This window comes from Oncorhynchus nerka, linkage group LG7, assembly GCF_034236695.1.
Source record: "Oncorhynchus nerka isolate Pitt River linkage group LG7, Oner_Uvic_2.0, whole genome shotgun sequence".
NCBI lineage: Eukaryota > Metazoa > Chordata > Actinopteri > Salmoniformes > Salmonidae > Oncorhynchus > Oncorhynchus nerka.
In genome coordinates, this window is record NC_088402.1 from 62,434,153 (window position 1) to 62,546,278 (window position 112,126).

Here is a 112,126-nt window from a genome sequence, read left to right on the forward strand (position 1 = left end):
ACAGACATCACCGAACTGGCATGAGATATGGCTTGGAAAACGTACCTCAATCCAGGGATGAAAAATGCGCTGTACTCCAAATTATCCCAACTGTTACCCTGAGAAGATTGTACTATATTAAGACCGTTTTGTCATTCAGAGGAAGACTGTCTGACTCTAGTGCTGCTGTAAGCAAGCAGATCGGATCTGCTGTTCTGGCAAGCTTGCTATCAATTTTTTGTTAACTAACATTACTGTAAAAAGTATTGGGCTAGGTTAGCTGGCTAACGCTGACATTACTAGATAGCTGTTCCGGCCACAGTCATGAAATGATGCCTACTTCATCCAACTCCACGAAAAGCTGCCTGTGTGGAATAAACTAGCCAGCTGGCGAGCTATAGAGATGTAGGGAGTTTAGGAAGTTAACGTTAGCTAGCTAATGTTAACAGTTAGCTAGCACCCTACCAAAAGAGGGTCAATCCTCTTCGACCTAACATTTTCATAATCAAAAGACAACTCACCGATTCCTAACATACTGGGTGGGGGTTTACATGATGCAAATGAATGCATATCTCTTAATTAAAAACGTTTGAGTCTTTACATAAGTAAATGAAACATACAGATTTAGCTATACCATAGATTTAGTTCATTTTTCTGTGGCTACACCCCAAACAAAGGATGTTACACATTTCCATGGTAACCTTTGTTACACCCAAATTGCATTCGACACATTCGGACGTTTGGGGGGTTTACAGCGCCACACTGGTGGTCATCTTTAGAAACGCATTGTCAAAAAGCCAGAAAAATCGCTACACTAACCTACAACAGTTGAGATTATTTCACACTTTCCATCCACTGAAACAAGCAACCAAAGTCAAAAGTGCTGCTATAGATCTGAATTCAAGGTTTATTGAATACTTAACCAAATGCTTGGAAGATTACATCACAATATGTATAGCACTTATATGTATAATTATTTTACAGTTTGTATTTCTCCCATATACTGTATATTTATATATAGATCCCCATTCTTTAGGGGAAAGTAGAATTCTATAGTTGGAAGGGGGAGGAATGCTTCTTAAAAATATTTAAATGCACTTCAAATAATTACATACATCCTTGCTTAAAAAAAAAAATGTAGACAGTATTAAACTACAAATGGTAAAGTGGATAGCTATACACCAACATGTTTAGGAGTAATGTTTGGTTTTGCTTCATTCTTTCTCCTGTCTGGTGTATTTTCACTGACAGGCTGATAAAGTACTGGAAAGTTAATACACGAGAGGGCTCTGTTCACACAGACTCAATAGGTGTAAAACAGAACAGGGAAAATAGAAAAATAGAACAGTTTAATGGGATAATAAAACCTCATCCTTGCTATATATCATGGGCATTGCCTTGAAGACCTTTACAGGACAATAGATTCATTCTAGAAAATAGCAATTAATTAATCTTTGCACTCAGAACATTGGAACCCTCCAAGACTCAGTTTGGGGAGAAAACATAGGACATTTGAAAAATAACAAGCCCCTCAACAAGCCCCTTTCAACAAGCCCCTCAAGTAAACTGGCATGTAATGATCACTATAAAATTATAAAAAAATAACAAATGAGTAAAATAGGGAATGTTAAAACAGGCCATAGTGATTCACACAATGTGATTAATGGGGAATGGTGGCAGGGGAACAACCCAACAAGTGCAGCCATAGGGCTTATCCATTAGGACTCACTCTGGAACCCCGAACACAGCAAGCCATTCCCATCAATGCCCATCTCAGAGTGGGACACTCAATACAGGTTGTACTACAATACAAATAACACAGGAGGCCAACAACCAACCACCAATAACATCAAATGAAGAAGACATTTTACATAACGAAAAGGGACAGTAATAGGGATGAGCCTTGGTATCAGGCCTATCAGTTACAATATTTTTGGATCAGATTAACAAGCGCATCACAATGGGAGACACTGAGGATACTTTACTGTATTATCATTTGCTTATCGACACAGGTTTCCAATGAGCCTCTCTGCCAGTGGACTTTTCAGCATATTCAGTAATTATTCTTTATTTGCTTTAGCATTTGAATATGCATGTTTGTTCAGTCTTATAAACAGAAAGTAATCAAATCAACAAATGGGACAAACAAAATCAGGTACAGGATAGATATATATATATATATATATATATATATATACACACACACACAGTGCCTTCAGAAAGTATTCAGACCCCTTGACTTTTTCAACATTTTGTTACATTACAGCCTTATTCTATAATGGATTTTTTTTTTTTAGTTCCATATCAATCTACACACAATACCCCATAATGACAAAGTGAACAGGTTAAGGCATTTTTGCATTTATATATAAAAAAAATTAAAAAATTAAATTGAGCTCAGGTGCATCCTGTTTCCATTGATCATCCTTGAGAAGTTTCTACAACTTGGAGTCCACCTGTGGTAAATTCAATTGATTGGACATGATTCAGAAAGGCACACACCTGTCTATATAAAGTCCCAAAGTTGACAGTGCATGTCAGCAAAAACCAAGCCATGAGGTCGAAGGAATTGTCCGTAGAGCTCCGAGACAGGATTGTGTCGAGGCACAGATCTGGGGAAGGGTACAAAAACATTTCTGCAGCATTGAAGGTCCCCAAGAACACAGTGGCCTCCATCATTCTTAAATGAAAGAAGTTTGGAACCACAAAGACTCTTCCTAGAGCTGGCCGGCCTAAGCAATCTGGGGAGAAGGTGCTTCGTCAGGGAGGTGACCAAGAACCCGATGGTCACTCTGACAGAGCTCCAGAGTTCTTCTGTGGAGATGAGAGAACCTTCCAGAAGGATAACCATCTCTGTAGCAGTCCACCAATCAGGCCTTTATGGTAGAGTGGTCAGACGGAAGCCATTTCTCAGTAAAAGGCACATGACAGCCCGTTTGGAGTTTGCCAAAAGGCACCTAAAGACTCTCACACCATGAGAAACAAGATTATCTGGTCTGATGAAACCCAGATTTAACTCTTTGGCCTGAATGACAATTGTCACGTCTGGAGGAAACCTGGCACCATCCCTAAGCATGGTGGTGGCAGCATCTTGCTGTGGAGATGTTTTTCAGAGGCAGGGCCTGGGAGACTAGTCAGGCTCGAGGGAAAGATGAACAGAGCAAAGTCCAGAGAGATCCTTGATGAAAACCTGCTCCAGAGTGCTCAGGACCTCAGACTTGGGCAAATTTTCCCCTTCCAACCGGACAACAACCCTTAGCACACAGCCAAGACAACGCAGGCATGGCTTCGGGACAAGTCTCTGAATGTCCTTGAGTGGCCTAGCCACAGGCCGGACTTGAACCCAAGCCGACATCTCTGGAGAGAACTGAAAATAGCTGTGCAGCAACGCTCCTCATCCAACCGGACTGAGTTTGAGAGGATCTGCAGAGAAAAATGGGAGAAACTCCCCAAATACAGGTATGCCAACCTTGTAGCTTCATACCCAATACTCAACAAAGTACTGAGTAAAGGGTCTGAATACTTATGTAAATGTTATTGTTTAAAAAAATATTTGTAATACATTTGCAAAAATTTCTAAAAACCTTTTTGCTATGTCATTATGGGGTATTATTGTGTGTCAATGGATGAGGGGGAAAAACGATTTAATCCATTTTAGAATAACGATATAACATAAAATGTGGAAAAAGTCAAGGGGTCTGAATACTATCTGAATGCACTGTGTGTGTGTGTGTGTATATATATATAAAATAGCATCAATAAATAATTGTAGTTCATTTTCCATTACATTTGACATTTAACGTCAGAGTGTTGAGAAACAGTTAGTAGAGAGCTCTGTCCCGTCACAGTGCTTTTCTCCCAGCAGGGGCTCTAGAACTTCTAGGGGGAGTCAGTAGGGCACCGGAACTTATCACCAACACTCCAAGCCTTTCCTTTGCAGGAGATAAACAGGAACTGATGACTTTCAAAGCATCTGCCCCTGAGGGTAACAATCTTTGCTTGGATCTCTTGCATCACTACACACTCCCCTACTTCTGATAGGGGAGCTCCCATACACCTCAGAGTCCCACCAGCTTCCCCGTTCCATCTCCAGACCCTCCTAGGGTGCCGGGGGCTGTGGCTGGCCCATCTCAGGAGCAGCGATGTGGAAGACGGAGCCGATGCGGAGGAAGAAACGGCGTAGGACGGCGCGGAGCTCTGGGATCAGGTCAAACTGCATCATCTCACACAGGTGCGGGTAGTAACAGGAGGCATGAGGCTTGAACTGAAGAGGGGGGAAAAGAAAATTTAGCGTCGAACAGATATATGCTAATTAAGCTTAGAGTGTGATGTCAAAGAGTGAATTGTTTGAATTATGGCCAAAGTTGAACGTCAACATTGTTTGTTTAAATACGACCAGGTAAAACACCTGTAGGTGGGATTTGCAATGGGGAAACATTTGTTAATCAAAGTCAGAATGACCCCTAAAGCTGCATTCTTCCTGTTCGTATCCGATTGATATGCGCACAGAAACTTGTTGGTACCTAAGCTAGTGTCCTTCCTTTTGTTACTCAAATTTAAATTTTAGTAATTTAGCAGTCACTCTTATCCAGAGCACTTACAGGAGCAATTAGGGTTAAGTGCCTTGCTCAAAGGCACAGAGATTTTTCACCTAGTCGTCTTGGGGATTCGAACCAGCAACCTTTCGGTTACTGGTCCAACGCTCTTAACTGCAAGGCTACTTGCTGTCCCAAATCAACTTGAATTTAATTCAAGAAGTAAGAACAATGCTAAGGTTAACTGATTGGACACCCTATACAGGAAATCTGCACTGAACCCGAGAGTCTAATTCAGAGATCCTTAATGTAGCCGAGGTATCCCAAGGCCCCGGGGGCAGTCCCTGGTCTGCCTTCACACATCTGATGTCCTCTTTTACATACCCAGGTCATTACACAGACAAACTGTAAAATAATCTGTCTACTTCCTCTATGGAAGTCAAATTCATTGCTTAAGGGGAAAGGAGGCCAATGAAGGGCTGTCCTATAGCTCAATAATCAAACCATTTCCACTATTAGGTTACTCTATTTGGACAGTCTTCTTTTCATCGCTTTTACGGACTTGGGGTAGATAGTTGAAATGGTGCTTGCAGACAGTCCCTCACAAAGTCTTCATAGGGCAATATTACCATTTTAAAAAACAGATCAATCTTGTGGGGCAAATATTTCAGTCCATGTGTATGTAGTGTGTGTAACTTGTGAATAAATGAGTGTGTGCCTTGATGTCGGTCAGTCGAAGAGTCCTGGTGAGCAGCAGGAGGAGCAGGCTTGTCCAGGCTTCTCTGTGGCTCTCAGAGGTGAGGCTGATAAAGTAGGCCAGGGCCTCGCTGCACACGCTGAGGACAGGACAGGACACACAGGACCAACATTACCACATATCTCACTGCCAGAGGGGGAACACCCCCACAAACCATTGATGAAGAACCTATTACAGATGGGCCAATCAGGAAGACTAAGGATGACATGATGTAATCAAATTTACATTCAAGCTAGTCTTGTTCAAGTAGCACAAGTAACTTTTACGTATTTAACAATAATAATACATGGACTTTATATAGCACTTCTCAAGGACCCAAAGTCGCTTTACAATTGTAAAGAGCTTTCACAACATGATCCCTCCCCCTGTCTTTCCCTCTCCAGGACACTCACAGCAGCAGTCGTGTCTGGATGTCAGGCCAGGAGTCCTGGAGCTGCCGGTCACAGTACATACGGAACAGAATACGCAGGCTACAGGCCAGGCTACTGGTCTCCTGCTTTAGCAGATTGGGCTTCGACTTCCCCTTAAATCCTGAGATACAGACAGCCAGACAGACATATGAACGTAGATGGACATACCACAGAGATGTCAAGAGAATCCTGTATCTCACATGACAGATCTGAACACAGACAGTTGAACGCACCTGCTCTCCAGAGTGCAGTCCTCTGCTCGTTGTTAGAGTTGAAATCTCTGGCGAAGGTGTGTGACTCCAGCAGGCAGTCCAGCAGCTTGAAAAGGTGCTGGGAGGAGAGGTGTCTGTACATGCCTTGCTCCCCCTGCCCAGGGTCCCCTTCCTCTGCAGCCTCCTCCAGAGTATCCCTCTGGGAGAGACATAGCACAGAGTCTAGGTCAATCCTCCAACAACATACAGTACACCCAAAACACCCTACTAAGTTGATGCATAAATGCCCTGATTAAATGTGAATAAGGTTCAAGACTTCAGTTTCGAGCCATTGTAGTTTAGCTCCATTATGACAAACCTGTGCAGCAGCCATATTTTCGGCATCTTCCTTCTTGCTGGTTGCCGGGTAGAAGACAATGTTGTCAATGGTCTGGATCAGCTCCAGCTGCACCACACACTTAATGAGCAGTCCAGCAAACAGCTTCTGGTCTGACACTCCTGCCACAGACACAGAGCACACCGGCATCAGGAAGATAGATAGGAACCCACGAGAGACTGAGGTCAAATGTGGAAAAGTGGAACACGACAAGGAGGATGAGGTACGTATAAAGATAGAAATGTGAATTGAGGTCTGAGGGTCAAAAGGTTTCTGTAATTCGTTGCATACTGGCATGGGGTTTACCCTTCCAGGTCTCATCGCTGGCAGTGGACATTTGGCTCTGACCTCCTCTCTCTGACAGGGCTCGGTCATAGCTGCTCTGGGATTGGGTGTCAAAATCTACATCCTGTAGTATGTTTGTGAGAGAAAACAACTCATGACACGAACAAACGGCAAGATATTTATTTTCAAAAGTCAAATCACTGCCATATACTCATGTATGTCTATAGTCAGGCTCAAAAGCTTTAATTTGACTGTCTGAAGCTTCATAAATATTGTTTGCCCACCATATGTTTCCCATCACCAGCCTCCTCTTCCTGACCAGCTGGTCGCCATGTCAACAGGCTGTAGAGAGGAGAAAAAAAGAATGTGCACATCATCAGTCATGTGGTCTATTGGAGGAAGGGTTTCCTGTGTCGATGACTTACCATGGCCTGCTGAAAGATCTGCTCATGACTACATCTGACATCAGACTTGTTCTTGCAATGCAACGCAAATACAAGATCAGCATTTCTTACTATAACAGTGCGTTTTCTGTTTATGTGTGCAAATAAATATTTAAAAACACATTGAGAATTACTGTTGGATGCCTGTTTATGGTGATGGGTTGCAAAAGTGAAAACAGGCCGGCAGCAGAACTCACGCGTGTGGGCTGGTGGTCTGGAAGATGTCCAGCATACAGGAGCAGGTGACGTTCCACACCTCTGGGCTAAACTTCTCCCCATTCAGGATGACCAGGTTCTCTAGGCAGTTAGTCCCTGACCGGGCCAACTGCTCATTATCTGGGGTAGTGGAGAGAAAATAGTGGTGTCATTCACCATTACGTCACCAAACTTGAAACTCCTGGTAAATGTTTCAAAGAATATTACAGTGAATACAGCTTGAATTGAATTAGTTAAGTGTGTGTGTGAGTCAGCTGCCGTTTCTCCCCTCTCTCTGGTGTGTATGTGTGTGTGAGTCAGCTGCTCTCTTTCCCCCCCCTCTCTCTGGTGTGACTGCGTGTGTGAGTCAGCTGCTCTCTTTTCCCCGCTCTCTCTGGTGTGACTGTACGAGTCAGCTGCTGTTTCTCCCCTCTCTCTGGTGTGTCTGTGTGAGTCAGCTGCTCTCTTTTCCCCCCTCTCTCTGGTGTGTGTGTCTGTGTGAGTCAGCTGCTCTCTTTTCCCCCCTCTCTCTGGTGTGACTGCGTGTGTGAGTCAGCTGCTCTCTTTTCCCCGCTCTCTCTGGTGTGACTGTACGAGTCAGCTGCTGTTTCTCCCCTCTCTCTGGTGTGTCTGTGTGAGTCAGCTGCTCTCTTTTCCCCCCTCTCTCTGGTGTGTGTGTCTGTGTGAGTCCGCTGCTCTCTTTTTCCCCCTTCTCTCTGGTGTGTGTGAGTCAGCTGCTCTCTTCCCCCCCCTCTCTCTGGTGTGTGTGTCTGTGTGAGTCAGCTGCTCTCTTCCCCCCCCCTCTCTCTCTGGTGTGTGTGTGTCTGTGTGAGTCAGCTGCTCTCTTTTCCCCCCTCTCTCTGGTGTGTGTGTGTCTGTGTGAGTCAGCTGCTCTCTTTCCCCCCCTCTCTCTGGTGTGTGAGTCAGCTGCTCTCTTTTCCCCCCTCTCTCTGGTGTGTGTGTCTGTGTGAGTCAGCTGCTCTCTTTTCCCCCCTCTCTCTGGTGTGTGAGTCAGCTGCACTCTTTTCCCCCCTCTCTCTGGTGTGTGTGTCTGTGTGAGTCAGCTGCTCTCTTTTCCCCCCTCTCTCTGGTGTGTGAGTCAGCTGCTCTCTTTTCCCCCCTCTCTCTGTGGGGAGTATAGGACCCACCTTGTCTGACACACCACTGCAGCTGAGTGAAGATGTCAGCCAGCAGGACCTCACTGAGAGGCTCATAGAACTGGGTGAAGACGTCACAGATGGCGTACAGGGCGTGGTTACAAGTCGTGGTCATCCACTCGTGCTTCTACGATAAATCACAAGACACAAAATACACACAGACGAGCAACACAACAAATCACGAGGTTGAGTGAGTGACTGGTGCAAAAGCCAGTGTTAATTACAGAAATGCCTACTCAAGACAGTCATACAGTGGAACCAATGACAATCCCTACAGCCCCTCACCTCCGTCTGTTGCTCAGGGAGCTTCATATTGTCAAAGATGCGGAAGACGATGCGGAAAAGGTCATGCCACCAGTGCTTTTCAAAGGTGTGTCCATAGCTCTTCATAATCTCAAACATCACAGTCAGACCCCTGTGACAGAAAGACACACACGTCAAGTGTACATGAATGCCTATTGGGCTCAAAGCATTACCTTTGTGGTGCCTCTACACTTGTAGGGTGAGCTACGGGTCAGATTCCTTACCTCGTCCTGATGTCCAGCTTGCAGCGGTTGATGATGCAGGACAGCTCAAAGAGGATGGGGAACCAGCCTCTCACCCACACCCGGTCCCCTGGGGCCACGTTCATGTCATCACTGGTGTACTCCCGCAGAGCCTGGGGACAGACAGGGAAGACCTATTAGAGGAACATTATCATGATGGACTGGCACCATCATGTACTTAACCATGATGCAAATAAAGAATCCACTCCAAAATGCTGTTCGGTTGCAGGCTTCATTAGAAAGCACTTTAGTACTTTGTGATCTAGGTTTGGGATGTGCTTTGGAATTCTGTGGGATGCCTACCTGCGGCCGTTCAGCCACATATTTAGCACAGTGGCGTATGAGCCGGATGGCCTCCATACTGGTGTCAGGGAAGGCAGCATTGCACACAAACTCAGACAGACACTTCACTGCATCCTGGAAGGAGTCTATGGCTGCTGCAAAGTGCTGCTGAAACGTGATCACTGGAGAAGAGAAAGGAGAATTATTACACAGCAGTCCATTTCTCTACCGAGCTGGCCATGCCCTTTGAGACAAAACGATGGTTGAGCCCCAGTCCTAACGTGTCGGTACTCACTGACTATGTGGCCAGTAGTCTGGAAGGCCAGCTCCACAATGGTCTCGTCGTGATCCGAGGCGGCCTGGTGGAACACAGAGAAGATGTTCTTCCAGCCGGAGCGGATGTTGGCTGCCTGGGAGTTGACCATCTGGGCCACACAGCGGATCACCATGTCCCTGATAGTGGGAGATCTGTGGAGGAAAGAAAGAGTAGGACAAAGGGTCAAGCATTTGTGGCGAGTGTGTAGGCTGGATTTGGTTCTGTGCTGGCAGGGTTTTTCCACAACATATCCCCTAGATTGTTCCACCTCTGACTCTCCTCCTTCTACTATCTCCCTTCCCCCTCTTTCCCCTGGTCCAGTCTCTCTTTACCTGTTCTTCTTCACGATGTGTTCAAATGGCCGCAGGAAGTCCTTCTGGAAGCGGAAGTTAGCCAGCTCTCCTTTCTCCAGGAACTTCATGGACAGCTGCCTCAGAGAGTCCACGGCAAAGATGGCCACGTCCTCATTGGGGTTGCAGCCCACCTGGTGGAGGAGCAGACACATAGGCATAGATCCACAGTCGGTACATAGCAGGGCACAATACTTTTTGTTTTTGCCACCATTTTGACTTGGCTGTGAAAGTAAAAACGTACTTGTCACATCAGTGTGAGCTGAACATTCATTGCATGGTCACCTCACTCAAGTTCCAAAACGTTCTATTTTTTGGGGTGTCGAAAACCAGTATAGTGCATTCTCATGATTCCTGCAATGAAAGTGTCTGCCCTGCCCCTGGGCCCGTTTCCCTGGGGCCTGTTGCTGTGATGAGCGAGCCACTCTCTCTCCCTCAATGTGGGCTCCAGGATAGAGAAAAAAGGCTTCTGATTGTAGAACTTTTCAAAATTCAACTGCGGGAAAATACATAGCTTTGGAGGTAACTACTGTTGTTCTCAACTTTCTGTGGATATCATTTGTATTCGTCATCTCTTGAATAGAGGTCAACAGCAACTATTTTACAACCAAGATATTTGATTTGGCTTTAAGATAGGAAGTGCGCGTGGGCCAATGTGAGTGCATAAGGTAGCAAGCTACAACTGCAAAGGCTTTTTAGGACATTCATTGGACTTAGACTAATACATGACTACTAGCAGTAGGTATTATATTTAGTGTTCCTGATCTAGATAATGTGCTTTGAGTTCTCACTTCCTCATGTGGTGAATTAGCATATGATATTAGTGCACATAAAGATTCATCTCTATTGATCAACAACATTCTGGAAATTCTGGAGGCCTATTTTAACAGTAAAATAAAACAATAGCCTATTGTCAACCCACAATTCATGACAGTCACTGGATTAGGTTGCACATCAAAATATCTTGAATCATTCATTCCTGCTTGGACATGTTACACGAAACAACTTATTTTTTGAATAGCCTACCATCTCAGTAGTCTATTACACAGTCTAAAGCACCGTGAATTACGTTATAAGGTGATTTACAAAAATGTATGTTGTGTAACGCTGCAGAAAAAAATAAATGGTGTGACCAGACCAAATCATTGGCTGGTGCCACCAACTGAAAAAGATAGTAGCACCATTACAGCCAGTGGAAAATGTTAGTCTGGAGCCCTTGATAGACTAAGTCTCTGCATAATCAGGTTAGATTAATGGATTTAGACGACTGCTGGACTAACAATTCTCAATGGACAATCTCAATTGAAAGTGTTTCTTACTCCAGGAATATGCTTAATCTGGTTCCAGGACACCTTCCTTACTGAAGATAGGAGCTCACCTTGTTGAAGTGGTCTCCGATGACCTGCCAGATGCGTGACCACTGCAGGCGGATGCGGTTCATGTTGTAGTAGGAGATCTCTACTATCTTCTGCAGACTGAACATCCTCGGCTGGTGAGCAGAGGCCAGTTCATCCATGGAGACAGCACACAACCACCGCACAAAGTCCACTAGGAAAAGGACACAGGACAACATCAGAAATACACACACACACACACACACACACACACACGTGGCGAAACAGATCCACTTACCAACTGCATTTCCATCCAGCCTTGTGGAACCAGTGAAGATCCTGCAAACAAATACAGGTCAGATTTACAAGACATGTGCTTCCAGAAAGCACCATCCAGATACAGTCACATTGACATAAATGATTAAGAACAGATGTCTGCAGCCATGGATGTACGTTGAACGTGTATCTCTCACCTGTCTACAGCCACCACCACGCTCTGAGAGCTGGTCTCTCCCACGGACTCCTGGATATGAGCCATCTGCCTCCTGTCTGGACCTCCCACCAGGGTCCCTGCAATAGGAAACCCATTTCAGACACACCATTTAACATATTATGCCATTTAGCCAACACTTTAATCCAAAGTGACTTACAGTCAAGCGTGCATATATTTTACACACGGGTGGTCCCGGGAATCGAACCCACTATACTGTCATTGCAAGCTCCATGCTCAAACCAACTAAGCTACAGAAGATAGGGTGTCCAATCAAAAATGCATCTTTGACCAATGGGTAAAATGATATGTTGGGTAGATAATCCTCTAAGAAAACCAAACCTCACGTCTCCATCATAATCCGTTCAAAAGTTATTGGAGTTTTTAACCCTTGTAGGATGGACAGAATTAGGGTGACTAAATCAATGGAGGCCAGAGAATATAAATTGGTCAAAAATCACTCAAATTGCATCGCGCCAGCTAGGATGGATTCTGTGCAAGAATTAAGGCCACTGGCTGACTGGCTGGCTCACTTTCGTCATCTTTATTCTCGAATCCGTAGGATATAAAACAATATAGAGGTAAGAAGGATATCGATTTTGAGACACGAAATATGGCATTTTCATTTGAAATTCCAATTCTTTAAAAAGTTCTCCTTTAATGATATGTTAGAGAAAGACCCCACTGAACGATTTAGAACATTAATATTCATACTTGTCTTGGTAAAATGTATTTCTATAACATAAGTAAGTCAAATTTCACACACTCTGGGCAGAGTTGGTAGACACCCTTTAGAGGACATCTTCACACATACACCATTTACACATGAACTGTCCCTGATTTTCAAAGCCCTGTGTGACCTACCCAGTCCCAGGGGCATGAACTCCTCTCCCCCGATTGGGAAACCCTTGATGCCAGCCTGACTGTCCCGGACCACTCCAGAGATGTAGCGTGTCTTCACCCCTGTGCCAATCAGCTGGGCCAACTCCAGCTGGCTGATACACCGCAGGATCTGCACAGAGAAACACAGGCCAAGGGTTAGAGGTCAGCCTCCATGTTCTGTTCATGACGTCTCTACCAAGTCAAGTGCTATGCTCTCTTTCCACTGGATTTGTTTGCATAGAGACAGACAGATAGATGGGGTGGATTTCTGACTCGCAGAAGAGGAGATGAGAGGCAGGGTTGGGAAAGCCAGGTTGGCTACATGAGAGAAGCCCTGACCTACCTCGTGCCAAGAGTTGCCCAGGTAGTTTCCATCTGTGTGGGCCACAGTGATAAGGGTCTTGATGGTGTCGATGTTCTTCTGCTTCATCTCAGTGATGCTGGAGCTGGCTGTGAGCAGGGTGAACCGAGCCAAGGCTTGGACATACGCATCCCTCTCCAACTGCACAGCGCCGCGAAGACAGACAGACGAGTCATTCAAAGAAACAGACAAAACAGGCTAGGAGTTTCAATTTCATGTTGAGCATAGAACCATGTTTGTTGGGAGGGGGGGGTTAACAAAATGAATCATAGTCCACGGATAGTAAAGGTGTTAGGATGATACATTGAATTATTTAGCTGTGGCCTCTGACCAGCATACTGAAGATACAGGTGATCCTGATGGCACAGCGGATCCCCTCCAGACACAGAGAGGCCACCTCCTGGTCATCACAGTCCTGCAGCCCCACGCTGAAGGCTGCCAAGAGAGGGGTCCACGCCAACTGCAACACACACGCAGAGCATTGGTCATACAGCCACCTTCTTGCACACATTCACAAGCATTACCCATCCCAGCCACTGCAGATGGTGGTGCAGTGGTCCTAATGAGGTGATACTATAATAGTATATGCCATTTAGTCCACTCTTTTATCCAAAGAAACTTGCAGTCATGCGTGAGAAACTTGCAGTCATGCGTGAGAAACTTGCAGTCATGCGTGAGAAACTTGCAGTCATGCGTGAGAAACTTGCAGTCATGCGTGCATACATTTTACTTATGGGTGGTCCCGGGACTCGAACCCACTATCCGGGTGTTGCAAGCACCATGCTCTACCAACTGAGCTACAGAAGACATGGTCATTGCGAGGGTGGCTCTGCAGTACCTTAAACATGGGCCGGACGTGTTCCAGGTGGGTGGCGCTGAAGAAGGGAGCCTGGGCGTGGCTCACAGCCTCCATCAGGGCCTTGGCTGTCTTGGCCATCTGTTCCATCTCCACGTTATACAGCAGACGACGCTGCTTCTCAGTGGCTACACCTGAAAAGAAAGAGAGTGCCTAGATTATCACATGACCAACACACTCTTCACGGTAACTTGTAGGCTTTACAATTCCCACTAAGCTGGGTGGTGTAGGGGTTCAGTTGATGCATAATACATACAGTTTTAGATCATCTGTCACAGAGACATATATTTAGAGTGTTAGGACATTGATGTTTCTGAATCCTGATGCATTTACATGACACTACCACATTCTACGGCAGACATGTAGGCTCACCACTCAAATTAATAATACTTAACTTGTAAAGGGCATTTCCCACGCTCAATGATAATAACATTGGGAATATTTAAGCAATGCTTCATTAGTGAACGCCTAAGAGTGAGAACAATATTGCCAATTCTAAAAGTTGTCCCTACTCTAAATATATCTGTCTCTGGCTTGTTATACCCCTGTTATCTCGACTTACTGTGCTTGCTAGTCTTGGGTGTGATCGTGTGCTCCTTCCTGTCCTTCATGGCGATCTTCTTGCCAGCGATCTCATCGTATATGGAGGACAGGTACTCCTCAGGCAGGTCCTTACTGTCGTTGATACCACGGTTCATTTTGATGTACTGCTCCTTGGTCATTTTGTTCTTCACCTGTACAGGTCAAATAACGGTGGGGAACAACAGTGAATACAAATAACTGGACGTGGGTGTATGGATAGATGAACAGGCTAAATAAACTGATTGGTTGGTGTTCTGACCTGTGGACTGTGCAGGTCGGTGGTGAGCATGATGATGGAGTAGGCCAAGACGTAGGCCGTGTCTGCACTGGCAAACTCAGTCTGTCTGCAGGGGCAAGAGGTTAAGGCCAGTTGAGGTAACAAGGTGGTGCATCAGTAAACCACTGGGCATTACATAATGAATATTCAAAGAGGCTACACGTCCACGCAGTATCTATAATTGAGGATGTTCTCGATGACATGTTTCCAGAGCGTGTATGCAAACTCAACTCCTCCCCCTGCTGGTAGCAAACAGTCACTGACATGTCTCCCTTACCCCTGGTTACACTCCAGATATCGGGCAGCAAACTTCTCCATGAGCCTGTCAATTTTCTGGGCCTCTCCGGGGAGCCGGAAGCCCTCTAGGAAAGCCCTCAGAGCAGAGACAAAGTCCCGGCCACAGAAGTCCAGCTGGTCCACGTAGCTGTACATCACCTCCTTGTTGAAACGCACATTCTCCCCCAGGTACTCCCCCACCTGGGTCTAGAGAGAAGAGAAAGGGGAAAATGGTGAAGAGCTGTGCCAGAGATAGGAAGCTCTAACAAACCCTTTTAGCTATGTATTTTATATAAATATAACCATGTAAGGTAGAACCTATTCTAATTTACAATGACAACCTGGCATTTACAATGAAGATCTGGCATCTACAATGACAACCTGGCATCTACAATGGAGATCTGGCATCTACAATGGAGATCTGGCATCTACAATGAAGATCTGGCATCTACAATGAAGATCTGGCATCTACAATGAAGATCTGGCATCTACAATGAAGATCTGGCATCTACAATGAAGATCTGGCATTTACAATGAAGATCTGGCATTTACAATGAAGATCTGGCATTTATAATGAAGATCTGGCATCTACAATGACAACCTGGCATCTACAACGAAGACCTGGAATCTACAACAAAGACCTGGCATCTACAACAAAGACCTGGCATCTACAACAAAGACCTGGCATCTACAACAAAGACCTGGCATCTACAACAAAGACCTGGCATCTACAACAAAGACCTGGCATCTACAACAAAGACCTGGCATCTACAACAAAGACCTGGCATCTACAACAAAGACCTGGCATCTACAACAAAGACCTGGCATCTACAACAAAGACCTGACATCTACAACAAAGACCTGACATCTACAACAAAGACCTGGCATCTACAACAAAGACCTGGCATCTACAACAAAGACCTGGCATCTACAACAAAGACCTGGCATCTACAACAAAGACCTGGCATCTACAACAAAGACCTGGCATCTACAACAAAGACCTGGCATCTACAACAAAGACCTGGCATCTACAACAAAGACCTGGCATCTACAACAAAGACCTGGCATCTACAACAAAGACCTGGCATCTACAACAAAGACCTGGCATCTACAACAAAGACCTGGCATCTACAACAAAGACCTGGCATCTACAATGACAACCTTTTCTAGTACAAACTCGAGTCCGAACACATCACAATAACTTTCTGTTGTTGCATACTCTCTAGAGAGGCTACTAAATCAAACTCCTTCATGTTTGTACAGTGATACAAGGTTGTGATGAGGTGCTCACTGTGTCCAGGCGCTCCTCTTGGTGTAGAAACTGGGCAATGTCCTCTGCTGTGTTTCCCAGCATGCCTTGGTCTTGTAAGAACTGGACACCTCGCTTGGGCTTTTTGTTGAAACTTGAGAGATGGAGACAAATAATCTATGGCTACTACAGATATACTGTATAACTAGATGGGCAGTGTTCATTTTGGCAGCCATTTTAGATTTAGTCTATTAGTACCTTTTAGTCTTAGTCATATGTTAGTCATTTCATCCTTAGTTTTAGTTATATCAGTCGACTAGTCAGTCATTTTAGTCACATTAGTCAGTGTATTTTTCCCCATGAAATAGTTCATATTTAACTTCCATCATGTCCACATTCAACTAGGCCTACTATCATTCATATAGCTGGCACACTGCTATTGTAGTAGATTGTAACCAATACCAGCCATGATTTAACATGGACAACAAAGCCATGGCTACAGATTAAACAATTTAGGCATACAGCGCTTTCCCCCCCAATCATAACCTTGCAATGAGGGTAAATAACAGTGATTCCCTTAAAAATGGGAGAATATACACTTTCCAATAATGTCAGAATTTTTAATGTGATACTGATATTCAGCAAATAGCACTAGCATTTCAAAACGGGGGTAAATACTGCACTGGCACTTGCCGACGGCGAGTGTGGCAAAACAGATGAAAAACAGCACAGACGGAAAAATAGAGCTCATGTGATCAAAGCAAAAATAGCCTATGTGAAAGTAAGAGGGTAAACATAATTGTTTCTAGTTGAGGTAGATTACAATTGAAGTGTCCATGCTGTGCATCAACTTCAAAAGAGCGAGTGACTGAAGTGACCGCCCGGGAGCTGTGTGGGAGTCAGGCAGATCAGTTCAATAAGCCCGCGCAATTTAAACACGTTAAATCTGCCAATAAGAGGATTGCATTAAATATTCCGCATATAATTGGACAAAACAGATGAAAAGGAGCTTCATGTCAAATTGAACTTGCATTACTTTCATGTGGAATTCTCGTCTAGTCACATTTTCACAGTGGTATGAAGTACTTAAGTAAAAATACTTTAAAGTACTACTTAAGTAGTTTTATGGGGGAACTGTACTTTACTATTAATATATTTGACAACTTTTATCTTCACTACATTCCTAAAGAAAATAATGTACTTTTTACTCCACACATTTTCCCAGACACCCAAAAGTACTCTACATTTTGAATGCTTATCAGGACAGGAAAATGATCTAATTCACACACTTATCAAGAGAACATCCCCGGTCATCCATGCTGCCTTCTGATCTGGCACTCACTAAAAACATGTTTTGTTTGTAAATTATGTCTGAATGTTGGAGCGTGCCCCTGGCTGTCCGTAAATAAATTAAAACTAGAAAAATGTGGCCGTCTGCTTTGCTTAATATAAGCAAATAAAAATGATGTATACTTGTACTTTTACTTTTGATACTTAAGTATATTTAAAACCAAATACTTTTACTCAAGTTGTTTTTTACCGGGTGATTTTCACTTTTACTTGAGTCATTTTCGATTAAGGTATCTTTACACAACTACATTTTTGTCACCTGAAATGAAAACTCATTTGTGACAGTTTTTTTCATGGCATCTCGTCTCAGTATCATCATTAGCTTTCGTCAGGAAAAATAGGTGGTTGACGAATATTTTTCGTCAGTTATTGTTGACGAAATTAACACTACCTGCCAGACTGATACTGTATATAGACAGAGTAAAACAAAGAAAGGCAAAGGGAAGGACAAAGAGTGTGAGACTCACAGCTCAATGCCGTGCTCAATGACGTCCTTCTGTTGTTTGATGACCTCATACTGTTCTGGGTGGTCAGGCTGGGAGGACTGGACACTAGATGACATGGTGGAGTCCAGAGAACTGACGCTGTCTCTACGAGACGCCAGGTGGTCAGGAAGCTTCAGCTCCGGACCCTCACCATCTGACGGCCGCTCCTGGCCTGGGTCACACACAGCAGGGTCAAGATACACACTGTTTAGGCTGAGAGGTGCAGCTAGACACACACACACACACACACACCACCCACCCACCCACCCACACCTGCTTCAGCACCATTGTCTAACTCCTTGCGCACTGCTGAGGAAAGAGAGTGTGAGGAGCCTTGGGTACTGTTGATTTTAAAGATGGAGGCCTAATGAAAGTAAGATAGTATGCCAATAGTGTAAGATAGTATGCCAATAGTGTAAGATAGTATGCCAATAGTGTAAGATAGTATGCCAATAGTGTAAGATAGTATGCCAATATTAATCTAAACTATTTCTTTAAATATGCAAGAGGGATATTTTTTCATTCAGTTGTTATATTTTCGTTGGCTAAATTAAGTTCGAACTGTCTGTGTCCTCCGTATTTCATTTGAGATAAGTAGGCCTGTTGTAATATAAATATCATTAGCTTATTGCAGTCATTTGTTGGGTACGGTAGGCACTAGGCTTTCTTGGTAATTGCTGCAATATAGCGTGTTCAAAACTTTGGTGAATGTTTAAACCAGTTTGAAAGTGTTTTGTTTCATTCTGTTGAGTCTTTTTCTTTTAACAAATTAAGTTCATACTGTAATGTTGCGTTTGCCGCAATATAATATCCTGCTTGTATTTTCCCTATAAACAACGGCTTGACTTACTTTTGATATGAATCTAATAAAGTTTAGAAACATTTGTGAAGGTGTGATGTGGCTATTAGCCTTTTGTACTGCAGGCCTATGAAGAACTGACTCCGACAGTTGAGGTTGAATGTTTTAAGCCTACCAGAGTAACTCCTATAATCTAACAATATAATGCTTATCTTTATAGCCTATACATGCAATGCCCTTTACAATAGGCTATACATTTTTGCATATGCTACACATCGAAACACGTAAAATGTGGCTCATTTGGTCAATATCCCTTGTTTATTGATGGTGCGGATGGATGTCCTGAGTTACGCACACAAAGCCCGATAAATGTAAATCTTCCCAGTCATTTGTCCGGCACAACATTTTCCGAACGGAATCACTGCCAGACACACACACTGCTCATTACACTCACCGAGGTTGGCCTGCAGGTTGGGGTTGACATACATGTCTCTGCTCCACTCCACCATGCATTTCAGAATGGACACTAAACACTCCAGACCCTTCTTACGCAGACTCAGCTCCTGCAATATGTCTCATGTTAGTTAACCGGTCTGTCACATCATTTACAGAGCTCAAAAATACTTCCTACCCCAGAGAAACAGCTAAACAACAGACAAAATCCAAGCATGATGTCAACGTATTTGAGGTAACCTGTAGAGGGGTCATCCCCAGCTCCTGGCCACTCCTCCCCATGGCAATCTTAGATAGATCGTTCACCAGCCGCTCAAAGATGTTTGCAGCGTTCAGGTCACAGTCGTAGTTTACGTAGATATCCACCACACACTGAGCATCTGGGGGTGAAGGGTTTGAAGATGGGGGATAGAAGATACAAATTTGGTATATGTACATTACCGTTCAAAAGTTTGGGGTCACTTAGAAATGTCCTTGTTTTCCATGAAAACATACATGAAATGAGTTGCAAAATGAATAGGAAATATAGTCAAGACGTTGATAAGTTTATAAATAATAATTGTGTCCTTCAAACTTAGCTTTTGACAAAGAATCCTCTATTTGCAGAAATTACAGCCCTGCAGACTTTTGGCATTCTAGTTGTCAACTTGTTGAGGTAATCTGAAGAGATTTCACTCCATGCATCCTGAAGCACCTCCCACAAGTTGGATTGGCTTGATGGGCACTTCTTACGTACCATATGGTCAAGCTGCTCCCACAACAGCTCAATAGGGTTGAGATCCGGTGACTGTGCTGGCCACTCCATTATAGACAGAGTACCAGCTGACTGCTTCTTCCCTAAATAGTTCTTGCATAGTTTGGAGTTGTGCTTTGGGTCATTGTCCTGTTGTAGGAGGAAATTGGCTCCAATTAAGCGCCGTCCACAGGGTATGGCATGGTGTTGCAAAATGGAGTGATAGCCTTCCTTCTTCAAGATCCCTTTTACCCTGTACAAATCTCCCACTTTACCACCACCAAAGCACCCCCAGACCATCACATTGCCTCCACCATGCTTGACAGATGGCGTCAAGCACTCCTCCAGCATCTTATTTTTTTTTCTGAGTCCACAAATGTTCTTCTTTGTGATCCGAACATCTCAAACTTAAACACTTTCCTCCAATCTACCTCTGTCCAGTGTCTGTGTTCTTTTGCCCTTCTTAATATTTTATTTTTATTGGCCAGTCTGAGATATGGCTTTTTCTTTGCAACTCTGCCTAAAACGCCAGCATCCCGGAGTCGCCTCTTCACTGTTGACGTTGAGACTGGTGTTTTGCGGGTACTATTTAATGAAGCTGCCAGTTGAGGACTTGTGCGGCATCTGTTTCTCAAACTAGACCCTCTAATGTACTTGTCCTCTTGCTCAGTTGTGCACCGGGGCCTCCCACTTCTCTTTCTATTCTGGTTAGAGCCAGTTTGCTCTGTTCTGTGAAGGGAGTAGTACACAGTGGTGTACATTTTGAGCCTGTAATCTAACCCACAAATGCAGATGCTCCAGATACTCAACTAGTCTAAAGAAGGCCAGTTTTATTGCTTCCTTAATCAGGACAACAGTTTTCAGCTGTGCTAACATAATTGCAAAAAGGGTTTTCTAATGATCAATTAGCCTTTTAAAATGATAAACTTGGATTAGCTAACACAACGTGCCATTGAAACACAGGAGTGATGGTTGCTGATAATGGGCATCTGTACGCCTATGTAGACATTCCATATCAAATCCGCAATTTCCAGCTACAATAGTCATTTCCACCATTAACAATGTCTACACTGTACTTCTGATCAATTTGATGTTATTTTAATGAACAAAAAAAATGATTTTCTTTCAAAAACAAGGACATTTCTAAGTGACCCCAAACTTTTGAACAGTACTGCACATAAACAGCAATGCACACTAAATGTGTCCATCAGGCTTGTGTGTGTTTTACCTGCACATATCCGTGTGAGGGTCTGAATGACCATCCACTTGTGTTCAAAGGAGCTGGACGATGTTTCCAGAATGGTCAGGAAAATCTCCCTGAAAAACACCTGGGAGAGGTAGAGACAGTGAGGGAATTAAAAGTGGTAAGTAGTTTCATCATTCATTTTTATTTTCCATTCTATGTTGCCTATTTTAAATTGAGTATAAAGACTCAAAATCACAGATAAAATATAGAAATCCTGTATCCCGAACCTCGATCTGCATCTTGAGGTGGACTTTAAAGTGGGAGAGAAGGGTGAGGAAGATGGCGAGGGAGAGCTCAAACACCTCGGGCACAGAGGACACCCCGTTTTTGGAGAGGGCCACACACAGGTACTGCTTGATGGCATTGACAAACATCTCGTGGGTACGGAAGACGGGCCCTGCCCCCTGCAGCACAGACAGCAGCAGCTGCAGAGACACCACTTTGGAGCGCAGCTCATGAGACCTGAGGAGAGGGGGAGAGAGTAAGGGGACAGAGAAGGAGTTCGACGGGGAGAAGAGAGAGATGGGAAAAGGCAATGAAGACGGAAAAGGAGAGTTGGAGAAAGGAGAGACGACAAGGGCATGGGAAAGAGCCAAAGAAAGGGAGATTGTGGGAAGTGTAAATAAATATTCAACAGTTTAGTATATGAATGACTTGTACAGTTTATAGCCTTAGTACAATATAGTTATTTAGGTTTAAATTATAGCACGTCACTGTCGAATATGTTTGGATGCAGTGATCAGGCTCAGCTTTCACTTGCTTATTCAGACTCCCAGACTTAGGGTTTTAGATTACAGCAACTGAAGAAGCCCAGTCACGAATGTAAAACCTCCAGCTAACCTGGGTATACTGATCTTTAAAACGGTCTATATACCAAGTGGAAGCTATTTACAGTGCCTTGAGAAAGTATTCACACCCTTTGACTTGTTCCACATTTTGTTGTTACAACCTGAATTGAAAATGGATTCAAGTTAAATGTTTTGTCACTGGCCTACACACAATACCCCATGATGTCAAAGTGGAATTATGTTTTCAGAATGTTTACAAATGAAAAAAAATGAAAAAAAAGAAATTGTCATAAGAATTCAACCCCTTTGTTGTGGCAAGGCTAAACAAAATCAGGAGTAAAAATGTGCTTAACAAGTCACATAATACATCGCATGGACTCATTATCTGTTAGGTCCCTCAGTTGAGCAGTATATTTCAAACACAGATTCAACGACAAAGACCAGGGAGGTTTTCCAATGCCTCGCAAAGAAGGGCACCTATTGGTAGATCAGTAAAAATAATAAAAGCAGACATTGAATATCCCTTTGAGCATGGTGAAGTTATTAATTACACTTTGGATGGTGTATCAATAAACACAGTCACTACAAAGATACAGGCGTTCTTCCTAACTCCGTGGGAGACAAATGAACCTTTTAGCAGGGTTGACATACTTATTTTTCTTCCACTTTGACATGAGTATTTTGTGTCAATCATTGACAAAAAAAAGACAAATGAATTTGAATCCCACTTTATAACAAAATGTGAAAAAAGTCCAGGGGTGTTAATACTTTCTGAAGGCCCTGTATATACTATTGTGGAGAGAAAGCCAGGAGAAACTTGGACTTGGATTAGGTGATGAGAACAAGGGAGGAGTTGTGCGTTTGAACAGAGCGGAAACTGGGGCTGAAGGACTATCGGATCATGTCTCACTTTGGGTCAGGGGGTCCGTCTGCCAGGGGCTTCATGGAGAGCTTGCAGAGGGAGCGGAAGACCAGGAAGGCGTCTTTCTGCAGGATGTGGGAGAAACGAGCAGTGTTCTGGCCACCCTGCATAGACTCTGCATCCTAAAGACAGAGAGCAAATAACTAAACAGAACAGGCTTAAACTATACAACGCAATTGTCAATATATAACTAAACTACCAAAACTAATGTATAATGCATAGGGGCAAAAATAATCACAAATCACTCTTTTCTCCCATAAAACCTTTGATGTAACCCATCCTCATTCCACAGATAAGAGTTAACTCACCAGGATGTCTGTAGAAGACACTGAACCACGGTCATCCATAATGCCGTTCATTTGGTTCGTATCTGTCCTGGGTCTAGGGGGCACCACCTCTGTCTGCTCAGAGAGATGATCCCCTTCTGTGTGGAGAGGTGGAAAAGTCCAGTCAGATACAGGTGTGTAAATGATAGACCAGGACAAGCCCTGATTAACAAACTCTGTCCAATCACACCACCTATGGTTACAACCAATGCCTAACCTGGTGTGGTCTGGGGCTGTGACTCTGGTTCAGGTGCTGGAGCCACTTCCTCACTCGTTGGTTCAGGTGCTGGAGCCACTTCCTCACTCACTTCTGGTTTCTCATCCCCTCCTACTTCTGATTTCTCCCCCTGCCCCACCTCATGCCCTTCCTCGACTGGCTGTTTTACAGTTGTTGGGGTCTCTGAAACTGGATCTTCAAAAACTATTGATGAGAAAAGAACATGTGTCAAATAAATGAGGATGATATAGGCTTCAGAAATGTCATGCAATAATAGCACATGATCGACGTTATGTATAAATATACTCAACGCCAATACCTGGAGGTGGTGTCTCATCCCTTTTCTCCTCTGTAACAGCCACATCCTCCTCAGTCTTGCACTCCTCTGGTTGGCCACTGATGGAGGGTGTGTCTGGGGCCAGGGGCATGGTATGGAGGTCTGGGGTGCTGGCCGCAGGAGATGGCGTCCCGCTTAAGTCTTGGGTGCGGTCTGACCGGGGAGAACCGCATATCCGCCCAGGGGAAGTGGAAGGGTTCTGATGGGGCAAACACAGTCTATCCTTCTCCTGCTCGTGAGACTCCAGAGCCTGTATAGATACAGGGAGATGGACAGACAGGTCATGATCAATAAAACTAGTCAGAACACCAAACAGCATGTGAATAACAGCCAATGAACAAGTCAGCTAGTCGGCTAGGAGACAATCAGACAGGTAACACACTGACAAATACACTTATGGAGAAATTATTGGGACACAAGGAAGGTCTCCATTTCCAGTCAATCAAGATTTATTTTCATCTCCATTACTCAATCAGCTTGCTTTAAGAGGATACAGACCAGGGTCTAAGACGGAGTCGAGCGATTTGTTTAGATGACTGCATGTATGAACAAGTAAATATGAGAGTGAACTGGGCTGGTCTGGACAGTATACTGACCGCCTGTGTCTCCATGCGGGTGAAGATCACATTGAGCATCTGTGTGAGCGTGGCCTTGGCGGTGGTCTGGTTGATGAGGTTGCGGCTGGCCAGGTAGATGTTGTAACAGGTACGCACAGTCAGTAGAACAGTCCCCTCGTGGATCTCAATGTGAGGGGAGGTCACTGCAGTTAGGAGAGCCTGGAGAACAGCAGGGGTCAGAACAGTCAGGGGAAATAGAAGAAAATAATGTCTTGCACTACCTTTGTGAATTCTAGATCGTTCAAATACGGTAGGAAGACTGGTCAGTCCAATAAAACCTGTTGTCAACAGTGACAATACTGGTGGCTTGTATGAACAAGACAGACTTTGGACCCTCAACTTTGGAGTTCCACTATGTGAAACTTAAATGAACTCTGGTTATGCATCACGCCTACTGTACAGCCATAAAAGACAGATTTGCCACCGGATATACCTGTAGTATCACAGTGGGGAATGGAGGTGGGAAATAATGGGCAGCAATTTGTCCTGAGAGGCAACTAGGCTATATATGGTACATCAGTATAAATATGTAGCTATAAATAAAGCAGAGGTTTAAGATGAATGGAGTCCCTGACAGACTCACCTTAATGATTTGCAGCTGCACCCCCTCGTCTGTCTGTGGGCCCTGGAAACAGTTACAGATGGTCTCCACCAGCCGGTCGATGAGCCTCTTCCCTGGAGCACTACTGTCAGGGGCGTTGCCTGTGATGTGGCCATACGCAATGAGCTTCTGCAACGAGGGGGAAAGGAGAGACGGGGGATTGCGGAGAATGTATGCATCTCTGATATTTAGGGGCACAACTCCGAGGAATTGCACAACAGGGGTAACAACATTTGAACTTCTCCACCCAGTGGCACTTACAAGTAGGGACTTACAATTACCTCCCACCCACAATTGAGTCCCAGCTCCCTCTCACAATTACAAATGTGTGTGTACTTTAATGTCAACTTGAGGATCTGTAGGGCTGGAAATTGCCAGGGATGACACAATATCACGATACTTAGGTGTCAATACGATACGTATTTTCGAGTCTCACGATTCTAAATACATTTGGGGACCCGAGTGGCACAGTGGTCTAAGGCACTGCATCTCAGTGCTAAAGGCATCACAACAGACCCTGGTTCGATCCCAGGCTGTATCACAACCGGCCGTGATCAGGAGTCCCATAGGGCGGCACACAGGCCCAGTGTCGTCCGATTTAGGGGAGGGTTTGGCCGTCATAAAATAAGAATTTGTTCTGAACTGACTTATATTTTTTTATTTAACAAGACATGTATTGCGATTCGATACTGTAGTTTTATTGCAAAACCATGTTAAAACACACACCAGTCTATGTAAGGTCCCACAGTTGACAGTGCATGTCAGAGTAAAAACCAAGCCTTGAGGTCGAAGGAATTGTCCCTAGAGCTCTGAGACACAGATCTGGGGAAGGGTCCCAAAAACATTTCTGCAACATTGAAGGTCCCCAAGAACACATCATTCTTAAACGGAAGAAGTTTGGAAACACAAAGACTCTTCCTAGTGCTGGCCGCCCGACCAAACTGAGCAATCAGGGGAGAAGGGCCTTGGTCAGGTGGGTAACCAAGAACCCAATGGTCACTGACAGAGCGCTAAAGTTCCTCTGTGGAGATGGGAGAATCTTCCAGACGGACAACCATCTCCGCAGCCCTACACCAATCAGGCCTTTATGGTAGAGTGGCCAGACTGAAACCACTCCTAAGTAAAAGGCACATGACAGCCCGCTTGGAGTTTGCCAAAAGCCACCTAAAGGACTCTCAGACCATAAGAAACATGATTCTCTGGTCTGATGAAACCCAGATTTAACTTTTTGGCCTGAATGCCAAGCGTCACGTCTGGAGGAAACCTGGCACCATCCCTATGGTGAAGCATGGTCGTGGCAGCATCATACTGTGGGGATGTTTTTCAGCAGCAGGGACTGGGAGACTAGTCAGGATCGAGGCAAAGATGAACGGAGCAAAGTACAGAAAGATCCTTGATGAAAACCTGCTCGAGCGCTCAGGACCTCAGACCCAGCCAGAGACCGGACTTGAACCCGATCGAACATCTCTGGAGAGACTTGAAAATAGCTGTGCAGCAACGCTCCCCATCCATCCTGACAGAGCTTGAGAGGATGTGCAGAGAAGAATGGGAGAAACTCCCCAAAGACAAGTGTGCCAAGCTTGTAGCGTAACAACCAAAAAGACTCAAGGCTGTAATCGCTGCCAAAGGTGCTTCAACAAAGTACTGAGTAAAGGGTCTGAATACTTACGTAAATGTGATATCAGTATTTTTTAAAATAAATTAGCAAAAAACGTCAACCTGTTTTTGCTTTGTCATTATGGGGTATTGTGTCTAGATTGGGGGGGGACTATTATATCAATTTTAGAATAAGGCTGTAACCTAACAAGGGATCTGAATACTTTCCGAAGGCACTGTATCGTCCAAAATAATACCCCAATGTAACTTCTTCCCCCATCACTACATACCTGTAAGCAGTCCAACGAGGTACTGACAATGCGTGGAGACTTAGATTGACAGGCAAGCTCAAAAGGAAGCACATATTTGTCAGCCTCAATGTAGTTTGCTCGGGGCGGGACCACTGTGCCATCTCTGCAGGCCAAAGGAAAGATAAATGACAACAGGAACTAAAGCCTTAATATTTATGCACTTTAAGTTGCTCTGGATAAGAAAGTCTGCAAAATGACTAAAATGTTAATGTAAAACAGATTAAATCATGGAGGCCTCAGGACATTAAACATAATAAGCACTAATAACAGACTAATAACAGTGGTGACTGCTTAATAGGTGTATCAAACCAATCGCCTGCCCATGAAATCCAAAAACAAAAGAGGAAAAGGGGTTGGAACTTACTTTTGCTTCTCAAGCTCGATTTTAATTTCATCTGTGAAGACAAAAGGAACAAGATTAGTGCTGTCCGAACATTTACCTTAAAAAGTGACAACCCGCCGTTAAACAAAGTGTACACCCTGCTTCAGTTGAAGTAAAATGCTGAGGCCTGGAGAAATGGAACCACTCAAATTGATAGACAGAGCAATGGATGCAAGGACGGACCATCCAAGATATCAAACTGATAGTTTAAGGCATATTTTGATGGTTTTATTGTTTACAATTACAATGTTTACAAACATTGGCGTAAACCAGGCTTATATTATGGGTTCTGGTGGGGTACGTCAGTGTATATACACTACCGTTTAAAAGTTTGGGGTCACTTAAATGTCCTTGTTTTTGAAAGAAAATAAAAATGTTTTGTTCATTAAAATAACAAAATTGATCAGAAATACAGTATAGACAGTGTTAATGTTGTAAATGACTACTGTAGCTGGAAACGGCTGATTTTTTATGGAATATCTACATAGGCATACAGAGGCCCATTATCATTAACCATCACTCCTGTGTTCCAATGGCACGTTCTGTTAGCTAATCCAAGTTTATCATTTTAAAAAGGCTAATTGATCATTAGAAAACCCTTTTGCTATTATGTCAGCACAGCTGAAAACTGTTGTCCTGATTAAGGAAGCAATAAAACTAGCCTTCTTCAGACTAGTTGAGTATCTGGAGCATCAGCATTTGTGGGTTCGATTACAGGCTCAAAATGGCCAGAAACGAAGACCTTCCTCCTGAAACTCAGTCTATTCTTGTTCTGAGAAATGAAGGCTATTCCATGCCAGAAGTTGCTAGCTTGAACACAGCTCGCGACTCAGTTAGCCATTATGTCTGGGACCGCGGATTGTCCCGGGCTTGTGGCCGTCTAAACCTCTGCTCTGTTTGTTGTTGTTTCAATCTTCCCCGTGACCTGCCCTGTCTGGAACGGCAAGGAGTAACAGCGTAACCTACGTTGTTACCATGACAAAGACCAAATCTGGTGGGAGTATCGTTGAGGACAGTGGTGTCGATCACAGGTGACTAGTTAAATAAAGGTTACACTAAGATAAAAGGTTACACTTCTAATTGTAGTCTAACCAATACCCAAACTGATATTCAGTGAAAATAAAAATCTCATTGATTTATCAAGACCAGTCCCCATGCTTGTCTCAGGGCAGAGCGAAATGAAGCTGAAATCTCATTGATTTATCAAGACCAGTCCCCATGCTTGTCTCAGAGCAGAGCGAAATGAAGCTGAAATCTCATTGATTTATCAAGACCAGTCCCCATGCTTGTCTCAGGGCAGAGCGAAATGAAGCTGAAATCTCATTGATTTATCAAGACCAGTCCCCATGCTTGTCTCAGGGCAGAGCGAAATGAAGCTGAAATCTCATTGATTTATCAAGACCAGTCCCCATGCTTGTCTCAGGGCAGAGCGAAATGAAGCTGAAATCTCATTGATTTATCAAGACCAGTCCCCATGCTTGTCTCAGGGCAGAGCGAAATGAAGCTGAAATCTCATTGATTTATCAAGACCAGTCCCCATGCTTGTCTCAGGGCAGAGCGAAATGAAGCTGAAATCTCATTGATTTATCAAGACCAGTCCCCATGCTTGTCTCAGGGCAGAGCGAAATGAAGCTGAAATCTCATTGATTTATCAAGACCAGTCCCCATGCTTGTCTCAGGGCAGAGCGAAATGAAGCTGAAATCTTATTGATTTATCAAGACCAGTCCCCATGCTTGTCTCAGGGCAGAGCGAAATGAAGCTGAAATCTTATTGATTTATCAAGACCAGTCCACATGCTTGTCTCAGGGCAGAGCGAAATGAAGCTGAAATCTTATTGCTTCAAATTATATTGCTTCTAACTTAAATGCTTTTTAAATAAATAAGACCTACACCACTTTTAACAGCACATTACGCAACACTAGTGAGGCTCATTTCGCCTATGGGATGTCATAAGGTGAATGCACCAATTTGTAAGTCGCTCTGGATAAGAGCGTCTGCTAAATGACTTAAATGTAAATGTAAATGTAGGCCTACAGTAAATCTACAAATATTTTTTTCAATGACATGACTCTCTGCCAATAATTACATTTAGAGGATTGGAGGTTTCTAAATGAATATCTAAACGAGGCATCCAATCCTCTAAATAAAATGATTGGCGGCTTAATTTACAAAGTTCAAGAATTACCTTTCACGCTCACTCTAGGTTAAACGAAAACAAAATCTCAAACATTGTTACTTTTTAAACAAAGCGATTATGATTATTATTAATGAATTTAGAATATCTAAGAGACTGTTATATCTAAGTTTTTTAATAATTCTAAATTAATTAATAATATTTCTTGTTTTAAAAAGTAACGATGATTTGGAGATTTCGTTTTCATTTAACCTAGAGTGAGCGAGAAAAAGGCAATTCTTGAACATGGGGTGAGACTCTCACTAATTTGTAAATAAAGCCAGTTTGTTATTTAGAATTCTTTATTTTTGGAGAAAACTAACTTGATTATTTAGCAGAGATCACTTGCTTATTGCTGGCTTGATGAAAAAGATGTCCATTTCGTCTGTTCTCTGGTCGCAATGTCATTTTATTTTTAGATAACACAGTAACCATTCAAAAATGAGCTGTTTAAGGGTGGAGTTTTGGGCGGGATGAGGCAAGGTGTGACTTTCAGGTTACAATAGGCTATAAGCATACAGCAGATGGCCGATTGTCCTCACTTTGATTATGCTGTAACAATGTGCTGTAGCACCATGACCAGGATCTCTATTCATTTATTAAGTGAGCAGATTAGGGCTTTCAGGAGGAATGGAAAATCTACTGGAGACATTACAAAAATACTGGTAGACTTGGGGATTTTGGTCACGGACAGTGCTTTTCGCAAACACCATCATCAGATGCCTGTTTTATGCCAAACTCGAAAGCACAGGAAAATGAACAGGTACAGTAGGTGACAATACTGTAAAGTAGGCCTAATAATGCTAAAAATAATGCTTCAATAAATTGACTGCTGGTCTTTACTGTACGCTGCACATTTTTACATTGCATTTCATTTCCATCGACTCACTGATGAATGAAGATGATGAGCGATCGGCAAAGGCCATCTGGAATCTGCTGGCATCACGACACAACATCAACATCGCTCGAATTACAGTCAAAAGACAGCTGAAGGAACTTGCGTGGACTTATGGAAAGGCTCGGTAAGAAATGTTGATTTATTTATATACACACTGCTCAAAAAAATAAAGGGAACACTTAAACACAATGTAACTCCAAGTCAATCACACTTCTGTGAAATCAAACTGTCCACTTAGGAAGCAACACTGATTGACAATAAATTTCACGTTGTTGTGCAAATGGTATAGACAACAGGTGGAAATGATAGGCAATTAGCAAGACACCCCCAATAAAGGAGTGGTTCTGCAGGTGATAACCACAGACCACTTCTCAGTTCCTATGCTTCCTGGCTGATGTTTTGGTCACTTTTGAATGCTGGCTGTGCTTTCACTCTAGTGGTAGCATGAGACGGAGTCTACAACCCACACAAGTGGCTCAGGTAGTGCAGCTCATCCAGGATGGGACATCAATGCGAGCTGTGGCAAGAAGGTTTGCTGTGTCTGTCAGCGTAGTGTCCAGAGCATGGAGGCGCTACCAGGAGACAGGCCAGTACATCAGGAGACGTGGAGGAGGCCGTAGGAGGGCAACAACCCAGCAGCAGGACCGTTACCTCCGCCTTTGTGCAAGGAGGGGCAGGAGGAGCACTGCCAGAGCCCTGCAAAATGACCTCCAGCAGGCCACAAATGTGCATGTGTCTGCTCAAACGGTCAGAAACAGACTCCATGAGGGTGGTATGAGGGCCCGACGTCCACAGGTGGGGGTTGTGCTTACAGCCCAACACTGTGCAGGACGTTTGGCATTTTGCCAGAGAACACCAAGATTGGCAAATTCGCCAATGGTGCCCTGTGCTCTTCACAGATGAAAGCAGGTTCACACTGAGCACATGTGACAGACGTGACAGAGTCTGGAGACGCCGTGGAGAACGTTCTGCTGCCTGCAACATCCTCCAGCATGACCGGTTTGGCGGTGGGTCAGTCATGGTGTGGGGTGGCATTTCTTTGGGGGGGCCACACTTCCCTCCATGTGCTCACCAGAGGTAGCCTGACTGCCATTAGGTACCGAGATGAGATCCTCAGACCCCTTGTGAGACCATATGCTGGTGCGGTTGGCCCTGGGTTCCTCCTAATGCAAGACAATGCTAGACCTCATGTGGCTGGAGTGTCTCAGCAGTTCCTGCAAGAGGAAGGCATTGATGCTATGGACTGGCCCGCCCGTTCCCCAGACCTGAATCCAATTGAGCACATCTGGGACATCCTGTCTCGCTCCATCCATCCATCCAGTCTGCACCACAGAGTGTCCAGGAGTTGGCGGATGCCTTAGTCCAGGTCTGGGAGGAGATCCCTCAGGAGACCATCCGCCACCTCATCAGGAGCATGCCCAGGCATTGTAGGGAGGTCATACAGGCACGTGGAGGCAACACACACTACTGAGCCTCATTTAGACTTGTTTTAAGGACATGACATCAAAGTTGGATCAGCCTGTAGTGTGGTTTTCCACTTTAATTTTGAGTGACTCCAAATCCAGACCTCCATGGGTTGATACATTTGATTTCCATTGATAATTTTTGTGTGATTTTGTTGTCAGCACATTCAACTATGTAAAGAAAAAAGTATTTAATAAGAATATTTCATTCATTCAGATCTAGGATGTGTTATTTTAGTGTTCCCTTTATTTTTTTGAGCAGTGTATTTCCACCAACACACACATACATGAAGTAGTTGGAGTTATTAAAACTCGCTTTTCAACCACTCCACCAATTTCTTGTTAACAAACTATAGTTTTGGCAAGTCGGTTAGGACATCATCTTTCACTTATAATTCACTGTATCACAATTCCAGTGGGTCAGAGGTTTACATACACTAAGTTGACTGTGCCTTTAAACAGCTTGGGAAATTCCATAAAATGATGTCATGGCTTTAGATGCTTCTGATAGGCTAATTCTCATAATTTGAGTCAATTGGAGGTGTACCTGTGTACCTGACCTATTTCAAGGTCTACCTTCAAACTCGGTGCCTCTTTGCTTGACATCATGGGAAAATCAAAAGAAATCAGCCAGACTTCAGAAAAACAAATTACAGACCTCCACAAGTCTGGATCATCCTTGGGAGCAATTTCCAAATGTCTGAAGGTACCACATTCATCTGTACAAACAATAGTACGCAAGTATAAACACCATGGGACCACACAGACATCATACCGCTCAGGAAGGAGACGCGTTCTGTCTCCTAGAGATACATTGGTGCGAAAAGTGCAAATCAATCCCAGAACAACAGCAAAGGACCTTGTGAAGATGCTGGAGGAAACGGGTACAAAACTATCTATATCCACAGTAAAACGAGTCCAATATCAACAGAACCTGAAAGGCCACTCAGCAAGGAAGAATCTACTGCTTCAAAACCACCATAAAAAAGTCAGACCACGGTTTGCAACTGCACATGGGGACAAAGATTGTACTTTTTGGAGCTATGTCCTCTGGTCTGATGAAACAAAAACAGAACCGTTTGGCCATAATGACCACCATTACCAAATAGTAATATGCTCTAAACCGCTCTGGTGACAAACTTTGCTGCCCTGTTTTCAATCGTCCACAAGGCTGGGAGAACCTCCTCAGATGAATGCAGATGAAGGGAGTTAGATATGCATAGGAAGTGTAATGTATTGTTTTTCCGCTGTAAATATGAATTAGAATCCAGCCTTTACTTAAATCATGTTTCTAGTAGTTACGTCTTGTGACGGCCGGCCGCCCAACAACCTGCCCGCTTGACCCTATCCCCTCCTCTCTTCTCCAGACCATTTCCGGAGACCTTCTCCCTTACCTCACCTCGCTCATCAACTCATCCCTGACCGCTGGCTACGTCCCTTCCGTCTTCAAGAGAGCGAGAGTTGCACCCCTTCTGAAAAAACCTACACTCGATCCCTCCGATGTCAACAACTACAGACCAGTATCCCTTCTTTCTTTTCTCTCCAAAACCCTTGAACGTGCCGTCCTTGGCCAGCTCTCCCGCTATCTCTCTCAGAATGACCTTCTTGATCCAAATCAGTCAGGTTTCAAGACTAGTCATTCAACTGAGACTGCTCTTCTCTGTATCACGGAGGCGCTCCGCACTGCTAAAGCTAACTCTCTCTCCTCTGCTCTCATCCTTCTAGACCTATCGGCTGCCTTCGATACTGTGAACCATCAGATCCTCCTCTCCACCCTCTCCGAGTTGGGCATCTCCGGCGCGGCCCACGCTTGGATTGCGTCCTACCTGACAGGTCGCTCCTACCAGGTGGCGTGGCGAGAATCCGTCTCCTCACCACTGGTGTCCCCCAGGGCTCTGTTCTAGGCCCTCTCCTATTCTCGCTATACACCAAGTCACTTGGCTCTGTCATAACCTCACATGGTCTCTCCTATCATTGCTATGCAGACGACACACAATTAATCTTCTCCTTTCCCCCTTCTGATGACCAGGTGGCGAATCGCATCTCTGCATGTCTGGCAGACATATCAGTGTGGATGACGGATCACCACCTCAAGCTGAACCTCGGCAAGACGGAGCTGCTCTTCCTCCCGGGGAAGGACTGCCCGTTCCATGATCTCGCCATCACGGTTGACAACTCCACTGTGTCCTCCTCCCAGAGCGCTAAGAACCTTGGCGTGATCCTGGACAACACCCTGTCGTTCTCAACTAACATCAAGGCGGTGGCCCGTTCCTGTAGGTTCATGCTCTACAACATCCGCAGAGTACGACCCTGCCTCACACAGGAAGCGGCGCAGGTCCTAATCCAGGCACTTGTCATCTCCCGTCTGGATTACTGCAACTCGCTGTTGGCTGGGCTCCCTGCCTGTGCCATTAAACCCCCACAACTCATCCAGAACGCCGCAGCCCGTCTGGTGTTCAACCTTCCCAAGTTCTCTCACGTCACCCCGCTCCTCCGCTCTCTCCACTGGCTTCCAGTTGAAGCTCGCGTTCCGTTACAAGACCATGGTGCTTGCCTATGGAGCTGTGAGGGGAACGGCACCTCAGTACCTCCAGGCTCTGATCAGGCCCTACACCCAAACAAGGGCACTGCGTTCATCCACCTCTGGCCTGCTCGCCTCCCTACCACTGAGGAAGTACAGTTCCCGCTCAGCCCAGTCAAAACTGTTCGCTGCTCTGGCCCCCCAATGGTGGAACAAACTCCCTCACGACGCCAGCACAGCGGAGTCAATCACCACCTTCCGGAGACACCTGAAACCCCACCTCTTTAACCTGTTAGTACTCTAGGGGCAGTATTTCATTTTTGGATAAAAAGACGTGCCCGTTTTAAGCGCAATATTTTGTCACGAAAAGATGCTTGAATATGCTTGGAATTGATAGTTTTGGAAAGAAGACAGTCTTACGTTTCCAGAACTGCAAAGATTTTCACTGTGAGTCCCTTAGAACAAATGCTTCGGGCAAAACCAAGATGTATGACCGACCAGGAAATGCACAGGATTTCTGAGGCTACGTTTTCCATGATCGCCTTATATGGCTGTGAATGCGACAGGAATGAACGGACTCTTTATCTTGTTTCCCAAGGTCTCTGCAGCATTGTGACGTATTTGTAGGCATATCATTGGAAGATTGACCATAAGAGACTACAATTGCCAAGTGTCCCTCTTGGTGTCTGCGTGGCATTTGGTGCGCAAAACTCAGCTCCCAGTATTTTTCCATTCGAATCTCAGAACAAACCAGGCTACAAGGACAGTGCTTTCAATGGAGAGATATATGACAAACCACCTTCAGGATTGATTCAAACAACGTTTTCCATGTTTCAGTCGATATTATGGAGTTAATTCGGAAAAAAGTTCGACATGTAGGTGACTGAATTTTCGGTTAGTTTCGGTAGCCAAATGCATAGTAACAAAAGGGAACGATGTGTCCTACACAAGAATCTTTCAGGAAAAACTGGACATCTGCTATGTAACTGAGAGTCTCCTCATTGAAACATCTGAAGTTCTTCAAAGGTAAATTATTTTATTTGATTCCTTGGCTGGTTTTTGTGAATATGTTGCGTGCTAAATGCTAACGCTAAATGCTAAGCTAGCTATCACCACTCTTACACAAATTATTGATTTTCTCTGGTTCTAAAGCATATTTTGAAAATCTGAGACGACAGGATTGTTAAGAAAAGGATAAGCTTGAGAGCAGGCATATTTATTTCATTTCATTTGCGATTTTTAGAAATAGCTAACGTTGCGTTATGGTAATGAGCTTGAGGCTGTAGTTACGCTACCGCATACGGGTTTGGGCGGACTATGAGGTTAAGGAATACCTAGGATAGGATAAAGTAATCCTTCTCACCCCCCCCTTAAAATATTTAGATGCACTATTGTAAAGTGGCTGCTCCACTGGATGTCATAAGGTGAATGCACCAATTTGTAAGTCGCTCTGGATAAGAGCGTCTGCTAAATGACTTAAATGTAAATGTAAATGTATGTGTAATCATTGATATCCCAGGAGTGGTAAACACTTGAAGTGTTTGTAATAAATACATGCAGACACAGCATCATTCAAAGAATGGAGTTTGATACACCTGGTATATGACTGAAAAGAAACATGCTAAATAGCAATTTTCGTAAATGAACTTTATGACAAAAAAATATGCACAATGGTCTCCCTTTTTCGATTTTTGCCTAAAATGACATACCAAATCAAACTGCTTGTAGCTCAGGCCCTGAAGAAAGGATATGCATATTCTTGGTACCATTTGAAAGGAAACACTTTGAAGTTTGTGGAAATGTGAATTGAATGTAGGAGAAAATAACACAATAGATCTGGTAGAAGAAAATACAAAGAAAAAAACAACAATTTTTACCTAGCCAACGCTCTGGTTGTAATTCCGATGGTGTCCACAAGATAGCAGCAGTGTATGTGCAAAGTTTCAGACGGATAACTCTAAGTATGAGCGTTCTCCATGACATTTAGTGTGAAGTCACCCAGGTACATTTGGGCAAATCGTGAAGGAGACCGTTGCATTCATATTAAATTTTTCTGCAAGAATATCATCAAATCTGTATACTTGGACCAGGGTAGCCTAGTGGTTAGAGTGTTGGACTAGTAACCGAAAGGTTTCAAGTTCGAATCCCCGAGCTGACAAGGTACAAATCTGTCGTTCTGCCCCTGAACAGGCAGTTAACCCACTGTTCCTAGGCAGTCATTGAAAATAAGAATTTGTTCTTAACTGACTTGCCTAGTAAAATAAAGGTAAAATAAAAAAATAAAATATTATAAGTTCAACATTGCCAAAACAACCAGTTTTCGTAACTTCATAACTGAATATTCTTACAATTTTTGTCCAAAATGAAAAGGCATGCTGCCGTACAAGGTTAGTAGCTACATTTTACGACCGATACATATTTTCCGGATACTCTGGTAAAGCCAAGCTCATTGGCTATCTAGCTAGCTTTGTTTGACCCCGATTGGTGCTTATTTGACAAACGTAGTCGTTGAAGTGAACACCGCCCGTGTCATTGGCATGCCATGAAGGCGTCGCTCTCTGACCAAACATGGTGTCCTATAGGATATACTACACCCATAATGATATAGTGAAGTCTCGTTACGTTCTAGGATCTCTGAGAAATACATACGAATGCGATTTGACTGGTTGAAACAACGTTTAGGTTGAGATTTTCACAGATTCCTTTCTTTGCAGATTGAACGAGTGGAAATACAAAATCGATCATGCGTGCTATATGGACCTTTTTAGGATATGAAAAATGATTTTCTCTAACAACACTTCATGTTAACTCCGGGACCCTTGGATGAGTGAAATGGATGAGTGGAAATCAGAGTGTAAGTACACATTTCACCTTCAGAGGTGAATTTATCAAAACTTTTGTTGGGTGCTCTCCTCAAACAATAGCATGGCATTTTTTCGCAGTAATAGCTACTATAAATTGGACAGTGCAGTTATATTAACAAGAATTTAAGCTTTCAGCCGATATAAGACAATTATATGTACCGACATTTTCTTGACACAAGGCACTGCATGATTTACAACTGACGGGACGCCAAATCCTCTCAATTGGATTTGTTTTGCTTGACTCGTTATGACGTTATAATTATTTACATTTGCTTCCACAGTAATGTATTTGTCAGACATATTTGCTTAAGAAAGTCACCAGTGACGGGTGGCATAACGTCAAATTCGTCATTGGAACCAATCGATATGATTGGTTATATAAAAACCTTGGGACCCAAAAGCATAATGAGTGCTCTAACTCCACTCTGCTGTGGTCTGGAGCAATGAAGCCGTGATGCTGGGTATCTCTAAGTCCCGTGGCGTAAACTCACAACTTTTAAAGGAGGAACCACTGTATGTGTTATGGCTTTTCAACCTCAGCCATATCGTGGGTTCAGAGCTATCTAATAGAACTTAGATGGTTTTCTTTAATGGAAGCTTCTCTAATGTCATACATGTCATTGAAAAAGAAAAAAATATATATATATACAGTGGGGCAAAAAAGTATTTAGTCAGCCACCAATTGTGCAAGTTCTCCCACTTAAAAAGATGAGAGAGGCCTGTAATTTTCATCATAGGTACACTTCAACTATGACAGACAAAATGAGAAAAAGAAATCCAGAAAATCCCATACTAGGATTTTTAATGAATTTATTTGCAAATTAGCAGAATCTGGTCATGAATGGTGTGGCTGAAGAACAAGATGAAGACACTAAATTACTTGGTGTTATCGAAGTCTGTTAACTGTCATGGTCAAAAATATATAGATTCAATGGTTATAAAGATGGGGAGAGGTCTGTCAGTAATAAAGAGATGCTCTGCTTTTTTGACACCTCACTCCACAAAGCAAATCCAGCAGGCTCTAGTTTATCTTAATTATTGTTCAGTAATATAGTCAAGTCCTGCAAAGAAAGACCTAGTTAAACTGCAGCTGGTCCAGAACAGAGTGGCACATTTTGCTCTTCATTGTAATCAGAGGTCTAATATTAATACCATGCATGCCAGTAGGGTTGCAAAATTCCAGGAACTACCAATAAGTAGAGCACAGTACAGTAAAGAAAAGTAATATAGTTCAGTAGATTCTGTACAATACAGTACAAGAGTAGAGTGGAATGTAATATACCCTACTGGACTGTACTCAATTTTCCTTGACTGCACTGTGATGTGAAACATTGATGTCTATGAATGGTACAGATCTTGTTTGGGGGTGGAGTTTATTAGAATAATAGCCAGTGTGTAGAATAATACCCAAACATGTAAAGGAAGATATTGTTCTACCTACATTGTTCTACCTATTCAGGATACATCACCATGAAGAGAATGACATTCACAAGAATGCATTTCTATATAGTACAGATCAAGGACCCATGATGACTTTCTGTTACCGGGGTTTGATCCACTTCTGTTACTGTAGTTCAATAACTAAAATAGATCATAGCTGACACCACATTCTTTCTGCAGACATATCTACTCTGAATTAAGATTCAAATAAGAGTTTTTGGAGAACATGGTCACAAAAAACATTGATATTTTACTGTCATTCTGTTACCAAACTTTCCACCTGCACTGTTCCTCAAGCAAATGTGTTTTAGTAAAATGTTCAGTGGCAATTGTTAAAAGTAGACTTGAGCATGATTTGTTAAACTTTCAAATTAATGGTTTTTGGTTGGCATACATTGAAAAAAGAACAAGTGGGTCCCAGTGTCACTCTGTTATGGTGGAATTTCCCCCAGCTGACTTGCCTACATGTTCTGAAATACATTTGAACTTTTAGAAAGATAGGCATGGTATAATTGAATCAACAACCAAAACACATACCCGTTTAGGTTTCCTAACGAACCAGAAAATCAACAGTTCTTTGGTTGTTTTTGTCAAAGTTAGCTAGCCAACTCATTGATACTGCTTTGTACTACACCCCTCAGAAGTGTCTCCTCTGTGACTCAATTCATTTCAGTAGCATAGAAATGAGTATCAACATACCCATTTATACAGTTACATTAGCAAAAACAAATCAAACAAACTTCAAACCATTGATATTATGGTGTTAGGCGAACTGAAATTAAAGTAGGCCTACACTCCACCGCAAAACCCATAAACCTCTAGCTAATGACCAGACACAATCGTATCCCCTTGACATTGATCTGTCCAAAGTTGTGACACAAGGGCCTGTGCTCATAACAGCTCTGTCGAAACAGGCCTAAATGCACCACTCAATGTCACGATTTTGCTTATGTATTAGGCCTACGCATTAGCATACAAGGCCAGATGTGATCAAGGGCTGTATCACACACATCCAGACGACCAACTGCTGCTATACCCAAGGACTCCACATACTGATATTCTTGGCAACTGCTGACACACAAAGTTGTTCTCAAGGCAAGGCATACATAACAGCAGATAAGGGGAGCATAGACTATGGACTTTGGAAATAGCCTACAGCAGTTGTAGTCTCAACTGCAGCTTGACCCTGTGCTCCTCTCAACTGTGTGCCTGTGTGCTGGGGTCTGAAAACTGCTTAATCCGAAAGGGGAGAAAAAGATGCCCTGAATCTCCCAAGGCTCATCTGGGATCCATAAACATTCCATTATCCGTGGAAGCAGCATTATAATTATTGCACCACTGGACACCTCCAGTCGCTCATCTCCCCTTTAAAATAAGTATAATCAGGATATACAACTTGTGCAATAGTCTAAATGTCACAACCTAGGATACATTACAGTGCAGTAAAGTGCAAATGAACAAACTATGGTGCCAGACAGTGTCTGTTGGAAGTGGAACCCCCCCTAGGACATTTAGCCTCATTGCTCGATGGCATGTGTGCATACACAAACTAGGGAGAACCACAGTCCATTGGTCACTCAGTTTGTGAAAAAGAGCAGCTAATATTTGTCAGAGGAGGATAAGGATTCATTGTGGCATTCTTATTATAGCATGTTATCAGATTAACAATGCTCATTATAACAAAGAACTTCGGCAATGAAGTGTAGCGGTGATAGGCAGGCAGGTTCTCCCACCACCACTCCAAACCAGGATGAACGCAACATCTATGCCAACAAGTATGCCATGAATAAACTAGAGCCTAAGTAAACTGTATAGTGTACAGTGTGCCGAATATGATAGTCTATGAATGGGCTGGGTAATGTAAATATGGAGAGATTCACTTAAAGGGAGCAAAGTCAACATTTACCCACCTGATGAATCTGGAGCTACTTCAGTATGGAGTTACCCGTCTGTGACAATGTGTCGCCTGGAATCTAAGTTGTGAATAGGAAACCATTGCTTGTCTACCTGCCATGAATCATAAATAATGTACAGTGCAGGACCGGGTCAAAGCACAAACTTGTTTGCCTCTTATTTCAATCTCAAAATAAGTGAGGGAGAGACTCGACAATAGGCTTCGTAGTTCCCGGAAGTATGCCATCACTGAACTGGAATTTCTGGTAGCTTAAAACATCTAACTAGAAATTCTTCTAGATTAGACCAATGATGGGTTTACACACATCACTGGGTTAGACCCTGGTCAAGAACCTCGTGTTTTTTTTGGACAACAGCAACTACGCCGTTCTGAACTAGCAGTAATGAACATTCAACTACAGTAAAATACACATGTGTATTCATTAACAGTAAAAATGTACAGCTGCCATGTCTCCAACATGTTTACCATTTAGCAATATTGATATATATATTTTTTTAAACACAGCACAAGAGCAATGCGTGGGACTGTAAAACTATCCCTTCACTGCTCAGTGGAAAATAGACGTCAGAATATCCTGATTGAAGTAAATTGCCAGCTGACTGAAGGTGACAGTGCTACGTACTGTACAATGATTGGTCCAATGGCTAGGTAGCAAGCTAACTCGTTAGCCAACTAGCTAGCTGTCAAAGTTGACATGGATGATATTGCAATCTGAAGACATAGCATATGACTGAATATAATAGCCTAGTGTTCACATGCAGTCAGATATATGACAAGGCTCCACGATCATTAACTAGTTTTCAAAGACTGGAAGCATCGAACATTATGCTGCGTTGTGTTGGTAGCTATCTAGCCACCAATCTGGCTAATCGAACTGGCTAGCAAGCTTGCTAACTTGACAGGAGGCCATTGAACGCCATAGCTAGCTCGCTAACAAACAAAATTAACTAGTTAGCACGGAAGGGCTAATGTTAGGTAGCTAAAATATTACGTTGAAGAAATAACAACACTAAGGATGCAACGTCCACCAATAAAAATGTTTAACTCACGCACCAAGAGCCACTTGGCATGCTTTACGCAGCTGGCTGTGCTGGCTCCGCTTCACCTCCTTATCCGACAGGATTTTTTCCAGCGCCCTAGACAGAAACATGCTCTTGGTTTTTGTGCTTTCCGTCTGCTTCTGGTGTTGTTGAGCAAGACGTTGTTGCTGTTGCATCTTTTGATAAAACTGCTGCTCTCTCAGGCCGGCATCTCTGGCCTGACCCTGCGTAGATGCAGGCGAGAGAAATGCTAACTAAACCAGGCTATCGGTGTGTCAATCCACCGAGTTTGTTGGGGCTGCTACCTCAGCACTGAGTCGCCATGTTGTTTACACGTCACGTGATTCTAAACTGATTTTGACGCTTTGGCACCCTCCACTGGATCGAATGATCCCTTCAGTTTCCCAACAAAACCTTATATGCGTCATGCTGATAAGGGTTTTATACATATTTCTTACAGATAATATTTTAGCCCCGTGATAAGTTTAATTGATTTGGATTCTTCTGAAAACAGCCGTGTTGCCCCAAAATATCTGGGGTTTTCTAGTTCGTTTAAAAAAATAGTTTTATAGAAACATGATGGAAAGGGAAAAGCTGATACCTCGTCCTTGGTACAACAATGCGTTACCAGCATCTTTGCTACTATGTTTCAACTGTGCCCAAGCCAATGGTCCCAAGTCTGGAACATGACAAGATATGATGGGAGCACTTGCACATGACATGATCCTCAGCATTTTGTTACTTTTGGCTCATGAAATAATTACATTTTTATTATTACAAAAACCAGCATTTTAAATGAAGAAAATAAACAAAACATACAGTCAATGATTGCTACATATTAGTTTATTTTTCCAGCTCATGGAATCAATAATTATACATGTGCATCTATTCATACATTTCTTTACTACCTTAAAACATTTTCATGAAATGTGATAAAAATGTACATCATATAGCATTGATAAGAAAATACTGAAAATGTTCAGTACAAATCTATACCTAGGATTTATCTAGCAAGCAAAAATCCTTGCTCATCATCTTTAAAAAAAAAAAAAAAAAAAAGGAACTGACACAAAACAATATAATTCCGAAGCCTGTTGTGTATTCTCTGAAATACAGGGTTTCTCCAGGAATAAAGGAAGTCACAGTATTCAGGGGGGGGGGGGGGACTATCATAGTGAGTTATAATCTACCCCCTATAAACTGCTTGTACAGAAACATTTGAATCAAACTACTTTTAATAGGACAAGAAGAAGTACCTACCAGGAATAGATGAGATCATGAACTTCAACCAAATAACATAGTGGATCAGTTACACAAATGAAAACATATGACTTTTCATTGCTATGCTGAAACATGATTACAAAATAAATAGCTGTGGTTACAATCCCAATGCCCTGTGTAGTTAAAACTAAAATAAATTAAACAGATTTCTCAAATTCAGCCATTCAAAATGTCACTCATCATGCTTTGAATGTTACAGAACTGTTTGGAATGAGAGACAAAGCAAATCTCAACTCGTCAACACCGTGTGTACCATAACAGAGAATGGAGTAGTACCTCAGTGTCGAGTCAGTATGATAGGGAGTGGAAGTTCAGTTCACATAACCTGCTCTGAGCAGATGTTTGATCACAGATCCAGTGTTTATGATTCTCATTAGGTATTTCTACAGGTAAGACAAGACTGCAGTCCAGCTCAATAGAGGGGGTTAGAGGGGAGTAAGGCAACTGTTCCCAGTACATTTAGTTTCCCCTAGCAAAAGCCAAAATCAATGAGAAATGATGCACATCAGTGCCCCATCTGCTCTCAAAGGAGTATGTTAGCTTCTATTACTGTTTACAAGTTGAGTACAGCCTTAGTGTTAATTCCCAAATATACTTCACAACAGCTCAATGGCAACTAATCACACAGAATAAAACTACAATCTATCGGAATGAAGACGTTCTGCAGTACTCGCCTGATCAGTTTCACGTTAAGCATTTGTAGTTTGCTGCATAGCCGCGGGAAGTAGCTTGCGGGCAGGGGTGCTGCAGCACCTTCAGCACCCCAATTTCCCACAGCTATGGTTCGGTGAGAAACTGTCTCGTGTTTTGGGCAAGTCTGTTGGATCGATGCTACCGGCATTCTAAAATCACCTTGCTGGTACAGACATCAGGTGACAGACATGTGACCAGGAACAGGTGAGAATACGCACTCCCCTCACCTGATCCAAGTTATTCAATGCGTAGCTCTAGACGAACTCCACCTTACTCAAACACAAGGTGCAAACACAGAGACTGGGTCGGGATGTGTGGGAGAGTGTCAAAATGGTAACTTCTTCCTGCCGACTTGGTTCTTCAACAGTCCCATCCCTCCTCTCTTGGGGCATTAGTGTCCTAGCTCTAAGTTATGTAACATCAGTCACAGTCCAGTTATTCATGTGCAATCTATACCAGTATTACATTCTTTGAAATAGGGACAAATACTGTATATGAATTGAGGGCACTGTTCAAACACGAATGATTCAGGCCACATCGAAGTGAACTTAAGAGATGGAAAACTGTAAGAAAGTCCACCCTATCGGTTACATGTACTTCCACCCATACAAAACATGGACAGATGAAAAAAAGAGAGAACATGAGGAACATGAGTGAAGAGTCATGGTCAGAGAAATCAGAGAATCACATATACAATCACATACTGTCACACTTTATAGACAAAGTGGGGAAATAGCCCTTGTCATGAGGAAAGAAAGGTTCAATAAAAAATAAAAACAAGATGGATCTTCCTCACCCCACACAACGACATCCTGGATTATTACCGACGACAGTAATGTAGAGATATGGTCCTTACCCATGGGTCCTTAGAATTCCAATATTGTATGTTGCGGTACACTTATTCTCCACTAAATAAAAATCATACAGTAAATTATTTGATTGAAATAAAACAGAAAAAAACAGCATTAAACCTTAGAGATTTTCAAAAGTCCAGTTGCTTCACATAATTGCTTCTAGTTGGTTTTTAATGATTATCAACATTAAAAGCTTGTGGGGAAAAACATAGGAATAGTGGTTAACCCTGTTCGGATCCACACAAAGAAGCACATATTTGTTTTTTCCCCATCAGACTAAAATTAGAGTATTATTGCAGACCTCTGCTCTTTGTTGGTTACTATGGTAACAGGTAGGATGGAAGCCATCACTTCAGTTCCCACATGCTGTAATCACCTAGGAGAGGGTTGTTGTCATTTGCAAAGTGACAAGGCAAAAGCAGATTGTCAAATGTGCTCAAGACAGTCTCCTCTATCTAACAAGCCAGGGTAGAATAGCTAGGGAGAGGTCAGAGCATACATATGTGCATTCATTTGCCCACTTCTTTCATTAAAATCAGTCCTTTCGTACAGTTCACAAAATTGAAAAAAAAAAAAAAAAAAAAGAGAATACCATCTCATTCCTGCCATCAAGAGGAAGAATATAGAAACGGTCTCCCCCTCCCAAAATAGAAACAAGTGCTTTTTGTGGTTTTGAATAAGGAGTTTTCCCTTCCACACAAACACCATGTGTAATTAATGTGTCTGTCGGTCACAGTGTAGGGAGGGCTGTGGCGATACTATGGCACGCATGCGTAGGTCTTGGCGTTTGTGTTCTTTGTGTATGCATGAAGGTATCTGAATGTATGTGCAAGACTATGTTTTTGCATATAAGAGCGAGAGTAAAACTATTTAAGTATGAATGTGTGCGTGCTGTAATTATTGTGCAAGTATGAAGAGTGTATGTATGTGTCTACAGTGTGATGAGTGTGCCGTCCTCCTCAAGGCTCCTTCCTTCTAGGCCCCTGTCGGGCGTGCTGACCGTGCTCAGTGAACCGGTGCTGGAGGCCAGGGCTCCGTTGGCTGTGGAGCGGAGGTTCAGGTGGGGCTCGTAGCGGGGCAGGGAGGGCATGCTGCAGCTGGCCGAGGCTGCCCGTGGGATGGGCAAGGCCTCCCCGTCTGCCTCGATCACCAGGTCCTCATCATCCTCATCACTTTCTAGCTCCTCTGGGTGGAAGTTCTGGATGATGTGTGCCGGGGTCGTCGCTATGGCAGCACTAGGGGTGAAATAGCCGTAGAAACTTGCGCCGCTGTCGGAAGAGCGACCCGAACTCCCGGAAGCCGCCCCACCCCCTCCGCCACTGCTCCGTATGATGTTGTTGCGCTGGTTGGCTGGCTTCACCGTCACAATGAGGTTGTGGCTGTTGGCGATCATCATGTCAGTCACCTGGTCCAGAGACTTGCCTTGAACCTCGATGCCGTTGACCTCAAGCACCTCGTCGTTGACGGCCAGCAGGCCAGTGCTCTCAGCTAGGCCCCCAGGCACCATGCGGGAGATGAAGATCCCAGGAACCTTCTCCAGACCCTGGGGTGTGACCCGGACGCTGGAGCCGTCGCGGATGTAGAAACCCAATGGTTTCTCCTGGCCGTGCTTGTAGAGGCGCACCCGGCGGTGTGTCTCAGGGAGTATGTCTACGTCGATGATGGAGGAGACAGGCCTGAAGTCCCTGGGCAGGCTAATGATCACAGGGGGCTTCTTCCGGTTGGCATCAGGCCGCAGCAACACGGCAGCTAGGACAGTCTTCTTAGGACGGGTCAGAGAGTCCGTACCAAACGCAGAGTAGTCTGCTTCCTCTGCAAAAAGAGAGGGGAAAAACATAATATGTAATATAACCAACCATATCAATATCACATCAGTGCAGACGGGATCCAATATCATCCCATAAATGCTTACTGACAATCATTATCATGGTGGAAGTATAATTCATTACTGACATTCTACTGCAGACTTTACTGTAGTTATGCAAACGCGATTGTGTTTCTCTAAGCCCAATGCTTCCCTTATCTTAGAGCCACTCCCTCCTTTCACTAGACTTGTTTCAGTGCTTTCCTCTGCCCTCCCTTCCCTGGTATTATTCCTCATGTGGAGTAAATGGAAGCATAGACTCCGGTCTCTATTTCATGAAAGGGCTTTCTGAATTCCTCACAGGCTTACTCATGGCGACCGTGCTGCTGTGGGACATACCTGAGCATGGCTAGGACTCTATACTAGATCAAAGGTCTGGGAGGACAGAGAGAACCAGGCAATGGCTCTAATGGTTAACTACCAGCACACAGATGCTGAACATTATCATAAACATTAACTCCCTCCTGTGTTGTGTCCCAGTCACTCTTTATCTACCGCTCTGTCTTTTCTCTCTCCCGCTGGCTATATATACACAGTACCAGTCAAAAGTTTGGACACACCTACTCATTCAAGGGTTTTTCTTTATTGTAACTATTTTCTACATTGTAGAATAATAATAATAATAATAATAATCACAACTATGAAATAACATATGGAATCACGAAGTAACCCCCCCCCCCCAAAAAAAAGTGTTAAACAAAACATATATTTTATATTTTTCAAAATCGCCACCGTTTGCCTTGATGACAGCTTTGCACACTCTTGGCATTCTCTCAACCAGCATCACCTGGAATGCTTTTCCAACAGTCTTGAAGGAGTTCCCACATATGCTGACCACTTGTTGACTGCTTTTACTTCACTCCACAGACCAACTCAATGTAGAAAAAAGTAGGTGTATCCAAACATTTGACTGGTACTGTATATCCTAGAATGAAAGACATGTTTCCGTTCCCCATGGTGTTGTAACGTAGTGTACACTGAAGTTAGCTCAGGTGATGTGGATATACTGTATGCATCATCTATAATTGTCCAGGGATAGTTGCGTTGTCACTATAGACTGTGTGGATCTGGGATAGGGTCTAGGCAGGTTGTAGATAAGGATTCCAGAACTCAGATTCTGACAAGTACTCCCCATATATAAAATTTTTAAAAAAGGATCAATTGTACAGAGAAGCGGTATCCCATTTCAATTCCCATGAGACATATTTATTACCAGGACGAATAACTGCAAAACAAATTATAGGTTTAAATATTCACAAAAACACACTGGGTATGTTGAGTTAAAATACATGAACACACACAATAATCCAGACTCAATGTTTTTGAAGCATCCAGCTAATACGCTACATGACCAGAAGTATTTGGACACCTGCTTGTTGAACATCTCATTCCAAAATCATCCATATTATTTTTGGGTCCCCCCTTCGCTGCTACTGTATAAGAGCAGATATGTTCCAATGTTCAAGAGTAGAGCACTCTTCTGGGAAGGCTTTCCACTAAATGTTGGAACATATCGGCGGGGACTTGCTTCCATTCAGCCACAAGAGCATTAGTGAGGTCGGGCACTGTTGTGCGATTAGACCTGGCTCGCAGTCGCCATTCCAATTATTCCAACGGTTGAGGTCAGGGCTCTGTGCAGGCCAGTCATGTTCTTCCACACTTATCTCGACAAACCATTTCTGTATGTACGCCGCTTTGTGGATGGGGGCATTGTCATGCTGAAACAGGAAAGGGCCATCCACAAACTGTTGCCGCAAAGTTGGAAGCACAGAATTGTATAGAATGTAATTGTACGCTGTAGCATTAAGAGTTCCCCTTGACTTGAACTAAGGGGCCTAGCCAGAAACATTAAAAACAGCCACAGACCATTATTGCTCATCCACCAAACTTTACATTTGGGCAGGTAGCATTCTCCTGGCATCCGCCAAACCCAGATTTGTCTGTCGGACTGCCAAACGGTGAAGCGTGATTCATCACTCCAGAGAACGTGTTTCCACTGCTCCAGAGTTCATGGCGGCGAGCTTTACACCACTCCAGCAGAAACAATGCATTATGCATTGTGATCTTAGGCTTGTGTGTGGCTGCTCTGCCATGGAAACCCATTTCATGAAAATTCAGACGAACAGTTATTGTGCTTACGTTACTTCCAGAGGCAGTTTAGAACTCGGTAGTGAGTGTTGCAGAGGACAGATGACTTCTATGCCCTACGCGCATTCGAATGGCTGTCCCATTCGGTGAGCTTGTGTAGCCTACCACTTCACGGCTAAGCCGTTGTTGCTCCTAGAAGTTTCCACTTCAACATAATAACACTTACAATTGACTGGGGCAGCTCTAGCAGGGCGAAAATTTGACTGACTTATTGGAAAGCAGGCATCCTACGACGGTGCCACATTGAAAGTCACTGAACTCTTCAGTAAGGCCATTCTACTGCAATTTGTCTATGGATACTTTATGGCTGTGTGCTCGATTTTATACACCTGTCAGCAACGGGTGTGGCTGAAATAGCCAAATCCACTCATTTGAAGGGGTGTCCAAATACTTCTGTATATATAGTGTATGTGTGATGTTCACACAGAGGTATGTTTACATCTACACACAGTAGGGCATTTCTAAAGGACAGGCACGCGCATTTCTAAAGGACAGGCACGCACAGGTCTGGCAGACTGGTCCCTACAGTGCAGTCAGGCATACCACACACAGTCCTCCCCAAATATCAAAGGGAAAGTCTAACAATGAGGTTATAGTCAAGGATATAGTGTAGAATAGGAGGCCCATGAGGGCCACTCATACAGCCTCAAAGACAAGCTGTTCTCTAAGTCACATAAACAGCCACGCAGACCAACTGCCGCATAACAGCCCACACAACAAATCAGAGCTTACACACAAACACTGACACCCCTCCCCATTTGTTTTGTACACTGCTGCTACTCGCTGTTTATCATCTATGCAAAGTCACTTCATTCTTACTTTAGTTTATTTGGTAAATATGTTCTTAACTCTCATGAACTGCACTGTTGGTTAAGGGCTTGTAAGTTAGCATTTCAAGGTAAGGTCTACACTTGTTGTATTCGGCGTATGTGGCAAATAAAGTTAGATTTGATTGCTCCGTCCCTTGAGTGTTTCTCTGACTCTAATGATCCTCTCTGTGACAACTGATGCCAGTGAAACCAATCCCTACTCATATCTCATTAAAGCAGCAAGCACGGCTTTCAGTCTAATTAGACAAACAAACATGACTTTTACACACACACACACCCCTAATCGAAGAGTTGACCCCTCCTAAATTCTCTCTCCAACCCGCCACCTCTGTTTTCCTATGGTCGATAAAGCAAGCGGGTGTAAATAGTCAATACTATGGCGCTAAAGCCACATGGACCCAGACTAATCATCTGTGACGCGCTTGGTGAGAGTCCCTTTGGGGGTCCCCCACTGTCATATGTCCCAGCACATTTCCCTAGGGCCGGGCTGCCGGGGTCACCGTCACACTCAGTGACTTGAGTCCGTTTATGAGTTATCCTCATTATGTACAATGGTTGGAAGTCAGCAGACTAATAATTAAGTAAACAATAAAAATAACACCAGCAGTGTAGATATGAGTTCACCTTTATGCTCCTTAAATTCGTGACTCAAACTTCAGGAATGCAATGGTAGTGAGCATAGTTCCTTCAGGAAGAATTCATACCTTGACTTATTCCACATTTTGTTGTGTTACAGCCTGAATACAAAATGGACTCGATTTTTTCCCCCCCATCTACACACAATATCCCATAATGACAAAGTGAAAACATGTTTAGAAATGTTGGCAAATTTACTGATGATAAAAAATCTAATTTACATACAATACCAGTCAAAAGTTAGGACACACCTACGCAAAGGTTTTTCTTTATTTTTACTATTTTATACATTGTAGAATAATAGTGAAGACATCACAACTATGAAATAACACATATGGAATCATGTAGTAACCAAAAAAAGTGTTAGATTTGATATTTTTGAAAGTAGCCACCCTGCGCTCTGAAGCAGGTTTTCATCAAGGATCTCTGTACTTTTCTCTGTTCATCACCATAGGGATGGTATCAGGTTCTCTTGGCATTCAGGCCAAAGAGTTCAATCTTGGTTTCATCAGACCAGAGAATCTCGTATCTCATGGTCTGAGTCTTTTGGTACCTTTTTGGCGAACTCCAAGCGGGCTGTCATGTGCCTTGTACTAAGGAGTGGCTTCCGTCTGGCTTCTCTACCATAAAGACCTGCTTGGTGGAGTGCTGCAGAGATGGTTGTCCTTCCAGAAGGTTCTCCAATCGCCACAGAGGAACTCTGGAGCTCTGTCAGAATGACCATCGGGTTCTTGGTCACCTCCCTGACCAAGGCCCTTCTCCCCTGATTGCTCAGTTTGGCCGGGCGACCAACACTAGGAAGAGTCTTGGTGGTTCCAAACTTCTTCCATTTAAGAATAATGGAGGCCACGGTGTTCTTGCAGACAGTCAATACTGCAGGAATGTTTTGGTACCCTTCCCCCATCTGTGCCACGACACAATCCTGTCTCAGAGCTCTACGGACAATTCCTTCAACCTCATGGCTTGGTTTTTTGCTCTGACCTGCACTGTCAACTGTAGGACCTTACATAGACAGGCCTGTGCCTTTCCAAATCATATCCTAACATTTGAATTCACACATTCACATCAAGGGTGATCAATGGAAACAGGATGCACCGGAGCTCAATGTTGGTGTTTCATAGCAAAGGGTCTGAATACTTAAGTAAATAAGGTATGCGTTTTTTTTTTTTCTAATACATTTGCATACATTTCTAAAAACTTGTTTTTGTTACTGTATGTCATTATGGGGTATTGTGTGTAGACTGCTGAGGATTTTTCTTTTTTAAAGTAATCCATTTTAGAATAAGGTTGTAACAAGTGGTCAGAATACTTTCTGAAGACACCGTAATATCTCATATTTCAGGACAAACAGTGAATTGCTTTTCCACATTATTTGCATTATTACTTTAGTGCCTTGTTGCATACAGGATGCATGTTTAGGAATATTTTATATTCTCTATGGGCCTCCTTTTCGGTCTGTCAATTGTGGAGTAACTACAATGTTGATCCATCCTCAGTTTTCTCCTATCACAGCCATTACATTCTGTAAGTGTTTTAAAGTCACCATGGGCCTCATGGTGAAATCGCTGAGCAGTTTCCTTCCTCTCTGGCAACAGAGTTAGAAAGGACACCTGTATATTTGTATAGACTGGGTGAATTGATACACCATCCAAAGTGCAATTAAAAACTTCACCATGCACAAAGGGATATTCGATGTCTGTTTATTTTTAACCATCTACCAATGGGTCCCCTTTTTTGCGGGGCATTGGAAAACGTCCTGGGTCTTTGTGGTTGAATCTGCGTTTACAATTCACTGCTCGACAGAGACCTTTGTATGTGATAACTATGTATGGGATACAGAGATGAGGTAGTCATTCAAAAAATCATTAAACACTAGTATTACACACAACGTGATTCCATGGAATTGATGTGACTTGTTAAGCACATTTTTACTCCTGTACCTATTTAGACTTGCCATAACAAAAGGGGTTGAATATTTATTGAGTCGAGACATTTCAGCTTTTCATTTTAAATTCATTTGTAAACAATTCAAAAAACAGAATTCCACTGACAATATTGGGTTTTGAGTGTTGATCAGTGACACAAAATCTACATTTAATCCATTTCAAATTCAGACTAACAACTAAATGTGGAGAAAGTCAATGTGTGTGTGAATACTTAAAGGCTGTATGTTGGTAGTTTGAATGTTAAATGAATATTTAACAACATTTCCAGAGAAAACTAAGACCTCTTTTAGCATCCATAGAAAGTGAATTTCTTCGTAGCATCAACGTACAGTACCAGTCAAAAGGCACTGTATATGTGTGAGTTAATAATTGAATCAAACGAATGAGTGGTAACTGTGTAGGAAGTAAATACAAACACTCAGGAGTTTGGTGAGGGTTGGGTACAAAGCTATTTAGTTTTATTTGTTTGTTTTTGAAGTCTGAATGCGAGTCAACTCCAGACCTGTGTAGGAGACATAGTCAGGGACAATTCAAATTTCAGTCATCAATTCTGGAAATAAAACGGGGGTAAAATGGATAATTGAAAAAGAATGGCATCCATTTTCAAAAACTTGAAATGACTGCAACCAACCCTGGCATACTGGATAAAATCCAATAGCTAGACCTTTTTCATGGGTCTATAACGCTAAGCTATTCAAAATATGCTATGATTATTATGATTTCCCACACACCGTTTAAATAGAGCCATTGGAGAGAGAATGGCAAAAACAAGCCAAGATTAAAGAGTAACAGAGCAGTAGAGGGAGACATGATATTCAAACTCTCTCTCTCTTGCACACAAGTGTGTACTGTGAATGGAATGCGCTAATGCATCTCCAACCCCCACAGGGTCTGTTTAAAGTAGGGACTCTCCTCTCAGTTGAGGAGTTCCACCTCGAGTCACTAATATACCTAAACCATAGTCACATAAACTCACTCGATCGATCTTTGGGGTCAAGGCCAGTCTTAGGATAGAAGTGCTGATCTAGAATCAGTTTAGCCTTTTAGATCATAATAAACAACATTATATGGACAGGTGGGACCTTGTCATAGACCAGCACTACCACTCTGAGGCGCTTGATAAATACAGTGTTTAATCCTCGTAAAAAAGTATCGTCATCAGCTCCTGGCTGATGGCTCATCATGGATAGTCTGAGATATTTTGTCTACATCATACCGATGTTCTATCAACACATTGACTGTAGTACTCGCACTGCTAAAACACTACCAGTGCTACTCCAACTTCCGGGATGCCTACAAGGCCCTCCCACACACTCCCTTCGGCAAATCAGATCATGACTCCATTTTGCTCTTCCCTTCTTATAGGCAGAAAATCAAACAGGAAGTACCCGTGCTCAGGTCTATTCAACACTGGTCTGACCAATCGGAATCCATGCTTGCAGCTGGTTTTGATCTCGCGGACTGGGATATGTTCTGGGTAGCCTCTGAGAATAACATTGACACGGTGACTGAATTCATTACGAACTGTATAGTGGATGTTGTTCCCACTGTGACTATTAAAACCTACCCAAATCAGAAACCGTGGATAGATGTCAGCATTTGCGCAAAACTGAAAGTGCAAACCACCACATTAAACCATGGCAAGGTGACTGGGAATATGGTAAAATACAAACAGTGTAGTGATTCCCTCCGTAAGGCAATCAAACAGGAAAAACCTCAGTACAGAGACAAAGTGAGGCAATTCAACGGCTCAAACAAGACTGTCTGTAGACCCTGCCACATACAATCACGGATTACAAAGGGAAAACCAGCCACGTCGCGGAAAACAAAATGTCTTTCTCCCGGACAACACCTTCTTCGCCCACACAGTGTCACCGACGCAACCTGCTCCCAAGGACTGTGGTCTCTCGTTCTCAGTGGCCAACGTGAATAAGCCATTCAAAACGGGTTAACCCTCGCAAGGCTGCCGGCCTAGACGGCATCTCTAGGCACGTCCTCAGAGCATGCGCAGACCAGCTGGCTGGTGTGTTTACGGATATATTCAATCTCTCCCTATCCCAGTCTGATGTCCCCACTTGCTTCACAATGTCCACCATTGTTCATGTACCCAAGAAAGCAAAGGTAACCTAACTAAATGACTATCGCCCCGCCCCGTAGCAGTCACTTCTTTCATCATGAAGTGCTTTGAGAGGCTAGTTACGGACCATATCATCTCTACCTTACCAGACACCCTAGATTCACTTCAATTTGCATACCACCCCGATAGATCCACAGACGATGCAATCGCCATCACACTGCCCTATCCCACCTGGACAACATCAAATCAAATTTTATTTGTCACATACACATGGTTAGCAGATGTTAATGCGAGTGTAGCGAAATGCTTGTGCTTCTAGTTCCGACAATGCAGTAATAACCAACAAGTAATCTAACTAACCATTCCTAAACTACTGTCTTATACACAGTGTAAGGGGATAAAGAATATGTACATAAGGATATATGAATGAGTGATGGTACAGAGCAGCATAGGCAAGATACCGTAGATGGTATTGAGTACAGTATATACATATGAGATGAGTATGTAAACAAAGTGGCATAGTTAAAGTGGCTAGTGATACATGTATTACATAAGGATGCAGTCGATATAGAGTACAGTATATACGTATGCATATGAGATGAATAATGTAGGGTAAGTAACATTATATAAGGTAGCATTGTTTAAAGTGGCTAGTGATATATTTACATCATTTCCCATCAATTCCCATTATTAAAGTGGCTGGAGTTGAGTCAGTGTCAGTGTGTTGGCAGCAGCCACTCAATGTTAGTGGTGGCTGTTTAACAGTCTGATGGCCTTGAGATAGAAGCTGTTTTTCAGTCTCTCGGTCCCAGCTTTGATGCACCTGTACTGACCTCTCCTTCTGGATGATAGCGGGGTGAACAGGCAGTGGCTCGGGTGGTTGATGTTCTTGAAGATCTTTATGGCCTTCCTGTAACATCGGGTGGTGTAGGTGTCCTGGAGAGCAGGTAGTTTGCCCCCGGTGATGCGTTGTGCAGACCTCACTACCCTCTGGAGAGCCTTACGGATGAGGGCGGAGCAGTTGCCGTACCAGGCGGTGATACAGCCCGCCAGGATGCTCTCGATTGTGCATCTGTAGAAGTTTGTGAGTGCTTTTGGTGACAAGCCGAATTTCTTCAGCCTCCTGAGGTTGAAGAGACAATGCTGTCTGTGTGAGTGGACCAGTTCAGTTTGTCTGTGATGTGTATGCCGAGGAACTTAAAACTTGCTACCCTCTCCACTACTGTTCCATCGATGTGGATAGGGGGGTGTTCCCTCTGCTGTTTCCTGAAGTCCACAATCATCTCCTTAGTTTTGTTGACGTTGAGTGTGAGGTTATTTTCCTGACATCACACTCCGAGGGCCCTCACCTCCTCCCTGTAGGCCGTCTCGTCGTTGTTGGTAATCAAGCCTACCACTGTTGTGTCGTCCGCAAACTTGATGATTGAGTTGGAGGCGTGCGTGGCCACGCAGTCGTGGGTGAACAGGGAGTACAGGAGAGGGCTCAGAACGCACCCTTGTGGGGCCCCAGTGTTGAGGATCAGCGGGGAGGAGAGGTTGTTGCCTACCCTCACCACCTGGGGGCGGCCAGTCAGGAAGTCCAGTACCCAGTTGCACAGGGCGAGGTCGAGACCCAGGGTCTCGAGCTTGATGACGAGCTTGGAGGGTACTATGGTGTTGAATGCCGAGCTGTAGTCGATGAACAGCATTCTCACATAGGTATTCCTCTTGTCCAGATGGGTTAGGGCAGTGTGCAGTGTGGTTGAGATTGCATCGTCTGTGGACCTATTTGGGCGGTAAGCAAATTGGAGTGGGTCTAGGGTGTCAGGTAGGGTGGAGGTGATATGGTCCTTGACTAGTCTCTCAAAGCACTTCATGATGACGGAAGTGAGTGCTACGGGGCGGTAGTCGTTTAGCTCAGTTACCTTAGCTTTCTTGGGAACAGGAACAATGGTGGCCCTCTTGAAGCATGTGGGAACAGCAGACTGGTATAGGGATTGATTGAATATGTCCGCTCTGACGGCGCGGCTGGGGATGCCGTCTGGGCCTGCAGCCTTGCGAGGGTTAACACGTTTAAATGTCTTACTCACCTCGGCTGCAGTGATGGAGAGACCGCATGTTTTCATTGCAGGCCGTGTCAGTGGCACTGTATTGTCCTCAAAGCGGGCAAAAAAGTTATTTAGTCTGCCTGGGAGCAAGACATCCTGGTCCGTGATTGACTGTAGATCCTGCCACATGCCTCTTGTGTCTGAGCCGTTGAATTGAGATTCTACTTTGTCTCTGTACTGACGCTTAGCTTGTTTGATAGCCTTGCGGAGGGAATAGCTGCACTGTTTGTATTCGGTAATGTTACCAGACACCTTGCCCTGATTAAAAGCAGTGGTTCGCGCTTTCAGTTTCACGCGAATGCTGCCATCAATCCACGGTTTCTGGTTAGGGAATGTTTTAATCGTTGCTATGGGAACGACATCTTCAACGCACGTTCTAAGGAACTCGCACACCGAATCAGCGTATTCGTCAATGTTGTTATCTGACGCAATACGAAACATATCCCAGTCCACGTGATGGAAGCAGTCTTGGAGTGTGGAGTCAGCTTGGTCGGACCAGCGTTGGACAGACCTCAGCGTGGGAGCCTCTTGTTTTAGTTCCTGTCTGTAGGCAGGGATCAACAAAATGGAGTCGTGGTCAGCTTTTCCGAAAGGGGGGCGGGGCAGGGCCTTATATGCGTCGCGGAAGTTAGAGTAACAATGATCCAAGGTTTTTCCACCCCTGGTTGCGCAATCGATATGCTGATCAAATTTAGGGAGTCTTGTTTTCAGATTAGCCTTGTTAAAATCCCCAGCTACAATGAATGCAGCCTCCGGATAAATGGTTTCCAGTTTGCAAAGAGTTAAATAAAGTTCGTTCAGAGCCATCGATGTGTCTGCTTGGGGGGGATATATACGGCTGTGATTATAATCGAAGAGAATTCTCTTGGTAGATAATGCGGTCTACATTTGATTGTGAGGAATTCTAAATCAGGTGAACAGAAGGATTTGAGTTCCTGTATGTTTCTTTCATCACACCATGTCTCGTTAGCCATAAGGCATACGCCCCCGCCCCTCTTCTTACCAGAAAGGTGTTTGTTTCTGTCGGCGCGATGCGTGGAGAAACCCGTTGGCTGCACCGCCTCGGATAGCGTCTCTCCAGTGAGCCATGTTTCCGTGAAGCAAAGAACGTTACAGTCTCTGATGTCCCTCTGGAATGCTACCCTTGCTCGGATTTCATCAACCTTGTTGTCAAGAGACTGGACATTGGCAAGAAGAATGCTAGGGAGTGGTGCACGGTGTGCCCGTCTCCGGAGTCTGACCAGAAGACCGCCTCGTTTCCCTCTTTTACATAGGAATACCTATGTAAGAATGCTGTTCATGGACTATAGCTCAGCATACAACACCATAATACCCCCTAAGCTCATCATTAAGCTCGAGGCCCTGGGTCTGAACCCCACCCTGTGCAACTGGGTCCTGGACTTTCTGAAGGGCCACCCCCTGTTGTAGGAGGTAGGAAACAACACCTCCACTTCGCTGATCCTCAACACAGGGGTCCCCTCCTGTACTCCCTGTTCACCCAGACGACACAACAGTTGCAGACGACAACAGTTGTAGGCCTGATAACCAACAATTACAAGACAGCCTACAGAGAGGAGGTGAGGGCCCTGGCAGAGTGGTGACAGGAAAATAACCTCTCCCTCAACAAAACAAAGGACCTGATCGTGGACTTCAGGAAACAGCAGAGGGAGCACGCCCCCATCCACATCGACAGGACAGTAGTGGAGAAGGTGAAAAGCTTCAAGTTCACACTTCATCCTCAGGAGGCTGAAGAAATTCAGCTTTGCCCCTAAGACCCTCACAAACCTTTACAAATGCACAATTGAGAGCATCCTGTCAGGCTGCTTCACCACCTGGTACGGCAACTGCACTGCCCGCAATAGGGCTCTCCAGAAGGTGGTGTGGTCTACCCAATGCATCACTGGGGACACAGCCTGCCCCCGATGTCATCGTGGACACCTACAGCACCCAATGTCACAGGAAGGCCAAAAATATCAAGGACAACCACCCGAGCCACTGGCTGTTCACCCCACTATCATCCAGAAGGCGAAGTCAGTACAGGTGCATCAAAGCTGGGACCAAGAGACTGAAAAACAGCTTCTATCAAGAACATCAGAATGTTTAATAGCCATCACTAGCCGGCTAGCACCCGGTTACTCAACCCTGCACCTTAAAGGCTGCTGCCCTATATACACAGACATGGAATCACTGGTCACTTTAAGAACAGAACACTAGTCACTAATACTTTTTTACTCACTCAATATGTATATACTGTATTCTATTCTACTGTATTTTAGTCAATGCCACTCCGACATTCCTCATCCTAATATTTATATATTTCTTAACTCCATTATTTTACTTTAGACTTGTATGTATTGTTAGATATTACTGCACTGTTGGAGCTAAGAACACAATTTCGGTAGACCCGCAATAACATCTGCTAAATATGTGTATGTGACCAATAAAATATTTTAATTTACAAAAAGCTACTGCTACAATATCTATATCTGGTGACATGATCCCTGGCGGAGCCTCCGCACATCCTGTCTGTTGTTAGTCACAGACAGAGCAGAGGGCCATGTCAGTGTAATGTGACACCATGCTCAAGGTGACACAATTTCCCTCAGAGCAACAGGACTGTCAATCATTCATGACCGTGAGAGTACTGTGAGTTAAAGATGAAAACACAATCATCCTTCATCTAAATACAGATATTGAATTGAGTTTAACTGTACATGTGACCTGAACATTTACAAAATTACATGACTAGGTGTTGAACTCTAGGGAACACTTTTGCATCTGTTTGAATGTTTCTCAACAAGAACTGTTCAAGAAACAGCCATATGTTGACGACAGGCCCTGATATCCCCAACATGGTGAGTACCATGGTGTTCCAGTCACAGAGCGATAAAACGGGGAGGGAGTGCGTGAGGGGGTGACTGAGGGAGGGGGTGAGTGCAGGAGAGGATAATGAATGATCATTAAAGAATGGGGGGGGGGGGGGGCGAAAAAAACAATCCTGTGGTGTTTCTATTCTGGGTTCAGTGAACTTGCCTGGCTACCCAGACTCCAAACTCTACGCCCACAAACGTTAGTTTCTTCTCCGCAATGAGCCTGGATCCGAAATGAGCCTGGATCCGAAAACATCCCTGACCCTTGACCTAATGCGAACACATTCGGGGTCCATCTGATTGGTCCAGAAACAGATGGGTTGGGCCAGAGCCAGAACACACGTGGGTAAAGGGTAAAGCGGAGGTTTGAAAATGTGTTATTGGCTTTGATACTCTGATTGGTTACAGACGATCCAAATCGCTGATGACTTTGTTTTGAACAGCAGCCCTCGTCACCACAGACGACTTCAATGATGGCAGTCTCAGACTAAAATATGTAGCAAACGACAGAGCAGCAAAATAATTTGGTGCGAGTCCTCAGGCTAACAGTTAACATACCTCCCTGGCACAGCCGAGATAAAAAAGAGCCGTGTGCTGATAAGAGACTGGAGAGAAGGAATAGGAGAGAACAGCAGTGGAGACCATGAGAGAGAGGGGGAGGATAAGGATAAAAGCAATGGGAAGAATAAGGGGGAGAGAGCAAGAGGGGTAAAGCCAGGCCTTTCGTAAAGGGAAGTGGGGAGCAGAGACTAGTGTGTAGGTGTAACTTTTTTTAGCGGTATATGGGAAAAGAGACTTGACAAATGTAGAAGGGGGGATTGACAAAATAAAACCCTGACTAAGCTGCATTGCTATCATTATATCATGGTCATACAATAACTAGGGGTTGTGCCGACATGGCCATACTCCTATTCATAATTAGGGTTACAAAGGGTCGAAAACTTTCCTGTAAATTTCAGGAATTTTCCATGAAAAGTTAAGCCAGGGAATTTGGGGAATTTTGCTTAAATTCATCAAAAAAAGTTTGCTTGAAACTATTTTTTTATATTTTTTTATGGAGGTACACAAGGCAATTTTAGGTCTTGTAGCATAGTTTGATTACACCATCCCCAATTCAATGGAATTGCAACCCTCTGCATGCACAGTGGCCTCTAGATCTTGCACACTAATGAGAAGCTATTGAGCCCACACCACTGTACTGTCTGAGCCAAGGACTACATGCTTTTTGGTAAGTATTGATTACAATACTGGGTGGGGTGAATATATATGACACATGATTTTTTGTTAACTAGTAAATACAGCAAAGTGTGTTTAAATCATTTAAATTAATTTCTGATAGTTTGTTTTTGCTACCATGTGGGTTTTAGCTTGTTTGAGCCTGCTAACCGAGTGTTAATTCACCTGTTTCCATACATGTTTTAATTTAAAACATTTATCATAAAGGAGTTGATTCATCTACCTGCTTAACTATTTACAGTTGAAGTCGGAAGTTTGCATACACCTTGGCCAAATACATTTGAACTCAGTTTCACAATTCCTGACATTTAGTCCTAGTACAAACTCCCTGTTTTAGGTAAGTTTGGATCACCGCTTTATTTTAAGAATGTGAAATGTCAGAATAATAGTAGCGAGAATGATTTATTTAAACTTTTATTCCTTTCGTCACATTCCCTGTGGTTCAGAAGTTTACATACACTCAATTAGTATTTGGTAGCCTTCCACAAGCTTCCCACAATAAGTTGGGTGAATTTTGGCCCATTCCTCCTGCCAGAGCTGGTGTAACAGAGTCAGGTTTGTAGGCCTCCTTGCTCGCACACGCTTTTCAGTTCTGCCCACACGTTTTCTACGGGATTGAGGTCAGGGCTTTGTGATGGCCACTCCAATACCTTGACTTTGTTGTCCGTGAGCCATTTTGCCCCAACTTTGAAAGTATGCTTGGGGTCATTGTCCATTTGGAAGACTCATTTGCGACCAAGCTTTAACTTCCTGACTGCTGTATTGAAATGTTGCTTCAATACATCTACATAATTTACATTACCCAAGATGCCATCTATTTTGCTAAGTGCACCAGTCCCTCCTGCAGCAAAGCACCCCCACAACATGATGCTGCCACCCCAGTGCTTCACGGTTGGGATGGTGTTCTTTGGCTTGCAAGCCTCCCCCTTTTTCCTCCAAACATAACGATGGTCATTATGGCCAAACAGTTCTATTTTTGTTTCATCAGACCAGAGGAGATTTCTCCAAAAAGTATGATCTTTGTCCCCATGTGCAGTTGAAAACCGTAGTCTGGCGTTTTTAAAAGGCGGTTTTGGAGCAGTGGCTTCTTCCTTGCTGAGCGGCCTTTGAGGTTATGTCGATATATGACTCACTTTACTGTGGATATAGCGACTTTTGTACCCGTTTCTTCTAGCATCTTCACAAGGTCCTTTGCTGTTGTTCTGGGATTGATTTGCACTTTTTGCACCAAAGTACGTTCATCTCTAGGAGACAGAACGGGTCTCCTTCATGGGCTGTATGGCAGCTGCGTGGTCCCATGGTGTTTGTACAGATGAACGAGGTACCGTCAGGCGTTTAGAAATTGCTCCCAAGGATGAACCAGACTTGTGAAGGTCTACATTGTTTTTTTCTGAGGTCTTGGCTGATTTCTTTTGATTTTCTCATGATGTCAAGCAAAGAGCCACTGAGTTTGAAAGTAGGCCTTGAAATACATCCACAGGTCCACCTCCAATTGACTCAAATGATGTCAATTAGCATATCAGAAGCTTCTAAAGCCATGACATCATTTTCTGGAATTTTCCAAGCTGTTTAAAGACACAGTCAACTTCGTGTATATAAACTTCTGACCCACTGGAATTGTGATTGAATTATAAGTGAAATAATCTGTCTGTGTATCAACAACTGTTGTCCTAGCCGACTTGCCAAAACTATAGTTTAACAAGGAATTTGTGGAGTGGTTGAAAACAAGTTTTAATGACTCCAACCTAAGTGTATGTAAACTTCTGACTTCAACTGTATCTGTATGCGGAATTGTATGTAGTTTTTCCCTCATTTTTTCCCTCATCTTTACAGGAAAATGACACAGGCACTATCCGATGTGTGGAAACATTTCACTGCAGCTAATGTAGAAGGAAAAGCTGTGTACATTTGCAAATACTGTGCCAAATCATATGTTAAGAATGCAACAAAGATGCAGAATCATCTGGCCAAGTGCATAAAGTTCCCTCAGCCCTCACAACAAGCAACCTGTGGCAAAAGTCCCTCTACTTTTATTTGAGATGAAAATTATTTATCAGACACCTTATCGATGGTAACAGCTCATGGTCCTCTTGGAATCAGAAATGATTTTTGACTCAATGGAGGAACGTAGTCATAAATGCTGATGAATGTCTTGCTCAAGCTGTGTATGCAACTTGTTCACCTCTGATGCTCACAGGCAATGTGTATTGGAAGAGATTTCTAAATGTTCTTCGCCCAGCATACACCCCTCCAACCAGACATGCTTGATCTACTCATTTGCTGGATGCAGAGTTCAAGTGAAGGACAAGCAAATCATAGAGAAAGCAGACTGTATTGCAATCATCTCTGATGGGTGGTCGAATGTTCGTGGGAATCATCTCCACCCCTCTACCAGTATTCTACAAGAGCACAGACACAAGTGACAACAGACACACCAGTCTCAACATTGCAGATGAGCTGAAGGCAGTCCTCAATGACCTTGGACCACAGAAGGTATTTGCACTGGTGACAGACAACACTGCGAACATGAAGGCTGCTTGGTCTATTGGCTATGCCGCTCATGTATTGAATCTGCTCCTCAAGGACATCCTGGCACTGAAAATAATGGATACACTCTACAAGAGAGCCAAGGAAATGGTTAGGTACGTGAAGGATCATCAAGTTATAGCAGCAATCTACCTCACCAAGCAAAGTGTGAAAAATAAGAGCACGACATTGAAGCAGCCCAGTAACATCCGTTGGATTGGTGTTGTCATCATGTTTGACCGTCTCCTGAAGGGGAAGGAGTCTTTCTAAGAAATGGCCATATCACGGTCTCTCGATATGGACAGCCCGATGAAGAGGATCCTCCTGGATGATGTATTTTGGGAGAGTGTGGTAAGCAGCCGGAAACTCCTGAAACCTATAGCAGTAGCCATTGCACGGATTGAGGGAGACAATGCCATCCTGTCTGATGTTCAGACTCTGCTTGCAGATGTAAGAGAAGAAATCTGTACTGCCCTGCCCACTTCACTGTTGCTCCAAGCAGAGGAAACTGCAGTTCTGAAATGCATCAAAAAGCGTGAAGACCCATACATACTGCAGCGTACGTTGGACCCAAAGTATTGTGGCAAGAGCATCCTGTCTAGTGCAGAGATCAACAAGGCCTATGATGTCATCACTACCGTGTCTTGCCACCTTGGTCTGGATGAGGGCAAAATTCTTAGCAGTCTGGCGACGTACACTTCCAAGCAAGGGCTTTGGCATGGAGATGCAATATGGCAGTCATGCCAACATATCTCATCAGCCACCTGGTGGAAGGAACTTTGTAGATCTGAGGCTCTTTCCCCTGTTGCCACCATCATCCTCCAAATCCCACCAACATCAGCCACCTCAGCGCAACTGGTCCTTGTTTGGGAACACACACACCAAAGCATACAACAGGCTGACCAAGACAAGGGTTGAAAAATTGGTGGCCATCCGGGCAAAATTGAGGTTTTTAAGCCTGACAACGAGCCATCCTCAACAAGGTTGGAAAGTGACAGTGGAAATGAGGCCTCAGTCTGATGTTCAAGTGGTGGACATTGAAGAGGTCCAGGGAGAAGACATGGAAGTCTGAGAGGAAGAAAACCAAAGCTTTAGTTTCTAGACTATCATTTTACACAGGTATGTTGAAAACGTTGTTGGGAGATGCGATGGATCAGTGGGGATCATTCAATATTCCCTTTCTTTTGTTGTTCAGTGAAATCATCCCACGTGAAGAGTCAACTCATTTAATTAAAGTTCAATTCGTAACTAAATAATTTTTTTTCTTTCAATTGGAATGATTTAATAATTTCCAATTGTCTACTTATGATAAGGTACAAAGTTTGTTTGTGTCTCCATATGATAATGGTAAATATATCCAACGCAAAAAAACATCTACATTTTAAAAGGTATTAATATTCATTCACATATATTCCCACCTCTGATTATTCTCCAAAATGTGCAACCCCATTCATAATCATATCTGTAAATTGCCAGTTGATACTTGTGATCGGGGAAAAAATGAAATGTTTTAATATGTCCAAGTAGATTTAGCCAAAATCTCTACCTCCCTGCAAGTCTCCAGACCAAACAGGCTGCAGATTTGGAGCCGCGGGGGGGGGGGGTCTGACCGGTGTCTATGTGTCCTCAACTTGCAGTGGTTGCTATGAGTCAGAATGCACGTCTGCATTTGATATTTTTTTCCCTACCCTCACCCTGTTTGTTAGATATTAAGACACATTGATTGCTTGATAGCAAACGTCCTGGACATTTGATTGCATCTTAGTAGCAGGCTAACAGGAGACAGCAGCAGTCAATGATCAAACCGAATAAGAGAAGTGAAAGTGATTGGGTGAATTTATGAAATAAGTGGACAGAGAAATACAGCTTCACTTTCCAATCAGAGAAGCAAGATACAGCCCGCCCATCTCTTTACAGACAGGCAAACTAGCCAGTTGAGTTTAGACCACGTAGCACCTCACTTGACTGATGTGTGAATTTGATTTAATTTAAACTTGTCAAGTCAAGAAATATGCATTTCGATCACAGATTTGAAAAAATAAATAAATTGGATCATAATCGTATCCAGAACATTGCCCATATCCGTTTACAATACTAGTTTTGTCCGACTAGTCGGCACACCTCTAACAACAACACACCCAGCATATTGGCCAAAAGTTCAAGCAATTTATCACTCATCAACTGTTTACACTAGGAATTTCTTCAGTAGTGGTGGCAGAGTTCTTCTTGGGGCATACATCTGACTCAGCCTCTCGCAGTCTCTCCTTCTCCCTCCGTCCCTTACATCCACACTGGCTTGGTTCTCTCTATCTTGCCTCTCTCGGTTGTCTGATTGACTTCTGCTGGTGATGCTGGACCATGCCTGTGCTGTATTTCAGTTTCCTGCTGCAGCCTGCTACACGCAGCCTCCATGGCGAGAGGGCAGAGGGGAAGGAGGAGCAGGCACATGGGCTAGTGTGTCTCAGAACACCTTTCTCTCTCTCACACCACATCTCTCGGTCTGATCCTCCTTGGGTTCATCAAAGACAGGGAGCTCGGCTGTCACTTTAATCTAGGCTCTGAAGAGGAAATGTTAGTGTATAGTCAGATATACATGGTATAGGGCATTGTCAGTAACTAGAGCTGGGCAATAGAGACAAATTCCCCTGTCACATCATGGATAACAATAGGACCGTGTAAATTAGCATTTATGCATATGAATAAGCCTTAATTATATTGGACATGTTCGGGTGGCACAACAGGCTCCATTTGAGATATTAGCAGCCAAATGAGTGTTACCCTGGGAGGCTGTAGTATGTGGAGAAGCCGTGTAAATATCAAGGAATTCTGAAATCCAAAGATATGCATATCTCCAACATTCATATTGTGATCAGGATAACACCCAGCCCTACAAACAGATAGTATCCGTTTGGAGGAAATCTACCTTCTCTAAATGCTAGTACAGTACTACAATACATAAAAGCACTGCCCTTTGACCAACATTGCAAACAATACCACCTGTACTTTCCCGCCAATTCAGTCCCTCATCCCTTGCGTCATTTTGTTTATCCTTCTCTCCCCCAGTCATCTCCCTCTCCACTGTCCCGCAGTAGTTAGTACTTGTTCCCTCCCTCCCTAGCAGGGTGGTCCAGCTAACTCCTGTCCCATGGCTCCACTCTTGTGTACGGTATGCTGTCCTGTTCAATCTGCCCAGCAGTGGTGATCAGAGGCTAGCCACATTCCACTCAATGAAGCCCCTCCTCTTCCAGCTCCCCATCCCCCATCTAAGGCCTCACTCTGCCTCCATCCACACTGCATTCTTCACTCACATGTTCACTGCTCTTCCTTTTGATCTCTCATTACTTTTCTCTGTCTCCATGCTCTGCCTACTCTGTCACCCTTAAACTCAGTTATCATGCTTCATTGATTGCTTTACTGTGTGGGTAGACTATCATGTACGCAAACACTGTTGTTCTGAGTCATAGTTAATTAATTTGCCAGTCATTGCTCGAGCTGCACAGTAATTCCACTCGCCCTCAAAAACCCTTATGATTTTTATAATTGAAACTATGGCGATGATGACATCAGTTGAACAAAACACACCCATCTTCCCTGAGTAACTGGGTTCCATCAGTATGGAAACCTGGACAGTCTCATGCTGTGAAGAGAGGACAGAAGGTGAAGCGAGGGTGGAGTGTTCTGCTCTGTATGACAGACACAGATAAACAATGAATTCTATTACAACAACCCTGTGTTCCACTTGTCTGACAAACCCATTCCAGTGACAACTGATACCAAAGCTTACCTACTGTATTTGAGAGTGGTGTCCCCTACAGAGGTCTGCATTTATTAATGATAATGATGGTGGCGGTAATCACACCGAGGCCAGGAGTTTCAAACAGTTGTGGTCACTGGTGGACACACATTGGGCACTATATTAACAAACTTAATTCAATGGCACATTTTAGTGCTGGTAATAGCGCTATAGGTCACACTACAATATTGTAGCAATTTTTTACAGTGGGAATTATGGGTGCAATAGCTGGCGGTAGTGTGATAGTGATGTGTTTCGACAAATAAATAAGTTGTAGGTGGGATGAGGGCTTGACCATTCACATGCCTTTATGCATTGCATTTCTACATAAATAAATAAATAAATACTACTAGGCTCCCCTTAAAAATGTATTGTAGGCGGTGTGCGAAGCACGTTCGCAGTAAGCAAGATATCAATGGTGGATGGGCTATGGCATTATAGGGCTGAATCATTTGAATATGTTTGGACCTTTGTTAACTGGACAAGAGGCGCTTTGGAAATTGGTATGGATAAGCTACAAGCAAAATGGAGTATGCAGGTAGGGCCTATGAATTGTGAATAATGCAAAAGCCATAGAAAAAGACATTTGAGAAACCTTTTATGGATAGGCTACTTGGCTAATACATGGCCTGGATAAGCAAGACACCCGACGCATTGCTGTTGAACCAGCTTTCAAGTAGGGGTAACCTACTAAGTGCTTGGTTTTTAATCTAATGAAAAGGAAAACAAGCAATTGTTAAAGGAAAATAACTTCAATGTTTCTAAATACCAGGGTCACCTGCATCATCTCATCTCTCATTCCATGATGTGCATGTAGCCTGCATGAAGGGGGTTTTACACACATCCAAAATAATAGGAACTGGCTAAAATAATGTACATAGATAAAAAGGGGATGTCCGCTCACCGTTTTGCTGCTCCCAAACTTGATCTTTTCATAAAGCTTTGGTGATTAACTTCTTCGATATAGGGGGCGCTCTTAATTTTTGGATGAAAAACGTTCCCGTTTTAAACAAGATATTTTGTCACGAAAAGATGCTTGACTATGCATATAATTGACAGCTTTGGAAAGAAAACACTGACGTTTCCAAAACTGCAAAGATATTGTCTGAGTGCCACAGAACTGATGTTACAGAAAAAAAACAGATAAAAATACAATCAGGAAGTGCCGCATTTTTTGAAACCGCCTCATGGCAATGACTCCTTATATGGCTGTGGAGGAGCTAGGAGTCAGTTTACCTTTTCCACGTTTTCCCCAAGGTGTCTGCAGCATTGTGACGTATTTGTAGGCATATCATTGGAAGATTGACCCTAAGAGACTACATTTACCAGGTGGTCGCTTGGTGTCCTCCGTCGCAATTATTGCGTAATCTCCAGCTGCAGTATTTTTCCGTTTGTTTCTGATGAGAAGCCAGCTGCCACCACTGATAGATTATCGAACAGATATGTGAAAAACACCTTGACGATTGATTCTAAACGTTTGCCATGTTTCTGTCGATATTATGGAGCTAATTTGGAAAAAAGTTTGGCGTTGTAAATGACTGCATTTTCGTTTTTTTTCCTTAGCCAAACGTGATGAACAAAACGGAGCTATTTCTCTTAAACAAATAATATTTTTGGAAAAAAATGAACATTTGCTATCTAACGGAGAGTCTCGTCATTGAAAACATCCGAAGTTCTTCAAAGGTAAATTATTTTATTTGAATGCTTTTCTTGTTTTTGTGAAAATGTTGCCTGCTGAATGCTAGGCTTAATGCTATGCTAGGCTATCAATACTCTTACACAAATGCTTGTGTAGCTTTGGTTAAAGCATTTTTTGAAAATCTGAGATGACAGTGTTGTTAACAAAAGGCTAAGCTTGTGTTTCAATATATTTATTTCATTTCATTTGCAATTTTCATGAATAGGAAACGTTGTGTTATGAGCTTGAGGCTATAATTACGCTCCCGGATACGGGATTGCTCGACGCTAGAGGTTAAGATATATTTCAAAGCGGTCTCACGAGCCAACCCTTTTCTTGACAATCTTGGGTACATGGCGAATGCATTGCAAGGTGTTGGGATGAGTCTTGTCCTTGATGCAAAACATAGCGATTTCTACTAGCTGGGCTTAGCTGCAAAGTCAAAATTCTCTATATTGTAAAAATGTATGAAAACAAGTGTTGTTTTTTTGAGTCTTAATTTTAAGGTTTAAAAAGTTAAGGTTAGGCATTAGGGTTAGCAATATGGTTAAGGGTAGATTTAAAATCAGATTTTATGACAGTAGCTGTGCAAGCTAGTGACCACTCTGCAGAGCTGCCTCCAGAACAAGATTAATGATGAAAAACGCTAACCTGCGGGCAAGACAAAAAAAAAAAAAGCCTTCATTGAGGGGAGGGAACGCAACGCTTTGTTTTTAATCAACAACAAAAAGCACACAAAAAATATATTGCTCCATGACTACATAGGCACTATGCATTACAGCTGGATGGTAGAGGTGTGAATGTTTAAACACAATTGGGATCGTTAAGGTTAAGTTACTGCTTTACTGAAGTTGAGACTTTGCAAGCCGTCTTTCGGATGGGACGCTAAACGGGCATCCCGAGTCTGTGGTTACTAAAGATCACGTGACACTTACTATAAGAGTAAGTGTGTTAAAACCTTTTACGACTAGGGGGCAGTATTTAATTTTTGGATGAAAAACGTTCCCGTTTTAAACTAGATATTTTGTCACGAAAAGATGCTTGACTATGCATATAATTGACAGCTTTGGATAGAAAACACTGACGTTTACAAAACTGCAAAGATATTGTCTGTGAGTGCAACAGAACTGATGTTACAGGCGAAAACCAGATAAAAATCCAATCAGGAAGTGCCACATTTTTTGAAACCGCCTCATGCCAATGACTCCTTATATGGCTGTGAATGAGCTACGAATGAGCTTACGTTTTCTACGTATTCCCCAAGGTGTCTACAGCATTGTGATGTCTTTCTACGCATTTATGTTGAAGAATAGCCGTAAGAGACCACATTTATCAAGTGGTCACATGATGTCTCCCGCAGAAAATCTTGCGTAAAATACTGAGGTAGCCATTTTTACAATCGCTTCTTATGAGAAACCAATTGTCTCAACGGATATATTATCGAAAAGATAAGTTAAAAACACCTTGAGGATTGATTCTAAACAACGTTTGCCATGTTTCTGTCGATATTATGGAGCTAATTTGGAAAAAAGTTTGGCGTTGTAGTGACCGCATTTTCAGGTCGATTTCTCAGCCAAACGTGAAGATCAAAACGGGAGCTATTTCACCTACAAAAATAATATTTTTTGAAAAAAGGAACATTTGCTATCTTAACTGGGAGTCTCCTGAGTGAAAACATCTGAAGTTCTTCAAAGGTAAATTATTTAATTTGATTGCTTTTCTTATTTTCGTGAAAATGTTGCCTGCTGCCAGCAGAGCCTAGCATAGCATTATGCCATGATAAACTTACACAAATGCTTGTCTAGCGTTGGCTGTAAAGCATATTTTGAAAATCTGAGATGACAGTGTGATTAACAAAAGGCTAAGCTGTATCTCAATAGATTTCATTTGTGATTTTCATGAATAGGAACATTTTCTAGGGGTATTTATGTCCGCTGCATTATGCTAATTCGTTTGAGGCGATGATTACGATCCCGGATCCGGGTTTGAGAGTCACAAGTTAACCCCGGTGTTCTGAATAATACCCAAATCTGGCCTTCATACCATCATTGCCACATAATCATCCCCAGGTTCCAATTGGATCATTCATCCCCCTCCTCTCCCCCTAACTATTCCCCAGGTCATAGCTATCAATATGAATGTGTTCAGTCAACTTACCTGGTAAAATAAGGATTAAATTACACATTTTTTTAAATACATTTTTTTAAATCAAGGAATTGTGAACTGCAGCATTCCATTACGAAATACAGCTTTTGATTGGCGACACATAGGACTAGTGCATGGATCTGACTCCATCTGCCTGGTGGCAGACATGCCTATACTGTGCCCTTCCCCTCTCTCGCTCGCTATGAAAGATACAAGTGTTTGTGTTCTCTGAAGTACGGCAACTAATCAGTCTCCTCCGTTCAAAAAAAATACTGAATCTTAGGAATTGATTCATAGTGACGATGTGTTTTCTTTCTACTTGGTATGTCAGTATTCAACAAACTTTAAAAATATATATTTTTTTAGGATAGAGTGGTCTGTGCACAGGCAGCTCGAGATTACTTGATTGACTGTTCTGGTCGTCAGTACTTCAAAAGCGGCATTCCTTTACAGACAAGTAAAATGCCTGTTCAATGGCGCTTCAATACTATCTCCAGAGAAGGTCTGTTTAACGGAAAACCAATGCTTTTTTTTTTGCTGTTTAAATGTTATGCAACACAGTTCATTTGTCACATCCCTACTGGATAGGCACCACTTCCGCTGTCAAAATCCATGCCATAACCAACAGCATTGCCGCTAAATTTCCCCATTCGCACTGAATGAAGTTGTCACTTTTGCGTTCGTTTTTAAGGACACACCTCAAATATTGCCACCCCTCCCACCTCAGCACAAGCAAATTGATGTTAGACAGGTAAATTGCAGAATCTTACGAAAGGGGTGGAAAATACCAGAGTGCTAGTTTCTACATGACTGGCAACTGGCGTACGTTTGACACTTGCGCCGCTCTAGCGCCAGCCAAAAAGAGCACATTATCTAAATAGTGTTTAAGTGATGAACAGAGGAGTACAGCTCTCTTTCTCTGGCTGACCACCATAAAAAGACTGTTACACTGACCTCAGCAAAAACAGTGTACCTGTATGACATGGCGACGGTAGGGGAAGGCACACTGCCCTCCTGCTGGTCTTGTTCAGTAAAAAGAAAACAATAGGAGTCTATGTCAGAACATACTGCACTGAGAACAAATAAAGCAGCTTCACAACTGACCACATTAACTCCAACCAATTTGTTGTGCAGGCCGAAGCAACAGTATGTCATTCATAAACATAACCCTTTAACTTCACAAGTGACAGAAGAAGAAAAAAAGTATAAAAACTGTCATTGTTTGTTGTCTGTGTGGGTATTTCCCTAGCAGGCTTTGCAGCTCCCATCATCCCTAAACAATACCCAGGGCCATTAATACAATGGTGCACAGGTCTCTTCAGGGCTACCATGGCAACAGGTAAACAGGCATGGGACTGGTTGCACTACAGCCGTCCAAACATTGTGTAAGATTCAGGGCTGGGATTTGCCAGGGACCTCACGATACAATATTATTACGATACTTAGGTACCGATACGATATGTATTGCGATTCTCACTATTCTATGTGTATTGCGATTTGATGTGTCAACATATTGCTCACCATATGTCTGCTGCAGAGGGACAAGACAGTTTTGATCAGTCATGGAAATAAAAGTGCTGAAAACATGTTGGCTCACCATATAAAAAGATTGAGAACAAGCTACAGTATGAATGAAAAATACTGTCGTTTTGGTGCAAGTATAACCAAATGGCACAAAAATTATTGCTATATTGTCAAAACAATACATTGTCAGAAATTAAATCCTGATAGAAAACTCAATTTTTCCCACCATTTCTAGTAAGTGTTTTTTTCTTCTATGTGTGTTTATATTAGGATCCTCATTATGTACCAGAAATCCACAAAAGGACAGCAAAACAAGAAGTTCACCTTCATGGGGACATTTCCCAGGTCTCCCACAAGGACAAAGACTTAGGTTAAGGGTTACACTTAGGTTTAGGAATAATAGGATTTTGATTGGAAAACATGTGTAAGTGAAAGAGAGAGAGAGAATCACTAGGTAATTTCAATCATTAATAGCTTGACATACTGAAATCAATCATTTGGACACACACTCAAATAGGCCTAAAGAAGGCAAGCCAACACTGCCCAAGAATATATCATGTCCAAAAAGTTCACAAGCCCCACATCTGAAGCCCACAAACGGCACGTGGACATACAAAGAACATCTTTCATTCAGATTATTTGAATACCCTGCAAATTTAAAAATGTGTGTTGTGTGTTGCCAATACATTAACTCCACACAAATTCCACAGAATCCCCATCAACATGTACAATATTCCACATCCACACAGCTCATCAAAACATCAATACAACGACAACTTTATTCTTAATCTGGATTTTAAGAAAAAAAGTCTGCCACTTGCTTAAAAAGTCTAGTTTACTTCCACAATGACCAGGTCAGCCATGGCTGGAGGGAAAACATTCTGGTTAAACACATACAGCTCTTTTATAACCCCCATGAGTTCTTCTCAAACAAACGTACAGCCTAGAAAGAACTCCCAGACTGCAGAGGGGGAGTAAAGACAGCAACAGGCAGCCAAAGAGCACAACCTGCTCTTTACATCCTAACACAGACTGAGCCCAGAGAAAGAGACAACGCTGATACAGCCATCGTCATTTGATATTAAGAACCCTACCATCATTTAGCCTAGCAGTCTAGAAACCATTAGTAAAAGAAGACAATACATAGACCCACATCCATACAACATCCGATGGCCATGCAGTAGTGTTGAGTATTAAGTGACATTTTTAAAACAACAAATTTACCAATATAGTTAAATTATTTGAATTCCATTTCGTTCAGTTTTTTCCTGTGAGCTCAATGACAAATTTCTCTAAAGATTCATCAGATCAATTCCAAACTGTGCGATGTAGCCGTGCCAACAGGCCAAAATTCTACGTAGTTTAAGGGCAGAAAATGTGATAATTAACGACAATGGCCATAATCCATTGCGTGCCTACTTATCCAGTCTGTGTTTCTTTCACTCCTGCTATGTTAGGTTAGTGTAGGGTAGACATGGAAAGGGAGAGAAGAGACAAAAGAATGTGTGATCGACAGGGATGAAGAGCAGTTGCTTCGCGAGGCATCTCTCCCTGTAAATACACGATCTAAGCGATTCATAGTAGGTATTCAGCAGTCATGCCTTATTTACTTTGAAGAACTAGTAAAATAGTGATTTTGTCAGACAGCATAGGCAGCAGGTCTATAGAGATGAGATAATGACTCCAGGTCAAATAAAACAAATACAACTAAAATATTTGATTAAAGTAAAGGAATAAATAATGGTTAATAAGTGATAAGCTGGGAATTGTATTAATTTGTTTATTCTGTGTTACAGCATTCAACCCACGTTAAATGTAAAAACATTCAAATAAATAAAAGCACTAACCGCTCAGCACTACTAGGCAGTCAGAATGAACTGCTTCCTACACTATTGGGTAAAGGCGGTGGGCAAAGATTTCAAGAGTGTGCGTGTGTTTGAGGGGTGAGTTGCTGCAGCCAAAGACGTTAGTGTCTAGCATGTAATTGAAACACAGGGCCCACACAGTGTGACACAGCGACCCCTGTAATCCCCTCCTGACAAAGACGCTTAGCATCTATAGGTCATATGGCACATCGAGACAGCTTAGACTCACCCCCCACAGCCCCAGTCTCTCTGGATTGACCAGATTGCACTGAACACTCAATTATGACAAAAAGGACTAAAGACTGAGTTCAACACCCATACTAAAAACAGCAATTATCACCTCATTGAAAAACTTACTGAATGGAGACACACACACACACACACACACACACACAACTAGGCCTAATTCATTGTTCAACGACTATCAAAATGTCCAAAATGCTATAGTACCATAGTGAAACAGTAGGCTAAATTAGGGCTGGGCAGTATTCTGTATTTTACTATATAATGGTGTTGATGCACGTACCAGTTTGGGTTTTACTTTATCTTCTATAAACCATTTCAAATGTTAGGCTTGTTAAACACTACTTGAGTCGTCTCGCTCTCACAAAGCCCGCCCCATCATTCAAGGAGCACAGTTGTTGTTCTTGCTCGACCCCAAGGGGCCAGGATCTTATCAAATCCAGCCTTCACAGCTAAAGACATGAAAATGTTATATTCATCTAATGTCGGCCATGTTTTTGGATGACGTGATGTTGTTGCTGTTCTCACTGCTCCCTGTGCGCAATGAGTGCTAGTGAGCATGCAATGTTGGTCCGTATAAACCAGATGCAACCCGGATGTAGACGGCCCATGAATCGGTATTTGCGAACATCAGTAGATGACCTTAAACAGTCAGATATTTTGGACGCAGTCTCCAGTTCTTATTATACCTCAGTGGCTGGACCACAATATCATTTGCTGATCGTTCCCTTTTCAGTCTGCATGATAAATGCAGCAGATGCAACAATATGTTGATGAAGTGGAGAAAGTCAAAGTTGCAGGTCTATTATGATATACTGAGAGAGCAACTTGTCACATATTAAGTAGGCAATTAAAAATGCCAGACGGGCTCCTTTTTATAACTTGATCACTATTAATAATTTAAGTGCTCTTCTCGACCATTGATGGCCTGATCAAATCCTACCCCTGCAAACATGTGTGAACTTTCCTCCACATCTAAATGTGATGAGTTTGCGGCATATTTCAGAGATAAGATAACCAACATTAGGCTGGGTATCAGTCAAGCAAGAACTGATGAGAAGTTTGATGATATGTGCCCGAGCCTACCACACAAAGGCACTATGGATTTATTTTCGCTGATTGACACAGGCATGCTCAGGAAAGAGATATCACAACTTAAGCCTTCTACCTGCCTTATTGATCCTATCCCCTCCACCTAGATCAAAAGTTTTTAATTGCATATCTGAAGAAGTGCAAGCCACTGTTAATCACTCTCTGTTCTCAGGCACTTTCCCCACTGCACTAAAAATGGTGAAAACCCTTCTGAAGAAAAGTCATTTAGATTCTTCAGCTCTTAGCAATTTGACAATCTCCAACCTTCCATTCTTAAGCAAAATTTATGTTCAAATAGCTAAAATATTTAAGTGCCAACTGTATTTAAAAAATCAAATCCAAATATGGTTTTCGTGCCCACCACAGCACAGAGACAGCCTTAGTTAAAGTGGTAAATTACCTTATAGCCAACACAGATGCCATACAGCTCTTTGTCCTCGTACTCTTAGATTTAAGTGCTGCATTTGACACGGTTGACCATGATGTTCTTCTGGACAGACTGGAGAGGTGGGTTGGCCTCTCCGGTCGAGTTCTAAATTGGTTTAGGACCTATTTAACAGGGTGCGAGTTTGTCAACCTTGGTGAACAAAATTCACAGAAAATAGATATCACATAAGGTGTTCCACAAGGTTCGACTTCAGGTCCGGTACAGTTCACATATGTTACCCCTTTGGCAGCGTTATTGGAAAGCACAGCATTGACTTTCACTGATACGCAGACGATACACAACTTTACATTTCTATGTCACCAGAGGATTTTAACTCCACAGACAAATTCTTATCCTAGTGATTTAAATACATGGATGGCTCACAACTTCCACCAGCTAAATCAAAACGAGACCAAGGTACTTATTGTTGGAGCCAAAGCCGAGAGAGAATCTAGCCGCACATCTGAATTCAGGCAATAAAGACAAGACACGAGGTAAAAAAAAAAAAACCTAAGTGTAATTTTAGATTCTGAACAAGATTTTGGATCACACATTAGGAATGTGACCAAAATAACTTCTTACCACCTGAGGAACATTGCCACGGTTTGGCCGTTTCGCTCTCAGGCTGATACAGAGAGACTCATCCATGCTTTTATTACAAGCAGGCTTAACTACTGTAAGGCTCTCCTGTCTGGTCTACCCAAGAAAGCCATTGATCAACTGCAAACCACACAGAATGCTGGACCAAGGGTACTGACCAAGACCAGCAGGAGATCACACATTACACCGGTTTTAAGTCCTCTGTACTGGCTGAGGTTGTAGAATTAATTTTAAGTATCTTCTATTGGTTGTTAAATCAATCCAGGATTGTGCACCCCTATACAACATGCTTTCAAGTAAGTCTCTCAGCTCCTCTGGCACTGGCCTCTTAACCATCCCAAAGCCTAGGCCCAAGAAGCATGGAGAGGCAGCCTTTGAGTTACTATGCACCTAGCCTCTGGAAAAGCCTGCCAGAGAACTTGGGGGCTGAAACTGTTGACCTTTCTTTTTTTTTTTTAGAGAGAGAACTTCAAACATCTTTAGCTTTGCTTTTCCTTAGGGTGATTTTTAAATTGTTCAGTTCGTGTCATTTAGATTTTTTATCTTATGTTTGTTGTGTAGTAAATATTTCAGCTTTTATTTTCAGTTTCTTCATGGAAAGCACATTGCCATGTCTGATATGTGCTGTATAAATAAAGCTTGATTTGATGACAACTTGCTTTCCACTTCGCTTCTTAATATAAGTCCACACACATTCTATAATTACACTATTCATTTTTGTATATTACAGTCTGCAAACAGCTAGTTTGTCTTTTCTTAGCAAGTTGTGGCTAAAATAAATCATATCAACGGCTAATGCTAACCAGTAGTTAGCTTGCTAGCCAGTCAGCTAGCTAATAAATGTACTGAGTCCGAGCAAATGTAGCTAGCTAATTCATCCTGATACCAGTGCTGGTGTAAGTCTAAATCAGCATGTTGTTTGGGCAAAAGTATCAGAGAGGAATAAGAATAAGCGAAGCATGAATGTGTTAGCTACATGAAGAGAAAACATATAATTCGTTTTGTCTAGAAGGGTACAGCTTGTCAAAATTGACTTTTTGTAGCAGGTTGAGGAAAACTTAAGCAGGTTATGATAATTAACATAGGTTAGGATAATTAAGTTAAGGTTAGAAAAAGGGTTAGCTAAAATGCAACAAAAAAAGCACAGAGATTTAGGAGATGGACGAGAGACTGTGGCATTGCACACATGGAATCTAACAATGGAGTCGGAGAAGGAGGCTGACCGATTGTGTTTTTTTGTTTGTTTTTAACTTATTATTTAATTGTTTACATAATGTTGCCTCTACCGTCTCTTATGACCGAAAATAACTTCTGGACAACAGGACTGCAACTACTCACCACGGACTGGCAGAATCCTTGTTTTCCCTTTAATGAGTCTGACGAGCCCGACGCGAATGATATACTGCTTTCTCGGGAACAGGCCCAGATCCCTGTGATTTGCATGATGAGTCGGCGGAGAAAAAAGGGGCCAGAGGGCGATCGACTAAACCCTCACTTCCTTCCATTCTGCTAGCAAACAAGCAATCTTTGGAGAATAAAATCTACCTACGTACAAGATCTAACTACCAACGGGACATTCAAAACTGTTATATATATATATATCTCTTATGCTTCACTGAGTAGTGGCTGAACGACGACACTATCAACATACAGCTGTACCGGCAGGATAGAACAGTGGCAGCTGGTAAGACAAGCGGCAGCAGAATTTGTATTTTTGTAATTAACAGCTGGTGCTCGATATCTAAGGAAGTATTGAGCTATTGCTCACCTGAGGTAGAGTATCGCAAGATAAGCTGTGGAGCACACTATCTACCTAGAGAGTATCTGTATTTTTCATAGCTGTTCACATACCACGACAGACGGAGGCTGGCACTAAGACAGCATTGAATGAGCTGTATTCCGCCATAACCAAAGAAGAAAAGGCTCACCCAGAGGCGCCGCTCCTAGTAGCCGGGGACTTTAATGCAGGGAAACTTAAATCCTTAATACCAAATATCTATCAGCATGTTAAAAGTGCAACCAAAGAGGGGGGGCGGGGGGGGGGGGAATACTCTGGACCACCTTTACTCCACAAACAGAGATGCATACAAAGCTCCCCCTTGCCCTCCATTTGGCAAATCTGACCATTATTATATCCTCCTGATTCCTGCTTTCAAGCAAAAATTAAAGTAGGAAGCACCAGTGACTAGATCAATAAAAAAAGTGGTCAGATGAAGCAGATGCTAAGCTACAGGACTGTTTCGCTAGCACAGACGGAATATGTTCCGGGATTCCTCTGATGGCACTGAGGTACTCCACCACATCAGTCATTGGCTTCATCAATAAGTGCATTAATGACGTCGTCCCCACAGTGACCGTACGTACATATCCCAACCAGAAGCCATGGATTACAGGCAACATCCGCAGTGAGCTAAGGGCTAGAGCTGCCGTTTTCGGGACTCTAAACCAGACACTTATAAGAAATCCCACTATGCCATCCAACAAACCATCAAACAGGCACAGCGTCAATACAGGACTAAGATCGAATTGTACTACACCGGCTCTGACGCTCGTCCGATGTGGCAGGGCTTGCAAACTATTACAGACTACAAAGGGAAGCACAGACGAGAGCTGCCTAGTGACACGAGCCTACCAGATAACCTAAACTACTTCTATGGTCGCTTCGAGGCAAATAACACTGAAACATGCATGAGAGCACCAGCTGTTACGGAAGACTGTGTGATCCCGCTCTCCGCAGCAGATGTGAGTAAAACCTTTAAACAGGTCAACATTCACAAGGCCTCAGGGACAGACAGATTACCAGGACGTGTACTGTGAGCATGCGCTGACTAACTGGAGTGTCTTCACTGACATTTTCAACCTCTCCCTGTCCGAGTCTGTAATACCAACAAATTTTAAGCAGCCTGTGCCCAAGAACACTAAGGTAACCTGTCTAAATAACTGCCAACCTGTAGCACTCACAACTGTAGCCATGAAGTGCTTTGAAAGGCTGGTCATGGCTCACATCAGCACCATTATCCCAGAAACCCCTAGACCCACTCCAATGACAACAGTGGTAGACCTGATCACCGACAACAATGAGGCAGCCTATAGGGAGGAGGTCAGAGACCTGGCAGTGTGGTGCCAGGACAACAACCTCTTCCTCAATGTGATCAAGACAAAGGAGATGTTTGTGGACTATAGGAAAAAGAGGACCGAGCACAACCCCATTCTCATCGACGGGGCTGCAGTGGAGCAGATTGAGAGCTTCAAGTTCCTTGGTGTCCACATCACCAACAAACTAGAATGGTCCAAACACACCAAGACAGTCGTGAAGAGGGCACGACAAAGTCTATTCCCCCTCAGGAAACTAAAAAGATTTGGCATGGGTCCTCAGATCCTCAAAAGGTTCTATAGCTGCACCATCGGGAGCATCCTGACTGGTTGCATCACTGCCTGGTATGGCAACTGCTCGGCCTCCGACCACAAAGCACTACACAGAGGGTAGTGCGAACGGCCCAGTAAATCACTGGGGCCAAGCTTCCTGCCATCCAAGACCTCTATACCAGGCAGTGTCAGAGGAAGGCCCTAAAAATTGTCAAAGTCTCCAGCCACCCTAATCATAGACTGCTCTCTCTGCTACCACACGGCAAGCGGTACCGGAGCGCCAAGTCTTGGTCCAAGAGTCTTCTAAAAAGCTTCTACCCCCAAGCCACAAGACTCCTAAACAGGTAATCAAATGGCTACCCAAAATATTTGCCTGCCCCCCCGGCCCGCTGGTACTCTCTGTTATCAGCTATGCATAGTCACTTTAATAACTCAACCTACATATTACCTCAACTAACCAATACCCCCGCACATTGACACTGTACCGGTACCCCCCTGTATATAGTCTCGCTAATGTTACTTTACATGACAGAGCTTTTTTAATTTTTTATATCAAGTAAACAATTCACTACAATCACCATAGAAGAAGTTCAAGTAGCAGTAAAAAGTTTTTTAAAAAACATTGAAAAATAATCCTTCCCTCTGCCCCATGATGACCTGCCCCTGGCTCTGTGCGATCCTTCTCTACAGTGTATAGCCAGAAGAGGACTGGCCACCCCTCGGAGCCGTGTTCCTTTCTAGGTTTCTTCCTATGTTCCTACCTTCAAGGCAGTGTTTTGTAGACACTATGCTCCTGCCCCAGCATTGCTTGCTTTTGGATGTAAAATAAATTTGATTGATCCTTTCTTACCTTTCCTCTGCAGGAAGAGCCGTAGCAGCGGGCTAGCCACAGAGATGGCCTTGTGGTAGTTGTCATTGTTGTTTATTGGCAACAGGTCGCCGTGGACGTCGGCGTAACCCACCAGCAGGTCCACGTTGGGTATCCGGTGCACGTGCTGCAGGAGTCCATAGAACTCATCAAATCTGCCCGGCTTCGACCGGTCCAGGGAGAACCGACGGAATTCGGCCCCAAACTGGGACATATAGGAATGTGAACACAGACAGACAGACAGACCACAGTTAAAAGATTGGATAGGAGGAAGGATAATGACCTTGGTGTTTGTAGAAAGACTTTTGCAGCAAACCGTTTTGACAAAGCAGAAAAACATTACACAGTGGTTGGAATAAGTCAAATCTACACTTTACAAAAATATGAGGTCCTGGGCTGGCATGGTTACATGTGGTCTGCTGTTGTTTGACCGGTTGGACGCATTATATTCTTTAAAAAATCTAAAACGACATGAGGCGGCTTATGGTAGAGAAATTAACATAAAATTCTGGCAACAGCTCTGGTGGACATTCCTGCAGTCAGCATGCAAATTACACTCTCCCTCAAAACTTGAGACATCTGTGGCATTGTGTTGTGACAAAACTGGACATTTTAGAGTGGCCTTTCGTCCCCCGCACAACATGTACCTGTGTAATAATCATGCAGTTTAAATTGGCGTCTTCATATGCCACACCTGTCAGGTGGATGGATTATCTTGGTAAAGGAGAAACGCTCACTACTAGGGGTGTAAACAAATTTGTGCACAGAATTTGAGAAATAAGCCATTTGTGAGGATGGAACATTTCTGGAATATCTTATTTCAGCTCATGAAACATGGGACCAACACTTTACATGTTTAGTTCATATTTTTGTTCTGTTTCAGTAACATCCCCAGCAAAATCGGTCAGTTTAATAAGCACGGCTGCATCTCAATCCACTGCATCCGCTTATATCGACCTTTCGCATCTGCGGTGGAAGGTGGCCGAGCTACAGAGGTGTTTGTCAGACCATGAGACATCCCTAAAAAATGGTGGTGTTCTCTCCACGACCACTACAAGTGTCACAGGACTCGTCTAAAGGTAACTTATACAAACTAATGTTAGTACAGTGCTTCAGAAAGTATTCAGACCACTTCAGTTCTTCCACATTACAGCCTTATTCTAATATTCTTTATTCCTTCGTCAAACTACACACAACACCCTATAATTACAAAGCGAAAACAGGTTTAGACATTTTAGCAAATGTAATAAAAATAACACATAATTACTTTACTTACATAACTATTCAGACCCTTTGCTATGAGACTCGAAATTGAGCTCAGGTGCATCCTGTTTCCATTGATCATCCTTGAGATGTTTCTTCAACTTGATTGGAGTCCACCTGTGATAAATTCAATTGATTGGCCATGATTTGGAAAGGCACACACCTGTCTATGGAAGGTCTCACAGTTGACAGTGCATGTCAGAGCAAAAACCAAGCCATGAGGTCGAAGGAATTGTCCGTAGAGCTCAGAGACAGGATTATGTTGAGGCATAGATGTGGGAACGGGTACCAAAACATTTCTGCAGCATTGAAGGTCCCTAAGTGGCCTCCATTATTCTTAAATGGAATAAGTTTGGAACCACCAAGGCTCTTCCTAGAACTGGCTGCCCGGCCAAACTGAGCAATCGGGGGACAAGGGCCTTGGTCAGGGACGTGACCAAGAACCTGATGGTCACTGACAGAGCTCCTCTATGGTAGAGTGACCAGACGGAAGCCACATGACAGCCCACTTGGAGTTGGCCAAACGTCACCTAAAGACCATCACCATGAGAAACAAGATTCTCTGGTCTGATGATTCCAAGATTTAACTTTTTGGTCTGAATGCCAAGCATCACATCTGGACAAAACCTGGCACCCATCCTACAGTGAATCACGGTGGTTGCAGCATCATGCTGTGGGGATGTTTTTCAGCAGCAGGGACTGGAAGACCAGTCAGGATCGAGGGAAAGATGAACCTGCTCCAGAGTGCTCAGGACCTCAGACTGGGGTGAAGGTTCACCTTCATCAGGACAACGACCCTAAGTATACAGCCAAGACATTGCAGGAGTGGCTTCGGGACAAGTCTCTAAAATTCCTGAATTTTCCAGACTTGAACCCGATCAAAACATCTCTGGAGAGACCTGAAAATAGCTGTGTAGACGCTCCCCATCCAACCTGACAGAGTTTGAGAGGATCTGTAGAGAGAAATGGGATTAACTCCGCAAATACAGGTGTGCCAAGATTGTAGCGTCATACCCAAGAAGACTCGAGGTTGTAATCGCTACCTAAGGTGCTTCAACAAAGTACTGAGTAAAGGGTCTGAATAATTATGCAAACATTTCTAAAAATCTGTTTTAGCTTTGTCATTATGGGGTATTGTGTGTAGATTGGGGGATTTTTTTAAATCAATTTTAGAATAAAGCTGTTACGTAACAACGTGGAAAAAGTCAAGGGCTCTGAATACTTTCCGAATGCACTGTATACAGGTCGTTTTGTGCAAACAAACAAAGGGGTTAAATATGTGTCCAAAAAAACTACAATATTTCCTGAGCTCTTATACCTCATTGATATAGGACAGACACTTCAAGACCTTACGATGTATTATTGTTTGCCATTTATGAATGTGTTATTCAATGTGTTTCTATGGTTTATAAGAGTAAAGACAAAATTCAACCTTTTAACAAATAAATCTAAACCAATTGACTCATGACCACTATGTGATAGGTAGAGTCTTGAAGACCAGAGCATCACTCATTTAGTACAAATTCTGATTATGGGTCTTTGGCTTGTATGTGTGAAAATGAGTACAATCTGTGCATCAAATTAAAATGTTCAAAATGCAGATGTGGGTGTGATTGTGCCTGTGTATGTCATAGCAGTCTATAATTACAGAAATAGGGTCTCACACACCCATCTCTGTCACATCAATAGGAAAAATACTGATCTGAAATCTACCAAATCAATTACACTGGTGACAGTAACTCTTGTTGGTGGTACTCTATTAGTGAGAGCAGTTTACCACAAACATGTTTTGTTCGACATGGTTGGAGCAATGCCTGTTGCCTAAGTGTAACATTGGAGTTGAAAGACAAGGGTTGGACCCTCCCATCCCTTTTTTGCATTACGAAGGTGCCCCCAGCGACTAGCAGTGTTGTGGTTACTGCTGCATAGTGCGGGGGTCTGAGTTTGTACGGTTGATTAGCACCCCATTGTGTAATCAGGCTGAAGACTACAAACACATTGGGAAACTGGGGATTGGTACCACCATCCTTTTCATGAGACTAATGTCTGTAGTCTTAACAACATCTCATAACATGTGCTGATGAAAAAGTTAGTGTTTTGAATGGTTGAAGGGACCCCTGCATTATTATTACCACTACTACTATTATTTGACATTCCAATAGTGACACTGGATATTACATTTTGGGATGATCCCAATAATGGAAAATGTATCTATTTAGAAGTATGAAATATATACCTAAACTGCGCAATTACTTTGTTTATTATTAGCAATCCTATGCGGAAGGAACCAAGATCCCGTATGCCTTTGGCACCTGCGCACGGCACTATAAACGGCTGAATGACTTGTCAGCGTTCTAGGCCAACAACCTTCATAAACGATTAGCAAACCTAATTAACAACCAGACAGTAGGCGGTGCAATCACAGATGTGTCTCAGATGCTTTTGAAGCTTGTTCACTTGTTCAGTATGCTTATTTTAGTTAGTTCATTGTAAACAAACATTCACCCAATCAGATCATATAAAATTATGTAACATTGTCCAAACTCACTCCGCAGCAATATGTGGTTCATTGACAAGTATTCGCTCATTACGTTGGTGGCTGGACAGTCACAACATTGCCTAATCTCCAAAGCTTTTGACAGGGTTCCGACCACGGCGTAATAATTTAATTCGTACAAATAAGACAAATGTGGTAAAACATCCATCCATGCATTGGATAAGAACACATCTTCCTCACACCAGTCCACATTTGACACTTGTTCGTTCGCTGGACAGATCACTGGCTGGCCAACTAACGCGTTAGCTAGCAAGCAAACTGGTACAGCTAACGTTAGCTGGCGCAGACGAGACAATTGAATTACAACATAACTTGCTGACAAGCCACTTGGCAGGCTAATTTTGCCATCATTTGTAAGTAGCAAGCTATGAGCCTTCAATAACTCATACAAAAGGTACATAATAGCTGTTTTATACTGGCAATTAGCTAGCTAATATTGCAAGCAACGCACCTTGCTCTTCACCTCCACGGAGCTCAGAGTTCGGTTGCTCGGCACTCGGTGGTGCTTGTTCATCTTTCGCTAGCAGGACCGCCACAGCAGCACACACTTGCCCTCACGGGGCTGCCCTCGTCGCCTTCGCACTCCCCTATATCCCAAATGATATCAACACAGATATTCCAGTTATCTGTGTGTCCACATAAAACACTTTAATTCCCTCGTTTGCGACAACGCCAGCTAACCAACCTGCTGTAATTTATCTTCTCATACTCGCCACACCGCCAGCAAACCACTTCATTGTCTGTCCTGTGTGACGCTTTCACGCACCCAGGAAACTGCACTCGTTCCCAACAGGCGCGTTCCCGCTAGTAAGAATCAAGTACTACATATCTTGATCACTTTTTACCTGTAAAAATGTATTAGCTTATATGACGTAACCAAAAAGTCAATCAATGTTTGTCTCTTGTCCACATAATAAAATAATCTTGTCTAACTGTTTTTCTGTTTGTCCTAAATTGTGAATAAATGCCTCAAGTGTATTTTATAATGGTAAAGTGTTTTTGGTACAAACAGAGTAGCTCTAATAACTACAGGTGATATATTTCTTTCTATAAAGTAAATCAAAGATAAACATTCACAAATTCACCTTGGCCAAGGTGAGTTTTGCTCCACTCCTTTCCCAAACTCCTAACTGTTTGTGTCTTATGAAATTGCGATATCTTGTGGTCATCTGGTGTTAGCGCAGACAATTGTCATCAAAATATTAAATTCAGCTATTTCAAATTTACGTAAAGTCTGAAGCATCACATAATATGTATGGTTTATCTATTTGATGTCTTCAAATACTGTGATTTGACATATAACATCACATCTAACTAACACAATGTATTTATTGTTCCATTCAACCCACTTACTGCAATATGTTTCCATTTACCCCTGTTACAGTATTTAATTGGATTCTCTTTCAAATATGGTGTGCTCCACTGCCCCTGTCCCAAGATTCACAAGAAATTGGACAGCTGTCATGATGATGAGACAATCGAGCCCCCTATGAAGATGTTAAACTTTGTTAGAAATGGGAAAACCATGACAGCATTAAAGAGTGACTGCTCCTAAAAAGCAACCTTTTCATTTGAAAACGGCCTGTAAACATTGATTATATGAGTCAGAAACATGTATTTTAGTGTCAAAATGTACTACAATGTGTAAATAGGAACATTTTGGTCATAAAGTAAGTCTCGTCAAAAACTGAGATTTGCCAGATGATAGGAAAAAAATGGTATGTCATGCAATGAAGGGAACAATAACATTTTTCCTTGGGTTGCGTTTGTGATGCGTTCAAGGCAACTGGGAACTTAGAAAAACCGAAGTCAAGTCATGACGTTAGTGATCTTCATGTCGGAAAGTCCGAGCTCGAGAAAGAGGCCAGATTTCCCAAATTGGAATTCTGAGTAGATGACATTCAAAAATATTTTTCCCAGTCGCAGCTATTTAAAAAAAAATGTTTAGAGTTCCCAGTCGTCCTGAACTCAAGGAAGTCGGAGATTTCCGAGTTCCCGGTTGTTTTGAACGCGGCATTATTTCAATTCTGCCCACAGCTGGCAGGCAGCACCCAAGTAATCAGCAATTCTGAGCGCAGCTGCACACGAGATCGTAATTCCCTTGGTCATTTGGTTTGACATTTGATATAGTTAGGGACCATCAGTAGCCTAAATTACACAATATGTATGGGCCAATATGAAAAAATTTCAATAGTTCCACATGTCAATTACTTAAAAACCTCAAACCAATTTTAAATTGCAGAAATGCATATACAAATATAGAAAGCATTTAATATGACAACTAAAAGATATACAACATGAAAACATGGATTTTAACATACTTAATTACAATTTTTTGGAAGGAAAACTACACTCTACAAAAATATAAACACGGCATGCAACAATTTAAAAGATTTTAGTGAGGTACAGTACATATAAAGAAATTAATCAATTGAAATGAATTCATTAGGTCCTAATCTATGGATTTCCAATGACTGGGAATACAGATAACTTTTTTTTAATGTAGTGGCGTGGATCAGAACACCAGTCAGTATTTGGTGTAACCACCATTTGCCTCATGCGGCGTGACACATGTCCTTCGCATAAGGTTAATCAGGCTGTTGATTGGGGCCTGTAGAATGTTGTCCCACTCCTCTTCAATGGCTGTGCGAAGTTGCTGGATATTGGCGGGAACTGGAACACGCTGTCGGTCAAACATGCTCAATGGGCGACATATCTGGTGAGTATGCAGGCCATGGAAGAACTGGGACAATTTCAGCTTCCAGGAATTGTGTACAGATCCTTGCGAAATGGGGCTGTGTATTATTATGCTGAAACATGAGGTGATGGCAGACGAATGGCACCCAATGCAATTTCTGTGCATTCAAATTGCCATCGATAAAATCCAACTGTGTCCGTTGTCCGTAGCTAACGCCTGCCCATACCATAACCCCTCCTCCACCATGGCGCACTCTGTTCACAACTTTGACATCCGCAAACTGCTCGCCATATACGCTGTCTGCCATCTGCCCGGTACAGTTGATCCCGGGATTCAACCGTGAATAGCACACTTCTCCATAGTGCCAGTGAAAAAAATCTATACACAAAATTTGAGACAAATAAGCTTTTTGAGCATATGGAAAATGGATCTTTATTTCAGCTCATGAAACATGGGACCAACACTTTACATTGTGTTTTTATATTTTTGTAAAGTGTATTTCACCCATATTGTAATTAATTATAGGTCAAATTTCATAGTAATCTGGAAATATTGGACAGTTACTTTAAAGATCAACATTACTGTTCTAATTACATTAGTAGCCAGTTTATAACAGCATGAAGGCACCCCCAGATGTTTGTGGTGTACGGCTAATATTCCACGGCTAATGGCTGTATCCAGGCACTCCGCGTTGTGTTGTGCGTAAGAACCCTTAACCGTGGTATATTTGCCATACACCACACCTCCTCGGGCCGTATTGCTTAATTATACCAGGTCATTTAATGCTTGAAAACAAAATATTATGATTAAGATATTTGGCTACAGAAGTGCCATTTCTTATCGATCTCTACAGCATCCGTCCAAAAACAAATCCTTTGAAATTACATCAAAATATAGTGGAGGAGTTACTGGCAAGTGGCTAGCTTAGCTAACGAACTAGCTAAATCGGGGCAGAAATGACAAGGATGACACATCGATGAACCCCCAGATATGAAAACTGAGAAAGAGGTGGAGTTGGACTGTTTTTCGTGCCCAAAGTCGACCGTTAAAGCTCATTTCCTGCAATTCTACACATTTTACCATTGTTTATAACGTGTTTTTTATTTTAAATAAATCGACCTGGGGGAATCGACCTCTTCTGAATATTGGTTGTACATGTCCCCCCATCCCCTGTGGCATTTTTGCCCTATGCTTTAATAACGTCAAAAATACCTCTGCTGACTGTCCCTAACCTTTGGTGCACTTGTCTCAATGCTTGCAGTGATGTCTAACACTACAGACATTAGAGACAAAAGCGAGTCTCTAACTCCAGGGGGCGCCAGTCATAGCTCCATTTCCTCACCGCCTCACTCCCTTCCCCTCCCCCTCCCTCCCAGTCTCCCTTCCGTTCTCAGCTCCCCCTTCTCTCCCTCTCTCTCCCATTCTCCCCTCCCTCCCTTTCTCTCTCTGTCTCCCTTTCTCCGTCTTCATTCCTCACCTTCCCTCTCGCCTGTCTCCCTCCCTTTCTCACATCCTTCCCTTCCCCCCCCGCCTGCCTGCCTCCCTTTCTCCCCTCCCCCCGCTCCCTCCCCCTCTCAGTCTCCCTTCCTCCCCCTCTCTCGCTCAGTCTCCCTTCCCCCTCAATCTGCTTAGCGCTCCTGCTGCTCACAGCACTGCAGATGAGGCCTCCACGTCCCCCAGTCTGCAAGGCCTCTCTTCCAGCCTCCCCCGCCTCCCTTCAGCCTCCCCCTGCCACTCCCTCCCTCCCTCCCTCCTGCTCCTCATACCAGCATAGCAACACTGAGCAAGCCAGCAAGGGAGAGGGTGCTCTCTCTCTTTAGAGGGGCAATTTCACTCCATTTTATATCCTTCCTACCAGGAGGCAAGTGACTGTCAGCCTATCTATGGTATGAAACATAAGCACAATACACCCCCGCATTTGTAACATAATGATTTCCTCATATATAAATGATCACGACAACACAATCAAACAAAGGTAGTCAATAGGATTCAGTCATTGTGTTTTGGTTTGGCACCTGATTGATACACATAAGAGTAGATGGTGCGCCTCAACAATGGGTTAGCCTTATACACGCATTCTCTTCTGAGCCCAACTGTTGACTTCTCATCAACATCTCACCAATGGGTGCATTTAGTTCAGATACATCATTCTCCAGTCACTTTCACAGACTAGCATAGCTCACATAGCCAACATGTTTATTCTGTTCCAGGTGAAATAAAACAATTCACAAAGCATTGGAACCCCATATATTACACACCTAAACCTTGTTTAGGATTCTCTATAAATACCTGCGATAACAGGATGTCACCACCAGTGACTGTCCTGCTTGTGGGTTTCATTTGGAACAGCTGACTTGTGGTGCTACTTCTTGAAACAACAGAACACAGTCTCTGTAAAGGGGTGTGTCACATGAAAGAGAATAAGACAAAGGAAATGGGGGGGAAAAAAGGCAAGATTAGGAGAACTGTGAGAAGCACAATATAGCACTTTATTGTTCATAAGTGAAAAATGTAAAACAAAAACAAATACACAAATTGAAGATCACAAATTAAAACCCACAGAAAAGTAATTAATAGCAAATGCTCTCTCGGTTTCACAGGCGACAGCAAACATCCATTCTCGGGGGGAAAATAAGTAAAAGGTAGGTACATGAAAAGAGACAAAGAAAGTACAATCTAGACTACAAACACTGGGCTACAGAGAACAGTTGAAATGCCCCTTTACTCTAACCAAGTGGGAGGATAAAGATATGAGAAACAGTTTTTTTCAATAGAACCAAAGTTATTACTGCAAATAAAAAAGTACAATCAATCAATCGTCAGCAAAGACCGAAAAACTAAAGCAATCGATTATGTTCATTTAAATTTGCATTTATATATAGATATATTATTTAGCAAAAATGTAATGGATTTATTAAAAAAATAAACAAAAACATACAGAAAATACCAGCCACCAAAGCGACATCTATTGTCTAGCGAACCAATGTAGAACATACGAGGCTAGCTTGTATACAGAAAGAATAGCTAATATTGTATGAGTACATCTACAGCAACTTCTCTCCAAACATGTCTAAAAGACTGTACAAATATACATGAGCTATTCCTGCATGACTACATGTAACATTTGGGATAGTCTAGTTTTACTTCAAACCTTGTAACTCGTAATGACTCAAATGTTTTTGCCACACTGTAACTTGTGGCCAATTGGACAAGAATAAGTACTTATTTGAATTTTGTAGTAAAGTAAATAGAAGGCAACCCATTTCCTATCGTTTGGTGCATCTTCAGTGTTTTCTTTTTTCCCCCCTGGAGGAAAAGTTCAATCTTTGTTCACAAATCTTAAGTCACTACTAACTACTTCTCACTGCAGAGCACCTTCAACTGGCTTTTGACTTGACCAAACGCCATTGGATGGCTTGTTGAAGTGAAAAGGGAAGAAGCTCTCCTTTACACTCTCCCCTTGTTGTCCCTCATGTCACCATTGACCATTTCCAGCTCTAGAGTTTTGGTGAGGCAGAGTTGTTAGCATGGATCAAATGTTAGTAACTTATCTGTGTGCGTATAATTTGTTTATGTGTGCCTGTGTGTGTGTCCATTAGTCAGACCTGCTGCTTGCCAAGTTGGACACTTGTTTTTCCACTTTCCGGGTGTCCCAGTTTGGCAATAGCTTCCTTCCCTTTAACCTGTCTCTCCGGCAACGCCGAGGAGCCATATCCATTCTCAACATGACCCTCTTCTTCCTCCTCTGACCCATCCTCCATATCCTCTAGGTCTGAGCTGGAGTGGGCTCCTGTCCCCAACACCTCTCCCTCTGCAGCCAGCCTGTCATTACCCGTGGAATTCAGTTCTACTACTCCAGTTTCATCATCCTCTTCATCACCATCATCCGTTTCATCCTCATTGCTGTCGGAGTCAATAGCGATGGGTTCTGAGAGATACTGAGGCCCTCTCTGTTTTAAGGTGCTTTCGATTATCTTGTTTTGGTCACTCTTGGCACCACCGTTGGGCTGGGTGGTGGCACTGGCCCCACTGTCAGACCCTGCTGGCGTACCCTCCTGGAGTGTAGTACCATGGTTAGCCGCAGCTCTCTCCTCTATGCGCAGGATGGCCTGCTCAGACCGCCCGATACACGTCCTAGACGTCCGCCTCTCTAATACCTCTCCACTTTCTTTGCCCTCAGACAAGCACTCAGGGTCAAAGGTCAGTTCATGGCTGAGCCGACTGACCTCCCGCATGTTGAAGCCCAGCAACACCTTGGCCTTCTGGGTCTCACAGTCCCGCGTGCATATCCTCCTGCGGTTGGTGAAGTGGCTGGAGATGTCAGACTTCCACAACCACAGACTGGCGGCTAGCTTCTCCACCTCCCTACGCATTGGGTAGGGTTCACGGTTGAAGTACTGCGTCAGGAAGGCTTTCCGCGCCTCGTACGACTCATCCTCGTGGCCTTTGGGGTCAAGGACCAGGTTGACAGGATCGTCTGGATTCTCTACAAAAGCCGCAGAGCCCTCATGCTCTCCAGGCGGCAGCTTACGGCGCTTTGGGTCGTTAGGGTCACAGTTCTCAAAGCCAGCCCGTTTGAGGGCAGTGCCCTGAGCCTGGGAGACCCTGGGGGAGGGCGCAGGCCTGCTGTCTTGCCCATTCTGTGTCTTTCCCACACCACGGCAGTGCACCAGGTGCAGTGTGATGGTGGAGGCAGTCATGTTGCTTGTGTACACACCCAAGCAGTGGATACATTTGTAGGTGAGTTTTTTCTCCACTGGGTGCACTGTTTGGATGACCTGGTGCCTCTCTCTCAAGTGGTGTGCCAGTGCATCAGAGATGGGGCCCTTGAGGATGGAGAAGCACAGCGGGCACAGAGTCTTGCCCACGTCTTTCTTGTATGGCACGGCCGCCTGAGGTGCACTCTTGGGAGGCGAACCATCTTCGGATTCAGAGGGCATCTTTGGGGGTTGGCTGGGCACAGTCCTCTTGCCAGTTTGTGTGGAAGAGGAGGCACTCTGGGCATGGAAGGCCACTGACTCCTCTGGTGCGTCTCTCATGTTGTAGGTGGTGACAATCAGCTGGACGTTCTTGGGGTTGCCCTGCTGCAGAGTGAGGTCAAAAGTCAGAGGAGAGTCAGTGCGCGGCCCCACAGTCTCGTCCGGGTGGGACTGTCGCATGTGTGCCACAATTTTCTCCACGTCGTTGAAGGTGGCGCGGCAGTGCGGGCAGGACAGGCCGTGGATCAGCATGTGGTTGAGGAGTGTGTCGCTGGGCAGGTAGCGGTTGCAGTACAGACACTTGCTGGTGAAGTTGTGGATCTTCATGATGTAGTTGGCTACTGCAGGGACTTTCTCCGCCTTGTGCTCCTTCTCAAAGTGCGAGCTGTACACATTCTCAGGGAACAGCTCGTTGCAGATAGTGCAGATCTTCCACTTCTGGGTGTAAGACGTGCCCAGGACTGAAGTGCCCCCCTTCCCCTTGGCCGTGACTGAGGCCACTGTGGTGGCAGCTGCCTGGACCCGGGAGTTCAGCTGGGTGGGCTTGAGTGTAGACGAGGAGGAACTCACCACTATGGGGCTCCGCAAGCCACCAGGGAGGTTCTGTTTGGCAGCCTGCGAATGCTGGGGCACAGAGACCTGTGCGTTGCCGGGTAGAGTGATTCTCACCTGCTGCCCGCCTATAGAGAAGGACTGAGTGGTCCCGCTCTTTAACCCAAAAGGCCCCTGCTTCAGGTGAGACCCAGACAGGAGTCCCGTTGAGCTTAGGCCTGACTTTGGGATGACGATCCTGCTGAGCTGCTGGGTGGGAAGGGAGCGGACTCCACCCACTGTGGTGGTCACCAGCTGACCTTTGGGTCCTACACCAATGACAGTCTTTTCCCCCGGCTTGGGGGATACCATGATGACAGGCTTGACCCGTGGCACCACCACGTTTGTGTGACCAATCATGGCAGTCACCTGGTAACCAATGCGCTCGTGGTCCTCAATAACATGCTGCACGAGTGCCTCATAGGTGCGTAGCACAAAGAGGCAGCGCTTGCAGTGGATGGTGTTGCTGTTAGCATTGACATTGGTGTTGCTACTGCTGTCTGTGTTCCCTGAGCCCGCACCAGCACCGTTAGGTGTGGTCTTTTCCCCAGGCTTAATCAGGTAGGGTGCGGCCACATGCTGAAAGTGTTCTCTGTAGATGTGCTTGCGCACCACGTTGTAAAGCGGGTCCCTGTAGGTGCACTTCTTGCAGTAGTACACCGCCTGCTCGATGCTCTCTCCAGGCCTCTTGCCCAGCTGCATGCCATCCTTCAGCCCCTGCATGCCTCCGGGACCCTGTCGCACCACGTTGTTGGGCATGTGGAACAGCTTGATGTGTGTCTCCAGGGTCTTCTTGTTCCCATTGTAGGTGCAGTAGGGGCAGTTAAGCAGGATGCGGCTCTCGAAGTCCTCACTGTGGACATTGCGGAAGTGGCTCTTGTACGCTGAGAAGAACTTGGAGGAGAAGGGGCAGCCAGAACAACAGAAAGGCTTTGATCTGTACTCCTGGGAAACAAATGGAAAAGAAGACAACAGTGGTGAGTCAGCTGTTGATGTTTATCAAATGTAAATACATTGTTTATTGAAAATAAGCAGACACAATAACAATACAATGAACAGTGGGTTCCAGTGAGTCACTCACCTGGGCTTTGGTCAGTGAAGGATCCCACACACACACATCATCCCAGGTGGTGTGCTTGATGTAGAACTCATTAGGGACATAGTCTTTGTAGTCCTAAGGGGAGAGAATAACAATCACAATTAATATATACATCAATAAAAATCAAGTCAGATCGAGGTGATTTGCTAGGAGGGGTTTTAAAGGCCACAACCTTTGGGAATGTTATTATGGTTGTGGACTGGGCTTAATATAACATCAAACTGACAAAGTGACAGACATCATAAACATGAGAAATTTGACAACTCCTGCTTTGATGGCTGAAACAATGACTGATTGTTTAATGAGCTATTCATGAATGAGCTATTATTTCTTCATGTTTGAAAAACTAGTGTGGTCAAAGGCATGATTCTCATTCACAGATAATAGAACAGTAGAACTCCATGTGCTGCTCACCTCAATATGGTCTTTACAAAACTCCAGCCCGATGTCTCCCAGAACCCGCTTGACATTTCTTCTGGCTTTCCGTAAGCTGCCCAGGTTGTTGACCGGGAGCTGGAACATGCTGGCCACTTGGAGAAGGGAGGGACACAGGTGTGACTAATAGGTGAGGTCAGGTAGGTCAACATATGTACTAAGCATTGTTGTAAAGAGGGAGAGTTCCACAGACCCAACACAAAAACCTTTGTGTTATCCTGGGTGACCAAAACACACATCCCAAAGAATTACACTAGAGTTACATTAACATAATCACTGGAGTGACTAGTGCACCTATGGGGGGGAAAAGGCCACAAAAGAACCAGCTGTCTGTCAGTCACCTTTCGTCATAAAACCATCAATGGTTTTCCTCAGCAGCATTACTCATGTCTATCCATAATGGCCCTACCACCATCTTTATGTCTGTCTGGACTGATTGGTTTATTATATATTCCAGTCAACGCTAAACAATCAAAACACTGCAGAATGGATGCTCTACTCAGGTCAAAGGTCAGATAGGACAAGAAACTTTAGTGACAAGCAGCATGAGACCAAACACTCTTCCCCTATCCAGTGATGTCATAGCTCTAGGTGTATGTTCCAGAAGATGCAACTATGGTACAGTGCTGCTGAGCTGAATGTCGTCTGGCTGCCCGTCTCCCTTGCTGGCTGGGCTTACTCCCATCGCTTGTAGATGGCGCTAGAGGACAGCTCTGCCTCCATTATGTAAGGCTTCCATTGCTCTGCCTGCCCCCTTTTTGCAGCCTCTCTGCAATCACGGAATGGCGCCTCCTATTGAGTCAGCAGCAGAGCCCAACATTTACAATATGTCTGCAGTGTATTTTGGGGGGAGGGGAGTGGGGGCTGGGTGGGTAGCTGGCAGAGAATAGCCACTCTACAGCTGAGGCAAGAGGAAGAGGAGGAGAGGAAGAGGACAAAAGGAGATGGCCTAATGGGTCAAATATAGACTCATGTAACAAAAAAATCTATAAGTGTGTTCTGTCCTCAAAGTAACAATGACGACATTCCCTCTGGTCACCATAAGATCCTCCAAACTCACATTGTTTACAAAAATAAAAGTTGATTGTATCAGTCATACCCTCTTTTAGCAAACTGCCACCGATGACCATACACACACACCAAAAGGAAGAGACTTGGCATTTAAGTGGAACACCTATCTAAATGACCAAAAGATTAAATCAGGATCACCACATTGTTTCTCCTGATGGCCCCCACACAGGGACCATGGGAACATATGGTTAAATCAATAGAGTACCAGTATAAAACCAACCTCGAAGACTATGTTGACACCTTATATAAGTTGCTAGCAACATTATATCAGATAGCCATTATAATTGTGAGGTGAATAACGTGAGGTGAGTTTACTTAGCCATCTGACGTCACTTGTGTTACAACATTCAAAATCAAATGTGCGACCTGCAGATCACAACTCCTTGTCACCTATACACACACGCTGTAGACAAGTTGCTGAATGAGTCTGACTAACGTACCAGTTTGCTGCCAGCTAGATTATAACACCCCGGTTCAGTTATATTTTAAATAATGGGGGAAAAAATACCATTACATTTGATAAAGGTCAAATGTGTCTATTAACTAGGAGAGTGACGTTAGAGGAGGTTACGAGCTATCGTCTCCCTCCTTCAATTTGGCCAAAATGATGGCTTTGATTAAAGTCAATGATGAATATCGTATATGGCTATCTGGTCGACCAATGAAAGAGGATACAAATATTTCTTACACGATTAGCTACTACGTAAATCATACCTCATGGTTCTTTCTACACCTTAATAACGTCTGACTTGGTAATACTGTTACCAGAACGATAGCTGATTGCTTCCTCGCAGTCGCGAGTCACCCACCACAAAGGGAAGCGCAAGTAAAACACAGCGAGCTAGCAGCTGCTACAAGAGTACTAGAAAGGAGCCCCGCACCTCTTCAGTAGGTGCTGATTTTGAGCGCTACTCAGTGCCCAAGTTTAGCTGGCCAAAAGTGGTACAATGTCACCGACAACTTAAGATATACGGTATCATAACACTCCACGTAATATTGTTTAATTTGTTATCATCAATACATAAAGCTTAAGTCTACATTGTTCGCCGACCTTAGCTAGGAACGAATAGCGGCAACGCATCATCGTAGTTAACCCTCCTAGCTAGCGAGGTTGTATGAAAAGCGGAGTGTGACGAGTTTACCTGGTTTGAAATACGGTGGTCCCGTTGGCGTAAATGATTTCAATTACGAGAAACGGTGAGACAAATCGTTGGGCACTCTCACGTTCCCTCCTATTCCTCCAAATAAGCAGCCGGGAATAACCGCCTTGCCGTCTACTCTCCAAGCGGTCACACCACACCGCGAGGGAGCTCGACTCCTCTCTCTATCCGACACAGAGTATCCTTCTCGGATGCCGGGGATGAAGTGCCGCTGGAACTCATTTAGCTAGATAAACATCGAAAATGCCCATTGCAGGAAAATATAAAGTAGTGCTGTTTTAAATATTACGACGTAGTTACACCTAATCCAAAACTGTGTCAACTCTGTGACTGTTTACTGATAATAATGCATACCCATCTCTTCCCTATAAAGACAATACACCCATCCTAGACTATAAACTGCCCTATCCAAAATGGCGCAATTGAAAGGGCGGAAGTGACATATGTTTGATTAGCATAAAAAGCTCATTGTGATATCAAAATGAGTCGAGACTTATAAAACTAACTTACTGTGTGGTAAACAAGTCTAACCTCTTACCGTGCAAGACAGGCCTCAGATTTTGGCCTCGGTCGTTCTTCAACGTCTGTCAAATTCTATGCCTGGGGGATTGGGGTAAACAAGCTCGACCTGCAATTACCAGATTGAACCAACAGGAGGCACCCTCTAGTTGAGCGTGAACGCATGCGTTAGGACTAGCTACAACGGGCGCCCTCCCCTGCAGAGGGTCGGATGTATACAGTGCCTCAGTACCAACACAGTGCCTTTGCATTTGCCCAATGTCAGAGAGCTATGAGAACAGTAGGTGGCGCTGTTCTATGCTGGCACTTAACTCACCGGGACTACTTTCCTCAGAGATTGGGCAGCTACCAAGCCTGAGAGCATATTGTTCTGTCCATTTTAGCATGGGCCCCTTGGAGAGATTGGGGAGGGGGTGGATGGAGACCTCATCATGTGAATACTGGATTTCAATTGAGGGGTGATAGTATAACATGGCCTCCTTGGTGGTCTCTCAGCTTTTTGCTGTGCATGGCTTGTCTTCCAAGTAGAGGTATTCTCGGATCCGGACCCGAACGGACCTGAGGACAATCAGACCCGGACGGACCCGATCATTATTTAAAAGGGGGACCTAGATCCGTACCCAAACGGGTCTGGGTCTAGATCAGACCCATTGGGGCAGCACGTAGCCCAGTGGTTAGAGCATTGGACTAGTAACCAAAAGGTTGCAAGATTGAATCCCCAAGCTGACATGGTCCAAATCTGTTGTTCTGTCCCTGAACAAGGCAATTAACCCACTGGGATGTCATTGAAAATAAGAATTTGTTCTTAACTGACTTGTCTAGTTAAATAAAGGTAAAATAAATAAAAATTGGACCCGAGTGACAAAAAAAAAATATCAGCCAAGTTGCTCTTCTGGTTAATGAATAGGTCTTTAAATGCTGGCTAGGCCTTCAATATGTCAATAAATTCACCTGATTAGCGTAAAATAAATATGCTACAAGACAGAAGTCACCAACCTTTTCTAAATCAAGCTTTTATCCAAAGCTAGACCACCTCGAGTCAAAATGCAAGTCGAGACCTACCGCTCAGATTTGTTTTACAAACGTACAAACGTAAGCCTATGCAATATTAACCAATTAAAAACAGTCACGTAGCAATGAGGTTTGTGCAGTAGGCTATAGGCCCAATACATAATCAATGCATATTGGCTAAGCTTAAATTGCCCTTCCAATGTTGTTCTTTTCAGACCATTTTGCAATTATATTTCTGGACTGATTGCCTGTATCTGATGGTCAGTCTGTGGGAAGGGAGGGAGCAGTGGTGAGGATGCCTCTCACCCGAATCACCGACACTGTCCCTTCGCTGTATTTGTCCAGTCTCTCTCTCTAGTCATTGTTTTAAAAGCTTTGAAATCTCACATCAACTTTGCTGTGCATTCGAGGCTTCATTTTACAGTCTATGGAGCAAACTGTGTAGATACAGTGATCTGAGCTATGTGATGTGGCCAGTGGTAGGCCTATTACTGCACTTGATTTGCTTTTTACTGGGGAGGCGAAGTTCTACCTTCAGACACATGAAATGGTTCAAAATGGGAACACTTTGCCTTCCTGGCACTTGGGCTGCTGAATCAAGACTACCAACTGCCAAGAGTGCAACAAAAAACATATATATATAGGAACCAAGGCTTTATCGTTGGGGTTTTTAAAGAAATGTTTTGTGATTGACTAGGAATTCCATGGAGATCGGTTGGTGATCACTGCTCTAGCCGTGGTCGGGTCCATTAGCTTCAGAAACATTAGCTTCAGAAAGTTCACACCCCTTTACTTTCCCCCACAGTTTGTTGTGTTACAGCCTGAATTTAAAATGGCTTCAATTGAGATTTTGTGTCACTGGCCTACACACAATACCCCATAATATCAAAGTGGAATTACATTGACTTCAGAAAGTATTCATACCTTTTGATCATAGGAAGTAGTTTGGGGGTGGGGTTGCTTTTATATTTTTCCGGGGGGGTGCTAAGATTTATTTGTCAACTGCGCCACCGATGGCTATCTCGGTCTGCTAATAAACGACTAGTAAAGGGTCAGTGCACTACTTCGGTGATTATTCTTTTATGCTTAAATATATACAGTACCAGTCAAAAGTTTGGACACACCTACTCATTCAAGGGTTATTCTTTATTTTTACTATTTTCATTTCATTTACATTGTAGAATAATAGCGAAGACATCAAAAGTATGAAATAACATTTGGAATCATGTAGTAACCAAAGAAGTGTAAAACAAATCAAAATATATTTTATATTTGAGATTCTTCAAAGTAGCCACCATTTGCCTTGATGACAGCTTTGTACAGGCTTGGCATTCTCTCAACCAGCTTCATGAGGTAGTCACCTGGAATCAATTTCAATTAACAGGTGTGCCTTGTTAAACGTTCATTTGTGGAATTTCTTTCCTTCTTAATGCGTTTGAGACAATCAGTTGTGTTGTGACAAGGTAGGGTTGGTATACAGAAGAAAGCCCTATTTGGTAAAAGTCCACCAGAGATTTTTGGTTCCAACCGCCTTGTCTTTGTGATACGCAGAGTGTGTGAATGGATGACCTCCGCATGTGTGGTTCCCACCGTGAAGCATGGAGGAGGCGGGATGGTGTGGGGGTGCTTTGCAGGTGTCACTGTCAGTGATTAATTTAGAATTCAAGGCACACTTAACCAGAATGGCTACCACAGCATTCTGCAGCGATATGCCATCCAATCTTGCGCTTAATGGGACTATCATTTGACCCAACACACTTCCAGACTGTGTAAGGACTATTTGACCAAGAAGGAGTGCTGCATCAGATGATCTGGCATACACAATCACCCGACCTCAACCAAATTGAGATGGTTTGGGATCAGTTGGACCACAGAATGAAGGAAAAGCAGCCAACAAGTGCACAGCATATGTGGGAACTCCTTAAAGACTGTTGGAAAAGCATTCCTCGTTAAGCTGGTTGAGAGAAAAATATAGGAAAATGTAGAAAAACCCTTGAATCAGTAGGTTTTCTAAAACTTTTGACTGGTAGTGTAAACCCACCAAAATATGAAAGTAATGAACAGAAAGGAGTTAATCAATCTACAATAATACATAGGAAGAAGCTTGATGCTTCAACATCTTTATGTATGATTGGAGATCCATCTGAAGCAGAGGCAGTGAAGAATGAATATTTTAATGTAATACTTTCTGTGCTTTGACTTGTCAATAATCAACTACTCATAGAAAGGAGCATAGTCTGTCCATTTCCCCTTCTCATTTTTATCAGTGACATAGTGCAGTTTAGCCCCCCCCCCCCCCCCCCCAGTTTTAAAGTAAATTTCCTGTAATCCTAAACATTTTGCCATGGCTTATGAAGTGTTCACTTGCTATCTTCCCCAACCAAAATAAAAGTTTGTTTGATGCTCCCTAAAGCTTGGGGCCCCAGCCTCACGTGTGCTGTGGGGGTGCGTCCTACGCTACTGATTTTGATGTAGGTTCATTACTGCATTGAAGGCCATGACTGAAAAACTAAAAAGCAGTGCTGAGTCCAAACCTAGAGCATCATAAATCATGTTGTCGCGAAGAGAGTAAGCAGTCCTTTCAGGAACGACACTATTTCATTTCCTCCCAGTTTAGACTCCCCATAAACACGATCCACAAACGAAATTGGAACCTGTTTGGAAGAAGGAAAACTATAGTTAAAGGGATAGATTGGATTTTGGCAATGAAGAGTCAGATGAACTCCAGGATACCATTTGTATGTATCTGCCTCCAGTATGAAGAAAGTTAAGAGGTAGTGTACCCATATACTTCCAGTCATTGCGCTAACGCTAGTTAGCAATTGTACACAAGATAGCAACTTCCTTCAAACTGCACGCAGAGACATAAAAATGGTACTCACAAGTTAATCTGGCTGTGGGAAAGTAGATAAAACTCTAACTAAGCTACATACAACCTATTGACATGATTAACATAACTTCATTTATTTGGGTGAAAACATATACAACAGATGTATTCCCAGAGGATAGCATTTAAAAGTATTAATTAAAACACTGTGTCCAAATGTGGTCCTCGACGGTAAAAACAAATAAAACATCCCATGATTAAGAAACTAAACAAAATGACACAAACCCCCCCCAAAAAAGGCCTCACCTCTCCAATGGTGTAGTTCAGCTGTCTAGCACGGACAATCATCTCCATCTGAAAGACGTAGCCTTTGGACACACACCTCTCCACCAGTCTCTCCAGTACCTCCTTCTTGTAAAGCCTGAGATCACCATGCATAAAAAACAAAACAGTGAGATAACACACACTGGCACACTAAGGAAGATAAAGGAAGATGTACCAGTATGTAAGTACAGTTGAAGTCGGAAGTTTACATACACCTTAGCCAAAGACATTTAAACTCAGTTTCACAATTTCTGACATTTAATCCCAGTAAAAATTCCCTGTTTTAGGTCAGTCAGGATCACCACTTGATTTTAAGAATGTGAAATGTCAGAATAATATTAGAGATAATTATTTATCACATTCCCAGAGGGTCAGAAGTTTACATACACTCAATTAGTATTTGGTAGCATTGCCTTTAAATTGTTTAACTTGGGTCAAACATTTCGGGTAGCCTTCCACAGGCTTCCCACAATAAGTTGGGTGAATTTTGGCCCATTCCTTCTGACATTGCTGGTGTAATGGAGTCAGGTTTGTAGGCCTCCTTGCTCGCACACGCTTTTTCAGTTCTGCCCACAAATTTTCTATAGGCTTGAGGTCAGGGCTTTGCAATGGACACTCCAATACCTTGACTTTATTTCCCTTAAGCCATTTTGCAAATACTTTGGAAGTATGCTTGGGATCATTGTCTATTTGGAAGACCCATTTGCGACCAAGCTTAAACTTCCTGACTGATGTCTTGAGATGTTGCCTCTCCTATTCTCGCTATACACCGAGTCACTTGGGTCTGTCATAACCTCACATGGTCTCTCCTATCATTGCTATGCAGACGACACACAATTAATCTTCTCCTTTCCCCCTTCTGATGACCAGGTGGCGAATCGCATCTCTGCATGTCTGGCAGACATATCAGTGTGGATGACGGATCACCACCTCAAGCTGAACCTCGGCAAGACGGAGCTGCTCTTCCTCCCGGGGAAGGACTGCCCGTTCCATGATCTCGCCATCACGGTTGACAACTCCATTGTGTCCTCCTCCCAGAGCGCTAAGAACCTTGGCGTGATCCTGGACAACACCCTGTCGTTCTCAACTAACATCAAGGCGGTGGCCCGTTCTTGTAGGTTCATGCTCTACAACATCCGCAGAGTACGACCCTGCCTCACACAGGAAGCAGCGCAGGTCCTAATCCAGGCACTTGTCATCTCCCGTCTGGATTACTGCAACTCGCTGTTGGCTGGGCTCCCTGCCTGTGCCATTAAACCCCTACAACTCATCCAGAACGCCGCAGCCCGTCTGGTGTTCAACCTTCCCAAGTTCTCTCACGTCACCCCGCTCCTCCGCTCTCTCCACTGGCTTCCAGTTGAAGCTCGCATCCGCTACAAGACCATGGTGCTTGCCTACGGAGCTGTGAGGGGAACGGCACCTCAGTACCTCCAGGCTCTGATCAGGCCCTACACCCAAACAAGGGCACTGCGTTCATCCACCTCTGGCCTGCTCGCCTCCCTACCACTGAGGAAGTACAGTTCCCGCGCAGCCCAGTCAAAACTGTTCGCTGCTCTGGCCCCCAATGGTGGAACAAACTCCCTCACGACGCCAGGACAGCGGAGTCAATCACCACCTTCCGGAGACACCTGAAACCCCACCTCTTTCAGGAATACCTAGGATAGGATAAAGTAATCCTTCTCACCCCCCCTTAAAAGATTTAGATGCACTATTGTAAAGTGGCTGTTCCACTGGATGTCTTAAGGTGAACGCACCAATTTGTAAGTCGCTCTGGATAAGAGCGTCTGCTAAATGACTTAAATGTAAATGTAAATGTAATATATATATATATATATATATATATATCTCAACATAATCCCTCCTCATGATGCCATCTATTTTGTGAAGTGCACCAGTCCCTCCTGCAGCAAAGTACCCCCACACCATGATGCTGCCACCCCCATGCTAGCCATAAAATATTTGTGGAGTGGTTGAAAAACGAGTTTTAATGACTTCAACCTAAGTGTATGTAAACTTCCGACTTCAACTGTAGGTGTGATTGCTGTGCCTGCTGTTCTTCACACCTATTTACATTTAGCCCCTTACCTGAAGCTGCCAGTCAGGTCTGATGCCCCAGGTCTCAGCAGCACCTGTGTGACATAGTTCGCTCCCCGACTGTTAGAGAGGGAGGGACACACACAGACGAGAGTTTAATACTTGCCTTCTGTATAAGCTGAATAAATGACGGCCAACAACCTACACTACCATTCAAAAGTTTGGGGTAAATTAGAAATGTCCTTGTTTTTTTGTTTTTTTTAAAAAGCACATTTTTATTCCATTAAAATAACATCAAATTGATCAGAAATACAGTGCAGACATTGTTAATGTTGTAAATGACTATTGTAGCTGGAAACAGCTGAATGGAATATCTACATAGGTGTACAGAGGCCCATTATCAGCAACCATCACTCCTGTGTTCCAATGGCATGTTGTGTTAGCTAAACCAAGTTTAGCATTTTAAAATGCTAATTTATCATTAGAAAACCATTTTGCAAAAGATCTGTCCTTCTTTAGACTAGTTGAGTATCTGGAGCATCAGCATTTGTGGGTTTGATTATCAAATCAAAGTTTATTTGTCACGTGCGCCAAATACAACAGGTGTAGACCTTACAGTGAAATGCTTACTTACAGGCTCTAACCAACAGTGCAATTTCTAAGTTAAAAAAAGGTATTAGATGAACAATATATAAGTAAAGAAATGAAAACAACTGTAAAAAAGACAGTGAAAAATTACTGTAGCGAGGCTCTATGCAGTAGAGAGGCTATAACAGTAGCGAGGCTATATACATGCACCGGTTAGTCGAGCTGATTGAGGTAGTATGTACATGTAGGTATGGTTAAAGTGACTATGCATATATGATAAACAGAGAGTAGCAGCAGCGTAAATGAGGGGTTGTGGGGGGGGAACACAATGCAAATAGTCTGGGGTAGCCATTTGGTTACCTGTTCAGGAGTCTTATGGCTTGGGGGTAAAAACTGTTGAGAAGCCTTTTGTTCTTAGACTTGGCATTCCGGTACCGCTTGCCATCCGGTAGTAGAGAGAACAGTCTATGATTAGGGTGGCTGGGGACTTGGACAATTTTTAGGGCCTTCCTCTGACACCGCCTGGTGTAGAGGTCCTGGATGGCAGGCAGCTAAGCCCCAGTGATGTACCGGGCCGTACGCACTACCCTCTGTAGTGCCTTGCGGTCGGAGGCCGAGCAGTTGCCATACCAGTCAGTGATACAACCAGTCAGGATGCTCTCGATGTTGCAGCTGTAGATCCTTTTGAGGATCTGAGGACCCATACCAAATATTTTTAGATTCCTGAGGGGGAATAAGCTTTGTCATGCCCTCTTCACAACAATCTTGGTATGTTTGGACCATTCTAGTTTGTTGGTGATTTGGACACCAAAGAACTTAAACTCTCAAACTGTTCCATTATCAGCCCCGCCGATGAGAATGGGGGCGTGCTCGGTCCTCCTTTTCCTATAGTCCATAAACATCTCCTTTGTCTTGGTTACATTGATGGATAGGTTGTTATTCCGGCACCACACGGCCAGGTCTCTGACCTCCTCCATATAGGAGGTCTCGTCGTTGTCGGTGATCAGGCCTACCACTGTTGTGTCGTCAGCAAACTTAATGATGGTGTTGGAGTCGTGCCTGGCCACGCAGTCGTGGGTGAACAGGGAGTACAGGAGGGAACTGAGCACGCACCCCTGAGGGGCTCCAGTGTTGAGGATCAGCGTGGCAGATGTGTTGCTACCTACCCTTACCACCTGGGAGCGTCCCGTCAGTAAGTCCAGGATCTAGTTGCAGAGGGAGGTGTTTAGTCCCAGAATCCTTAGCTTAGTGATGAGCTTTGAGGGTACTGTGGTGTTGAACGCTGAGCTGTAGTCAATGAATTGCATTCTCACGTAGGTGTTCCTTTTGTCCAGGTGGGAAAGCGCAGTGTGGACTGCAATAGAGATTGCATCACTTGTGGATCTGTTGGGGCGGTATGCAAATTGGAGTGGGTCTAGGGTTTCTGGGATAATGGTGTTGATGTGAGCCATTACCAGCCTTTCAAAGCACTTGGTCAACATGGGTGTGGAAGTGAATGCTACGAGTCTGTAGTCATTTAGGCATGTTGCCTTAGTGTTCTTGGGCACAGGGACTATGGTGGTCTCCTTGAAACATGTTGGTATTACAGACGCAATCAGGGACATGTTGAAACTGTCAGTGAAGAAACCTGCCAGTTGCTCAGCACATGCCCGGAGCACACATCCTCGTAATCCGTCTGGCCCCGCAGCCTTGTGAATGTTTATCTGTTTAAAGATCTTACTCAAATCGGCTACGGAGAGTGTGATCACACAGTCGTCCGGAACAGCTGATGCTCTCATGCATGCCTCAGTGTTGCTTGCCTCAAAGCGAGCATAGGAGTGATTTAGCTCGTCTGGTTGGCTTGTGTCACTGGGCAGCTGGCGGCTGTGCTCCCCTTTGTAGTCTGTAATAGTTTGCAAGCCCTGCCACATAAGACGAGCGTCGGAGCCGGTGTAATACGATTCAATCTTAGCCCTGTATTGACGCTTTGCCTGTTTGCCGGAGTTCCTCTGTCCAGTGTCTGTGTTCTTTTGCCCATCTTAATCTTTTCTTTTTATCGGCCAGTCTGAGATATGGCTATTTCTTTGCAACTCGGTGTAACGGCGTTCTTCGTTTGTTGAAAGAAAGTCGGACCGAAATGCAGCATGGTGGTTACTCATGTCTTTAATGAATGAAATGACGATACATGAAATAACTGAATAAACAAAACAACAAACGGAACGCGAAACTTATTACAGCCTATCTGGTGAACACTACACAGAGACAGGAACAATCACCCACGAAATACGAAGTGAAACCCAGGCTACCTAAATACGGTTCCCAATCAGAGACAACGAGAATCACCTGACTCTGATTGAGAACCGCCTCAGGCAGCCAAGCCTATACAACCCCCTACTCAGCCGCAATCCCAAATACTACAAACCCCAATACGAAAATACAATATATAAACCCATGTCACACCCTGGCCTGACCAAATAAATAACGAAAACACAAAACACTATGACCAAGGCGTGACACTCGGATCCCGGAGTCACCTCTTCACTGTTGACGTTGAGACTGGTGTTTTGCAGGTACTATTTAATGAAGCTGCCAGTTGAGAACTTGTGAAGAGTTTCTCAAACTAAATACTCTAATGTACTTGTCCTCTTGCTAGAATAGACTGAAGAGTTTTAGAAGAAAGTTCTTTGTTTCTGGCCATTTTAAGCCTTTAATCGAACCCACAAATGCTGACGTTCCAGATACTCAACTAGTCTAAAGGCCCGAAAAACAGTTTTCAGCTGTGCAAACATAATTGTAAAATGGTTTTCTAAAGATAAATTAGCCTTTTAAAATTATAAACTTGGATTAGCTAACACAACATGCCATTGGAACACCGGAGTGATGGTTGCTGATTATGGGCCTCTGTACACCTATGTAGATATGCCTATGTAGATATTCCATAAAAAAATCTGCCATTTCCAGCTACAATAGTAATTTACAACATAATGGACAATTTTTTTTATTTTCTTTCAAAAACAAGGACATTTCTAAGTGACCCCAAACTTTTGAATGGTAGTGTAGATGTAGCAGACGGGAGTGCCCCTGCAGTCACCTGATGAGTTTCCTGCGCAGGTCCCATCCGTACACGCCCCCATCTCCTCTGTATCGGGTGCCTGACACAAGGTCATACCCGCCTTCCCTCTGTTTCCTTGGAGACAAACACATTCACATCAGTTACTTGGTAACAGATGATCACATGGTAGAGATGTAGATTGCTAGCAGACATACTATATTCTGAATTCTACGTTCTACATTTCCCCCCAAAATATACACATTCACATTTTGCGATGAATTAAAATAGATGACTTACTTTATGAATTCTGGAATAAATTTAGGCTGCAAGGAAAGATAATTGTATGTATTTTAGGATGTATGCATTCAAAGGATTTCATAAAAGATTATCCTGGCAATGAAGCATGTTGATACAAATATCCAACCAAGCAATGTGTAACACCACAAGTAACCTCTTGATTAGAAAAAGGGACTAGAAAATAGTCTGTTCTTGGAAACATTTTAAAATGGTTATTATTGTATGTACAGGGTCCGGTGCCATTATCCCAACCTGCTTCTCTGATACTGTATTGTCCAGAGATACAGGAGATACACTCACATGATGGGAGAGGTCTGCATCCATTATGAATACATAGTTCCCTCTGGCATGTTTAATGCCATGGATGTAGGCAGTTCCTGAATGCAGAATTAAAAGGACATTACCTGACATGTGTACCTGAGATAGTGTTCAATAACACTGTGTTCACTCTGATGAATGAGTATGTGACACTTACCTAACCCTAGTTTCTTTGCTCTTGGTCGAAGGAGCTGAAAAATAACCACAAAGAGCAGAGAGTGAATGAGTGTCTTGCTTTGCCAGCAGGTACGTGAATGTTAAAGTATATACAAAAATAACAACTAATCTATTAAATTCACTTACTATCTTGTCCTCTCCGTATATCTTCTGCAGTTGTTCTGCCACCTCAAGTGTCCCATCTGGACTTCCATCATCAATGACAATAATCTCGTACTCGTATCCACTGTGAATAAGTAAAAAGGCGTTTCAACCCATCACACAACAAATGCTAATCTGACATTTGATGAAAACAGGGACTTTACAATGAGCTCTATCATAGTTCCAGTTACAGCTTGAATTTCAGTCAGTCTTTCAAATATGCAATATCTGTTCAAATGTGAGTTATATGCTATATTCTTATAAAGGTACAATCTGCAAAATGTTATTGCAGTCTTTGATGTCTATGGAGTACAATGTTGCATGTTTACATCATTACTTGGCCCATCCACAACTGCCTTTTGTTGTTATGAAGACCGCAGAGGTAAAACAGCTGAAATAAGCTCATAGAAGTATTTATATAAGTCATATTACACACACACACACACACACAAACAAAGAGGGTATGTCATTAGCTGAAATAATCAATGAGCGACTGGTAATCACAGCAACAGATGGGTGGGTATAATTTGTGATACGTTCCAACAGGAATCTGTTCCAAAAACTTAGTAAATACAAAGTTGTATAGTGGCAGAATAAGATACCGGGTAGGGAATGGGCTATCTCATTAAGTTTTTCACTCACCACGTTTATTCCCGAAAAATGTCTGTTCTCACTCTGGTAGCCTATGGGCAAACATTAAGAATAAACTACGTGGTAAATTTATGCCTATTCGGCACCTAGTTAGCTAGGTGAATTGATCATGCTACTTTGGATGCGTTGTTTGTTGATAACCTTATACTTTAGACGTTTTAGGAACAGATTCCTGTTGGAACGTTCCACAAATTATACCCACCCGCAACAGATTGCAAAAGTAAGCCATTGACGATCCCAATGAGGGCTGTCCCCTCTTGGCAAATCTGATTTTAGTGACAGTTTATCACTGACATCTTGTCACACACTCCGGACAACATCATCTGAAATGATCTACCTTTCACCGAAGTATTTTACCAATAGCCACACAATAAGCGGTAGATTCTCTCGTTCATTGTAAGTGGGCAACAACACCGAGTATTTATCACCATCTCCCCGGCTTTGCTGTGAACCTTTTCGGCTTGCCATGTTGGTTGGAATGTTGTTGAGCCGGATGCGATGCGAGTGCGTTGTAAAATATTTACCCGTGCAACAAATTCTTCACTATTTGGTTCCTAATAATATACATACCACTAGGTGGCGCCACATACAGTAGTTATAAATATATTTGACTGTACGGGATTTCTTCCTCTTCTTTGGCATTGGGTTGGCGGATCGCATCCAACGTTCAATGTGCATACATCACTACCTACTGTACTGGAGGGTGAGGCCAGTCACAGACTAACTACATTAAATGGTCTTCATTAGTCATGTTCCTCTAACAAAGTGAAATAGAGCCCTAGACACCACTTCCTTCCCCCCACTACGCCACCCAAACCCCAAACCCGTCCAGCCTCTCTAACCCTTTCACACAATCTCTTCCCATCTACATCATACAATTCACAAAATATCAACCGTTTCCTCCACTAAACACTCATCACACAGACCTGTTTCATGTCTCCCTATCATCCACAACGTGGCATTCAAACCTGTGTGCCTAAACTGTAGTCTACTCCACACAACTTCCTCTCGCCTACATCACATGCTCCTTTACTCACCTATATCGAAATGCAATATCATTGTCTCCCCTTACTACCAGCATCCCACTCCATTTGCCAAAGACTGAGCCTTTTTGTCCGGATCAAGGACTTGACTTCCCTGCGGCCCAGTTGACCTGAATATCTACCCCCTCTCTCCTCACTGCACTCTCAGCCACCACATCGACCTTCTCATTACCCTTCACACCCACATGGGCGGGAACCCTACAAAAGTTTACCACCACTCCATCCTCTCCAACAGCACTATCATCTCCACAAACAAGTCTCCCCTATCCGACCTGCCCATCTTCACACTGCTCAACACTGCAGCCGAATCAGAGCAGATCACCACTCTGAGTGGTTTCACCTCCTCCACCCATCTCAAACCGAGAATCATGGCCATCAACTCTGCTGCATACACTAACACATAATCAGTTAACCGCTTACATGCACTAACATTGAAATCTGGGATATACACCCCTGTGCCCATCCGACCACTGACTGGATCCTTTCAACCATCTGAATCCTTAAAAACGAATAAAAACGATGATCTATATATCTCTCTAAAAGACATCTCACGTCCTTACTCCATTCTCTCCTGCCCTCAATCATGTCCACACCTACATTTGTTTTGGAACAGCCAAGGAGGAACGTTCCCCAATGCAATTGCCGGCCCTATCTCTCTCTCCCCCAGTCCATATTCTACCACCTTCTGCCTGATTGTCCACCCGTATGCCCTCTGCTTAACACCTCCTCGCTCCCAGCATTCCCCAGTTGACGTGACCACAGGATGTCCTTCTGAACTCCCTTTCAACCTCGCCCAGTATGCTAATGTTTGTCCCGCTTTATCCTCAGTGGCAGTTCCCCACTATCTACCTGCAATGCCTCAACAGGTGTTGTCCTGAAGGACCTACACACACAATCTCAGGGCCCTTTCCATGCACCGTAGTACCGTTTTGGCTGCCGACCCTTATACAAAGCAAACATAATCCAAAGATGACCTAATCACATCTCTGGGTTGCTCCTCTTTTCAGTTCGCTGCAGCTGGCGACTGGAACGAGCTGCAACAAACACTCAAATGGGACAGTTTCATCTCAATCTCTTCATTCAAAGACTCAATCATGGACACTCTTACTGACAGTTGTGACTGCTTTGCGTGGTGTTGTCTCTACCTTTTTGCCCTTTGTGCTGTTGACCAATAATATTTGTACCTTGTTTTGTGCTGCTACCATGTTGTTGTCATGTTGTGTTGCTGCCATGCTGTGTTGTCATGTGTTGCTGCCTTGCTATATGCTGTCATCTTAGGTCTCTCTTTATGTAGTGTTGTGTTGTCTCTCTTGTCGTGATGTGTGTTTTGTCCTATATTCATATATTTTTATTTTTAATCCCAGCCTCCGTCCCCGCAGGAGGCCTTCTGTCTTTTGGTAGGCCGTCATTGTAAATAAGAATTTGTTCATAACTGACTTGCCTAGTTAAATAAAGGTTAAATTAAATTAAAATCCATGTCTGGAACATATATAACAGTGTTTGTCTTTCCGACCACCAATCATATCCTGCCACTGCCCTTATGAGGTTCAGCACCTTCCAGCACTTCATTTCAATATACTCAACATGGCTCTTCCACGTAGAGCCTCTCATCAAACCACATACCTAAATACTTAAACTCAGACACCCTACCTATATTCTGACTGTATATTTTCAGCCTAACATCTTTAACCTTCCTCCTAGAAAACACCATAAAGCAGGACTTGGACACAGACATCCTAAACCCTCATGTTTGAGTCCAATCTTCCACAACTCCCACACTTTCTTGCATCTTCATTACATATTCACATTCCCACCTCTCTTCCATAGAGCCCCATCATCAGCATACAAGGCCACACCCACTCCCTGTCCCACGTCCTCTAATATGTCATTTATCAGCAGGGTGAACAACATCTGACTAACCACACTTCCCTGGGGAGTACCATTGTCCACTTCTAACAGCATTGACAATTCTGACCCACCTAACACCCGTATGACTCGATCTAACAAGTCCATGATCCAGTAATACAGACGTCCCCCAATGCACTCAGCTTGATCAACAACCCTTCCCTCCACATGCTATCATAAGCTTTGTCAATGTCAAAATACACAACAGTCATCACCTATTTTATTGTCAGGGCCTCGGCTACTAACTGTCACCAGGGCATCCATGCCCTGGTATCCATCCACCCACTCTGTGCTACGCTCATCAAACCCCTAATTTCCAAGAAATACATCATCCTACTCACTATCATCTTTTCCATCAACTTACACGTTGGATGTCAGTGCGATAGGCCTATAACTGTCCGCCCGGGATCTTTACCTGGTTTTACATACGTCAACACCACCGTACGTTTCCACCCAGCAGGTATCACCCCGTCATCCACACCTACCAAAAAACGACCCAAAAATGTATAAATCAATTCAATCAAAAAGCTTTTTTGTTACATTTTGTTTTTACAGATCTGATCACTACACAGGCTCAAGGGGAACCTGGGAGGGCGGCTCTTCCGGTGCCAGTACCCTGAAGTCCCAAAATCATTTCTGCCACAGCCACAATAATGTCCAGTTTCTTAGACTTCTTTGAGACTTCTGCTGTACAGTTTATAACTGTGGCAATGAACGCAACAAAATCCACCGTTTTAACACACAGGGTATATTTTGTCTGGAAGCAAACAATTACTGCAGGCTGTGTTGTGTCCACTAATATCTATTCTCTAGCATCACTTATTTTCTCAATTATTTTAAATCACCTCCCCATAGGAGATTCGATTGACCACTAACTTTTGCCACCTCAATCTCCTTCACCCTTACAGGGCACTCCAGGAACTCAGGATCATGATCCCCACCTCAATCTCCTTCACCCTTACAGGGCACTCCAGGAACTCAGGATCATAATCCCCACCTCAATCTCCTTCACCCTTACAGGGCACTCCAGGAACTCAGGATCATGATCCCCACCTCAATCTCCTTCACCCTTACAGGGCACTCCAGGAACTCAGGATCATGATCCCCATCTCAATCTCCTTCACCCTTACA

At 43.4% G+C, this 112,126-nt stretch overlaps 4 protein-coding genes and 1 long non-coding RNA gene across 8 annotated transcripts; 1 reads left to right on the plus strand and 4 right to left on the minus strand.

The window, feature by feature from the left end:
• Positions 1 to 860: 860 nt before the first annotated feature.
• On the minus strand, positions 861 to 41,974 carry LOC115132138 (brefeldin A-inhibited guanine nucleotide-exchange protein 2-like). Of its 2 annotated transcripts, none has more exons than XM_029664416.2 (39): positions 41,641 to 41,974; positions 27,295 to 27,325; positions 26,910 to 27,033; positions 25,006 to 25,152; positions 24,402 to 24,581; positions 23,788 to 24,055; positions 23,469 to 23,672; positions 23,234 to 23,349; positions 22,914 to 23,047; positions 21,443 to 21,677; positions 21,198 to 21,297; positions 19,477 to 19,616; positions 19,238 to 19,346; positions 17,967 to 18,156; positions 16,192 to 16,303; positions 14,902 to 15,107; positions 14,607 to 14,691; positions 14,328 to 14,499; positions 13,748 to 13,899; positions 13,241 to 13,369; positions 12,892 to 13,050; positions 12,531 to 12,678; positions 11,650 to 11,746; positions 11,475 to 11,515; positions 11,221 to 11,390; positions 9,825 to 9,976; positions 9,472 to 9,644; positions 9,198 to 9,358; positions 8,877 to 9,007; positions 8,635 to 8,764; positions 8,341 to 8,476; positions 7,195 to 7,333; positions 6,839 to 6,896; positions 6,576 to 6,678; positions 6,252 to 6,391; positions 5,915 to 6,092; positions 5,664 to 5,802; positions 5,233 to 5,350; positions 861 to 4,243 (listed from the first exon to the last, which is right to left on the minus strand). In XM_029664416.2, the coding sequence occupies exons 1-39, from the start codon at positions 41,801 to 41,803 to the stop codon at positions 4,079 to 4,081; spliced, it is 5,535 nt and encodes a 1,844-aa protein (XP_029520276.1). In that variant the 5' UTR covers positions 41,804 to 41,974; the 3' UTR covers positions 861 to 4,078. The 2 variants fall into 2 exon arrangements, with proteins under 2 accessions (XP_029520276.1, XP_029520275.1); XM_029664415.2 differs by having other exon boundaries at positions 6,561 to 6,678.
• On the plus strand, positions 5,332 to 7,120 carry LOC115132139 (uncharacterized). Its single transcript, XR_003864037.2, has 3 exons — positions 5,332 to 5,482; positions 5,655 to 6,492; positions 6,634 to 7,120. It is a non-coding gene; the product is annotated as an uncharacterized LOC115132139 (long non-coding RNA).
• A 478-nt stretch (positions 41,975 to 42,452) lies between the features above and the next one.
• On the minus strand, positions 42,453 to 84,887 carry LOC115132140 (partitioning defective 6 homolog beta-like). 2 transcript variants are annotated; one of them, XM_029664418.2, is made up of 4 exons: positions 84,782 to 84,887; positions 84,548 to 84,683; positions 80,259 to 80,481; positions 42,453 to 46,267 (listed from the first exon to the last, which is right to left on the minus strand). In XM_029664418.2, the coding sequence occupies exons 2-4, from the start codon at positions 84,608 to 84,610 to the stop codon at positions 45,387 to 45,389; spliced, it is 1,167 nt and encodes a 388-aa protein (XP_029520278.1). In that variant the 5' UTR covers positions 84,611 to 84,683; positions 84,782 to 84,887; the 3' UTR covers positions 42,453 to 45,386. The 2 variants fall into 2 exon arrangements, with proteins under 2 accessions (XP_029520278.1, XP_064876754.1); XM_065020682.1 differs by having other exon boundaries at positions 84,548 to 84,887.
• A 4,375-nt stretch (positions 84,888 to 89,262) lies between these two features.
• Positions 89,263 to 96,775, minus strand: adnpb (activity-dependent neuroprotector homeobox b). 2 transcript variants are annotated; one of them, XM_029664420.2, is made up of 4 exons: positions 96,668 to 96,775; positions 93,878 to 93,993; positions 93,446 to 93,538; positions 89,263 to 93,309 (listed from the first exon to the last, which is right to left on the minus strand). In XM_029664420.2, exons 2-4 carry the CDS (start codon positions 93,983 to 93,985, stop codon positions 90,394 to 90,396), a joined length of 3,117 nt encoding a protein of 1,038 aa, XP_029520280.1. In that variant the 5' UTR covers positions 93,986 to 93,993; positions 96,668 to 96,775; the 3' UTR covers positions 89,263 to 90,393. The 2 variants fall into 2 exon arrangements, with proteins under 2 accessions (XP_029520280.1, XP_029520279.1); XM_029664419.2 differs by lacking the exon at positions 96,668 to 96,775 and adding an exon at positions 96,112 to 96,656.
• A 2,011-nt stretch (positions 96,776 to 98,786) lies between these two features.
• dpm1 (dolichyl-phosphate mannosyltransferase subunit 1, catalytic) lies at positions 98,787 to 108,558 on the minus strand. Its single transcript, XM_029665546.2, has 9 exons — positions 108,385 to 108,558; positions 107,382 to 107,481; positions 107,236 to 107,269; positions 107,061 to 107,137; positions 106,761 to 106,786; positions 106,503 to 106,598; positions 102,896 to 102,964; positions 100,793 to 100,907; positions 98,787 to 100,313 (listed from the first exon to the last, which is right to left on the minus strand). The coding sequence occupies exons 1-9, from the start codon at positions 108,513 to 108,515 to the stop codon at positions 100,209 to 100,211; spliced, it is 753 nt and encodes a 250-aa protein (XP_029521406.1). The 5' UTR covers positions 108,516 to 108,558; the 3' UTR covers positions 98,787 to 100,208.
• Between the last annotated feature and the right edge of the window lie 3,568 nt (positions 108,559 to 112,126).

Coding starts and splice junctions, on each gene's coding strand:
- LOC115132138 (XM_029664415.2), bottom strand. CDS start 41,803: ATGCAACAGCAACAACGTCTTGCTCAACAACACCAGAAGCAGACGGAA. Junction 19,347..19,476: donor TGGGGATGACCCCTCTACAG/GTTACCTCAAAT, acceptor GACATATTGCAG/GAGCTGAGTCTGCGTAAGAA. Junction 6,093..6,251: donor AAAATATGGCTGCTGCACAG/GTTTGTCATAAT, acceptor TGTCTCTCCCAG/AGGGATACTCTGGAGGAGGC.
- LOC115132140 (XM_029664418.2), bottom strand. CDS start 84,610: ATGAACAAGCACCACCGAGTGCCGAGCAACCGAACTCTGAGCTCCGTG. Junction 80,482..84,547: donor CCGTGGAGGTGAAGAGCAAG/GTGCGTTGCTTG, acceptor TATATGTCCCAG/TTTGGGGCCGAATTCCGTCG. Junction 46,268..80,258: donor GCTCTTCCTGCAGAGGAAAG/GTAAGAAAGGAT, acceptor CTCTTTTTGCAG/AGGAAGCAGACTACTCTGCG.
- adnpb (XM_029664420.2), bottom strand. CDS start 93,985: ATGTTCCAGCTCCCGGTCAACAACCTGGGCAGCTTACGGAAAGCCAGA. Junction 93,539..93,877: donor TTTGTAAAGACCATATTGAG/GTGAGCAGCACA, acceptor CTCTCCCCTTAG/GACTACAAAGACTATGTCCC. Junction 93,310..93,445: donor CTTCACTGACCAAAGCCCAG/GTGAGTGACTCA, acceptor TTTGTTTCCCAG/GAGTACAGATCAAAGCCTTT.
- dpm1 (XM_029665546.2), bottom strand. CDS start 108,515: ATGGCAAGCCGAAAAGGTTCACAGCAAAGCCGGGGAGATGGTGATAAA. Junction 107,482..108,384: donor GTAAAATACTTCGGTGAAAG/GTAGATCATTTC, acceptor ACTTATTCACAG/TGGATACGAGTACGAGATTA. Junction 100,314..100,792: donor TGAACTACACCATTGGAGAG/GTGAGGCCTTTT, acceptor TCTTCCAAACAG/GTTCCAATTTCGTTTGTGGA.